We start from the raw sequence: 117,654 nt of genomic DNA on the forward strand, positions 1-117,654 counted from the left end.
CTGTAACTTTTACCTGTTGTGACTTTCGCCCTGAGGAGTAAACAATGCTTTTGTTAGAGCTGTGTCATTGCCTTTTTTGTCACCCTTCATCATAATGAATTCGCCTATCTCTGCCCCCAGAATCTTAATGCACTTTAGCAATATAGCAATATATTGTAACTGGCAGTGTGCACTGATATCCATATAATAAAATATGGATTTTGAAATTAAATTCATATGGAGCTTGCAAATAGTCCTTAAATCCCAGAAATCTTCTTTGGTACTCTTTTTGAACTCATTTTTTATATGTTTTCTCAGTTATGCACTTTTAGGTCATGCTTTAAAAAATTAAAGAAGCTTACCTCATTTTTAATTCTTGTATTTCGCTAACCCACAAGCTTAATTACCACACTTTGAAAACCATGCAGACACTTATCTGACACACAGCTGCCAATTATGTTTCCTCAGATGCTGCTCATTCAAAAAATTCAAATATTTCTGATGGAAAAGTTATGCTACAAGAAAGAATTAGTGATGACTAGGTCTAGCATAATGTCACAGTTTTTTAATCTGCCCAGACCCTTAAATTTTAAACAAACGATTTCAGGTGTTTAATCTTGTAAATAAATAGTGAGTTTCATCCATTTTGGGAGGATCACAGGATCACAGCTAAGGGAGAAGAAAAATGTAGAGCTGAATTACTATAAGTACAAACAAAAGCTTATATAAAAGCCATTTAAGCTAGGAAAATAACCACATAATATACTTTTGGGATCCTAAAAAAATGGGATATTACTTCACAGCACAATGTTAAATTTCATTAACGTTTTTATGCATTTCTCAGAACAAAACAACAATACAGCAAATATTAAAACTGGGGATAATCACACAAGCCCCAAAGGTAACAAAAGCATTTTACCACACTTTCAGTTTTTTCACTAGGAACATGGCTTATTTGCTTTTTTAATTCAATTAAATAATACAGAACATAGGAATATAATATGGAAGTAATATAAAATTATGCATGACTTCCTATTAATAAATAAAATCAGAAAGTATCCATGGAGTATCCTTATAATGTCCCCCATCTACATAAATTAATCATGAACTGCCACTTACTGTGAAGTGTTGCTGCGTATTATAATAAACCCATGCTCATTCCATACACAATTTCTGCAACCAACTGCAATTTAAGCATATCTCAGTCTTCAACAAACTTAAAAAAATACATTTTTCATCTACCGTTATAAGAATAGACAGTGTTGTGCCCAAGGATTGATAGTAACTTGGGGATCATCACTAAGCCAGGACAGTGGAGTACTCAGGGCAGTATTGTCTGTGAACACATACTGTAAGTCACAACCTCTCAAAAGGACTGTATCACAGGACACCCTGAAAACATTGTAAGATGACCACGGGAAGGGTCATTCATAACAGGTATTTTCGGAATGACCTACTTAAAATACTAGATATGGACCTAAGCAAAATGGCTGCCAAGAATAATCAGCTGAACCGTATATGGAAAGGGTCTACCCTGAGAAACAAGGAGACACAGCTGAGCCTCATCAGGAACTGAAAGATAAGTGCCCTGGAGGCAGTGAACAGGGCAGAAGCTGATAAGGTGAATGTGGTTTGGAGGAAGAGAGAGAAAAGAGGAGTGTGTTAAAGATCGGACTAAAAAATAACAAACTACTGAAAGGAGAAACGGTTCATGGTTTTCGGATTGCGGATTGTGGTTGAGGATACATCGCGGATTGGCTTTATTACAGACTTTTGGAACTCGGATCGGATCAGGATTAAGAGAACGAATTACAGACTGGATTTGGAAGATAATTGTACGGAAGAAGTGCCACAAAGCACAGGAAAGAAAAGTGTGGTGTGAGTACTTCTCTCATTTACATAAACTTATCCCCGGAGGCACCACAACATGTAGGTACACACTTAGTATCCCTGTGACATAGAGGGTCAGGAGCTACAGTATCTCCATCTTTCTCCATCCAGTTTGATGTTTCATACATTTAATGTGCAAGTTTAAATTGATTAACTGAAGTGGCAAATTCATACAGAAAAAAAGTATGTTCCCAAAGCTGCATCCCAATCAGGTCAACCACCAAGCTTGATAACCTTCTGACACATATAAAGATAGCTAGTAAGGGAGTCGTTTTTCAGAATAACCTGCACCTTGAAACTGTTCTATCGCCCAATCAGTGAGAGATATAACAGTAGGCCCTGGCTGAATGACTGAGCAGTAGAAGAACATCAGATCCAAAAAAGTGCAAAATCCAGGGTACAAATAATTCATTATTATCAAAGATGTCAGCAACAGTAAGAGTACTTCTTGAGGATCATGTTGGGGAGTTGGAGGGCAGACAACCAACCAGTAAAATATTCAAATTAAAAAGTGGACACTTTTCCGAAATTTCCAGTGATTTTGTAACAGTAGAGCCAATATGAAATTAGACGGTTTTGTGCTTTGGAGCAGAAAATAGATCTTAGAGACTAATTTGCTTTCATTAAGCTTTCTCAGTTGGGCACCATGAAACTGATACCATTGGATGCGACCATGCCTGAAATTATTAGCCTCTCTTCACTGCTAATAATAATGTTTCAAATTAGGTACAACCAGGGCACCAGGTATTACAGTAGAAGGGAACTGGGGATCAAGTCCATCCATTTTTATTATGGAGACATTTTCATGTAGAGTACTGTAATCATGGCTTTCTTTTATTCAAGACATAGAGTGTATTCTCTTTATAGCTCTACTGAAGATTAGGGGAGATCCTTATACCCATTAAATAAGAATAAAAATAGGAAGAGAAGATGTCAAAGCAGTAAAAGGTGTCGGAAGCATAAGGATTGATTCTGACCAATGTATTTAATATACATGGAGATGATCATAGTTACCAAATAACTTTAAAAAAGGAGTCTGAACTAAACATATCAGAGAGAATCAGGAAAGGATGTCATCAGCATTTAGACCCCTTTACAGTATGTCAATAAAAGTGAAGCTGATAAATTCTAAAATCTAATAGTCTGTGCTGTTGGTTCTGCTGAAAGAACAAACAATAGTGGAGAAAGTGGATAGTCCTATGCAGTCAATTTGCTCTCTGCAAATATGGGAATATAAGTACAGCTCTCAGTTCTCAGTTCTCAGTACAGCTGGACAGTCTTGTGGGCTATGAATCACATTGATAAATGAAAGGCATGTGTGTTTTTGAACAGCCAGTAGGTAGTTCCATTCAAAGCGACCAAACTTCTTGTCTGTATTTAAGAATCCCACACTACCAGCGACAGTTGAAGTGGAATACCATCTGAGTCAGGAGGGCTCTGCTGCTGCCTGGATTGAGCAGCTGCCTTCAACTCCTGCACCACAGGCATTTATAATTCCTGTAACCAAGTGCAGCAGTAGAGATAGAAAAACAAAAATATGAGCAATAGGAAAGTGTTTGTGCCTACTTAAAAAAAGTATAAAATCTTTAAACTACTTTTATCAACTGTCAGTCACATACAGTACAATACACGTTTATCTCATGGCAAAGATCTGAAAATATTTAGATGCAGATGGAGGGGATAGGTTCAGGGACAGTTACTAATTTGGTAAAGAGGAGTTTAGTAGTTGATTATATATCAAGTTAAAGTCTCCACCATAATCAATGACATGTTCTGTAAATTCATGACTTCAAATACAGAAAATGTAGTTAAAAACAGGTTGAACTAGGATAGATCAAATCAAAGGTCCTATTTGAATAAAAGATCTAAATTCCCAAACAGCAAAACATCTTCCCGAAAACAAATATAAAACACAATAAATATTCTGAATAAATAAATATTTACAGGTAAAAGGGACTCCCAATGTGTAGCACACACCTAGATGATGCAAAGACAGCCATAGCGCACCACATCACCTATCAGTGGGGATGTAAACAGAGTGATTAAGTCAATTCACAGATGGGGATTATTAGGAGGATTACAGTATTTGTCCTGACATCTGGGTAACACAGCCTGTCTTTTCATGACCACAGAGAGTCAGTACCTCAGTTTTTTTAGTCTCATCCGAAGAACGGTGGTGCTCTTTTTTTTTTACAGTATAGTGTCCGTAATACCCCAGTATAGTGAAGGGACCCACACAGACCACAGGGTGAGCATGCCCTACTGGTCTAACAGCTCTTCCAGCAGCAACCTGAGCTTTCCCAGTCTCCCATCCATGTACTGGCCAGACTCCATATATATGATTAGCTTAAGTGGATTGCCAGGTGTGAGTTGCAGGGTGATATACTGTAACTGCTGGCTATAGATGATAGATTATAGATCATAGATCTCGAATCTCCAGACTTTGGGAAGGACTTTGCTGTTTTACAATCAGCAAGGGAGTTGGGGAGAGGGTGATGCTTCTTTCTTTCTATTGAAATCTGCACTTTTAGAGCTAATTGGTAGAAAACCATTAGGCTCTGGTTATTAGTGTATCTGAAGTACTTCTAGTACCAGTAGCTAGTATCTAGAAGCTAGTAACTTCTAAGTTATGACTTCTAAGATAATATTATTAAATATAGAACTTTGTCCTTCCTCAGTCTGAGGCATGTTATGGAATTGATCATCTGTGAACACCTGAATGAAATGTGAATTCACACAGAAAATGTAACTTTCATTGTCTAGACCAGTGGTTCTCAAACTTTTTGGACCAAGTACCACCCCTAATCCAACCAAAGCATCCAAGTACCACCTACAAGTCATCATCTCATAAGAACCCCAGAAATTATCAATGACCAACATGAGCGCATGTGCACACACACTCACACATACATATAATAAAAATTATAATAATAAACTTTGTTTGATATATTAAAATGTGGCTTCTCAAAGTGTTTAACAGAAAAAAAACAACATATAAAAACAAAATAAAAAAGCACCATTTCAGTGAGAGGGGTGAGCCTTTTTAGTCGAGCAAAGCAGATGTGAATTAATTTTTCGAGCCTTGATACAATTCACAACAGTCTAACAGATTTTAAATCGTCAGGCATTTTCTTGACGACAAAGGTCTCGCGGTGGATGTTGCAATGAAACCATTAATTTCTGGAGCAACCTCTCTAATTCGTGCAACTACACCGCTGTGTCAGCTTGTCATTGCTCTAGCACCGTCTGTACAAACTCCGACACATTTTATCCAGTCCATGCCATTCTCTTCGATAAATTCATTCAGAAGCTGAAATACGTGCTCTCCTGTAGTTCCTGTTGGTAGCGGCTTACAGAACAGAATGTCTTAAATGTTTTTCTGTTATTTTTAACGTTTTCCTGGGCTCACAAGATCACCAGCGTTCGTAGCACGCATTTCTATGCATTCCTGTGTTTACAACGTTGGCATTGTTCCAAAATCATGCACATTCTCCTTTCTCCCTATTTGCTGGAGATACAGTAGCTTTTTTTAAATACAATTGGTCACTTGCGTCTGTAGCACGCATTCCTATAGAGTGGTATAGAATTACAGAGTATCTCTTGTGTCCACTGAAGTATTAGCGCGCACTGTATCGTAGTACGTAGGCTGCGTATTCGACACGTATAAAAATACAAAATATGAAAACCCATCCCGATTTTTTCAGCGCACACAACACAGTTCCAGGGTCACGCCAGGTACCACTGCCGGTACGCGTACCACAGTTTGAGAACCACTGGTCTAGACGTTTCCCATTTCTTAGTTTGCTTTAGAACAGTGCTTTACTGTTCTTTTACTTTTGTACAGTAATTGTAAAAAATGTATTATTTAATCTTCCTTTGCAATAATCTTTTTTTGCTTTTCTAACACCCTTCTTCTATCTTTCATAGTTGCTAAATTATGCTGCTTTTCTCTTTTTTGCTGTTTTTGTAAAATATAAAAATGAATAAAAAAGTTCACAAAATAGTCATGACAGTTTATACATACAGCATATTCAGATACATTAAAAATTTAACATGAGCATTGGAAGTAATAGCATTAGTTACATTTTTAATGCTTAATATACATTTAAAGCATTAGTTTTCACAACCCAATTTATAATAGTATCTTATAAGCATATAATGCCTTTCCTCCCAAGAGATCAAAGTGTCTTACTGTATGTGTAGGAGGGGACCTATTTCACAAAAAGCAACACCACTTAAGGGACATGTAGCAGCATTCCCACCACACTTGCAGTACATAAATCCAGTTTATGCTAACAAAAGTGTTTTTGTAACTTCATATTTTTCATAAATTTCAAATAGTAATATAAGTTTTTCATTTGAACAAGTAATAGGTTTATTCCATGCTGAAAAAAAGAAGAAAGAGAACACAACATTTCGGCCGTGGAACCTTCTTCAGGCGTTCCTTCAGGTGTTCCTTCTTCAGGTGACACCTGAAGAAGGCTCCACGGCCGAAACGTTGTGTTCTCTTTCTTCTTTTTTTCAGCATGGAATAAACCTATTACTTGTTCCTTTGCAGCCTACGCATGCTGACGCAGCTACCCACCTAAGTTATTCATTTGCTTTTTATCACCCAAGACATACAGTATACACCCTAAAACCAATTAATTTGGTGCTTGTGCCAGACGATATTCATAAGATATTATTCTCTGTAAACCTTGTGCAAAAATAGACAACACTTACAATGTACAGCAAGATCATCAGTCAGTGTTGCTTTTCTGATTAATCTACTTGTGGGTGCAGGCTCAACAGTGCAAAACACAAAAGTTTTATTATGATAAACGATTATGTACCTCATGGGGTACGTGTGACTGTAGGTTCTCTCTATTGCCGAGTATAGGAATCTGATAAGGATTGATGACAACATTGTGAAACCAGACGGGGCCTTGCAAATGGAAACCATGGGGGGGAAGGCTTTGAAAATCACTGCTGGTGAAGAAAGTGATTTCCTTGATGGAATATTCTGTTAAGAACAATATAGCCATAATCACAATGAATATGCTGCAGTAAAGGGGTCACTGAGATCTTCTCAGGGGGTGTTAGAAGGAAGAAAGCACAAATGATCTGAATGCTCACCAACTACAATTAACACACGCCCAAAGCCTTGAGGCATTCAGTACAAGATCACCTTTCCTGGTAAGAACAATCCCCAGATCTCAATCCAAATGGAAAGTAGTATGAAACGAATGTTATTTGACCACATACATTGGTTATAACCATTGGGATAAAATCTGGGATTTTATTCAAATATAAAAGTGCCAAATGCTTCATGTTAAAACCCTCTGTATATTAATAGGAAAGTTAAAGATAGTTTATTAAAAATCGAGTACTGTATCTAGTCATTAACTATACCATATGATCCTTCATCCTAAGATTCACTCTTGCTGTGCCCCACACAGCTGTTTATTCAGAAGCAAGTTAAGAATCAGTACACCAAGTTATTACAGATTTTATTTAAATATATTAATCCACTAATGAACAGAATATTAAACAAAGTAAATGTATTTATGCTCTGGTTTTGCAGGTTTTAAGAGATTTGTTCTACTCAACACACACACTTAAAGCAACTCCTTTCACTTTTGGCTTATTTTGCTTGCTTTCCACACTTATCTGGCTGTCTGAATATTCATTTCTCAAAGGGTCTCTAATCTTCCCCTCAGCAGAGACAATTAAGATCCTACACTATCTGGTGTATTCCCTGTGTTTTAGATTCTTGTTATCATCGTGCTTAAAAGGCATCTTCGTCTCATGATGCAAAAAAAGTAACTCAGCCAGGATTTAAGATGTACACCGCTTCCTTCGTAACCCTGCTGAGATTAGAAACAGATGGTAGAATCTTTAAAGAGCCAAACTCAGAATCATAACAAAAAAAGGCAAATTACATTTAGGTTATTTTAATTTTTGTATTATTGAAGGATATAAAAAATGTATATGTTTTCTGAAACATATAATTCTGAGAATATATAATGAATGAAAAGCTGGTCAGTTTAAAAGCTTTTAAAATATAAATATATCATATAAATAAATACAGTATTTTGGAGGTATGATACAAGCTTAATGTATATCAAAATTCTCTCTGCTTCTTATATTTACAACTTATGTTAGATACTTTCTTTTATTCATGATCAAATGTTCAAAATTATTATTCATGATCAAAAGTTTTTTAGCAATGAACAAGACTCATGAATCTTAAACTTTACCATGCTAATTTTAAGTTGTCGATGGTAAAGCCAGATAAAGGAATTTAACAACTGACCAACAAAGATCATTGATTCATTTTTTAGGCATTTGATGAAGTAAAATCTGAAATTTAATCAATGCATTATTGGGATTCAGAATGAAAGAAGACCAATTACATTCTGTGGTACCTATACAACGTCTCTTGTAATTCCAGTAATTATTATATAAAAAGCTGCTCTAAATTTCTCTTTAACCTTCCCAAAAATGAATTGATATTTGTTTACCTAAAGGAGCAGAGCACAACAAAATCAGGACACTCTATGGACTTTATAAAACATTAAACCTCATCTTTTTTATGTTTTGTTGATATTTTACACCAAACGTTTCTGAAAGGAATTGCAGAACTTCTAGTGCACAAATAGATTGCAACTGCCTCAAGGATGATAACTCACTAAAAACTTAAAAAACGATTTAGGAACAAAATTTAACCTCTCAGCTAAATCACAATGATCGTATGAAAAGTCATACAAGATGAATCTTGTGAATTAAAAAACATAAGATAACCAGAAATTTCAAACCAGAGGATAACAGAGCTGGGACCACTACTCCTCCTTGCTTCATCAGTTTTTAGTAGCTTATTGATCCAAAAACCTCATCAAGTTGCTTCCTGAAGAGCCCTGGTAAGTCATCACCCATAATATGCCCTGGCTGTTTGTTCCATTCCCACAATGTGTATAGAGAATTGTTTCTTAGACTTAATTGAACCTACACTTCATATCCATTTGTTTCCTGTGTTGACTATGAAATATTAGCTTAGACTTATTTTAACAAATCCTTTCAGGATTTTGAATACATCAGTCAGTTCTCCCCAGATCTTTTTTCCAAAATAAAGATTTTTAAACCTGCCTGTACTGAAATGAATTCAGGCAGGCTGTTGTTTTACATTTACATAATTAAATTCCAAGCAGCAATAACCTTTTTAAAGTCTGATGGCCCAAGCTGGGTGGTTTTAGTATTTCTTCCTTTGATCTACAGTACATGAAGAAAAACTGATAAAATCCTTTTCTTCAAATAAAAAAATGACAATAAAAGAAAAGCAGTAATGTCCTGGACATTGTAAACACTGAAATCATATTTTTACACTAAAAAGCAGGTAAATAGTTTTGACCATTACATTGAAGGCAGACAAAATTTGTTCTAATCTGTTTCTTCTGAGATATAGCAGACAAAGAAACCCAGATCGTTACCCTCAATTTACATTTCATATAAATTAGTGAAAAATCAGTCATCCACATTTTAATTTCCCTAATATGTATATAATATATATACTAATACAGCACAGTGGAACTTTGGAAAAAACATAAGGGGCACCTTGTCTTATATTTGCTATGTTTATTCTATAATTTGGAAACTTTCAAATCAAAAGTATTTAACATACAGAATACTTATGGGATTACCAAACAAAAATGAAAATGAATATAAATAATACTGTATGTCTCACTTTTCCATCTGCTGTTGATTGCAGCTCATTCATTTCTTCATCTATTTAACTTTATATTACTCTTTTTATTTTTTCCCTACACTGAATGCTAAAACATTGGCATTTAATTTTAGAATCTATTCTATATGACATAATAATATTAGAGCTTGTATGGTGATTGTCTTGTTAGAATGCCAATTTAAGCATGCTAGCATGACATTATTAGGTTCAAGTTTCAATGAGACTATTTTTGTATTTACGTTTGTGAGGTAGTATGTGTTACCAGCCTTACTTAACTTGGGAATAAATCTGTCAAAACTAGTCTAATAGTTCTGCTTGCAAAACTTCATCATTTATGGCCCTGTGAACATTACTGGTGTCCTGATGACACAAATGACTAAAGACCTAAAAAAGGTAGGTTTCAAACAACTATACAAATACTAACCTCAAAAACGTAAGAGGCTAGATTAAAACAAATATTAATTGATTTACAGCCTACTACAATGTAATTACAGTAGCTCTAGAGAGAAGCTGAAACCATTACAAAGACAGCAGTAAGGTGCAACTAGATTCTGTGTAACTACAGTAAAATGTGCATTCAACTTTGAGGACTAAAGCCAATGGATGAGCGAAGATGTCCAAACTTCTGGTAGAAGTCTTCCTGGGCACGAACGAGAGCTTCCTCGTCAATGTAGACTGCCGCTCTTTTTGCCGTCACATAGTACTGCACTTTCCTCAGACTCCACCCTGCGATGTACATGAGGTACCCACACACTGCCGCCGTGGACCTGCCCACCCCAGCATTGCAGTGGACATAGACTGTGTGTCCATTCTCCAAGAGACCGTGGAGGAGGAAGACAGCCTGGGGGAGCATCCGGGTCCTACCTGCAGAACAGTATACATTTGATTTTCCTCATGAAAATCTACCTTTATTTTAGGAGCTGCAAAATTACACTTCAGAAATGAATAATAAGTCAAGGGTGTGTTTGTTACCCAAGGGTGTGTATCAGGCTATGGTCAACATTAGGTTTTTGTAACATGTAATGAATCTACAGTACAGCTTGGTTATCAGATTCATGTTACACTGTTAACATTTTATTAATATATTCAACTTATGAAAGGTTTATCAATTACATTCGTAACCCTATATTTAATGTCTTACCGATTTACCATGAGAAATTTACACAGTACAGTACCTTCTCAGTTTTCACATGCTTTTACCATGCACGTACTGTGGCAGTACTGAAGTTCCCACTGTGTATGCTCGACCATGCTTTTTTATTCTTTTTGTAATTCACTTCACAGTGCTACACTTTCTGTAACTGAACTGAACCTAAACAATCTTCTTTATTAGCTTCAAAGGATTGGTAAGAATGAAGAAGTTGCCCTAGACTGAGCAACCAAATAGCTCTAGCGTTGCTTACTGAGAGGCCTGTTTAACTTCCCTTTAGAGCTGTCAAACACAAAAAATAAACCAGCAAAGAGTGAAATAATAAATATTAAATTTTTATATAGAAAGCCTTGCCCTCTAGGGCTTTTCTCAGCCGTTAACAGCACTTATGAAAGGAAATCTGTCAAACTGCAGACAAGTAACAGGAGTGCTGGTGTTGCAGTAGATGTTATTTATGCTGATACTATGACTGGCCACCTATTAATTGATGATTTGCTATGTAGTATGTTTTGAGAGATGACTAATAAGCAGTGAAAAGAACTTAACACTGGATAAGAAGTAAAAATTAAAATAAGTTATCTACCTACTACAGTGAAAATTGATGGCTTGCCTGAAAATTTAGCTTGGTTGAATTTTAATTAAATCTATTACTTTCCATATTGTGACTGTATTTATAGTTCTTTTTTAGACCATATGATGTTGCATTCATTCTAAAATGACAACATATGTACATATTGCACTAGATAATTTAGTCAGATTAATGAAGAAACCAAAATAACACCTGAAGACCTATTGAGGAATATTTTTTTTTCAGACACAGTGCCTTGACCAAGCAAGTCTGTTTCAGTAAGCTATTCCAGGTGAAGTTTTGGTATATCAACAGATCGCAACTGAACTCTACAAAATATAAAATAAATCCTTTAGCAGAGAACACAGAAAACAGTTGTCTATTATTGTGTAAAACCATGACAAGGTTTACCTTCAGTGCTCATATCTGGGGTTGGAATCCACACATATACCAACCCATAATCTCTGTACAGTTCCATCATGGTGTCTGGGGTCATGGCTTCAGATTTCTTACGTCTGCACCCCGAGGAGTTCTGGACCACATCCCATTCAGTCTGGAAGTTCATCACTGCAGTCACTCCAAGTTCGTGCTTCATTTTTACCGTCACGTGTTCTAGCTGACGTGGGCAACTTCCTAGCCAAATCCTTGGCAGAATCCTTAAAAATGATAAAGTGCATTAATCAAAGCACTCAGGACTCAATACATATATATTTTTTAATATTTTGCCCTGTTTGAAGACTGTAGGGGTAATATTTAAAGTTTTTGACACCGGAGCAAAATATTCTCCCAGTTAGGAAAAAAGGTTCCAAAGGATCATACAAACCTAAGGCAAATTTGCTTATCTCCTGTACCTTCATGCAGTGTGGTCTGCTGGCAACTCATGGAGTGCATTAACATGTACAGTACCTGTATGAAGCACTATTGAAAACAAATCATCAGGATAAAGGTCCAATGGATAGAGACTACAACGTTTCATACCTGTATAGTAACATGCTCCCCTTAGAGCATATAGAATGAATGAATTGTTTCTAGAGTATTTTCACCGATATGAAGCTGTTGATAAATCTGATGCTAGAAGATATATACAGTAATGTTAAGAGTTCGATCTATGCATGAGAAAGCAACTACTGCACACCAAACTGCAAAGGCATTTTTTACTATCATTATTATTGTTTCTGAAAACAGTAGAATTAAGAGAAGCAAGCTAATCTGTCACAAAATACATTTTCCCTGTGAAGGCTGAGGTGAATCTTTGTTAAAGCACACATTTGCCACAGAAGTACACTTATGTACAAATTATACAGAGAGCCTTATTGCCTCTGTAGTTACAATCTGATGCGTGTAAGAAATCATGCAAGTGTGTCCTGTCCTGGAAAGCTAACACATATGCTCATAGTCTAATTTAGTTAACTTTAATAAAATGCACATACACTGCAGGTACAATTTAGAAAGGATAGCCCAAGACGCAAAATGCTAGGGAATTCGCACGAAGATTACAAAATAAAGCTCCACAAAGCATTTCTAAACATTGCAAATGTTCAAATAAGTGTCAGCTCACAGGCTGACTGAAATTGTTTGTTCTCAATGCACAATAGGCACAGTGATGTTTTACAAATAATTTACAATAATTTCAATTACAAAGGAAGCTAATTGTAATCAACTTCTTAAAAATACTACAAACTAGCCCAGCACCTAGAATATTTCCTAGAATAAAAAAAATAAAAACTGCATTAATTGTGATAACTATGAAATCAAGTTAAATTGACTATTTACAGACTACAATGCCCTGATATCTCCTCAGCACTCACAGAACACATCTGGCATTCAAAAGCAATGCAGTTTGACTTGAAACTTGAATGGCACTGTGTTGCAAAATGGTACAGTAAAATGGGAAAACTAATAGCTTGCAGTATATGATCTTTTCTTGGTATTCATTAGCATGTTAGCGGTTGTAGTGAGTAGTGCTGCAAATATGTATTTAGGTCTTTAAATATTCAATTGAATTTTTACTTGATAATCTGAATAACTGCAACAGAGTATTCTTTAAAAACATTAAATCTATCCTTCTTTCACCATGTTTTGGAAGATGCTAAAGAAATATATCCACTGGACACTTATATTGTATGATGATTCATCTTTGAAGTTTGCCATCTCGCAAAAAGGATATGGTTAGCAAGAACTACGGCAGCCAAAAAAAAAAGACAGAATTGCCTTCGCTGATGTGTGGTACTCTCCCTTGACGTCAATGGGTCTTTTTTATTGTTGGACATTTTATTTCTGGAACTTTCCACAACCCATATCCTTGGTGTCAAGATATAGGCTATTAGATCATGGGAGTCAACTGTAATGTAAATCATTATTATTTTTTTGTAAAAATTGTTTTACTGTATATTATCTGTATATCATTTTTGCAACTATAGGCTGGTCAGGAGGAAGTGGAGCTTGTTTTAATCTATTTCTTGATTATTAATATAATTGTTATTGTTTCCAAAAAAAATGAAAAAACATTTTAAAACATAATTGTAGTATTTCAGATATTGAATCATGTTTGTGCTTCATTAGCAGTTTGCTACTTGCAAGTTCAGTCTTTTTGAAATTTTCAACTTTAAATGACTTTGCTGATGCTGATGTATTTGTGATTACCAGTCAACCAACTCTGCCTCTCCTGAAGCATTTTTATATCTGCCTCTTTAAAGTATTAGCACAAATATCATAAACTATAACTAGTCCCTTACTTGCAGGAATTTCAAATCCTGACAGAATTTCTCCTATCCTTTCATTTATACCAAGGATCTGCACCTGTGGCTGGAAGGTTGCTAGTTCAAATCCCGTGGCCGGCAGAGGAATACCTACTCCGTTGGGCCCTTGAGCAAGGCCCTTAATCCCAACTGCTCCAGGGGTGCTGTACAATGGCTGACCCTGCACTCTGACACCAAGCTTCTCTCCCTGTCTGTGTGCCTGTGTCTCATGGAGAGCAAGCTGGGGTATGTGAAAAGATGAATTCCTAATGCAAGAAATTGTATATGGCTAATAAAGTGCTCTTATCTCTTATCTTATACAAGCTGATCTGTGTCATTCCTCAAGTTGTGTAGCTTTGTACTTAACAAAGTGTTACTGTAGGTCACCCCACAATAGGCTTCTGGCAATGCTTGTCCAGAAAGTCAGCTGTTAATGCTATGCTGTCAATGGACTTTATGCTGGTTTTGACTTTTGGCATATTTTCACCCCATTAATGTTGTGAAGTAAGGGTTATTAAGGGCAGATTTATCCCAAATGCAATTGTGTAAATAATTCAAAAACACCTTCATCTTCCACCATGGACAAAAAACATTCACATATCCTGACTGTTTTCATTCAGAGCACTTGCATATTGCAGGAAGCATGGGTCCTGTTCATTTAGAAAAGCATCCAAATGCCTTTGTTTTAGCTAAAATGAGAACAACAAGTTTTAAATGTTATAAACTTTATAATTTTCTATTAAATCCTATCATTTATAATTCAAGACTTAACAAGTAAGTCTGATATTGGGCTAGCACTAAATGGCTTTTGAAATCAAATTCTATTTCATGAAGTTAACTGACAAAACACTTATTGAGAACTACCTGTCCAGAAAAAAATAAAATAATTTTAAATATATGATTGACAGTATATTTTATTTTTGGGGGTGATTAATTAAAATTAAGTGAATATGTCAAACATATGTAGGAAAAACACAAACTTTAAATACTACTAATTTGAATACTTAGATATGCTAGCTATATTCACATTCCAGACAACTAAAACATAAATTATACCTTTAAATGTTACTTTTAACTCCAAAATGCATTATATTTGTAAAAATTCTAAAGATATATTTAAATTCCATGGTGAAACACAAAAATATGTGCTAGTGACAGACAGCACAACAACAACAAGGCAACCTTTGGTAAATTGCTAGTTTGTAAGATCATCACAAGAGGATCCAAAAGCACCAGTCTCTTTTTAGGCCAATCAGATATTAAACATATATGTAATACTATTCACAATCAAAATATTTTCATTTGATGTATTTGGTACTAGAGTGTATTATATTATATTTATGCACATTTTAAAATATTGAGCATGGGTTTCTAAACCACATACTGTACCACTGTGCATTGTTTTACTAAGGTTTTTTGTTTGTTCAATAAGAAATAAAAGCAAAGCTGATGAACTTTACTTGCAGTTATTGCAAAAACAACCTTAAATTTTTTGTAGGAAGAGATTTTTACATTGCATATCTGGTCAAGTTTTAGTATTTTTGATCATATGTTTTGTTAAATATTTTCAAGCATTGTGCAATTAGCAGATAAATAGTATGGATATTAAACAATATATGTATTCCACATATATGAACATATATTCAATACCCATTTTTTAGAAATAAATGGTTCTTCCATATGAGTACATATTTTTTATATTTACATATTTCTGTGAATTAATTTTGCCACTGAGATTAACTTAAACGATTCATATTGCTTCTCAGTACAATCTCAAATAAATAACTTGCTAGCTCCCAAGCTATTGCATTTAGTTAGCTACAGTAGGGCTTCTGAACTGACTTGGATGTCAAATCCTGGATGTCTGTATGAAATTGGTTTTATGTAAAGTAACCTGAATCATATCAGCATAGTGTTATCATGTGTTGTTGGCATTGTAAATATGTATAAAATATTGGCTTTGGTGGCAAATTAACAGAAATACATGTTCTGTTTCCTCCCAGCTGTATTTTTGTGCCCTATTCATTTAACCTTGCATTCATTTCTAAACAGGTTCACTCTACACTCACAGTGGGATGACTGAAAGACTGCTACAGCGCAGTACAGTATATGTCACGGGGTGACAAAAGGGGGAGTAGGATAGTGACTTGGGGGTTCTGTTTATAATATAAAACAGATGGCCAGTGCTTTTGTATCAATTTCCCTCTCCCTTTAAAGTCTTTCTGCTGCCTAGCACCAACAATACAGCACATTGTTTACCTAGACACCCGTAAATTATACGTACAGTCAGAGGGGACACATTAGACATGTGAGAGTGCAGAGTAGGGCAACACTGGAAAAGAGGGACCAAGAGGAAAAACAAAAGAAAAAGGAGGGACAGCACCGCGACTCACTGTTCATCTTCATAGAGACAGTTCTTCAAGTTGCATTCATTGTTTACAGCTGGTTCTGCGAGAAGGTCCCTGCTATGTTCGTGTCCCTGACTTTGTACCCTCATGATCGTTTATTACTGCCCCTTATTTAAGTCTGGAAGTTCTGGCCAGAAATAACATACTGTACTGTATATGAGTCTCAATCAGTAGAGATGAGAGGTGTTTGGTCACTCTCTTCTTCCCCCGTTTGTTGCAGACAGCAGGGCAGGGAAAGTATAACAGAACAACCTGTCTGACATGGTCAAAATAACGGAGGATGCTGTAGACCACTGAAGTAGAATTGCGAAATTCCTTTTCTTACTTAAGTGCGAAAGAAGAATAAAACCACAAATATCTAATATACTTGACTTGTGCTGGTCTGTGGGTACACTAGTGACTCAAGGGGATTCTGACAGTCTATGCAGGGAGCAGGGTCCTAGCACCTTTAAAAAAATCAAGGAGGCGTAGTCAGCTTTAGGACCTGCAAACTGTCACTACTGTGACATTTCCCCCTCAAGATATACATAATGATCTACATCTTAGATCGGGTCTTATTTTTATGCATGATGGAGCTTAGAACATCACAATGAAGACTCAATTGGCATTCTTAGAACAGACAATACAATAATGCACTAGTTGCTAATGTACCCTACAAACAATTAGCAATAATTTGCCAGTAGCCATATCACCCTTGCAACTGGCACACTATTGAAGCTAAGCAAGTGTGAGGTCAGTACCTGGATGGGAAACCTCCTGGGAAAAACTAAGGTTGCTGCTGGAAGAAGTGTTAGGGGTGCCAGCAGGGGGCACTAACCCTTTGGTGTGTGGGGGTCCTAATGCCCCAGTATAGTGATGGGGACACTATACTGTAAAAGGGTGCTGTCATTCGGATGAGACGTAAAACCTATGTTCTGACTCTCTGTGGTCATTAACAATCCCAGGTCAATACTCAAAAAGAGTAGAGATGTTACCTAATGTAGGTGTCCTGGCCAAATTCCCAATGGCCTTTACCAATGATGACCTCCTAATAATCCCCGTCTAAGAATTGGTTTCATCACTCTGTTCTCCTCCCTACTGATAGCTGATGTGTGGTGAGCATTCTGGCGCACTGTGGCTGCCGTCACGTCATCCAGGTGGGGCTACACATAGTCCCCATTACCTGTAAAGTGTTTTGAGTGGAGTGTCCAGAAAAGCGCTTTATAAGTGTAAAGAATTATTATTATTATAGGAAAAGCTGGTAGACATCTTCAGATTCATGGCTTCTGAGGACGTGGAGAGGTTTTTTCCACATTTGTACCATGACATCTCATGTTTGCAGAGCCTGCAGAACATATTTTTGTTATAACATTTTTGGATAAACTGTTGAGTTTGGGTTCTCTTTCTGTGGTTGACTCTTAGGAACTGGCCACCAACTGCCATCTTGATCCATCAATCCGTCCAACTATTTTCTAACTACTTTATCCAGTGTAGGGTCCCATGGAAGCCACAGCCTATGCCAGTAAGCAATGGGCTCAAGGCAGGATATATCCTGGATGGGACACCAGTCCATCAAAGGGCACCTTTGCTGAATGCTTCAGCATCAGTATGCGGATGAATGCACTCAGCAGTCATAATAACAGCGGAAAATTCCCTCGGTAACTAAAAAAAGCGATATTTGATGGTGATGTATACCAAATCAGATCAGCAACATCTGTAGAGAATTTCTACCTTAGTGCACCAAAAGTTATTAATAGGGGTTCTTATTCCTTGTGTACTGGCTAAATTCAAGTTCTTGTTTGCACAATGTGGCCTGCTTAAAATTCTCCCTTAGTTCATTAACTTAAAATTAGATCAAGTAAATTTACATTCCTCCACCTGATCTTTGTTATGGTCAGCTGCAGTGACTAATTACAGTAGTGCTGTGCATCACATAGTAGACATGTCCTGCACTTTGGTTGAGTCCCATTTTATATGCCAAACAGTACATAATGAAAAGAAAACTGCTATATAAATGCAAGAAATTATAATAAATTATTATTAAGTCAACACCTATAATGGAAGCTGGCATGGGAAGGAAACAGAAGATGTTTATGTTTATGCGCATGGTGGCCATCTGTTTAACATTGTTATATGTGATTCCACCACATTTCCACATTCCTCATTTATAATCCATTTCCTTCACAGTAAATATCATAAATTAAGTTAGCATTTTTACACAAATTAATCTAGTCCTACTGAATATGGGGATTTATTTGATACACAAGTATACACCAGTCATGAAATTACAGTAATTGTTAACTCATTATTAACCAATTAACCCAAGAACATTCCTTGGCAGTGAAGGCAGTGACACAGTGGCAGACACCTACAGTAAGGAGGTGGTTCTGCTTCGGCAAGTTTACATTAGTAATACTGATGCTGTACATGATCAATAAATACTGGGATAGATGGATGAATGCAAATTTGTAATTCAGGAGTGAGACGTTATTATGGGGTTTTACCAGTGAAGTAGAGAAAAACATTTAAGGTTGTTACAGAATGACATCTACACTAGGCTAGACATACTAGACTGTGTACTATTGCAGACTGTTTAAACTGTTTAGTTTAGTGGTCTCAGGTTTCTTTAAGGGAAACAAAGAACAAAATGCTGCATTTTTCCATGAATTAGTAGCCATGACCTTGTCATCAAAATGCCCTTGTCATGTTGGGTAATTCTAAGACCTGAAAAACCCCTTTACTTATATTTTTTCAGGTTTTATAAGCCATCATGAATTATACACAAAAAAAATATATTCAAAACCTAAAACTGTATACTATGCCACAGTAAATTTTAACAGAAACACTTTTAAATATGCAGATTTTTAAACAAAGGAGACATCATTACAGTGTTTCAAAACAGCAGATTTAATTTATCAAAACTCAAGGCACTTTCATCATTTGACTCCCTTTCAACAATTTAAAGTGCTGACCACAATATAGCCACTTGTGATTGCAAAAACAAAAGAAAACTCTATAAAATAGGCTTGTCTCTGATTTGATTTGCATGAGAATAACCGATTAGAATTAGAATGCTATGCACCTATATATTCTCATAGAGTAAATGCAGTGTTTGGAGCTGAGCTGCACCATCTCATTACAGTGTGCAGCTTTATGATGGTCTGTGCTCTGGATCTTGATCATCTTTCTTGTCACACGCGGGACCTTTTGCCGCAGTCCTCTGTTTTTACTAAGGGGCCCCAGCTGCTTGGTAAAGGCAACAGAAAGATCTCATATAATCTTTAATAGCACCTAATTGTAAGTGAAATAATATGCTTTGCGCCTACACTTAAATGGGACAGCTTGGCTCTCTACCACGCCTTTCCAGATCTGAGCCCTGGAGCAGGGGGAGACTGGGGGACCAGGCCTGAGCCTGCCACACTGGGCCAGGAGGGGACAGTGTGGCAGATGTTTCTCCCTCAGATGACATTTGGCAGGGGGACAACCTGGAGCTAGAAAAGCTGCCTTGGGAACAGAATGTTACTGTTCCTGCTCCGTGTGTGGGGTCGGAAACATTCTTCCATCTCAAGGACCCTGATGAGATCAGAACTGCATTTATGGTTCTCAGATTTGTTTGGGTGGTTTAGCCTTGTGTACATAGTTAAAGACAATAAAGCAATCCTCTTCTCACTTGCTCACTTGCAAGAAGAGCAATGGGCTGCCAGAAACACTGCTGACAATGACACACTGGTGGTATTTCAGACACCATTTTAAGAATCCTCACTTAACCATTACATTTTTTACTGTTATTGAGGAAGAAATACGCCCAGAAGCTTGCTCTTGCAGATCAATTTGAGGTCTTTAAATTTTTTATCTGCTGCTTTCTAACAAATTCAAAAGACTCTTAAGGAACTAGTGATCCATGAGGAAACCAGAGAAATCTTACTGATACTGTTCCATCTTAACCTTTCCTTTTTTGTTTAATGAAAAACTAAAGTGGTGGCTGAATAAAAATAAAAATGATCTCTGAAACTAATGAGAATTTCATTGGAAACTGGAAAGATTATACACTATAGTTATATTTATATTAGCTGTACCAAGGTGCAAAATTATTTAATGAAAATATTCACACAGAAATATTTTTAGAACTGTTTCAAAACTACTGTTTTTACTACTGTTTCACTGACTACTTAATACTTATTCAAGCTAAATAATGAAACATTAAATCCTACTCTCACAATCCCAAAAATGTCAGAAACTAGGTTAAAATCTTTGTGTTCCTCTTTCCTGTCGCATTGTGTTCCAATGCAGACTTTGTTTCTTGTTTTTTAGTAACAAGAAAGCTCTATAAAATGATTGCCTGCAAGAGATTAGTATGAAAGCACATTATGATAAAAAGCAATTTGAATATTCTTCATAGGGATGTATGCTTAAAGTCCCTATTAAGTGGCACACCACTTTGCAAAAGACCACTCCGCCTTGGGGAAACGTATTAATTTGGCTGCATTTAAACATTTTGTACACATGGCATTTCTGTCTCGCCTCTCAAGCAGCAGGCAAACAATGGCTTTTGTTAAAAGAATACAAATGATGTGACCTGCATTCTAAAAATTATTGTGCAAAGTTATTAAGAACAGTCAACTAAAATACCACTCGTATTCAAGATGAAGTTTACCATGGTAATAATTTTCTTCTGATGTCTGAAAGATATTGAAATGTTACCATTGCAACATTCTACATCAATAATGCTTCAAATGGATTACACTACAACTAACAAAAAACATTCAATGGGGTAAACAAATGGAAAGACATACAATATCACATTTAGACATCATACCTTTACCAGCATGGATGCAAAACTCAATTCCTTCTTAGTTCCATATGCCTTGCCGGTAGATTTCATTGTTAACATTGTTTTTCATACTGCAGTACAGTTTAGTTGTTTGCTCTTACAGCAGATGAAACCTCGATGAACGTAAAGCTAATTGCATGACAAGCTGTGAGAGAAAGAGATGTATCCCACTGTTGCGCCTAGCAGTTATTTAAATCAGTCAAGTCTAGACTCCTTAAAGAAATGCGTAATCTACACCGGCATGGTTTTTGAGGCTTTTAGGGGAAACAAAACACACATTGTTAGTTTTTCTGATGAGAAAACAATGCACCTGTGTCCAAAAAAAACTGAGCTTGGCACTTGTTTGTTTTCTTTTGGTGGAGGGGGTAAGACAAAAAGGAAATCAACAGTCATTCACTTCAATCCCTTAATCTGAACAGCAGAGCTAAAACCACATAACAATAAATCACAATGCATTCTGTATTGAATGGGAATGGGCTGAGTAAGACACGGCTCTGCCTTATTTCTGCAAGTCAGAAAGGGGCAGTGCAGCTGGGTGTGAAGAGTAGTGTGTGTCCTTGCTAACAGATTGACTGCGGAGACTTTCATGAACTTTCCGTTCAACATTGTAATGCATCTTGAGACACTTACCGTGAGTAATGCATGGACTGGTGGTCTGCAATGTGGAAATAGAAATCAGTGGTGTGCTTCATTTCATTGGTATACCCAGAAGTTTCGATCCAGTGACCTGGTGGGTGACAGTAGACACCATCCACCACGTTGCTCTCATTGAATACACAACATCTATCATGGTGTGGACCATTGCCTGGGGGAAAGAACCAAAGCAATCTGAATGATGCCAAAGCTAAAGAGAAATACATTTGTTTTGTACAATAACATGGTAATACCAATACTGAGTAAAAATTAAATACCAAATGGATTAATTAAGCATTCTGATTGGATAAAATTACGAAACTTGATCAGTATTTTTATTACTCTTATCTGATTTTTTCATTACAATATTATCAGCCATTAAACATATTCAGGTTTTTTACTAAAAGTCTTTTCAGTGCTGATGGATTTTAATTTTTCAAAAAATAATCAGTGCGCAGTGCTGATGAAATTACTTGCAAAACATATATTCTATTACAATATGATCTTAATTCAACAACTCTCATTATGCAAGACCAACTTTTAATTATACGCATATTAAACAATTCAACAACTGCATTGAAGGGGGCCACTGGACATCAGAAGGAAAGTACTTCTCAAAGAGTGTGTGGATGTTTATGAAAAACTCAAGGAACAAATAAACAGCAAAGATCCCAAATTAAGTCGCCTGGACTTAAATAAACCATGAAAATTCTACACAGAGGAAATGGTACATTGCAATTTGATATGCATACATATTAAGAAACGTATTACTTGTGCATTTCTTTAAATTATTGGCCAATATTTCTACTGTATAAGACCAGTGTGGCAGTGAAATTCTGTATTCTCACATTGACAGTGATGCAGCTAAGCTCTGCCAATGAAGTACCTCTTATACAAAGACTTCAGTCTCTGCTTCTCAAGTCCATCGCCTCTTATCTTAAGGCATCCTAAAACTGATCCTTATTATATTCTGGTTGTTTTATGCAGACTGATGGTTTCAGTATGTATGATTTCAGGTGTAATTGAAAGCATCAATATCGTAAGTGCAAAACACTGGAGTTTATTTTGTCATTAAATCAGAGGTTGATGGCTCATAGTTGAAATGATTTATGCACAACGTATGTGCCAAATGTAAAAATGTGCCAAGAATAATGAAAGTTAAGTACCTGCAGATAAACTAAATCATGTTTATCCTGGTTAAAATTTAATGTATCCAAATAGTGTGTATTTAAATATATGGTATGATTCTGTTTTTGCTCAGAGGGAAAAATCAATATTAATTCACACAAATAACACAAAATATCATCCTCTAAAACTGTATTGTCATACCTCACTTTTCATACCCTGCTGGTAATTATCTGCCAAAAATGGACATGGTACTCAATTAGCTGTATTATCACAAATAGAGGTCATTTTAAAAGAGATGATGATGATTATAATGATGATATAGGCAACATTACCTTCAAGTTATTATTATTTTAATAAAACCAGTACACCTGCTAACAGCAGATTACTTCTGATCAGTTAATTGTTTATGTTAATCTTTTCCAAACAGCCCAGAGACTGATAAGGGTCAAAGCATACTCTATGAACAGCTCAACCAATACAACTTCAATCAAGCTTCAGTAAATGGACACCCCAACATTAATGGTCCCCAGAATGAATGGCCTTATACATACAAAAGTTACCACCCTACCACAAAAAAACACAAACACTATTTTACGGCTTGTGGAAAAACTTTTCCCTATTATTGGGTGATAAAACCATAAACACTTATCCCCCTTACTACAGACATCTACAGTAGGTCTGGCTCACTGACAGCTGCAGCAAACACACATATAGTGGAAAGGGAGATGTCATTCGTGTACATCAAAGCCATCATGCAGCCCGTATCAAAGACACAGAGATCAGAGCAGTCATCCATACCAATCACCCCTGCTATCACTATGTAGGCAGCAGTCTAACTGTTACTGTCAAATAACTAAGCTAAAAATTTACAATGATCAGATGTTTGGTACTGCACTGTGACTCAACTAGGATGAGAAAAACACAACGTGAAGCTTCAAGGTCTAGCCAGCATGGGGTAAACTCCCTTTTTGCTCTTGTACAAAGTGCTATTCAGAGGGATCTCTACCTGTTTGCAATAAGACAGGGTGTAACCTCTTGAGGCTATTAGAAGAGTCCAAATGAAACTCCCGCCAGTGGTCTTGCTGTGGTTCCCCTTTGTAAGAAATTATAAATTCCCATGGCTTTCACTAACATGTTTTACAGTGCTGTCAAGAAAAACATCCAAACGATCCTAAACCATGTGCTGTCCCCTTTCTCCGGATGATAAATGAAATACACCTATTTGATATGACATAAAGCTCAGTCCTCCTGACCACAAATTTATCAAGAAAATAATATAAAAGTTAGTATTTCTCCAATAATAAATCACAGAACTAAAATGCAATTCACCGCATGCCTGGAGACACTGAGCTGAACGTCATCTCACTGAGATGAGTATTGAACTCGTAGCCCAGGATGAAATTCATTAACCTGTTGGACATGTTATAAGTTTCATCACGTCTTGATACATTTCATGTTGACATTAGCTCACAGAGGGCAAACACCACAGGGCAATAAAATAAGCAAAATGAGTGTACATGTCCAGTAAGATAAAACCAAATAAAATAGCACTGCAACTTGTTAATTTTGTAGCATGCATTATTTATGGAGACATTTACACTACCATGACTAATAAATATAAATACTTACATGTTCTAAGCATTATTTTTCTTCATTAAAAGTTTAATCACTGCAAGCATACAAACTTAAGTTATCTAGATAAATCCTCAAAGTACCTAATTAATTTTTGAATCTTAAAATATTCACACAAAATGTTATAATCAAAAAATGTCTTCAAATTCTGCCATGACAAATTCCTTACTGACATACACATTTTCAAACTACCATTAGCATTTACGCTGTTGTCAATCTTCCCTTTGTGTATATCTCACACGTTTTTCTAGACTAAAAAGGTAAGAAAAGCAGAATGGAAACCAGTTCAATGAATAAACCAAGGGAGGTCATTAACAGCATTGTAAAGTATAATATTGACATTTGAGAATAAATTTGAGCTTAACAGAAATTGATGTTTGGTCTCAAGGCCTTTTCATTGTAAAAGACAGAAGAATATATCTGAAGTACTGTATAAAGCACAAAGGCCAAAGATCCTACAATGTCTGACTCACACAAAGGCTCACACTGCAGCCACAAAATAAGTGGCTGATTTTTCAAACATTTGTTTCACAGAAACAAATGACCTTGGGCATGTTGTCTTAAAAGCCAAACCACCTGCCCCTCCCCCTCCCTGGAATTACAGAAAGAGCCATGAAAATGTAAATGCTTTTCTCCAGGCTGCAACTAGACCCCTCTTTGCAGCTACAGTGGTGTGAAAAAGTGTTTGCCCCCTTCCTGATTTCTTATTTTTTTGCATGTTTGTCACACTGAAATGTTTCAGATCATCAAACAAATTGAAATATTAGACAAAGATAACACAAGTAAACACAAAATGCAGTTTTTAAATGAAGGTTTTTATTATCAAGGGAAAACAAAATCCAAACCTACATTGCCCTGTGTGAAAAAGTGATTCCCCCCTGTTAAAACATAAATCAACTGTGGTTTATCACATCTTTGGAAAGCTGAGTTCAATTTCTCTAGCCACACCCAGGCCTGATTACTGCCACACCTGCTCTCAATCAAGAAATCACTTAAATAGGACCTGTCTCACAAAGTGAAGTAGACCAAAAGATCCTCAAAAGCTAGACATCATGCTGTGATCCAAAGAAATTCAGGAACAAATGAGAAACAAAGTAATTAAGATTTATCAGTCTGGAAAAGGTTATAAAGCCATTTCTAAAGCTTTGGGACTCCAGCGAACCACAGTGAGAGCCATTACCCACAAATGGCGAAAACATGGAACAGTGGTGAACCTTCCCAGGAGTGGCCGGCCGACCAAAATTACCTCAAGAGTGCAGCGACGACTCATCCAAGAGGTCACAAAAAACCCCACAACAACATCCAAAGAACTGCAGGCTTCACTTGCCTCAGTTAAGGTCAGTGTTCATGACTCCACCATAAGAAAGAGACTGGGCAAAAATGGCCTGCATGGCAGAGTTCCAAGACGAAAACCACTGCTGAGCAAAAAGAACATAAAGGCTCCTCTCAGTTTTGCCAGAAAACATCTTGATGATCCCCAAGACTTTTGGGAAAATACTCTGTGGACTGACGAGATAAAAGTTGAACTTTTTGGAAGGTGTGTGTCCCATTACATCTGGCGTAAAAGTAACACAGCATTTCGGAAAAGGAACATCATACCAACAGTAAAATATGGTGGTGGTAGTGTGATGGTCTGGGGCTGTTTTGCTGCTTCAGGACCTGGAAGACTTGCTGTGGTAAATGGAACCATGAATTCTGCTGCCTACCAAAAAATCCTGAAGGAGAATGTCCGGCCATCTGTTCGTGACCTCAAGCAGAAGCGCACTTGGACAATGATCCAAAACACACCAGCAAGTCCACCTCTGAATGGCTTAAGAAAAACAAAATGAAGACTTTGGAGTGGCCTAGTCAAAGTCCTGACCTGAATCCGATTGAGATGGTGTGGCATGACCTTAAAAAAGCGGTTAAGGCTCGAAAACCCTCCAATGTGGCTGAATTACAACAATTCTGCAAAGATGAGTGGGCCAAAATTCCTCCACAGTACTGTAAAAGACTCATTGCCAGTTATCGCAAATGCTTGATTGCAGTTGTTGCTGCTAACGGTGGCCCAACCAGTTATTAGGTTTAGGGGGCAATCACTTTTTCACATGGGGCCATGTAGGTTTGGATTTTTTTTTCCCTTATAATAAAAACCTTCATTTAAAAACTGCATTTTGTGTTTACTTGTGTTATCTTTGTCTAATATTTCAATTTGTTTGATGATCTGAAACATTTCAGTGTGACAAACATGCAAAAAAATAAGAAATCAGGAAGGGGGCAAACACTTTTTCACACCACTGTATATGTACAGTATATACAGCATATGTACATACACCTATACAGCATTGTGAAAAAGTAAGTACACCCCCTTAACATTTTATGGTTTAACATACAAAGAATATTTTACCTTTGCTTAGTCCTCGCCAAGTCCTAATAGTAGATACAACTAACCCTTACTGATAAATAACACAATAAAACTTTGTCATTACTTATTTAAAAATAATTAGTCAGCATTTAATATCTTTGTGTGATTCTATATATCTCTTGTGCTGTGCTACTGTATATGAAAGCTGCATGTCCTGCATATCCCTCTAGTGCATCGTTGAAGGCAACAACAGATCTGGATAATGTATGACTTCAGAGAACTTCATGGGTTTTAAAGTATGTATTAGTTGGTGAATAAACATTTAGAACAAAAGAAGCTACGGAACCAAAGAGACAGATTTCCAGTATGTCTTTGGACTACAGGAGTTAACACACATGAACACAGGGAGAACATACAAACTCCACTCAAATATTACCCCAGGGAATTGAACCCAGGGCCCCAGCACTGCATGGCAGGAATGCTAACCACTGTGCCAACGTGCCGCCCACTGCAAGAAATGATGACCAAAATTATACACAATATTCAAAGGCGACGTTAACGACTGCTCCAATTACAGGCCGGTCCGGCTGCTGTGTCATACAATGAAGAATTTCGAGCGTGTGCTGGACGCAGGACTAAGAACCATCGTCGATATCTTGCCAAACCAATGCAGCTTTGTGAAAAACTGCGGAACAATAGATGCCATACACGCAGCCCGCATACTGATGGAAAGGCACCACGAGAAGAGGAAAACGATTCACATGGCATTTCTCGACCTAGAAACGGCATTCGACAGGGTACCGCACTATCTCATCTGGCTGGCGCTGCGACAGCACCACGTTCCCAAAGTCTATGTCAGCTGTACCAAAAGGCCACTAGCTCAGTACTTTGCGCAGCTGGAACCTCAGACACCTTCCCGATCAATGAACGATTCAGGATGAAACTGTACATCAAGAAGATGGAGTACCTGGAATGCGGTGATCAAACCGATGGCACAATCGCAGCTGGTGGGGTCCAACTGAACAAAGTGACCCAGTTCAAGTACCTAGGCTCATGTGTCAACTCTGCCTGCACTACCCTAGACGCCAAGCCGCGAGTCAGTGCCGCTTGGATGAAATGGCGGCAGGTCACTGGAGTACTGTGCGACAAGAAGATCCCTTTGTGCCTAAAATCCAAAGTCTACCGCTCAGTGGTCAGACCAGTGGCCCTATACGGAACTGAATGCTGGCCAACGACAAAAAAACATGAACAGGTACTCCATACGATGGAAATGAAGATACTGTGATGGACCCTCGACTTGACAAGACTATGTCATGAATGAAGAGGTGCGAGAAACACTCAAAGTCACCACAATCACTGAGAAGATGAGGGAATCGCGCCAGCGCTGGTATGGACACGTGCTCCGCAGCAATGACACATCAATGGCAAAGACCGCCGGCCCCGTGGACGACCATTTACGCGCTGGCTGGATCGGCTGAAAGACAACATGCGCCTCGCAAAAGTTACCTGCCAAGACGCCGCAGACCGTACGAAGTGAAAAAATCGTTGCAAACAAGCAGATGCTTCTGCAGTATACTGTATGCTTATTGTCCTATTTTGTGTTTTGCTGAGAGCTGAGAGAATCCTGGCAGACTAACATCACCCTTCCCTTTGTATTGTTCAGCCAAATGTGTGTTACAACCTGGGAAGTCCTAGTCACAGACTGACCCAGACTGAAACCTAGGACCAATGGATTACACTGCTCAACCTGTGTTCAGGTAAGTGCTTTTAGAGATGGACAACCACTCAAGAACCCCACCCATTTTTTTCTTTCTAGTGTATTACTGAGCATATCCTTATTGAACAACTTTAGGTAGTCTATATTCTGGTGGGGGGAAGTTCTCTGGTCAGGAAGAAGAAAGGTCTGGTCATTTGTAATTTTTGCAGGTAATTCCTTAAAAATCTTTAATATTCTGGGGTTAAGAAAGCAAACATACAGAAAGATATCATACCAACTGATACAGATGCAGAGATAGACATGACAAAAACATAGATACTGCAATACTGGCACACCTCTACAGCACACACATACACTCAGACAAATTCAACACCAAAAATAGCAAAGCGTATTTATCTAAATTAATTCATTATTATAGAATATTACTACAGAGTTAGATGTAGCCTTTCAGCTACAGTACTACATTTCTAATATTACATGGCTTTTACTCCATTCTCTTGTTCTGATCAGAAGTAGTCCCCAAATATGTGAATAGAATGAATGTCTTGTACTATACATAATTTCAAAGCAAGTCCTTGTCAACTAATACAAAAAAGTTCATTGCAAATATTATTTTTTAATAATATGACATAGAAAACCTTATTTTGTGAAAGTGTTATTTTATATAAGAGCCACACATTGCACTGGAATATGAAATACTGTAAACAGAAATCATTTCCATAGCCTCCCAAGCATGGAGAAGTGGGTGGCTTGTTGGTTCCCATGGGTTCATCGATAACAAATCTAAGGCATTGCTTTCGGGAACAAATGAGAAATGCACAGGAGCAGGAAGGCAAAAATCATTAGAAGTCAAGCAAGCATGGTCATCCAAGCGTTGAACACGTTTTGGTGATCTTATGAAACATTACAGTAGAAATACATTTATACAGTACAACTGGATAATACCTAGCTTTGCACTGCTTTGCCTTATCAGTAAAAAGTGTTATATCAGAAATAATCCTGTTTTTTTTTCAACTTCACAGATTCAAAAATGTTTTATAATTTCTGCTTAGAAATGGTCTTTTTATGATACCTAAAGGGAAACCAATTTAATATTTCAGAGCAATTCATGTATTAATAATTTTAACAAATTCAAAATATCAGTGGCATAGAGATTTAGATTTTAAAGCAGAGGGGTATTTTATGGAAGAAATTTTACCAGGATAAATTATGATGGACTTAATAAATTCTAAATTAATTCAGAATAATTAACAGTAGCGCATTGTCAAATGAAGGCAGTGACTGGTTAAGATTAAAATGATTAAACAAAAATTGTTGTGAAAGGCCACTGTGAAACACCCATCTTATACTGTCAAAATGTAAAGAAGCTACAGTTGATTTTCAGAGAGAAACTATTTCAGTGACATGCAGCACTGCATTCTGGATTCTGCAGATGTCAGTGAAATTCCTGAATTCATTGTATGGCCCACTGAAGCGAAAATGAGTTCTGCCACATAATTCTGCTTTGTCTAAAACAATTACAAAAATAGCATTTACATCCCACTTAGACCTGAACTCTACTCTCATCTGTCTATTCAGGGAAAAGAGCCCTATCCTATTTCATCCCAAGTACTGTATGTACATCATCTTCAGTCCACAAGGCCTTACTCTGCAAATTTATTTTGTCAGTCAAAAATGCCCAGTCACTGCCACTGTGTACATTTAACAGATTCCAATTACAGCCTTCCATTTTAATTCTGTTCTGTCTTATACATAGAGTGCACACTGATTAAACCAGCTTGGAAAACATTTTATTTTATTTTAAACAATCAAGATTATTGTATATTTGAAAGATGGTTAATGAAGTTCAACAGAGCAAAATTTAAAATATCTTTCTGAAATGGAAAGTTAGGGCAGCAAAGCGAGAAAAGTAACACAGTAAAAACACACATTTCTTAGAACTACAAATATTAATTACCACATAGTCTCACAGACTTATACACAGAACCCTACACTTATACACAGAACCCTACACACTGTAGTGCAAGCCAAAAAAAAAAATTATTTTTCAAATGCACAACAATACAGCATGCAACAGTAGTTGCTGGCAATGAAAAATGTTATAGTTTAGAAAAAAACATGAGGTGTTATTTGCTTCATTTGAAATTGAACTTATTATACATATAGGCAAACGTTAATTTTGGAATGCAAATAAAATCCACAATACTCCACTTCTTCATTTTACAATTCTTCACAAGAAGGACTGATATCTTGGACAGACAAATGTTTTAAAAACATCAGAACACCACTAGAAAGCAATGGTTATAATTCAGGCTATCACTGACACAAAATATTATTCAACTGATTTAAAAAAAATAATGATCTCCTGCCACACACCTGATATTTTATATAGAAAGGGATTCTCTGAAAAGCTTACTTTCAATAGACCAAACTAAAGATAGAAATCATTATAAAAATCAAATATTAAGTTAAAAATGGAGATAAACCTTATATTAGAAGGTTTAATAAATGTCTGATGATCCTAAATGAATAGGTATAACCTGGAACCTACTCAAATGTAGTTGTCTGCAAATAACACCCACTGGTCTAAGAAATCTAAAACAGGAGCTCATAAGAGAACAGCTAAAAACATAAAAGATACAAGGACGATATTGCAGCTCCAGAATCAGTTCAGAGAAGAGCAACTAAATACACTTCTGGGCTCAAAGGAATGTCTTACATTGACAAGCTGAAGAAACTCAGCCTTTTACGGTAAGTGGTAAACAGAAAAGACCATGAGGGGAACCTCATTCAAGCATTCAAAATCCTTAAAAGCAATGACAATGTCATTGTCATCCACAGAATGTCAATCAACAGTGAAATGAAAACTAGAGGACAAAAGTATAAACTACCAGGGTGTTTCTCGAAAAGAGTAGGGGTGTAACCCCAGCCTCCTGGCCAAATTTCCCAATGGCTCTTACCAATCATGGCCTCCGAATATAATCCCCATCTATGAATTGGCTTCATTACTCTGCTCTCCTCCCCACTAATAGCTGATGTGTGGTGAGCGTTCTGGCGCACAATGGCTGCCGTCGCATCATCCAGGTGGATGCTGCACACTGGTGGGGCTGGAGGGGAGTCCCCATTACCTGTAAAGCTCTTTGAGTGGAGTGTCCAGAAAACTGCTATATAAGTGTAAGCAATTATTATTATTAACTTAGCATGGCTTTAGCATGTTCTACTCTTTCATGAGAGAATTTAGGACTGTGGGATGAACGTGGGGCTTTCTGAGCAGTCTTGTACTATATTCTATATACAATTATGATGAAGAATTGCCACTTCCTGTTACTGTTACTAAAAATGCTACTGAACCTTGATCTGGAACCTAATCACACAGGATCTAGGGATCACAAAGGAGTCTTACAATTTTCAAACAAAAAAAAAGGATACTGTATACAGATTCCAGATTAGGCATTTTGTACAAGGTTCTTTTGGGATGTACTTAATCGAGATCTAGGACTATATTGTAGATCTCACAGGATCAGTGGAATCCTGTAAGATCCAGATGTAGGATCATATACAATCTTACAAAACCTTACACAGGAAGAAAAATTCAGACTACATGTTACAGAATCCTAAAGCTGATGCAGCAATTTCAGTCTGTACGGTCTTGCTGGAAGAATTATATAGGAACAGCTGTGGGGAGTAATGTTTATGGCACATGACTCCTCAACAGGGGTTATGGGTTTAAATTCCCAGGTGGAGAAAGCTGTTGCAGATTACCCAGCACAACTATCGGCCTAAAACAATAGGCAATTACTACTGAAAACTTGCTTTTCACAAAATCATCACACAAAACATGATATAAGAACATGGCTGGATAACGTCCTCCAGACTCCACTTTGTGTAAGAAAGAGCACCCTTTTTTAGTTCTAAATGCACTGATGTTCAGACTCCTATAGAATCCTGTTTTAATTTCTTTCAGGGATTATTTAAAACAAATATTTCATGTAATATTGATATCACTTGCCCCTCCACTGAATTAAGCACAATAATGTGATTTACACTTTTATTACAAAAACAAAATTCCTAACTTTGAAAATAATATGCAAGAGGACAAATATCCTTTCTTTCAGATACATGCTGCTAAGTATGGAAGCATTCTGACATTCTTCAAGACTTCAAAATGAAAGCTTGGGTTTCTGGTGCGCCCATCTCGTTCACTGTCTCTCAGACATAATTCCTGAGCCATGCCACCATAACGGTGAATTTCCACCAAAGAGGCAGCCTCCAGCTGCCAGGGAAAAATATCAATATTAAAGACGCATCTTACAAAAAATAAGTTCTGTTAGATGTTGTTATACAACATATCAAAATATTTCAATTATTAAATAACTCTCTAGACATGCTGCTCAAACCTTTTCAGTGTCTGTCTTATTCCTTACTCAACTTTCTACAATTAAGGGAAATTAGAAGCACAGAATCAAGGATATCATTGAATATTTACTGTCACTTTTTCATGAAACATTGATAGTTATTTTGTATTCACAAATTCTACCCTTGACATCACTTCAACCTAAAAGACAACAGACCTTATAAATAGTTATAAATGTTAGTAACTTGTAAAACTCAAATAGGCATACATGGAAACATTATTGTGAATAAAACCTGTCAGCAAAACATAGATTACAAACAAAAACAGAATGAGAAAACAGGACTTCATTAATTTGCTTTTTACAATTGATTTTCTATTTGGTAATTTTCACAGCATGCTAAGCATAAACACAAAATGCAGAACAGGAAATGAGTGCCTGCGGAGATCATCTGTGGAGTGATTGGTCTCTCAGCTGCACTTCTCTCATAATGTTTTCCTGAAATTTCTATTTTAAACAACACAGCAGTCTGTTTTCTTCTAGTTCAACTATGTTATTTCCAGTCATTTTGACACCTTAAAAAAGAAATGTTATATAGACACACATGTGCACTTACTGGGTGGTAATTATATGTCGTACTTTACTTTGTATCTTTAATGATGTAGCACCCCCTAATGGTTAGTGGTTTGCACTGCCACATACAGTACGAGCCCCAAGTAAAATGTGTAAACAGGTGCTGAGAGATTCTTCTTAAAGGTGACTCCACGGCCTTATGCACACAGTCCCAGAGGGTACTGTGTTTCAGTGCCGGATGCAATGAGTCCCCTTCTACCTTTGTTTCTAAAAGCCAAGTACTATTATTATGCTGCTGCTCAATGTAATGGGGGCAAGAAAAGAGGTCAGACTTACAATGCAAAAACAACTTCCCCAGTCAAAATGCTCAGGATTTAAATCTCACCATTTACGAGAATAACAAGATGCATCTCTGAGACAGAGATGCTGTAACTGCCACATGAAAGTCTTCAATCAGATGAGGAAAACAGGAGCTATCCTTCTCACTGGTCTCCCAGCCAGTTTTGAACTTAAACAACACACAGAAGAGTGGTCAAAAAAGCACAGAGGAATAATTGTACGTACAAATCAATATCTTGGAAGTTTTTTTCAATGGCAAGATTAAATATGGAAGGAAAGACCTGTCACATTTTTGTGTACAGTAGTACTGTATGTCCAGTAAAATATGGAGTAGAAGGTTTTCTCTTTGCTTTTGCATAAATGAGATATCATGTATATGCAAAATAAATGCACATAATGCTTAATCTAAACAATGTCATGAGTTATTTTAAACACAGAAATCACAAAATATGTAACCAAAATACACACCAATGAACATCATGTCAGGATGGGCTTGCATAGACATTGATCAATGTAGTGGCATTTTGTCAGGATGCCATTAATCACTGTAAATTAAATACTGTAGCGACTAGCCACTCTTAGCCAGACCACTACACTTTACCTCTCCATCAGTCTTGGTGAAGTGTAATGTCTCCCAGCATACTATGGTTGGCTGCAAAGTCAGCCAGGTTAGAAACTGCTAGCTGTTAACACCTTAGACAACAAGCACAATGCGTGGAGTTAGTCCTACTTCAAACATACTGTACCAATGCTAACAAAGCATTGCTCTCTTAACACATGGTGCGTATTGGTATCTTTCAGTGTTTTTGTTTTGTGATTTTCAAAATATATTTTGCTGTTCTTGCATTCATATTCTATCTTTCTGAAAGACTGTTCACACAAATTGTTAATCAACTCATTTTGGCAGTTTTAGAAACGCAGATAACAAATACTGATCATCGTTTTAATTGGGACATTTCATTACTTAAGCAGAGTACTTCGTTAAGTGTGGACGATTTGCCGATAGTGTTGTAGGGGGTCTAAGGACACTTGCATATAGTGAGAGACTGGGTAATTTCAGGAATCCAGCTTTCCTCAAACCTTTAGATTCACCTGCTAACCAGTCCTTAGGGAGTTCATGGAATATCACACTGAGACAAACCTAACCTAACAAATTATTAGAACTGAACAGACAAAAATGGATGTCAATACATACAGTAACTACAAGTTACATTGCAGAATATCCAGAGTTTATATACATGTAGATGATGTCAGTAGTAAGTACAGGTAATCAACACAGAAATGAAGTATAAGCCGTAATACTGATACAACTGACATGATAAATAACAAAAAAGTAAAAAAAAATAATTTTCAAAGCACAAGTCAAGTTATGAAATATGTGTTTTCACTTACAGTTCTGAAAAACATATAAGCAATACTTAGACTTTCAACTTTAACTTTTAAATATGTTAATGAAAACCTAATTGCCTTTCTGTAAATTCTGTTTTTAATTTCCTGTTTCAGGTGTACATCTATGATACTCCTTCGCACACACTTTTTAATTTATACAAAGCACTCAACATTGTTTTAAATAAAACTGTACTTTATTGTTCATTTGAGACCCCGATTAAAACAATTTAACTATCTTTCTACTGACACCTAATGGTCATGTATAAACCTTTTAAATTGGAAAGTTTCACAATATAATTATAGTGTACTGTACATGTACCACTTTATCCAGAACAGACTGAAACAAAATGTTCTTTTTAGTTTAAAAATGTTTACAACATTTACTTCAAAAGTTTACAAAATTTGCCTCAAGCAGTTTTATATTATTATGACTAATTCTGACTCAAACATCACGAACATTCAGTTTTAATTCACTAGAATGATTAACAGAGGGGCAACACAGTAGCACATGCTTAGAATTGTTGTCTTGCAGTTCTGGGGTCCCAGATTCAAATCATGGGGTGAAACTGCATGTATGTCTTTGTTTGTGTCTGTGCGTACCTTGAGATGGACTGGTGTCCCATCAAGGGTGTATCCTGCCTTGTACCTGTGGCTTTCCAAGATAGAACTGGTCTTTCTAATGACCCTGAATTGGATGAAGAGGTTAAAAAATTGATGGATGAAGGCATTAGCTTATTTGCTACTGATGAAATATACAGTACCAGTGAACTGGAATATAAGTGCCTAAAATTAAAACAGATTACTGTTTATTTTATGAGATATTATTTAGTTTATCCCATTAATATACAAAAGATTAATTCTGTGGCACAAAATAATAATTTCAGCAGTAATAACTATATTATTGGGACTTAAATTATTTTGAATTACATTATAATTGTTTATTTTTAAATAATTTCCATTTACTTAAGACTCTACCTCTTAAAATTTCTCTCACTAACAAACCACCACACTACTGTAGTATTCCAGGACAGATATCACATATAAAAAAAGTTGTAATACATAAAAACACAGTTTTTCTTACTGCTGTTATAATGACTCTCATCAATAAAGCTTAAGCAAAGAACCGTACTTTCTGTTTGTGTTTTACATTTGGTCTGTAGCGTATGCTACTAAATGAGGCCATCTCTCTTTGCATGCACACTAGTGCTGCAAATAGGGATCCTGAATGTGTTATTAACACAATAAAAAGTTTAAGAGCGTCACACCAGGTGTCAATTTATACTTCTAGAAAAGATGCCTTTACCAGGGAATGAGAAAAAATAGTAGTGTTATATCTCTTTCAGCCTAAAGCTGAACTACTACTGTAGCTGTTCAAAAACCTTTGACGTGGCTTATTGATGAGACCCTTGGCCCAATTACCTGTTGAAACACAAGAGCACTCTTACACAAAAAGTTGTGCGTGTATGGAACAAGTCACCACATTGTTACAGCTGATACCTTGACGTCTTTCAAGAGTGACCAGGATTTCATTTGATCAATTGGCTACTGAAAATACACAAACAAGCTAGATGGACAGAATGGCCTCTCGTACTGTATGTTCTTGTTCTTATGTAACCAGACCACAAGACATCCTGCGTTGTGACCTCTTGCACATCCAAGGTTACCAAAATGAACACTGAGTGCAATATTGATATCTTCAATGAACACTTAAAGAGAAAATGTCACTAAAGTAACATCATATCTGTTACTGATGTTACATCACATCAACTGTGTTAGAGCACGTGCTTTTTAAACAGTTTGTACATTTAAGTACATGGGATTAATCATAATTAATGATAATTCATGGTTTTGACTGAAATCAAAAAGGCCTCATTTTATATAACGTATATTTTATGTAAAAAAAAAAACACTGATTTATGTAAGGTTATATAAACACATCAATTATTAATTACAATTAAAACACTATTATCGCAATAAAACCGGAAAGGAAAGATGGGGAAATGAGTTCAGATATAAAGAATTAGCTTCCTGGGGAAACATAGTGCAGTACCTTCCCATATGAAGTTGCCGCCGACTCGTTTAATGTATTTAAACCAGAACGTGTCCTTGAAGGGCTCCTCCAGGAGAATCTCTCCCATCCAGAAAAAAGGTTCGCATGTTGACAGAACAGTCTGCGCGGGTTTCATTGGCACTGCCTTATTAGGATCCCACTCGCCCATCTCTGGCCTCGAACCCAGCACGAACACTTCTATGTCCTCGCATTCCGGAGTCAGTATGACACCGAATCTGAACAACATCATCTTCTACTCGTGAGACAGAAAACACAAGACGGACGGGACACTAAAACAGCCGGCCACGATAGCAGTGTAATTCAACTACGCGACAATTAAGCTAATGTTAATGTATAATCAAGGATCAAATTTGAGTTTTTTTCTATGCCTATGATATCTTTTTATGAAGCTAAAAATATATATACATTAGTATAAATACTTCTCTAACGTCAGTTCTACAGTACGATAAATCTACCTTGATTTAATGGCCGAATTATTACCTTCTAAAAATAAACTGCTAAAATGTAAACAGCCGGTATTTAAGCTGTACCGTGGCTGGTAAAAGACAAACTGTTCTTCTTCGCCTTCCCTTCTTTTTATTTCTCAGATTTGATAAATATTGAGAAATACAACATATTAATGAACTACCGTAAGCAAAAGAGCCGTTTAAACCTTCTCAACAAAGTCACAAATCTGCTATGCAAGGCAAGGAACGCTGATCTTATTGTGTACGATACTGCCATCTTTGGACTGGGAAGACAACCTGCCTTTACGCAATATATTTTAGTTTTTAAATATGTTAAATTTTTTAAATCGTTAATGTGTTAACATTATGTCTTAATTGTCTTAATTATTGCGTTTGCTGTTTTTAAAAATAAAATTATTACTGTACTTTACAGAATACTACTTTTATGTTGAATGGAAAAGAAGAGGAAAATAATTACGTGAGTTGTTTTGTTATCAGTAGTCAACATGAATATATTGTTCTTTAGCGCAAAACAGATGAAGAATTTTTCAAATCAATTATGCAAAGGGGTGACTTGGTTAACAAGATTTAGTACTTAAGTATATCAATAACTTATTTCTATATCCACTATCTATACAGTATATATATCCATTTCTATGTCTTTTTCTAAGCGCTTACTCCTCATGAGGGAGCGATTATGTCTATATTTTACTGGTTATAAAATATATTTTTCAACGTTACAATGTTAAGATATACAGTATAGGGTTCTATAGCTTTCAAATCAACACTTCTGTATTAGAGAGGTAATTTTAATGGGAAATTAGAGGTTAAAATACGATCATACAATTATTTTTAAACTTGACTAGGCACAGGATCAAAACTTTGCTTAATTGTGGCCTCATCCACATTTTTCTGCAACTGTGAAAATTTCAGCGTGGGCACTTTCCGGAGAAATAGATGTGTAATGGTAGCTACTGACAGGTTGTGCGGGTTAGGCCTCGTTCCCTTGAGGGAAGCTGAATGATCTGTTGTCACTTTCAAGTAGTTTTATTTCCGAGGTATGTCATACAGTACCATCATCTTATGCTTGGCATTTGCCAGAACTGAACTCTCTTCTCCACTGAATAGTACTCTGATTATTTTTTAAGCACCAGCTGCCAAGAAGGGACACAAGGCAGCTCAGTTTCTTTTGTTGGTGGATAAAAGCCTGAAAATGAACTCCATAAAACAAATGACTTAACCTAATTTCAGTGTGGCTGTGTACAGTATGTTAAATACTCTCCCAGGAGGATGGTGCCTCCTATCTGAAACAGGTTAATGAGTAAATTAGGCAGGTCGTGATTAAAATGGTAAGGTAATGGATGTTTCCCCATTTCAAGTATGTTGTGGATTGTTTGCACTTTAAATGACTTACATTCATACTGTATGTATGATGTTTTGAATAATAATTTAGTACTGTAGATCTAGTATTGTTAAGAAAAGCCTAAGGGACAAATTGCTCAAGCTAAAAAAGTGAACATGGAATTGCTTTAATTTGAATTTGTTTATGCAAACTTTATTATGCAAACTGAAGTTTCAGGTAGACAGCCCAAGCATTTATTATGCTTATAGTAGGAGTTCACAACTGTACTTAATGTGATGCCATTGGCTGTGCTATATTTTTATTTAAAAAGGATAGCTTTTCATTTTGCAAGAGAATATGTGTATATATGAACACTACAGGCCTAGGACTCTTGGGTGAAGGAAATTTTATTAACCAAAATTATAACAGGTATATGCATTGAATGTTACAACCATCAAGACAACCAACTCTAATAAAAGGATCACTGCAAACCGCAGGAGTTTTTAATGATTGTATGATCAACAGTTTCAAACAAATGACATAAATGTTTCTTATAACAAATCTTCCCACAGGTTTTCAGGGCCACAAGCAAAGAAGCAACACTTCCTGGATGACTTAAATCACATTCCTACTCTCACTTCAATGAAGACAGGGGTAAGTAGGGAACATGACCATACACCAGGGAGAGAAACACAGGATTCTGAGTAGTATATCACACACTCGTTATGAATTCTGTGAAGCTAAAAGGAAGACTAATACGTGTGACGCAAAGCGTGTTCAAATATATATTCTGCATAGATCACACAGCTGAAAGTTGCATTTCTTTTCTTCTCTTTTCAGCATGGAATAAACCTTTACTTGTTCCTCCTCCTAGATCAAATTATTACTACAATCTGAAAATGACCATTTTTCAAAAGCTTGTTACTTACATTAAATTGATTTTTATAAAGAATATTTAAACAAGGAAAATTCATTATTTTCTTTTCATTGCCGTAAGAAAACCTTTAACACATTCAGTATTTAAGACAAAAAGGTCTCGTTTCATCTCGTGGGTTTGATTTGAATTTCAAATCAAATTTTATTTTCCACCTTCCAAAAATGCCTCAAAGCTATTCAAGAGTAGTAACATTTGCCAGTCTCAATTTCTATAAAGCTGTTATTTTAATTATATAAAAAACAGACACATTTTGTATTCAAAATAAACTTAATCATCTGTTGAATCCTAAAAAGAATGGTAATAATTAAAGTCCAAAAATATTTTCAAAGAGCAATCCTAAATTTTAATTTGATTTAACACTAACAACCCAGCAGGGTGATGTAAATCAATACTCTTGCAATTATGTCTATTCAACCAAAACTCTGACCTTTAGCAAGAGGAAGAAGTAATATTATATTAATCACAAACCCAGCTTCCACTTCTTTAGCAGCAGTTCATATCCTAATTGTCTTGTGTATATTTTGATCAATTTAAATACCATGGTTTCTCAGATTGTACATCTCATCAAATGTCTGCAGTGCACTCATCTAAAGTCTGATGTATTAGATATGAATATAAAAGGCAAACCTAACTCATCTGAATACATCAATGAATTGATTCCACATTTCTTTAAAATGTATTAAGACGGATATATTTCAGCTTTTGTAAACTTTAAATCCCCATTTAGGGATAGTGTTAATCGTTTCAAACCACAAAAAAATCTAAATAATACTGTATGGTATCCTGTGTAAGTTCCTGAAATCAAGTTGCGATCATTTCATTATATGCCCAGCAACAAGCAGCCATTATCCACTTATATGAAATAAAAGTTATACAAAATGTCCTAAGCAAGCTTCAAAACCTATTTCTATACAATAGAATTAAAAAAAGCTTCAGGGAGCTGTTTATACAGAAACACCAATCAGGGGGGGCATATTGGGGACAAAAAAATAAATCTTGAACCACCAAAAATTTAAGTTGTTTAGATTTTGCATACAGGACACATAGGGAGCAAATTCACTATGGTCTTTTATTTTATGCGCCAAAGGCTGCACAAATTGAATCTTTCTTGTTATTCCATTTTCACAAGTTCCGAGGATACGAGCTGTAGAGAAATAGTACAGTCCTTGTATTCCTACAAACCTTGCTCTTTCTGTTTACCTTGCCTTTTCATGAATGGGGACTGTAATAAAAAAATCAGGAAGATGCAGTAGGATTGTACATTCCTTTTATTAAACAGCAACACAATCACATGCATTTAGATATGCCCACTGCACCTGTGATGAACATTACTGTTAAAGTGCTTTCACCTCCAGTCAGAGGTATCTAGATAAATGTAACTGTGTTTCCAAACAATAGCTTCCCCACTACTCATTTACTTTTAAAAGATGGCAGTGGTGGTGAAGGGCACATCATGCACGATTCTGACTGCTCTTCCAAGGAGCAAACAAAAAATAACTACTTCACCCCAGTGTTAAGCAGCAGGAATTTTTTTTCTCTCATGTGTTTCTTTACTCTCTTTGTGTCCAGTTTGCAGATTCAATCATAGCACTAAAAAGCAGCTGAGAATTGCACACAAAGTACATACATTACTGCTTGAAACATGTGCATGAACAGGTAGTAAAGCAGTCCACTGCAGAATTCTGTGTATGTAAATACACACAAGAAAAATGAGGGCAACTTTGGGGTTTTTATACAAAAATCCTTCCTGTCTTTCCTCGGTGTTAAAGAAAGGTTTGAGGTGCACTACAAATTAAAAGTTAACTTAAAATTACACTTAGGAAATAAAGTGCTAGGTGATCATCTTTATACTACAGTATTGTATTTGTTTTAATTTACCATTACAATGAAATAATTATGTGCACTGTATAGAACTCCAAAACAATATTGTAAAAGATCTGCATAACACAACATTGCAATTTGCTGTGAAAATATCCTGCAAACTCTCACCATGCAACAAAACCTATCATCAACATAAATGTTAGGTGCAAGACTTCATGTCCTACTTGTTTTTAGACTAAAACAAAACTCTTGAGCCTTAAATGCTGTCCTAACTCCTTTAGCTGTTAAGATTCAATGGTAAGGTACAAGACAAGATATGGCTAGTAAAAATGATTATACAAATACATGCACTTCACATACTGAGACAAGTGATAAATGCACATTTCATTTGGTCAGTTTTAAAAAAAAAAGACAAAATAAAATTTCCTTGAGTTTCTTGCTAGTGTGTGCATATTCTTAACATTTGAAATTACCCAAAGGGTACTAATTAAATATCAAACCATGCAGAATAACATAACAATATACAAAGATATCAGAGTCCCACAGGGGAAATTAATGATAAAGATCAAAAGAAACTTATTTCCAGCAAGTCAAGTGTTATTTCATACATTAAGGCTCCTCTTTTAAACTTTAATACAGCACAGTACTTTTATATAAAAAATAATTTTAACATCAAAACAGTTTATATACACAGTGACATTTTTATGTATACATAATCTGCAGTACATTGATAAAAGTATCAAATTACAAAGAGGTTATGTTGAGTGTTATAGCTCTTTAATCAGAGTGGAAGATGCAGACTAGAAGATGTATTTTCATAATACTGGCTTTAAAACTGAACGCAGGGATCGTCCTTCTTTAGTTAGCTCCCTTGTCACACACATACAAGGCAAAGGGATAGCCTCTTCTCTTCGTTCCACAGTATTGAACTTGCACTTCTTCAGGTGGTCAGCCATACTAGTAATGTCAGCAAACTTCCATTCGTGCACAGTCCCAAAAGCTGTACTGAATCTCCACACCTAGGGAAATGCACAATTAAACAAGTAATTAACACTTTTCATTATTAGGTACTCATCTATATATTCACCTCATTAGAAAACATATTCAGCAGGCCTGAATTACAACACAGAAATAGGAAGCATGTGTAAAAATATTGATTTCTTGATAAAACCAAAAACATTGATTTTGTGCTTTTACTTATTATTTTGAGCAGAATAAAGTATTCAAATTGTCAAGATAGCATTTTTCACTCTCTTACATACAACCACTGCAACTAACAATTTCTATAAAAGTAGTTTACAGTTTCACCAGGCTATCTCTGTTTGCAGAAATGGAAAATGGGACAGATCTGAAGGCTTTTTCAAACTAGGTGATGTGTCTTGCCAACATTTAGTTACCAACCTTGTCTTTTATCTGCCAAGATGAAGGTCCATTTGGATATTGCCTCTTTTCCCACAAAAGAATAACCATTCCACGAACCTGCAGCAAACTAGCACACACATCTCTCATCATCCGTGATACTCTAGACAGCTGGCACAGACTGAAGCCATCCAGGAACCCTGCAATGTGCTGCAGAACCTCAAATGGAAGATTACTCAAATGGTCATAGTGAGACCCAGATGAGCAAGTGTTGTTGGAAATGGGTTCCGTCAACAGTGCAGGTACACTAGGCTGGACTCCAAATGATCTTAGATGTCGATCATGAATAATTTTAGAACCTTGTACAGAGGGGCAGAACCTTCTTTGGGAGTAGGTGCAGCCATAGTAAGCCAAAGGGCATCTGTGTTCCATCCAACCATTCAGGCCAGCATGAATGTCTCCATGAACATTTTTAAAATGAGAGGAAAATTCATCTCTCCTAAATAACTGCCCACAAACAAAAGTAAACATAGATCGCTGCTTGGTTTGGTATCGAGCCACACATTCTAGAACCAGGTCCAGCCTGAGCGTCTGGAAGGGGGTTGGGTTGGAAAGTTGTGGATTTGCATGATCGCAAGCAGAAGCTGAAGCTATTTCACCCACCATGGTGTTTGTTGCCAAGATAGCAGAAGGAAACGAAAAGGTTTGTGTACCAAAGTCAATACGATAACCATCAACAAACCTACTATCTGAAATTCCTCTGCCACCAGGTGAGTCACCCAGACAGAAGAGTAAGGCCGCTGTGATAAGGTCAATTCCATGAAGACCCATTGGATCATCTGCCACTTCTAGGTCAGAGGTGTCAACAGCTTTGTCTTCCATTTTTGCACGAAATGAATATGGATCAGTAAATAGAGTTCTGCGTCCATTAAATGTAAATACGCTCATCCCTCTAAGAAACTGGAGATTCTGTAACTTGCGTTCAAACCTTCTGTCCTCACTGTCAATGGGCAAGGACTGCAGGGCATTATTTTGCAGGATTTCAGGCAGTGGTAGTGGTGGAGGTGATGGCCGAGAACCAGAAGGTTCCTGCACTACAACAGGTATGGAATTATAAGTCATCATAGACCTACATTCTGGCATGCTGACTGCCCAAGACCCATTGATTTCAGAGTGTTTCGATTCAGCTTCTTCTAAATCCATTTCCTCCTGTTCCAATTCATCCTGGATGCCTTCTGCATTGTGAAATCCATTACAAAGGGTTTTCTGATTTTTCATCCTCTCAACGATGTTCATTATCTCTCCCCCCTCTACCTCTTCTTTTAAAAACTCTAATCCATTTTGCTCTGACCACATTTTTCTATCACTCAGTGCTTCTGCTACTACATCATGATCCACTCCACCAACTGCTCCAAGCTCAAATCCAGACTCATCATGCTCTTTCATCTCAACATTTTCCAAGTCCAAAGCTTTTACTTCATCCTTCACATGGATATCACCATTCCTTTCACTCTTTTCTTCAGGAAGACTTCCATTGATTAAGTCCATATCCCGTGTTGCATTACTCAGTATGTCCAAGGCTGCAGCTAAGCTTCTCGTAGTCTCTACTGTAGCTCTGTAAAGTTCACCATATGATTCTGCATCCATAGCAAAAATTCCATTTGCAGGTTTGTCTTCTGGTATGCTGGATGCCATAGGCATCTTTTCACTGGTACTGGGCTGTTTGTCAACATTTTTGGATACCATGGTGGCCACTTTAAGCGATTCTAGAAGCATTCGCTGATCCTGCAGTGCTAATGCCATATCAAGTTGTTCTACATCATCAACGTCTTTGCTTAGGTTCTCATAAGATTTCCGATCTGCGTAGCTCACTGGCCACCGGTTCCATTCCATAGTGCAACAGACCACACTTGCTGGGCATATTTCAAGATGTTCGGCTATTTTGTTCCTTGCAATTATAAATGGACATCCGAATCCACTGTTTAAACAAGGCACTCTTTCAAGAGGGCACAACAGGCGATGCTCATCTACTTTACATGAATGGAAAACAGCTCCACAGATTAAAGGACAACCAATTAGGTCACAAGAAACTCCAGTCTCCAGCCTGGCCATACATCTCCGGTTGACACAGTTCATGCAGTGTACGTGCTGCTGCACCTCCATTTTGGGGGTCACCAGCCCTGGAAGACAATTAAGTGAGAATTAGTTGTAGGCCTAATCTGGAGATTTACTGTTCACAATGTCATACAACAAATAGTGCCAAAGAAACTTTACATTTACTATAATAGGAAATATTTAAGGCTTTTTGTTTTAGACAATTTATCCTTTTAAACTCTCATACACTCCATTTTAAGCTTAAGGCCTACCAGTAAAGACTGCATAAAAGAAAAGTAATACACCACAATGAAGAATGGAATATTTCTTGAAAATTAAGTCCAGTTTCCCTCTCAAGGGACAGCTGCTTCATGTTGTTTTGTAAGCAGAGGAGGGATAATTATTTATTGCCTTCCTGTGCCTAACCAATACAATCAATGCATAGCAAATATGTGTTTACAAAAATGTAATAGTAACAATTTCTCTATTGATAAGTGACATATTCTTAAGCATTCCAAATTAAATAATTAAAAACAGATACATACATCCCTGCACCAAAAGCAACATTTTCCTCTTCAATGATTATCATTTCATTTCATATAACAACAACAATATCCAGAATCCTTATTTCTATAAATGGACTTCAGAAAGCTTTCTGGAAATTAAATCACAACGTTGGTTCTAAGAATAACATCAGCAATGCATTAGGAACGTTTCAGCCTGTAACTGCTGCCAAAAATTGAGGACTTGAACATTTGTCATGTTTTTAAAATCCATTATCATGTCTAACTGCTTTTAAAATATCTAAAAAAAGTGAAAAATATCCAGTGCCAGAAAGTGTCCATTGATAAGTACTCATTTAAAATAAGATAGCTTTATTAGCAATATACAATTTCTTGTATTAGAAATTTGTCTTTTCGCATACTCCAGCTTGGTCTCCATGAGACATACAGGCACACAGACAGGGAGAGAGAAGCTTGGGGTCAGAGCGCAGGGTCAGCCATTTATATGGCACCCCTGGAGCAGCTGGGGTTAAGCGTCTTGTTCAGGGGCCCAACGAAGTAGGATTCCTCTGCCAGCTACGGGATTGAACCGGCAACCTTCCAGCCGCAGGCACAGATCCTTAGCCACAGTACCACTGCTCCACCCAAGGTTTTGCAATTTCACATTACTAAATGTTCTTAAAATGCATCTTCACAGAAGAACCTAACAACTTCCTTTAACCACAGTGTGTGCTATAGTAAATAAACTTTATTAATTAAATTGGTTTAGGTGTACAAGTGGTCTCCTGTAGATCACTATTGATTGGTTAACTCATCCAACTCTAATCCAAAGGATTATCACCTTTACACAATCATACAGTTTGTGATTAAAATAGTATTTTAACACATTTCATACCTGTTGACATAATGTTTTCACACCCAGCAATCATTATGCAATTTATCTTGGCTCTTGGCATATGTCTTAGGAAAATGGTTCACACCCTTTTTGTAGTCAACCTCACACATATCCGTGAAGTTATTTAAAAACAAGCTCTCCTTAACATTAGGTATACATAAAGAAATCAAAACTTTCTTTCACCTACCTTTTGCCACCAAATAAGAGCCATTTCAGTATGCAAGAAGTTGAGGCAACTGCTTCAAAAAGAATCAATTCAAAGCATTACTTTTTACTATGACAAAGTTCTGCCATTCTGTAAAGTGGAATGCTGCACTACAATATTTTTTCACATTATTTGTTATATATAGAGAGATTTTGGTAATTAAGATTTAAAGACATTGTATAGGATGTTGCACTGATTTGTTTTTTCCTCTCAGGATGTAGCTGAAACATTCAGATTTGTTCACTACAGAAAATTGTATTTTAAAAGTCTTGAAAGACATGGAAGTCTTAGATGAAAAAATGTGAAGAGGATTCCAACCCATAATAAGTGAAATGTAAACTTCAGCAGGGGTTCTCAGAAGCCTATGGCACACCATCTGACAAACAGAAATAGCGCACAGAACTGAACTTGCATCATCAAGCAGACCAATGCAGCTGACACAAAAACAGCTGTATTTCACTTGCTGAGTAAGTGTCAACATCTCTGGTAATGAAAGAAGCACAAGAGCTTGACTGAACTTGCAGCAAAATACTAAAAATAATCCCAGTTAGAGGGCTATGACCCTTGTTCCTAGAGCAAGATCAGATGAGTGTCTAAAGCACAGCATCTACCAAGTAATATCCTATTGTTAACTGCACTTTTTAAAACCTCAAGGTTACATCAGAAAGACCATTTTCAGTAATTTCAGGAAAGTGTACAGGCTATCATACATTTAATAAATTACTGGTATATTATTTTTTTTTTAAACATCAAGCTTTCATCTTGCTTATAAGTAATAGGAGAAATTTGTGCTCAGTCTCTGACATTTGGCAGCAAACTTGTAGCAGCACTAATGAGGAACAGCTAATAATGTACAGCACAGCAGAGGAATCACCTACTATCTGGCCCGGCCACTGGGACTGAAGCTACTCTATTGAGGGAAGCCCTCAAAAAAGTAAATTAGACTTTGAAGGTTTTCATTTTTAATAAATTGGTTGAACTGACAAACACATACATAAATTTAATTAGGGAAAAGTGCTTAACAAAAAAAGTTGTTGTTTTTTAATCAATATTTATTTACAGAGCACAGTTAGATTAAAAAAAGGTTTCAGCCTGTGAAAATATTACTACAGAATTTTGGCATTCTTTTGGCATCCTACTGCATCTAGCCATTTTGAGCCAAATCATCTGACAAAAATATTAACATTCCAGAATAATTTGTCGATCAAGACAAAGATATCATTAAACCTGTTAACGGCAAAACAATACTAGACAGTACCTTCATTTTATACATTTTATCACACTGAGATCCCTTTCTCCAAATAAAAAAAGTGTGATGAAAAATAATATTCAGAAGGTAAACTGAGAAGATTTTAATACTATTTTTTCTCACTATGTTGTGAGAGGGGCATAAATATGGGGTGTAAAACCATACTTGTAAGACGAAATCTTTCTGGATTTATGTTCATCTTGGAACATCTTTAAAATAAAGATCTCAAAGGGTTGCACTACTGTTTTCATACCTGGGGCTCCACATCCATGATCAGGATTAAAGAAAAACATATATTTGTTTTCGTTATTGATAAGTTGTGCCGAAAGACCAAGACTAAAATAGGTTTCTGGCTGCTGTGTAAGTGCCCCAGCGTCTTTCTTCCTGTCATGAGCTGATAGTTTTTATTTTTAGTTATACTTTTGTGCTGTTTATTTGTTGTTTTTTCATTCTGATCTTGGTTGTGAAGCCCCATGTATGGGTACACTAGTGCAACCCGTTGAGGTCTTGGTTATTTTAAAGATGTTTCATGATAAACAGAAATCCATTATATATGATAAATAGAATTTTCAATAAAACTTTCTATGTTTATAGTTTCTGAAGTTTATGTGAGGACAATTAATAAGCTGCATTTGCAAATGCAACAAAATAAATTTTAGATTTTAAAACTAAATCTCCACCATACTGAGAATGAAACAACACTTTCATTTTTAAAGTTTGTAGGAACTGCCATATTACATTGTCAAAATTATCAAATACAATCACAGCACTCTGCAATTTAATGTTTATTTTTAATTGTAAGTTTTAATAAGTAATAAATTATGAATTCCTTTTTCGCAAGTATAATTTGTGGGTCTGCAAAAAAATAAAGAGGTTTTATACAATTATGGGGACTTTGTGTGATTGTGGGCAAGTAAACTTACAGGTTCTGGTAAACTGTGTGGATTCCTGTAGCAATGAAGTATAGTGACTATGTATGAATTGATGTCTTTTATGTAATCTTATACGTTTTTTGTACGTCACTATGCATGTAAAACATGGCTGCCTGAATGCAAAACACATTTCTCAGAAATCAGACAAAGTATTATCATATCATAACAGTGCAGTTTTTATATTTTTTACAGGTGTTGTATGCAGCTCTAGACAATTTGATTAGTTGCTGCATGATTATTATAGATCTAAACACTTTCGTGGATGGAATGGATTTATATTTAAAAATTCCAAAACAGACATTTCAAATTATTTCAATCAACTACAAAAGGAAAGTTACTATCAGAAGGCATTAATGAAACTAAGTGTTTACATTACACTTACAGGTTACATTAACAAGGATGTATCTCTTAATAGCTTGCTACGTTTCAGGTTAAAGGAGCAGGAAAAGCCAAACTCAAAATACTTTAAATTAAACGTTAATTTTAATTTAATTTAAACTTTAAATTATTTTGAGTGTACCAGTGCAGACAGAAGACTTGATAAGTATGATTATATTGAATGTTTCTTTAATTGTGGATCTGGCCAATTTGTGCATAAACGTCCAGTTGCTAAGATCTAAACTCTTATCGAACCGAGATTAAATGTGAGCCTTTTTCCCCCCTCTTCATCAGAAAATAATAACCTTTCACACTTAAATAGTCCACAGACGTCTCCGATCTTGATATTATTTAAAGAAACAACATTTCAAAGAGCTAGCCACAAACAAGTCACACAATGTTTAATCAAAGTAAGAGGCTGAATGTAAGCATTGACCATGCCTTGTGGTCTTTTTACATGTCAAGAACATATCACATGCTGCATGCGTTACTTCAAAAGTTATTGTGCTTTTGACAGTCTTTCGTGATAGAATAACGAGCTTGAAACAGTGAAAACCAGCTCTGACGACAAGCCTAGGACAACTAACTAACACGCTTAAAAGAAAAAAAGCCGGCATTACAGCTTAAGTGACGAGTGGACTGCAGTTCCTACCTCAGAAGTAAACAAATGGCTCTTATCAAGCTTAAAATGTCACGACACTGGCAACATCGTTAAACAAACTCGGGGTCCTTTATTTACCCCGCAGTGGTCTGTGCTGCATTTTGACAGGTCTGCGTTTCTGTTTATATAACGAAAACTAACAGAAGACTCCCGATCCCCTCCCCCAAACCCCTCGGCCTGCACCATGTAACTTCGCCAAGGGGCAACAGAACCGGGCGTACCGGCTCACGCAGTAAGGACCCGAGAGCCCTTCTATAATAAAAAGTCAACTACCTTCCCCATTCTCCGTTAAAAAAAACATTTGAAATTCAAGCGCTAGAGCCGCTGGAGTTCACTACTTTCCATGAATCGAGTTCATTGCTGATGCTGAAAACAAATCCTGACAAAGCAAAGACTCCCGTCTCCCCAAGCTGTGACTCTGCTCGATTGGACTAAACTTTTTTCATCAACAATAGCAGCTAAACTAAACACCCCTCCTACCTTCGCTGTCCACAAACCCGCTCCTTTGTCACTCTGAACTTTCGTATCTCCTTCTTCGGTGGTCTTATCCAATAGTTGACAAAACTGACGCTTTTCTTTTCTCTGCCTCTTCTCTTTTTTCTGTCTCACAATTTTCCTCTCCCTCCCTCTATCGGGGTCTAGTCTCTCCTCTGGCCAGGACGCCAGTCTATGACGTCATCGCGCAGCGGTCAGAGTGCGGCTTGTCGGGAAACTGATTAAAGGCAACTTGTGTGTTGTTTTCTCATGAGGATGTCTTACATTTACCTTTTATTGTTATGTTTAAATATAATTATACAGATAATTAGAGCTATTTTTTTCATTTAGATTTAATGAATATATTTGATTTCTTTTATTTAAAAGTATTGACAGTTCTATTATATAATGTTTTGATGCAGAGAGTACTGTTTGTGTTGTCATCGGTTAATATGATTAGTAAAATCAGAACTAATGAATTAATATAAAAAGACAGTTTTTATTTGGCCGTTTTTGAATGCCTATGCTACTTTATTGCCTGATATATATATATAAAGCTAAAGAGAGATACAGTTGTGAGAAAACGTTTGTGAACTCTTAGGAATTATATGGATTTCTGTATGAATGGCTCCAAACGTGATCTGATCTTCATCTTAGTCATAATAATAAATAAAGACAGTCTTATTTAACAAACAACACATAGCCTTTTATATTGCCATATATTTATTGAACAAGTGGTTTTAACAGTCAAAGTCATTGATGGAAAAAGTATGTGAACCCTTATATTTAGAAACTAGTGAAACCTCCTTTACTGCCAATAACTTCAACCAAACGTTTTCTGTAGCTGCTGATCAGACCTGTGCAGCGGTTAGGAGGTATTTTGGTCCATTCCTCTATACAAAACTGTTTCAGTTCATGTACATTTTTGGGATGCCTTGCTTGAACGGCCTGCTTCAGATCACACCACAGCATTTCAATGGGATTGAGGTCAGCACTTTGACTTAGCCATTCAAAAATACTGAATTTCTTCTGTTTGAGCCACTCTGTAGTTGATTTACTTCTGTTTTGGATCATTGTTATGTTGCATGACACAACTTCTTTTGACTTTTAGATCACAGACAGACACCCTGACATTCTGCTGTAGAATGTCCTGATACAACCTGGAATTCATTGGTCCCTCAATGATTGCAATCTGTCCAGGCTGAGGCAGCAAAGCAGCCCCACACCATTATACTCCCTCCACCATGCTTCACAGCTGGGATGAGGTTTTGGTGTTTGTATGCAGTGTTTTGATTTCTCCAAACATAATACTGTGTACATTTACCAAAAAGCTCAACTTTTGTCTAATCTGTCCACAGAACATTGTTCCAGTAGTGCTGTGGAACATCCAGGTGGTCTTTACGAAACTTGAGACGGGCAGCAATGTTTTCTTTTGGAGAGCAGTGGTGTCCTCCATGGTAACCTCCCATGAACCTCTTGTTCAGTGTTTTTCTTATGGTCGACTCATGAACACAGACGTTATCAAGTGCAAAAGATGCAGATCCTTAGCCGTCAACCTAGGGTTCTTTGTCACCTGTTTGAGGATTGTACGGCGTGCCCTTGCACTGATCTTTGTAGTATGTTCGTGCCTAGGGAGAGTAGCAACGGTGCTGAATTTCTTCCATTTGTAAACTATCTGCCTGACTTTGGAATGATGGAGGCCCAAGTCTTAAGAAAACCTTTTGTAACCCTTTCCAGTCTTATGAGCTTCAGAACTTTTATTCTGGGGCCTGGGCCATTGATCAGGCCATATTGCAATTCAACAGACGTTTGTTGTGGAGAGCGCATAACCAAAAATGTCAGTAGAGTGTAAACTCTCTTTAAAAATGATGCTTTAATAAAGTAGAATTGCCTACACCGGGTTTTGAAAAACAAGCTTTGCTTGGAGTTATTACATCTGTGATGCTACATCAGTGAGGCAAAATCGTAGATTGGAATGTGTCATTGGATTGAAAAAAAAAATCATTCTGTGCAGAGTTAAAAGCTGATTTAGTATGGTCTATACCAGGATATTCTAAAGAATTACACCCTGTAGTGCTTTGATAAAGACTAATGGTGGAGACATTTGTGAGACACTTGTGAGACAGTAACCCCCCACCACCCATACATCCCTGGCCTAGGAGCTAGTAAAGAAGACTGATGGTCCCTAAGGACACCAGGATTGAGCCTTTGTGGGATAATAAAAACCACAGCTGTGAACCTGAACCATGTTTTACATACTTTAATTTCTTCTGTTTTTTACCTAGTTGTGTCATTTTCTGATCTGTGCTACCCAGCTGTGTCTGCAAGTTTAACCTCCATATCCTAATTTACATCTTGAGTATGTTATTCATTCTCCATGATAGAAGATATTTCTGTGAGTGCTCTGTGTAAGTGTGGATTGTGCCCTGTTGTGCCCAGCAGCCTTATCACTCTGCAACTCACAACGGGCAACCCACTGAAGCTCAGCAGGTGTGAGCCTGGTCAGTACCTGGATGAGAGACCTCCTGAGAAAAACTAAGGTTGCTGCTGGAAGAGGTGTTAGTGGGGACAGCAGGGGACTCTCACCCTGCGGTCCATGTGGGCTCTAATGCCCCAGTATAGTGACAGGGACACTTTACTGTAAACAAGCGGATGTAAAATCGAGGTCCTGACTCTCTGTGGTCATTAAAAATGCCAGGGGGTTTCTTGAAAAGAGTAGGGGTGTAACCTCAGCGTTCTAGCCAAATTTCCCATTGGCCCTTACCAGTTATGGCATCCTTATAATTCCCATCTATGAATTGGCTTCATTACTCTGCTATCCTCCCCACTGATATCTGATGTGTGGTGAGCATTCTGGCGCACTATGGCTGCCGTCGCATCATCCAGGTGGATGCTGCACATTGGTGGTGGTGGAGGGGAGTCCCCATTACCTGTAAAGCGCTTTGAGTGGAGTGTCCAGAAAACTGCTTTATAAGTGTAAGCAATTATTAATATTAATAACTGAGTGTTTAATTAAAAAAACCCACAATTCTACTGTTTCCTGCTTTATAATAAGAGCTTTGCTGGTACTCACCAGTCCTAGACTATGTAAGAAAATTACAAATGATTACAAACAAGAGGAAGATGCTTGACCTAACTGTCACACCCTCTGCAGCCAGAGGGCGCTCCTTCTCTGTCCTGTCTCTCATGTCCAGTTCTTTGCTGTCCTTCCGGTGTTTCTCTCTCTCTGGGGCTATATATTTCCAGGTCTTTCATTCTGCCTTCGCTCAGCACTGACGTTCAGATGTCCTGAGACCCGCCTAGCACCAGGTCGCCCCACGTCCGCTACTTGAGGGCATAGGTTTCTATACGGCATTCCCTGAACAGCTGAGCCCGAGCTAACCCCCGTCTCACCGCTACTCATAGGGTCTTTTCACTCTCCTGTCATTCCACGGTTCGTCCCTTCCGACATCCGTGACACCAACTACCTTATCAGCTTTCTCATAGCTTAATGACCCAAGATTCCCATCAAACTATTTCTTTAGGAATCCCAAGACATTTGTGTATGTTTGTTCCAGATTCCTCAGTCTCTCTGTAAAGAAAGTGTCTGTTGTCTCTGGATGAATGCTCCTAAACAGAATTACCACTTTTGATTGAATTCTGCCTGATTTTATCTTAGCACAGTACTCTCATGGGACCATGGTAGTTTTTGTAGAGTGAATCTTCATAGCTTAACTACATATTACACATCAGTCATGACTGGTCTGAGTGGTTAAGTGACCTGAACACAGCAAGTCCCATCTAAAGATAGTTCAGAAAACAATACTCTCATCACAAATTTTAGAGTTAAATCGCATCAGGAGAGAAACAAGTGGGGAGCTGCATCAGTTGCAAAGGAGTATGTTTTAGTTTATCACACACTGAAAAGGAGGAAGAAAGAAAAAAGGTCACAGCACCTCCAATGTGGATCCGTCTTCAGTGTGTGATGCTGTTTATCCTCCTTTCTTTCTAATTTAGAGGTATAATGAACTTCTGTGTTCTACAGAGAGAATGCTTTGCTGTATACCACCAGTCTCTAAATTCCATGCTCATATGACATAAACCTACAGAGATATACTGTAAATTTGTCTGATTTTGTTTTCAAGGGAGATCACTGTAGTGGGAATTTCAGAGTTGGGGTTTTGTGCTTATTTTAGATTCTTAATGAAAAATAAGAACTAGTTCATCATTTGGTACCTGGGGTATTTGGAAGAAATTTACTTAGTCATGTTATTTTTTTATTTTCAATTTCTTACAAAAATAAAATAATGAAAACAGCATACTGTATGTGCAGGTCACATTTCCAATGAGGTTATATTACAAATGTAATAATAATACTTTGTAATAAGCATTTATTGTCTTTTATGCTTAATATTGTATTTATCTCACATGTGAAGGTGAAAATAATTTGCTATCTACAGTATACTAGTTTATTACACCCACATTTTTTGGTCACTTGGTATCAAAGATGATTGAGATAAAAATCAACACACAATATGTTGTAATACAAATAAACTACATTAAAAATGCATTGTATGCAATGAAAAATCCAGCTACTGTTCAGTAAATGTGATACAAAACTCAGTCAACAGACAGGCAAGTTAAAAGGCAACCTCAGAGTGGTGGTGAATGTTGGACAAGGTGAGCTGAGCCTGCATTGTGGGATAAGCTCTTCTCGATTGTAGCCACAGCTTGCCAAACACACCTGTGATCAGCAATACAACCAAAAGCAGTCCTCCGAGCACTAAGCTTTCCACTGGTGGCAAGTGTCCGGTGCCTGCGCAGTAAAGAGCAAGAAACACTCAGTAGTATTTATAGTGCTTTTCCCAGAGATGCTTCTTCAGGGAAAGATATTGACCCCTGCCAGTCAAAGTATGATTATTTTATCCAGGTATCCACAGCAGAAGAAAATAATATGCCAAAGACTAAACACAACTCCCATTACAGGCTCACATCAACTAATCACGAGTGAAACTAATATTTTATTCTAAGGATGAGGAGAACCTAAAACAAATTCTTCTGTGCATCCTGCTGTCTATACAGTAATACAGAGGTGTGTTTTATATGCTAAAAGCAGTTTTTCTGCTATTAACCATTTTATCTAATACAAGTTCACAGGGGAGCAAGAGCCTGCGAGGCAAGCAACAGGCTCAAGGCAGGATATAGCCTTTCCCAGAAGCTAATTAAGCTGCCAGTATGTCTTTGGACTGTGGGAGGAAACCCATATAATCATGGGGAATACATACAGACTCCACACAGATATCACCCCAGGTGTGTTACGAACCCAGGGTCCGAGTACTATGAGGCAGCTAACCACTAGGCCACCGTGCTACCATTATAAACTATATTAGCTTTGTAAAATTTTAGACCTTTCAAATGTCAATACACATGGAATAGAAATAAGATGTATTACCTTCAAATGCCTCAACCAATACATTAATAATGATTATCATAATTAATACAACAACTATTATTAAATAGCATTTGAATGCATTTTATTTACGCAGTGGTTTGCAGATTAAAAGATTGTATTTTTTTTAAAAAAAGGAGTCTATTTTGATAAGGATTTCGAAATGTTAGAAATTGTGGATAAAGAATAGACTTACTTAGGCCTGGTTCGTCAGTGTTGGATAGTAGCCGTTTTATGGGTCCGTACGACACAGTGTGAGATGGTGTGATATCTCTTCTTGTCCGCATTACACCTTCCTGTCCTGAACAGTTCTGTTAAATGATCAATCATTTTCAAATGAAGAGCACATATTTCATAACTTCCTTTAAAGGAAGCATTAAATAGTTTATGGTAATTATGGTAACTGAAAGTAATTCATTTTTTTACTGTACTTTACTCAAAGAAATGTCAAAAAATCATATTCTCCTATAATTCTCCAAAATAAGGCCCTACATCTAACAATATCTTATAACAATCATATAATATAAAAAATTGAAAAAGAGCTTAAAAAATAATTCCCCTGTGATATTTCTGAACAGATACTATCCATAAAATGTCTAACAAATCTACAAGACAAACTTCTTAAAAAGTGTAAGTATAAAAAGAGATGATTTCACTTACAAGCTAGGAAATATTTCATTTCATTATGATATCAAAAAATCTAAGTGAAATGCCAAGCAAATATATTTCTCTACTGACAGAGTTAAAAGAAACAACACAAATATATTTCAGAAAAGTTCTACAGTTATACAAGTACAGGGTCAGTCAGTGGTGCTAAGAGAATACTTACAGGCTGGCAGACTCCTGCAGTGTTGTGACAGATTTGAACATTACAGTGCAGAAATACGTCTTTGTATGAGTTGCCCACAAACTTGAACATTTGTATCCGAAACATTGCCTCTGGACCCTGGCCATTCTTCAGCACTACTAATGTTTGTTCATTAGTTACTTCTGGACAACTGTGAATGAAAACACTATTAAACTCAGACATTCATCTTAAAAGGCATTATCCATTGTAATTACATGAGGCCTATCTTCCCTCTTGTTTCTCAGACAGTGCTTGTTATGGAATTCCTCCAAACACCATATCCTTCACAAGGCTTTCATTGGTAATTAGGAGATGCACTAAAAGCCTTGCAAAAAACCTTAGAAACCATTCAACTTAGATGTCCAGCATAGAGGAGACCAGTTACACAGCTGAGAACAGAGAGGTGAAGCACTGTATTATAGTTGTCTGAGTTCAAACTGAAATCTGTGGTAAGACAAGCCCCCTGTAGTAAACCAATTTTAATTTGACACCATTCCCAGGGTCTGGTAGTGTAGAAAACTAATTTTCTTCTCTTACTGTGAAGTCAGCACCACTATGTAAAGATTACAAACTAACCATCAGTAAATATAGAAAATGAAAAGCAGGTATGTTGTTAGCCACAATGACAGTAAGACATGATTAGGTTCTTACAGACATTCACAATACTACAGACACACACAGTACTGTAGTTTTGGAGCTGTCCTGACTAAGCTAAGCCCAAGTAACTGCAATTTAAAGCCATGGAGTGGGTCTTGGACAACCATTCTGAAATTAATCATCAATCACAGGATCCTAGCACTCAGCTGTGATTTGAACCAAAGTATTAGTGTCTTAGGGACTGCTGTAGTGTCTTTTTTTTCTCAAGACACTTAATGGAATTAAGGGGCATTTTTCAGGGTTCACCCTGAACGCCAGTCATACGCAGACACAATCATACCAGAGGCATTTTTCAGGGTTCACCCTGGACGCCAGTCATACACAGACACGATCACACCAGGGGCATTTTTCCCAAAAGCCAGACATACCCAGACAAACCAGTATGCCTTTGGACAGTGAGAGAAAAGGAAGAACCCCATGAGGAGAACATACAAACTCCATGCAGATCCCAGAGTGCCAGCCTTACAAGGCAGTAATGCTAACCACTTCGCCACTGTGCCACTCTTGTTATTTACTGTATATTTCACATTATTTATATTTCACACTTTAAAACTTTTCTTCATCCATATAACCACTTTAAATCTGATTTAGAATAATCTAGCATCTCAGTTTCATGTGGAATTTTGTTTTGTAAGGGTATGTCCAGCAATCTCATGTTAATGAAGGAATGATATTTCAAAGGGGACATAACATAAAGTAATATCTTCCTTATCACCCGGTGTGCTCACAGACCTTTCCCAGATGAACATATACTGGATGCTGCTGTATGGGTCACTTGTCGGGGTAGCCCAGCACCTCTCTAGACGCAGTATCAGATGAGCAGGTAGCTGCAAGGGAAACAGATGGGAGAGTGTAGTTAGGAATACACAATAAATAAAAGACATTGCTAAGCAACAGGCAGTGCTACAGTGAGCAAACATTTCCACAGAGAAATCAACAGACACTGTGTAAGTCCAAGTCAGCAATATTAAACCTCAGATGACTCTCAAAGCCACTGAAACTGCAAGTGAACCATGGTTGTAGTCATCATGATTTGTTTTAGTCATTTCAACATAAAACATGAATATTTCGATAGTCCAAAACAATGGACATTGAAGTGGAAAAAATACAAGCAAACTCCTTTAATCATCTTTGATTTTTGTAGCTTTACACCTGTTGCTCACATTAGGTGAATTAATCTCTGTTATAAGATCCTGGGCTGGGGCCTCATATTAACATGTCTACTCATGAGCCAAAACGAAGACTTTCACATAAAAGTAATATTTTATTGCAATAGACCTAATCCTTATTTCCCTACACACTGTTAACTCATGAAATTCTGGGATAAAGTCAAGGTTAGATTAAATATTTTTATTCGCTATCAATTGCCCAATACTAACTGACCAAATTATGTCTGCTTTTAATCGGTGAAAAGAAGCTGAAAAGAAAGTCCTGTACCAGCACTCAGAAAAATGCTTACAGCCTTTTTATCCAATGTTTTATACATTTCCTGCTGTCAAACACTTATTAATTTCAGTGTATTTATCCTTTCTTCATCTTTAATGATATTTTAAACTTTTGGATCCACCAAGCATTTAAATGATAGAAAAATTACATTACAGCTATAAGTGTCTACAAGCTTTAACTTGTTTGTCATGAGATATTCATCTGCTTATTCTTGGTATAGATTGGGGCCTTTTCTGGAAGCACGCAAATTAAAATAATTCCAGTGGTCCTTCTAAATACAAAATGTAAAACCTTTTTACTTTCTTTCTTACTTTCTCTCACAACTTAAGAAGGTTCAACAGCTAAAATACTATGTTTCTCCTTCTTATTGTTCAGCCTACAGTAGAACCAACCTTTACTGTTTAATATGCAGTTAAGGCACGATAACACAGCTCCTTACTAGAATATGTTTAATCTTAATCTTTTTATGACGATCTAAATACATTTTAAATCTAAAATATAGGAGAATATGAAGCAACCTATGAGTTCCCCCTTTAGATTAAGAAGACAAAGGGCCCAAAATGTATCCCTGCAGCACGCCACTGCTTATGTCTGTCCAATTAGAAGTTGTTCTCTTTAAGATAACTCTGTTTTCGATTTGTTACTCAGTCTATTCTAGGATTCTGTGGATTTAAAATTTGAGAGTCAACGTTTTATGAGGAAACATTCAAAAGCTTTTTTTGGAAGTGTAAATATATTATCTTGTATACTGGTCAAAATCTCCCATTGGCCCTTATCAATCATGGCCTCCTAATAGTCCCCATCTATGAATTGGCTTCATTACTCTGCTGTCCTCCCCACTAATAGCTGATGTGTGACGAGCTTTCTGACGCACTATGGCTGCCGTTGCATCATCCAGGTGGATGCAGCACATTGGTGGTGGTTGAGGGGAGTCCCCATTACCTATAAAGTGCTTTGAGTGGAGTGTCCAGAAAAGTGCTATATAAGTGTAAGCAATTATTATTATTATTATTATTATTATTATTATTATTATTATTATTATTATTATTACTAATTCAATGTTATCTGTTATCCTTATTAGTTGAAGGCTTCACAGCCAAAACATTATGTTTCTTTTCTTCTCTTTTCAACATGGAATAAACCTTTACTTGTTCCTTTACAGCCTATGCATGCTGATGCAGCTACCTACTTGAACTACTGTTATCCTTATTGTTTGTTCAAAGATTTCAAGTGCATTAGTTAAAGCACATGTGCACTTTCAAAATCTACATTGGCTGTGATGCACATAATGCTGTGTTACTGTGGCAGAATTATGTGAAAGATGATGTATACAGAGCAGTGAACATTGACTGTAATAACAGAAACAATTACATTTCTAAATGTTCTCTATAGTTTTAGGACTGGAAGTTTTATTGACAGTTTTCCCAAATTGGTCTAGATATGATTCTCCGGCCTAAAGCTTAGTAATAAAATGCAAAATAGAAGCTCAAAGCAAGCAAAACTGTCTTGCTTCAGATTGAAGGCAACAATTTTCACAGTCAACTGATGTATAGTCAAAAAATGCTTTTTAGAAATATTTACCACAAGAAATTGATCTCACCATAAAGACTTTAACATATATGTTGTCTTCCAGATTAAGAAAGGGAACTGTTGTCCATTTATTCTCAAAATATTTGTCCTTATATAACATCATGGACACAGAGAAGTTGCCATCTTCAGTATTGAGTGTAATTGTCCTGTGAAAAATAATATGGAATTTATTCACTTAAAAGTGCTAAAGACACTCAACAACAACAAAAACGACATTGACAACAAGAACAACAACAATAATGGCGAGATGATGACAATGATTATGATAAACAAATTCCTCCTATCAAACTTTCTAAGTATTTCAGTGTTGAATGTTTTTCATCTGCTTAGCCATCATACATTTATTGTATGATTGTATTTGTGTTTAATGACACTTTAAAACCTTACCAATGTACAGTAGCACATGGATCTTCCACATTTCACCTGGAACTCATGACCTAAATTTCCTTCTCTTTAGCCCATTTACAACACCTGTTTAACACACCAGTTCATATTTGCTTTGCATAATTTATAAAACATGTTTTACAATTTAACTGCAATGTCAATACAAATGGTAATATAAGCCTATTATAATATGGTTTTATGCACCTTATATACTACCTACAATACCTGTGTAATAACATTACAGTAGCTACTGTACATAAGGCTGAGTAAATTTTGAGACAGGCTAACATGATGCTGTCACCAAGATTAATATATTACCTGATGTCGACACTTATCATATTTTCACCATTGGGATGCTGCACCATATAGTTGATGGGATAGCGGCAGACAAAAGTAATGTTGATGTAGCTTCTTGTGATAATATCAGTTTCATTATTTTGTATGGTGTTTATAAACATGATATGGGTATCATCTGAAGCCTGAAATCGAGAAAAATATTTCTTAACACATGGAGAAACTAAATTACATATGGTATAAAACACAGTAAAACATCGTACATTCAAATGTTTTGCTGTAAAGCTCTTTTAAAAGTCGTACACTACTTTGAATGCAGTGGAAACCATTTTGTCATTTAAAAATTCAAAAATAGTCTAAAATACATCAGGTAGCCTTGAAGAATACAATGAGCATATCTGAAAGTTACCCATATTGCTTTGTGTATAAAATCTATAAATGCAAGCAGAGAGTTGCAAAATCATTGGGTTTACAATTAGAGGACCACTAACAAAGAGTGCTCATTATATTTTGCCCTTTACCGGAGGTTGTGTAATAGGTCTCCACTCTGAATATGGCCAGAGTGAGAGTCAGTGCAAAACTTCTTGTGCTGCCAAGTCAATGTGTGTATAACATCACCAAGACTAATGACAATGACATTACAGCCACCAAGCATCACCCTGCATGTCTGTCTTGCATAACCTCTCACAACAAAAGGGCACGGATTAGTCAAGTGCTGCAGAAATATCAGAACATACTGTACAGTTCACCGATACTAGACAATCTCAAAACACAAAGGTTATCATCGTTGTTGATGTTGCTTGTCTTTTCTATTTTAAAGGGAATAATTCCCTTATTATGTTTCACTGGACAATCACAATCAATACTGAAGATTGTCTGACTGAAGGTTGTCTGATCCCCAGAGCAGAACAATGAGCAGAACACAGCAATGACTTCCCAGATCACTTTTTGCTCTGTTACAAATCCACAGTAAAATTGAAATGGATAAAAAAAATCATATCATATCTAGAGTAAACTTTTATGACAGTCAGAGGTGATTCTCAACTTTTGAACAGGTCTATAATAGGGACAAAGGAACAAGTAATAGGTTTATTCCATGCTGAAAAAAAGAAGAAAGAGAACACAACGTTTCGGCCGTGGAGCCTTCTTCAGGTGTGAGAGAGACAGGGCAGTAGGCAAAGGTAAAGTAGCGGGAGAACAAAGGTTTGGAGGGAGGAGGAGTGAGAGGCGGGAGCAGGGGACAGAAAGAGAGACCAATCAAGAGGTGTGAAGTTAGAATGGGTGCAGAGAGGTGTGAGATGAAACTTCCAATGAATGGAGAAAATTTAAAAGAACAGTAATCTGTCGTTAAGGGAAGGGACAATGTGTGATCCTAACTGCAGAATAATTTTAGTTTCGGTGGTCTTTCTGATGTATGAGTTCGGAAAACCGTCTTTGAGAACACAGACGGAGAGATTAGTGTGGTCGTGGCCGTCAGAGGTGAAATGAGAAACAATGGGCTTGGAGAGATCTTTAATCTTCACAGCCCTGACGTGTTCTCTGAAGCGGTCTCCGAGTCTCCTTCCTGTATGATCTACTCTATGTGTGTAGAGCATTGCTGTTGTCTGCCTGTTGTATACAGTATCTATGTTGTATATTGTATATCTGTTTTGCATACTGCAAATGCAAGATTGTACTGTACTGAATTATAATAAGCAGAATTTTATCCATCCATCCATCCATCTTCTAACCACTTCACCCATTTTAGGTTCGCAGGGGAGCCAGATAATAGGGACAACTGTGTAAGCACAGTCCAAAGTTTATCAGTCCACCTTGAATGAACTCCAGTCATCCAATCTGCCCTTTCATTGTTTCAGTGTTCTTAGCCCTTCTTCAGTAATAGGCAGACACTTAGGAATAAGTAATAGGTTTATTCCATGCTGAAAAAAAGAAGAAAGAGAACACAACATTTCGGCCGTGGAGCCTTCTTCAGGTGTGTGACACCTGAAGAAGGCTCCACGGCCGAAACGTTGTGTTCTCTTTCTTCTTTTTTTCAGCATGGAATAAACCTATTACTTGTTCTTTTGCAGCCTACGCATGCTGACGCAGCTACCCACCTGAACTACAGACACTTAGGAATGTTTTTTAATACAGACACTATAAAAATATAACCCTCTCATTTAAAAATGTGACATTTACATTAATGTGGCAGTAAAAAGTGGGACAACAAAGGAGAATACAAATCATTTCAGAATTTTACATCCAGTCCCTGGAGAGAGCAAAGAGGTATGTCTCCAATACCAATTGAATTGGATAAATTGCTCTTCACTCAGTCGGTAGGACACATTTTATTATCCCTGATGGTTATCACCTGGTGAGGTGTCCCCTCACCTGCCCTGGAAATCATGGAGATAAGTATGTTTTATTTACAGTAAGCCGGAGATGGTATTATTTGTCCCGAGTCATTGTTATGCAATACTTGTGCTAGTTGGAGGTTATTATGAATCAAAATATACTGTAAATATAAATTAATTAATATAATTAATATAAATGAAACGCTTTATTACATCAAACTGTCTAAATAATGTCTTATGGCCATGCTTCCAAGAAACCTATAAAACTTACTAACCAATGTAATAGCTTATGTCAATTAAGAATTGTGTCTATCTTTAGTTTCTCACATGCTGAAGCTTAGCGTGGAATAAGCAAATACAGAGCACTTCAGACTAGCTTGGAACTAGCTTGGAACACTGGTCTAGTAATGTCTGACATAGAACTCCATCCATGACTACAAGAGAATGTTTGTCAATACTAGCCCTCTTCCTAAAATAATGAATATTATTCTATTTCCTGGGTATATTATTAGAGGTATTAAATAGAAATATGTTTAAACTGAGATATAAAAACAATTAAATCATCTTTATTAGTCCTATGATCTACTCTATGTGTGTAGAGCATTGCTGTTGTCTGCCTGTTGTATACAGTATCTATGTTGTATATTGTATATCTGTTTTGCATACTGCAAATGCAAGATTGTACTGTACTGAATTATAATAAGCAGAATTTTATCCACCCATCCATCCATCCATCTTCTAACCACTTCACCCATTTTAGGTTCGCAGGGGAGCCAGAGCATATCCAGACAAACAACAGGCACAAGGCAGGATATACCCTGAGTGGGAAACATAAACATAGACATGCACACACTCACATCAGGGTCAACTTTTGCAGAAGGGAATTAACCTACAGTATGTTTTTGGACTGTGGGAGGAAAGAGGGGCACCCAGAGGATTCACCAAAACATTGGGAGAACATACAGTACAAAGTCCATACAGATAGCACCCCAGGAATCGAACCCCAGGGCCCCAGCATTGTGAGGCAGCAATGCTAATCACTATGTCACCATACTACCCAACATGATTTTAAAATGACTGTAATTGTAAGTCTGTTTTATTCATTTTGTTTATTTACAATAGCAAAGCAAACCAAATGTGGTACAAACTTCATATTCTATTTTGCAAGGAGGAGAGTAATAAAGAACTGAAAATCAAGACAACAGTTTTCAGTAGGCCCATACAAATATCAATTAGTCTTTAACCTGATGCTTTTCTTATAATTGGTTGATGTTATGGTAAGCCCGATTTCTGGTATCATTCAGTTTCTTGAGTACACATTAGTTTTTAGTGAGATACAAAGATTCAGCTTAGTACCCTGAAGGAAATGCAATACCCTAATTTAATAGATATAAAGTTTCCGTATCAGGTGTTTGTTGATACAGATCTGAATAGAAATGATGAATAATGCATTTAAGAACACAAATGTTTTTTTAAAAAATCCCCTAAAATGTTGTTAGTCTAAAACATGAAGGACAATATTGAATGTTAAAGAATACAGTACATTTTAAATTTTACTTTACTTTTACCAATACAGCATTTGTTTTATAATCATTTCACAAATTCTAAATATTTGTGTTTTATGTTAACATCTGCTTCATCAATAAGTAGAACCATGCTGAAATAAATAGGTCTGAGGCAGTCTTAGGCCAAGTGATATACTGTACAGTAGAGCAGCTGAAATTAATCTGAATCTTTAGACCTGTAATTACAGGCTAGACCAAAGTTGATTTAGAAAACAACTAATATTATACATATTTTTGAATACATAAAATTATTGCCAGTCAGAATGTTACCTTATATTTTTCCTTTTTTTATACAGTACTCACTATAGAATATTAAAATTATGCTATTATATATAGTATATTCATATTTTTTATTTTTTATTTTTTATTTTGTAACATCATAGCTAATGCCTTGCAAATAAGGACTACATTTTAACACTGGATTGTATTAATTGTAGTTTAATTAATCCAAACCAAGCCTTCCCCTAAATGTTTTTTTCCAGTTTGGTATGCAAATTCCCTTATAAAACAGCTGGAAAAAAAGAAACATTCTCCCCCACAAAGCTAAGTTAACCTTTTACATGCTTTCAATGCTTTTTTAACATTTGGAACGCCTTGTGCACTGTGTATAAGAATTTCAATTATAGTTAATGTGGTTTCAAGTTCAAATTTATATCTTTCCAGATAGAAAATTGCCATTCTAGTAATGTGGTCACTGCATGAAAAGAGCTAGAAAAAATAAAGCTAATAACAAACTGGACATTGACATATGGTCTGGCTATTCATGGCACTGAAAACATGGCTATAATTTCCATATAAATCCAGATAATTTAGTGCTGTGAGTCATTCCCTTCTTGACAGCCCTCTAAAGAAACACTTGGGGAAATGAATGAAAGACCACCTTTTGGCAGCTGAACTGTATTCTTTCTCTGCATCGTACAATGCACTTTAGCTTGGCCACATAATCTGTAGTTGCTCAACCAATCAGTTTTCCTTATTCTTTTTCAATTGGAAAAATATTTAAAACTAAGTTAAGAAACATCCCACGTGAATTTTGTGAAATAAATGTGCTTTCTTTCATCTAATTAGCACTTATGTTACTGAGGTCATATTAGTAAACTCAGAATTGGGAATATAGGCTAACTTAAAGAAGTTAAAAGAGTTCTTAAGGGAAAAAAAAGGTTTCCAAGTTTGAAGAACAATGCTGATTGACTGAAGCATAATGAGCTGTTTCATTTCATGGGGGACTGGCGGTCTATGCATACTCTTAGCTTGATTGTAGAGGGTAGAGGTAAAGGGAATGTAAATAGCTACATTACCATGATCGTCCCACAGTCAGAGAGATTTGTTTTAATTATGAAGACATAGTCATCCTCTGTTTCAGTTCCACGGCATTCAGGGTCATTAAGGTGCAAATCCCAGATCTGTGGTACAAAATGTCCACAACAAGAGATATTGTATTACACCAACAAAAACAAACACATATGGCAAGCAACCTTTCATAAATTTTGCTCTGACCAATAGCAACACAAACAATATAACCCGGTAGATCATGAAATAATTTAACCATGTAACTACTATATACTGTACTTACTGGATTAATACTGTAAATCAGTATTTTAAACTGTACTATACAGCCATTGATTTCAGAGATTACTTATTAGATCTGAGCAATATTTTGGGTCAAAGCATCAGTCCCAGTTCCTAAGGTTTTACAATCAGTTCAGATAACATCGGTGACAATTTTGATGACAGCTTTGATTACAGTATAAATACATTTACATGAATTTTAACATCTAGAGTAATTGCACTACTCAAGGGTGATTTCAATCTCAAACTCATGTTTGCAGAAAGAGGTCATTGTAAATTATCAAGCCAATAGGGAGGTTGTGCATGTTTCATGTCGGCTCTTACATGTATATCTGGTGAGACTGGTTTTATTCATTGGTTAGATGTTACTGTTGCCTTGAAAGTTGGTAGATAATTCTAAAAAAGAAGATCCTTTGCTTCATTCTTCTTGATTTGCTTTCTTTTAATAAAAATAATCATAATAATAATAGTAATAATTATATAGCTTATATAGCGCTTTTCTGGACTCTCCACTCAAAGCACCTATAGGTAATGGGGATTCCCCTCCACCACCACCAATGTGCAGCCCCACCTGGATGATGCGCCAGAATGCTCACCACACATCAGCTATTAGTGGGGAGGAGAACAGAGTAATGCAGCCAATTCAGAGATGGGGATTATTAGGAGGCCATGATTGCTAAGGGCCAATGGGAAATTTGGCCAGGATGCCAGGGTGACATCCCTACTCTTTTCGAGAAACACCCTGGGATTTGTAATGACCACAGAGAGTCCGGACCTCTGATGGACTGGTATCCTGTCCAGGGTGTGTGCGTGCGTGTCCTGTGATGGAATAGCATCCTGTCCAGGGTGTGTGTTTGCCTGTGATGGACTAGTGTCCTGTCCAGGGTGTGTGTCTGCCTGTGATGGACTGGTATCCTGTCCAGGGGATGTGTGTGCGTGTCCTGTGATGGACTGGTATCCTGTCCAGGGTGTGTGTGTGCGTGTCCTGTGATGGTCTGGCGACCTGTCCAAGGTGTGTGTGTATCTGCTTTTTGATGGACTGGCTTTTATAAGCAAAGGGTTATGTTTTTGTCCATGTGAGACCATTTTCCACTAATGGTGTCTTACTCTTCCTGAAGAAACATTCTCACCTCTACTTTCCGCAGGATTATTCACAAGACCACCACTGGGTTTAAATGTACTCTTAGTAAATTTAAATCTATTTTGGATGGTTTGTGTTTGCTTCCTTGTCCACTTCTATCATCAATCGTAACAGTTTCATTCCCCCTTCACCTTGGAGTCCTACAGCACAGTGTCAAATCTAATGCTGTGCTGTAATCTATCAAAAGCAGCAGTCTTCATTACCTAGAAGTTTTATTTTTATGCTTTAGTCAAATGAGATTTCCTTTTCAGGAGCCATAATGTTCTTATGTACTGTATGCTTATATACTTTAGTTCTTGAGGCAGATGGAGTGCTGGTAACATTTCAAAATACAAAAATATTTGTATTGCATATATAATTTACCCACTTTCCCCTCTTCTCTAATTATTTCCAATATATAGATGACTTCACAAATCACACATACAATGACATTAAATATAAGTCATGACATACAATGAGAAATGGGAGATATTAGCTTACTACTACTTCCAGTTTGTGACAGGGGAAAATGAACTGGCTTACATAGACTGGTGGAACTTTGCTGACAAAAAAATCCTTTGGAATGATCACTTCCATGTGGTCATTAGTGCAAACGACAGTTTCATTCATTTCTGAGTGAAAGAAAAAAAAACGTTTTGATCATTATTTATGTTCATAACACCTTAAAGGCTTTATTCTTACCCCCTTTCCCAAAAATATATTTTTACAATTATTTACATCATTATTTCACATCCAGTGTCATCATTATTGGAGAATACAGCAGTCTGAGGCATAGTTTTGAGTAGCATACAAATGTGAATATGTCCTGAGAACTATGTCAGAGAACTTCACCACAGGGGGACTTCAGCAGCAGTCTTAGCATCACTATCACACTGGCACTCACTCTGCACATGCTTCATGATACTGTATGTACTAAGAGATAGATACTTTGGAACATGTATTAATGCATTATTCAATAATCTGTAATAATAAACACAGTGTTTGATAAAACAGTAAGAAAGTAAACTATGAAAATCAGTCGCTAGTAGTTAATGATACATTTTATTTATCACAAGGATTTATTTATATTTATCACTAACTATTAATCCCAGTAACTACAATTACAACAACATAATGGGTATTGGAGTTACTGAAAAAATAATCCAGCACAAATTGATTGATCGCTGTGTCGCAGCAAACTGCATACTCTATTTGTATAATTTGTGGGCAAATTGTCCTAAAACCCCAGATTATGGTGCACCTTTTTTATATTTATTTTAAAAATTATTGTCTAATACAAATGTCTCCCAATGACACATATATTGTGTCATTGAATAATGAAATAGAAATAATGCGGCAGTGTTCAAAAACATCAATGTAAATAAAAGACAAATGATAGTGAGCGGTTAATTTTTAATATAATCAGTATTATATTACCTTGGAAATTGTGAATTTCCTAATCTAGAGTGCATTTTGTCAACTGTAATGTTAACTATCCATGCAATTGACAGATATTGGTGTAGTCTGATATTTATTTTACCCAGCTTTTTCTACCTTTCTGCTCCATTGTCTTGTTTTTATTGCTAATTCCTGCCTGTTGCCCTAGGAACACCAACAATCATTGCAAAAAAGTTTGTTTTTAGACATTCTGCATTACGAAATGATGTTGAATCTGGGGAAGATGGTTTTGCTTGACTTCCTAGGCATTCAACCCTAATGTGAGAAAGAGAATCAAGATTTGTCAATTGTTTTTTCATCAAGTTATATTATAATATAGCTATAAAACTAAAAAAATTGAAATTGTACACTGCTGATAATCATTATCAAACTAAAAGATGATAATATTGTTTAACATTTTTTTCACCATAATGACCTGTAAATGTCTTATTAGACATTTTGTGTGGCTTATGAGACTTACCTTCCTCAGTCTGAAAATACGATTGAGTTGAAGAAATCACTCGCATAGTCAGCAAGGACAAAACAAATGGCAAACTTATGAGAATCATTGTCAGAAGAAATTCACACCAGTTCAGGCAAATACGTCAAATCTGGTCCTCAGCGGCCTCTTGGCTCTTTCCAGAAGCTTTTTTATGTTATCCACAATAATTTACTACTGTTCAGCGTTCAATGTTGTTCCCCTTGCTCCATCACACTGAGTTTGCTCTGATGGAGTCGCTGCCTCTCTCCAGCCCTGAAGAACAGGCTTGAATGATGTCCAAACCAACAATGAGATTCCAGACATGAATAGGGGAAGCCAGGGGAGTCCAAGGTAACAAAAAACTACTCGGAAACAGAAAAAAAGAGAGCCGTGATAATTGGGATTGCCCACGGAGAAAACATCTACTTCTACGACAAAATAAATAAAATGCGTAATCAGCTTTACATTCCAAGAGAATCCGAGAAAGAGTTTGTCATTCTTTTGTGCCTTTTTCCATTTGCTGTTCTTACGAGAACAGCTTTACTCTAATCAAGAATCTCAGTTACGGTATATGCGGGAAAGCACGAAAAACAAGGGAAAGAAGGGAAAAAAACACAATCTTTTGTAGTACTGAAGTATAAGAAAAAGATATTGAGATAATTAAGCTATTGGGCTATTCTAATGGTTGATTCAGTGGACCAATGTTTTTATGTGTCTCAGATTCAGATGAAAATTGGCACATTGATATAAATGATTTTATGGAAGCATCAGAAGTGTTATAACAGGTTCTGAAGAAGTCTTTTTTGTACTGAAACGGTTAAGCAGACTCAGTGGTTGTGATTTAAATATCCCTCATGATTTAAGAGTTAAATGGTGCAATATTCCATTGTTATGAATCTAAGACAATATCATTAAAACCTCATCGTCTGAAAAGACAAGAGACCAAAGGCTTTGAAAGGTTTATGCATACTCGTTAACATCACTATTACATTTGCTTTATGTGACTGAAGGTAAAACAATAAAGACATTTCCTGTGTGAGTTGCTTTACATGTAAAAACAGACATTCCTTTTTACAACTGAGCACAGGACAATGCACACAGTCTTCCCACATGTACATAATGATGATGGTAACTGAAAAAAGGGAAGAATCAACCTTACTGAACTAATTTATTAACAGTAAAGGCTAAATTTCTTTTGGAATTAAGTTATTTCTGCTTTTTGCATTTCTGTCTCCGATTCTCTCCATTTTGAAAGGAAACAGGAGAGCAACACAGGATTTGATCAGAAGCCACGTGGCCTTCATCTGCCTAAGACAACTATGAAAAATGTCTTGAGAATCTGTGAAGGCACATCAACTTTAACTTTGCATCACTGTGCACATCCCATTGCTCTGAGATTACTCTGACACACTTAAATTTCTGAGTTATTGTATGTGTTAGGAAACAATTAACTAATCATCTAAAGTACCTATTGGATGGGAAATATCCAGAAATAGGGTTGAGCACCTTCTACATTCCTAAACACTTAACTCTAGAATAACTCTAAAATGGTATTTTCTGTTGCCTAAAAGCAAATATTCTACACTGAGTATGAAACAAGAAAGAACATTGATGATTTCCAGATTTAGAATCTACATCTTGATTAATATTGGGACCTACTGTACGATGACTCTAAATACCTGAACAATTTAATTGGCAACAACCAATGTTAAATAAAGCAAAAAGTTAAAATATTTTTTTTAAAGAAAAGTTTGTTTTTAGCTCAACAAGAGTAGAACAGGATACTAAAAATGGGATTCTGCTTGCCAGGAAGATTTGTCCACACAAATTGTTACTATTTTCAGAATAGAAAAGGTGCTGAATTGAGATGTTATTCAGGGTTAGATATATCAGTGTTAATGGACAGTACATGTATATTGTTCATTTGTTGATAAATCTTACCTTGACAGTGCCTCTGGAACCTCTTACAACTCATATGAAGTTGCTAAGAAAATTCCTTGATGACTCATTGTGCCATTATATAACTGAGAAAACTAGTCTTTACAATTATGTGCATGTGTGTTTTATATTCTATGACTAAAACCTATGTAAATATTAAATATATGGCTGTATATACTAGTGCTTTTGAATATGTTGTGAGTTTTTTCAGCTACTCTCCATGTATTGCAGAAATAGTCATATGTAAGGATCTGTTAAGAGCTGACAGCTCCAATTTCAGTTTGTTCATAAAAAAACAGCCAAATCTGTGATGGATAGGAACATTTTCACAAAGTTTTGGTTGATTTCTGTGGTTGATATGTACGGTATGTCAGAATGACTATATTCGAATGACTTAACTATTAAACTGGTACTACTTTCTTAATTGCACAGATTTAATAAACACATTTGTATTTAATAAAATAAACTAAACTTAAAAAATAAAAAAAAAAATTTATAGACACAGTGGGACTTCATCTGCAGTGTTACTTCAGAATTCTGTCTATTGAGACTGCAGGCCTGCTTTCACACACAGAAGCTGAAAATTGTTTTTGAACATTGTGCAAAGATGTCACACAGAGAAAACAAGCTGATTTTAAAATGATTCTGGTGCAAATGACATGTAATTAAATTTGCTGTGATTGCATGCCACTATTTGAGATATGCAGGTATTTCAGGTTGCATAATCAAAAACGTAAGCACAGCAAATTGCAGCGTTCTGCTTTAGCCATCATCACACATCATAGTGATCTTAGAAGAAAAAAACACATCCATTTCATGTAGGGAAATGCTACTTCCTTTTTTAAACCTCCAAAGTATATACTTATGGTGGAAAAAAAGAAGGGTTTTGGAAAGTGTTGACCAAGTTCATAAATCTTTTTTTTTAAATCAATGTTTGCAAATGTAATTTCCTGTCATTTTCTGGTTTGGTTTTAAAAGGAGTATTACATCATATAATTAACAGATAAGAGAAACTCAGATAAGAAAAAAAATAGAAAAAGAAATGGTTTTTATTTATCTCATTTCCAGGTAAGGCATACAGTAGCAATCGTATGCATCAATTACAAATGCAGTTGAACAAATAAACAAAGAATGAACAATAATTTTCTCTTTCTTTCTCTCATTCTTAAATTTTCACAACAGAAGGAGAAATTCACACTTCTGTAATCATAGGGATTTTCTTTCAACGTTATGCTGAAAAAAATGCAAAAATCATAAATCATTATTTGTAATGGAAAAATACAATAATTTATATACTGCATAAACACTAGTATTTCTTAAGTTTAGAACTTATTTTTATTATATACTGTAATTGTTGTCCATGACACTCATTTGTAATGAAGTATGGCCATGACATTTTCCAGACTTGAAAAAAATAAGATTAGAAGACTGAAGACAGGCAATGCTAGTGCTGATCAGAAGCAGCTTTGCGTGCACACCCAAGCTGCTAATCGAATGAATTACCATATACACTGAGAAATAGGTCACATTGAGGTCAATGATCACATGACAGATTTAGTAGGGATTTATTGACTGGAAATAGAAAGGTAAAAGCAGCAGAGGTCAGCCTTAGATGAGCAACCTCAACCTCCACAAAGCGAACAAAATTGTCTTCTACAAAAGAGTTGTTTTTTTCAGGTCTGTCGATGCCTGATAGAATAAGCTTGAGACAGACTTTCCCATTGCAATGCCTGCAGCAAACAGCGTATTGAGAATGTTAAATCTGAATTAGTGAGTGATCATGCATGGGCATCTTTTTTGTTTAAAGAAAAGTGAATTTATGGATGTAAATTCTTTATGGATGACTAAACAAGTGATTATTTCCTGCACCTTTTATGTATACATTCCTACTTGTTGAGATGGGTAAATGTTAAGCTGTCTTAGAAGGGATATAGTGATCAAATAACAGAAATTTTACTAATTACATTTATTACTTTAATTTGACTAATTACTTGTAGGCTCCGGCTTCCCGTGACACCATATGGTATAAAGCTGGTTTGGCAAATGACATGACAATTGACAATTGTATCACTAAAAAATAACAATTCTTGAAATGAAGGTTGTCAATGAAATATTAGCTCAACCTGCTCAAATCTTTACATGTAAGAACATTAGATTCTCTCCAGATTTATTTAAAATTGTCTACTTAATTCAGCTCAGAAGTATAGATTAGATAATTAGATATAGATTAGATAGATGGTTTTAGCATAAAATGTTGCCAGTACTTGTTGCATCTGGCAAGTGAACTTTAAATATTGACACATTGCTGAAGAAATCACATATAGTATTGTGAATTCATTTAAAGTCTTGCAACTTAATTTCAAACAGCTGTTTGGTTTCTAAATGTCACAGACTGATTCCCTGCAACCTTGTTCTCAGAAACCATCTTCCTTTGTCTTTGTCTGTCTTTTTACAAGTTGACTTTACTGGAAAGGTTTTATTGACACTGAATCATGTTTTTGTCTTGCAAATAAGAGGAACCCAGTGTTAAACCAAATTGTTGCTCTTTTTACTCCAGGAGAAACAGTGAAAGACTCCACTGAATGAAAGGCAATTTCAGTTAGCTAGCTGTGTCTTACACAGGTTAGAGGGGCCAGCATTTTCCTTCCAAGCAGCTTTAACAAGGAAACAAACTAACAAAACCTGAAAATGTTCTACATTCTGTATAAGACAACACATGACAAATGAAAAAAACATGTATTTGCTATAATGTGACAAATAGTACTAGTCAGCAATGGAGGTGTTTTTAGGGCTCTGGTGTGATACGTTGTGGGTTCAATCCCAAAGGGGACCACAGCTGTGGTATCATTGAACAAGGTGTTTCAGGATTGCCCCAATAAAATTCCCAGCTGTATACACAAATGGGTACAAAGGGAAGTGGTTTGGATAAAAGTGTCAGCCTATTTACTATAATGAAAAACCTTGAACATTAAATATTTCAACTCCTCTTTAGGTATGTACCTTAATCCAGTAACCTGTGTATATTCCCAAACGCTATAGTTATGGTATAATCCTATAGCTGTAGCATAAACCTAATTATACACTGTATATTCACCACAGAACACATTTATAGTGTACTGGCCAGATCAATAGTAACACTTAAAGTAAGACAATGAAAAACAAAGCAAAAAGATAAAAATTTAATTTCTTCAGACAGCACAAGTTTTATTTGCAGAAAGTTTTATAACAACCTGCTTCTAACATAAAGGTTCACTGACCAGCAACATTATTGTGAAAAGAACAGAACAAATACAAATCATTTTACATTAGAACAACTCTAATTGCACAAAGAAAATACAAATTACATAAATGTACAAATCTACTTTAGCTGGAATATTGTGATGGAATATTTCTGTTACTTGAAAGTGTTGTCTCTTATATTAAAAACAAATGCTGAAAGAAAGGCATTGTTGACCACTGGGTATTCAGGTCCTTATAGTGCAATTCTTCCTAATACATTAGCTGCTGTTCAACTTTGATAAACACACTCACATTAGCCCGGAATGCAATCTGAATGTGATTAAGAAAAAAAAAGAGTAATACCTCTTTAGGATGCAGAAAATAATTGCAATTAAAAAACTCTTCAAGAGGTCAGCCAGGTGGGTAGCTTATGCTTTATAGACAATGTTGTCCCAGTGTTTCCACAACCCTATCCTCTTATTTATTTAGCAGAGGGACATTCATTAAATATGAAGAAGAGAAACAGGATAATGACTACTGTGTGATAAACTTGGGTTTATAAAAAGCATCGAGCTAAACAGCACTGTAATAACAGTTGCTTTAAAAAATAACACAATAACCCAATAACTCACAATAATAATAACCCAAGTACAAAACTCTCATTGCTACTATGAATTGTGTAATAAAAACCAAGTATGTAAACTCTTATTTGAATTTATTAATCTAGGATTTACATAATTACTTCCAATGCTCCTAAGAGTAATTAACCAGTAAAAAATGGTTTATAGCATAAATAGACAAGTCTTACATTTCCAGGTAATTGCACTATAGTGTTAAGCTCATATCAAGCTTCCATTTAATCATCTTTGGACTAAATTTCTTAATCTAACAGAATGTCACAGAAATCAAATTCCACTCTTAAACAAGGAAAAGCTTTGTATCCTTGGGTGAAACCAGGAAGTAAGAGAGAACATGTGACTGATGACTATAAAGTTCTGTTTCAAGCAAAAAGTGTCTTTTTGGTAATGGAAACCTGTTTCTTCCAACTTCAACCTGTATGTCCTGATATCAGATGAAAACTATGCAAGATAATGTTTCACCTAACATCTCCTAAATGGCAGACAACAGCGGAGATGGTTTTGTTTAAAATCACAACCAAACTATTTGATTGTTTAAAATGTTTTTTTTTAATATTGGCCTGTGCTGGAAGTTCAAACCACCTTATCTCCTTCCCTGGAGATAATTCAGCCTGAATGTCCACCAATCCTTATCTACCAGAAAAAAGATCCTAAGGGGACTTCAGGTGGTTCATGACCAAGATGGTGATTTAGTACTGGAGTTAGCACTGGAGCTCCCACAGTCAGCATTTCAATAAATGAACAGAAGATGGTCCATCATCTGTAATGGAACTAGCTACATGAGCTGTTGTTAAACACTTTGGTTTTGGCAATGCAACAGTCCAACCTCTGTATGCAGACAAGAACAGTGTTATCCCTTCAATTCAGAGTGGACATAGGTATTCATCATTACTGGTTGTTCTGTCATTAGAACTGCTGGTTAAATATTAACATAACTCCCATTGACATACAGAGTTTTAAAAATTTCACATTTCACAAAATAATACAGTTTTTCTCTGACATTTTTTATTAAGTCCCCCAAGACTAAAAACTATGTAATAACTTCAGTAGACCCTACAGATATAAAACATAAAAACAGTTGGTCAAAATCAATCCTGTTATTTTCCAAGTCATATTTCTTGTCAATTGCAGTTCTCAGGTTTTACTTACTGTATTCAATTATTTCAGGAAATTCTTAAAGATAATCTCGTACAATGTCCTGCTTCATAATTCATCCAACATAAAAAAGTGCATCTTTCCTTTCATTATTTTCTTATTTTCCATGATCTCCAATTCACTTTCACAAAAAGCCTAAAACGAAGTTAAAACTAGTTTAATGTGTTGTCAAGGGTCAGGTTCACAATCTGTGAGCACTCCAAAGTTTCTGGTGACCTGGCTGTACCTAAGTTCCGGAGTCACCATTCAGATGAAGAGCTTTAAGACATAGTGGGACTTAAGGGCATCAACTTTTTCTAAATCAATTGAGGAAGTTTAATCTATTATTGTTTAATCTTCACATCTTGTATTTTCTCCTCCCAAAGGTAACACTGTAATGACTGGTCCCATTTGAAGAAAGACAAACCCACTGGACAACTACAACAAAGCCAACTGCTTTCTTGGTAGACCTCTAAATTTCACCTGTTTAGGAAGCTACATCTTGCGGTGAGGCCATCAGGCATTCACCTATCTACTCTGGTATACAAGACATTGTGACAGGCTGTTAGTGTCTGTTTATGAAGCCACAGCTGCAGGGAACTGATGGTATGATCTGCACCTGCGAGCAATCATATATAAACAGTCTGTCTGACTTCTCTGTAGAGATTGCTGGGAGTCTTTTGGAGAGCAAGAGGAAAATAAAACTGCTTTCCTTAAAGCAGAAAAACATGTCGGTGGAGAACTCTCTCAAACCTGTTGTGAATATGCGCGTGATGCAGGCTGCTCGAGTGTGAGAGAGATGTGGGCTGGTGCACGAGTGGTGTATGTACAGTAGACTGGCCGGGTGTAAGAGAATGTGACAGCAAACTACAAGGATGGGTTTTGTGTGTCTGTGTTCACCAGAGACTGGACTGCAAGGTGAAGCAGCACAGTGTCTGCAATGTAAGGGTTGTATAATTGAGGGCGAAAGACAGGTGTCTCAGTGTGTAGGCGCAGTGGTGGTGGTAGCCTGTGAAGTTCCATAGAGGCAGAAGAAATGCACCTGGAATGGAGTCACTGCCATCCGCCAGGGCTCTTAGAGAGAGACCGGTGATAGTAGACTTTTAGCTGTGTGCTGGTTAAAACAGGAGAGGGGGTGTTCCCTGGATGGCTGAGAGCTGTCAGTGACGGACACCTGGGAAGGGTTGCTAGCATGAATGAACAATGAACAGGAAGGCAGCTGGAACTTCCCATCAGAAATGGGGTTTCAGACTGCAGCATGTCTTCTCTCCTGCTTTGTCATGGCCAGGTGAATTAAAAAAAATGTGAGTCAGTTAAAGAAGCAGTGTGTGAAAAAAATGGTACGTGACTGAATGGTGGCAGCAGGCTGGAAATGCTGCCCAGCAGTAAAGGTAAGCATGTGGCTATTAAAGAAAAAATTAAAACTGTAACTTATGTCAGGGTCTGTGCAGTGTGAGATATTTGTGTGCTGTGTGAAAGAAAGGGTAATAAAATTGTGTTATGAGTTAAGGGTGTGAGGATTTCATGTACAGATGGCCCCTCTGGGCATTTCTGGTACAGACTTATCCATACCTGTGGTGACATATTCGGTCAACGACATGCGACCACCTCAGGACTACATTTACTCAGTTCCTGGATTTTCCAATTTTATGCATCTCAGACTCAATTCAGCCCTATGCATCTGCAGCTTGCCACTGAACAGTGTTTATCTTTCTTATCCAACAGCTGATCTAACTGCTTCAATAGTCACCGAAAAGGGTCAAGTCTCTTCTCTATACAACTTGCTTCTCTCCTCTAAAATCAATTCACTCTCAGGTAACTTTCTATTTGATAGAGAAAAGTACTTCAAATTTGTTTGTGCTAGTTTAAAATGGATTGATTTATGTAGCATTTTTAATTTATGCAGTTATGCATACCGGCAATTTCAGATGAAGATAACCCCTGACCACCTCTGTCACACATTTACTTGAGTACCAGTACTCATCTATACATTTTGGAAGTGTCCTGTGATAGAGAGCTTTTGGGTGTAAATAACTGTGTTTTCAGATATAACTGTCACAATCTTCAACTCATCCTTCACAATGACTCTATTACTATTAATCTTCAGGCACAAGGCTTGGTGGAGGCCGAAATACAATTAGATAGCACTTGATGACATTCTTTTGCTAATTATTCTTGTTGAAAGACGTATCGCTAGCTAAAATTTTATTAGTTAAAACTGTGACAGTGTGTTCACATAACTTTTTCTAAAAATATATGTTCAATTAGCCCTTCATTCTGTCTCATTCATATATTTAATTTTACCAATGTGAAAAAAGGTTAAAAAAGCACCCAAAGAAAATTTGATAGATTTGTGAAGAAGGATAATCTTCATTGGATGCTAGGGGTATCAGAAGAATGCCACTTGTGTGGTACCTTATAGTTTACGAGGTTTCAAGTGAAAGACTTGAAAGGCTTCCACGTGCACAAAGGTTTTGTGGCATTTCCAACAAATACAAAAAAATCTGTTTGCGATATATAAAAATACAGGTCACTGCACCATGAAGACTGGAGAAATACACAGTCACCCTGACCTAAGGAGCATTCAGTCCCTTTCAAAATAAAGCAATAGAAAAATCTGAGGTATCACTCCAAAGCTTCAGTGTCCTCTGTAAAAAGATCAGCCAAGTCTGCCACAGTCAGAACAGATGCCTCAGAGTGCTTCAAAGACGTAGTGCCATGGCTAGAAAAATCAAGATCAAAACAGCACCATTACTCACCCTAAAGACATTGTAAAAGTGCATGGTTAGCAAAAGTTCAATTTTTCATATCAATGGCACATTGCAGAGCATGTGTAGGTCTTTGTACTGGCAAGGTTCTATCTAATACTTTCTATAATAACCATACAATCCGGCACTTGAAGATGGATAAAAATATATATCCGGGGGGGAATGGTGAATAGTTCCCCAGGAATAACACATTTTCTAAACAAACATTAACAAAGCTAAACTGTTAACCATTAACTTCCAATAACTGTAATGTAACTTCCAAAAATGTTTTTCAGCAACACAGATTTCAGTATTTTTCAAAAGAAGATGTAGAAGTCAGTCCCGACTTTAGATATTTCAGAAACCTATCTCACTTCCTTTACTATGTTGTTTGTAGAGGAAATGACATCAGGTCACATTTTATTTAAAAAAAAACCCTGCAGCACTTTATAGGTTGTGGACTTGCTAAAATACCTTGTGGACCTGCTGAAAGTCACTAAACTTTTGTTAAAATCATCTTAGAACCTTACTCATTTGAATGATGAATCAACAAATAATGAACTATTTTCTTTTCTCTAATTTCATATACTTCTGTACTACTAAAACTAGGCAGAGACCTACAGTAGCAGTGCTTTTTAGAAATGATGGGCTTCGGTTTTTTTTTTTTGCTCTTTTGGATTTGCATGAACCTAGGTAATGATCACCCAAGACTGGAATTTGGTGCTACAATCAATCTGAATTCTTACAGACTTCTTTTATAGGCACATGGTTGTAACAATGACAGAAAGCCCAGGAAACATTTCTGTTCAGTTTTTTTAATTCTGTAATGGAGCATTTTAAATCAAAAGTGAGCCTACCTTCTTTCTGCAGTTTTCAGCATGGCCTGCATTCTCTCCTCTATTGTCGATTTTATGAGGAACCTGTGAACAAAAGTGGGTCTGAAAACAGAAGGGTAGAAGTTGTTAGTAAGACGAAGTTATAAAATTGTTGCTTAAAAGAACATGGCTCAACATTGAAACCGACTGTGAAATTCTTGAACAAAGTGGTTACAAAGCTGAGAATTGTCCTCAAGAGCTGTTAGGCCACAAATGTTTAAGAATGTAGTGTTTGGTTTGACTGAATGAAGGCTGGCTACTCTACTGTAATTATAAGTGTGGCTCAAAATTGTGATATCTGAAAAAATATAATTAAAAAGCCTTTAAAAAAGAAATAAAGATGGCTTTACTAGCTTTTTCTTGAATACCACTCAGTTTAGGCTATTTTGGTAGCTAACATACAGATGGTCCCTATTATACGTTGTTTTGTATTTGATAAAGTGAGGAACTCGATGTTTAGATTCCCTGCAGTTAAGCTGTTTTTCAGAACACCAAAAACATGGAATGTAATTTGTTTGTGTATTACTTTATTCTAAAAATAAAAATATATTGCAGAGCAGAATCTAAAATTAAAAATTCTTCCTGTAGACAGTGCTGCTGTACATGTCTTAGATTATGAATTGTTATGCATTAACATTAAAGTTAAGTAGTTACAACCATGCAGTAAGTCACTGATCCAATCAATGGATCAGGGTTTGATCTCTAACTCTAAATCCATGAACAGTGTGTGGAAATGCCCACCGTGAAGCAGTGAATGACTGTTTGTTTTGACAAGACCAAAATTACAAAGGAGTTTGTGATGCTATTTCTATTTATTGTTTTTATGAGTTAATATGTACGGTACATTAAATGTACATACAGTACCTGTGTGTAAACTGTATATTGGGAATTTATCTCAGGTCAATTACATTATGAATGTCACTTCAACTTTCTAAGCCATTTTGCTATTAATTGCAGTATTTAGGAATGTGACTGGAACTGAACTGGGACCCTCTGTAATGTATTTGGTTAGCTACAAGTGAAACACATACTCTATCCAACATATGACTCCTACACTGTCTGTATTTTATTTATTCTTATGAAAAAAGCCACCCTGATTAAGGAATACATGGGCAAAGCTTAAGTTATTATGTTCATTAACCCTCCTTGATTTCACTGTTCTTATTATCCATTATATGTTGTTTCGCTACACTGTACATCTACAGCTGTAGATGTCATAAGTGTTTTTTTATGTTAGATGTTATTGTACAAAAGCAGACCAAAGGAAAACAAGTCAAAAGCAAATTTAGTATAGACTTTTCACCAAACGATAATTAAACACAAACATGTTTAACATAAACACAAACATACAGGAACTTTCTATCTTAAATAATTTTATCCAGTAACTCATTTAGTGCAAATAAATGCCATTTGTTTTATAAACTGATCTATCCTAATGAGTAGTAGTAAAGATTCTAGGTGAACCAACTCATGTTTAACAGCAGGGGACAACATTTAAGATCTGCAACTTACTAGTCAAAAGCACAGATCACTGGTCAGTAAGCCTTGACAAGATATTAATAAATAAAAACAATCAAAACATTATTTAAACTAGCTTAAACATTATTTAAACAAATAGTGCCAATGCTTCAGTCTGCACTTGTATTCAGTATTCTCATTACTGTTCTGTAGAGTACTTGTATATCCAATAGTTTCTTTACAGAATAAAACAGAAGAGAGCTAGTAGTGGCGGGTAACCTTGTCTGTCCAATGCGGTGAACTCTGCCTATGGCCTGCAGCTCATGAGCAGGGTTGAGGATGGGCTCTACAAGAAGTACATGGGTGGCCTCAATTATGTTCAGCCCGTTAGAACCAGTATGCAAAGGAAGCAGCAATATGTTGATTTTTTCCTCATATTTGAAGGACGAAAGGTTCTCCTGAAAGATAAATACAGATGGAACACATAGTGTGTTATATTTCAGTGTTTTAAAAGATGGGAAAAAATGATGTGCTGTGAGGGAAACCCTTAAAAAAATGTGCCAGTCTACTGATCTACCGAAGGATTCAAGAGTAATTCCCTGTTTTGTCAGGCGGAGATGCTAACCTGGTGTGTGGTTGTTTAAAATAGGCTAGTTTTGGGACCTTTAAGGAAAGTTCCAGGGGGTGTGCTGATGGCTGGTTTGTATGATGGTAATTAGAGTTAATTGGAATCTATTGTACTTATAAGCAGTAATTGCCTGTTGGTGAGTAAATGAAAGGAGCACCCATGACAGTCTGCTGACTGACGGGACTGGACCGATTTGGCTATTTTGGTAACAAATGAGTGTGAGATGTGAGGAAGGGTTATTGGAAACTTACTCTCTAAAAGCAGGTGAGCTGCTTAAGAAAAGGGGTTGATCTACTGAGTCTGTTGCTGAAGAGTTTTTATTCCCACTAGTTCTACACATATGAAGACAATACTGCATGAAGTTTCTGTCAGTAGAAATGTATTTAATAGTAGACTAATCAGATCTTGAAAAAATAAAATTTGAAGACTACCCTAGCCGACCCTAACCCACAAAAAGCACACTTAAACAGATTATTATCTAACCCTCATTCACAAAATGAAGATTTTGTTAAAAAGCACAAATCTTTCTATTTATTAGTAACAAAGAAATAGCACCCACTTGAAATTTATGAATCCCATTGATCTGAGAAAACTCCATATTGTTGTCATACAGGGCCTGTGCAATGATGTCCAGTACACCTTGCCACTGTAATACAAACACATAAAAAAAACAAATCACATATTTTTTCACAACAGTTAAAGATACATTATATTTTCAATACAAAAAAAGTTTTAATGCAGTTTCAATTTGTAAGGTACATTGCACTGTTACATGTGGGAGAGTATACAAATGATGGCTTCACATCAAAGCACCACCCTATTATAAAGAAGTAAAGCAACATGCATCCCTGAGAGTATTTCATAGCTGTCATGGTTCTGTCATGTACCTGAAGCAGTAAACATAGCCAAACAGCTGTTATAATATTTAACTCATATTAAACTAATTGCTGTGAAATAATGTTAGCCTTCTGAGAATATCAACAGAGAAGACAGGATAAAATAATGACAGGAACAGGGATGTGTGAAGAGAAGAGAAAAAGGAAAGTAATAAGGAGAATAAACTACAAGGAAAAACTATTTTCACAAATCAAGGATCCAAAGTTATTATTAGTTTATTACATTTGCATTGATGCAGCTGAGTAACTGGAACAATTCAAGTGAAGTATTTTGCTCAAGAGTACAACAGCAGTGTCTCTCACTTGGGATTTAAATTCATTTCCTTCCAACAATAACTCCGTACTACTCTCCCACTTTAAGCAGAGAAAATTTCACACACTATGCCCTGAGTGAAGGACTGTTGATTTATATGTTAAATATTCTGAATTCCTCTCCACCAGGTGAAAAGATACATCTCATTATTTATTATTTGTTCAGTATCTGTTTTAGAAAAACTTAGTTCTAAGCAAGATCTTAATCTGAAGGATTCAGTTTCCCTCTCTCTAATTCCTTGTGCAGTATTTGTGCCTCAGTTGCCAGGTAGAGTTCTTTGTTGGCTGTTTCTGCAGAAGACAGAAGTCTAATATGTTCAGATCTATAATTAACATCACAGAGCAGACACAAACACACAAGAACAATTTAGCGACACCAATTAATTCAATATGAAAAAACAGCATCTCTGATGGGTTCTTAAATCTCACAAAACTAGTGGGACATTCACACTGATCAGTAAAATGCAATTTTAGATCCCCAGACTAGGACCTTGATCATGTCATTAATTACACAGCAGTGAAGCTGTTCATGCCAGCTCATTCCTTGCCTGTTTCCTGTGAGATAGCATGTTGTAGAATGTAGAACACAACCAGTTATCACTGTAGATTGTACAGAAAAAGGCTTCTTTTACTTTTAACTAGTTTAACTAGTTTACTCACTGCTCCATTCTGCAAAGAACTTTACTTCCTAGACAACCAAAAAATATATATTATTTTTTAGGGCTTGTTTTCATCCAAATTAAATTGATGTAAGCTAGTGTTAGTGATAGTTTTTTAAATCAACGGTTTACAATTTTCATCATTGTAACTGTAAATTTACCATGGAGAAGACTAGCGATTTGGCCCCGGGGTCTGTCATCTGGATCTTCTTTAAGGCTCTCACTACAGCTTCTACCTTTGTGGAATGGCTACCCTGCAGAAGACAAGGAAAGTTTACCCATCAGTGGAAGCACACAGTACTGAAGAAATAATCACAAAGATCATTAAAGGATTAAATCATTACATGAATATGGTACTATTCAACATTTTAAGAATGCCTGGTTCATTATACCAAAACAAAATACAACTGAAGGCATAAAATATAATAAATAATTTTATACAGAGCTAGATGCAAGGGTATTAAATTATGTATGTATTGTAAGAGATTAGAGTGAAGCTGCATTGGTGCATCTGCCGCAAAGAAAGAAGTAGGGGGTCAATTCCATGTTGAAAAGTAGAAAGAAAATAAACCTTCCTCAGGTGTGAGGGAGAGAAAGAAAGGATGCTGGGATATGAAGCAAAGGAGGACAAAATAGAGCTTCTGACAGGCCCGTGATACCTTGACAGGGATCTCCTGTCCTTGATTGGCAGTCTCAGCGGTGAACACATAGGAGATCTCGGTGTGGGAGGTGGTCTGTCTGCAGATAGCACACTTGATAGCTTTCCTGCGGGTCCCAACACTGTACTGCTCCACAATGATGGCAATACACTCGTTGCAAAAGCAGTGGCCACAAGTCAAAACTGCCCACTGTGAAAAAAAACAAAATGCTAGTGTGTTTGTGGAAATACTGCGTTTTACAAGAACCCTTCAGCAGGCCTTTTCTTTAGTTGAAAATTGACAATGATAAAAGCCTTACTTCTGATTTCCATGTGGAAATATTAGATGGATGTAACTTCACAAAAGAGAAATGGGGATAAGGTCTCTTGAAGCCTGGTCATTTATTTTATACTGATACCGGCTCCAAAGGCAGATGTAGTCTCATTTTAATGGGGTCAATCATAGTTGACTAGTGGCTTCCAAATACACATCCTTCTTTTATTGACTTGAGAAATTGTCTCCAGTTCTCAATTTTGCTTTCACTCAGAACTACAGCTTAGTAATTCTATATACAGTGTATGCAGCATTACCAGATATTTTTCTTGGCTGAGGACAATAGAATACACTTGAACTTTACACTTTACTTGAACAGAATTAACAGAATAAATAGCACTATCATAATCATAATCAGGATTAAACAGAAAAATGTTTAACACCAAACAAAAAAAATACGTTACAATTCCAATCTTCCTTTAGGGTCAGAATGTACTCTAGTACTATCTCTTGATTAAGCATAGCAGGTGGTTCCATTTCTTTTACAGAATGGCAACATGCTATTAAATGAATATTAAGAGAAAGGTTTGAAGAGCAAAATATTTGTGTTGTGTTCTCACTGTTCTTTAACTGTAAATTACTCACAGTAATTCAGAGAGACTAAAGTCTCTAGAGTGCAGAGACAAAACCCTACAGATCACACAATGAAACATCCTGATACACCTAACATGACCCCCTCTAGAGAAAAGACTTCTGGAAAAATCCAAGCAAAGTTGCATCACAAAAACAACATGTCAATCTACAGTACATCACAATTATTCATAGGCAAATTCTTGTTTTGTGGAAATTTAAATTCACATCAGTAATCACTCTCACAGTACAGCTGCACGATCTAATTTGAATGTTGAATGCTGAACAAAAAAAAACTAATAATTAGAATTACAGCATCAGGTAAAATTAATATAGAAAAACTAATATCACTTTAGTATTTTATACTTATTTTCGAAAATGTTCCACAATACACTTTTGCATATACATTTAATTTAAAACAACAAATTAAACAAACTGTTTTTTTTTTACACATGCTTGTTTTCAGTCTATAAAAAATATACTCAACATTATAATCATATACAGAAAGACTGTATTACTGTATTCAACCTATTTAGTTTGTGGGTACAGGACCTTCACTTAAATCAAGATTTCTTTTCTGTAGTACATGCCACTCACCTTGTTATTAATAACTCAGTAATAACTCAAAACTAAACACAAATTCTCATCTTAACTAAACTCAACCCTTAATTCTAACCCTTACCACTAACATTGACCCTAATCTTATCCTTAAATACTAATAGCAACATTAGTTTTTATCACAACTCCTCTTAACCATAAACAAATCCTTAATCCTCAACATAGAGTGCAGACTTAATATTACTCAGTCACATATCTGCCCTGATTTTGTCTTCAGACTCTTAAACATTTGCTCACGATTTTCAAGTGTCTGGAAACCTTACTTGCTGTCCGAGTGGTCGAGCACAGATCGGACAAGGCTCTGGATTCAGGCCCCCAGTGGATTTATCCTGTGACTTTAAAAACATAATTAATTATTAGGAGATTTATAATACTAATTACAAGTGTATTTATTCTCAGTTCACCTTATGACCTACAAATGGTTAAGCATTACTTACAGCACCTTTAACCCTCTTCATGAATTTAAGTACCATTATCGATGAAATGTTTTTTTTAATATATCCTAATACATTTCTATAAATTTTTGGCAAACTCATCTTGGAAGAGTCATTGGAATGCTTACTTCTGGATACATAAAAGCTGAGGTAATTACAAATTAAAATAAAATGCAATGCTAAAGAAATATTAACTGTATGTTTTCAGACATAGATTTGATAAAGGCAAAATGTAATTTCAGAGCTAAATTAAACATGAATGCATCAAATTATGAAGGGAAAAAACAATTTAATACCCAAAATGGGAAACCATTATTCTCTTAGAGTAAATTCCACAGTTAATTCCTCATGAAAGGAAAGGAGATTCTGTATTCTAAATTACATCTTACCTTTTCAAGATTTGTAAGGTATAACAGCTGCCCAAGTTTCTTTTGCAACTGGGATTTTGCAACAGCCCTGTCATTTAATAGTTTCACTCTATTTTGTTCCACCTAAAAGGAAATGAAAATAGTTTGAGTACATCAGAGTGACTGAGGAAAAGTGCCATATGCAGGACTGATTAATGCCTGAAAGCATTTTCACATTTGAAACATTGAAACATTTTTCTGTGATTTGTTTTATGATGTTTGCCTGCAACAATAGTCCATCGCAGGGCACACACAGACACGCATGCACTCATACCCAGGCCAATTTTCACAGAAGTCAAGTAACGTGCCATTGTGTATTTGGTCAGTGGGAGGAAACCAGAACACCCGGAGGAAACCCACGGAAACATACGGAGACCATACAAACTCAACACAGGTAGCACCTCAGGAATTTAACTCAGGGCCCCAGCACTGCAAGGCAGCAATGCCAACCACTGCCCTGCTGTGCCGCCCCAAGGAGCTAAGTCTCTCCTCCTCTCAATATGTATTACAGAGTCATTTTATCCAATATGGCCCTGGTGACTGAGATCACACTCCCTTAGTCTCCTGCCTTATCTTTCTGTCTGGCCTGTAGCACTGACCTCGTGAGGCTCAATGATGTGGAGCACTTTGGGCTTGGGCTCATCAGGATGTCGCACACGCAGGCGCTCCGTTGCCATCCCCAGCTCGTCAATGGCCGAGACATGATCCCTTAGCACCATCCAGTACTCGTGCAGCAACTAAGCAGAAAGACAGACAGGAGCCTTGCCAGAATGCCGCCTTTCAACTTATTTTCTGGAGCTCCACAGTAAAGTCCAGGTGACCAAAAAAAAGAAATTCTTCTACTCCTTCAACAATATTTATCTAAATGGGTCAGCTTTGTGCAGCTGCTATAGTCTATAAGAAAAACAAGATTTTAAAAATTCCTTATTAAAAAAAAAAAACACCAAATTTTTAAGCCAGTTGTATCAATGGTGCCTTACATACTTTGTATTCTTTCTTCCAGCATTCAAACATCTCCAGAAAAGTGGTCCCTTCTTCAAGGAGGCTGGCGTCCATACGGCGAGCTTTGGCAAAGGAGAGAATGGCCTTCAGGGTACGCTCCATCTCACTGGCCGCCCACAGCCCACGGCTGGTAGTTGGCAACCGGTCATCCACCAGGCCTTCCTCGTCTTCAATCATCTCCTCGAAGATGGCGGTTTGTCCCTTGACACTGGAAGTTTGAATGTTGTGCAATAACAAGGAGACAAGTAAGACAAATATATTTAATGTACTGCATATCATACGTCAAAGCTCAACATATGATTTTTATATTTTCTTATGTGTCATTAGGTGTACTGCTTCCACTAGCAACTTTAATAGCAGTAATGAACATTAAATAATCTTCCATTTCTAAACATAAACCTATCCATTAACCATCCATGACCCTCTACTTTAGTCTATTACAAACCCACAGATTCACACAACGATCTCCTCTATAGCTCATTTCACCCCAAACATACTAAAAACTCTCCCATTTTCACAGTTCCTCACACTTTGACCACTTTGCAGTGACAACATGGATTTCCAAAACCAAGCACTCAAAATGCACTTTTTTCATCAACAGGGGATAAGATCAGATAAGATAAGGGGATACACCACCCATGTTATTGACAGGGCCCTCACCCGAGCCAAAAACAGCCCTAAGATCATCAACTCAATCAGGAACTACTGGCCTCACAACTGCATTCCTTTGGTGCTTCCCTACCACCCTAACACCCTTTCTTTCCCCATCTTACAGGATGATCCCTCCATCGATACCTCTTTTCTGAACGCCCCATCATCTTATACTGCCGATCACCTAATCTGCCTAACCTTCTTGTTCATAGCTCCCTTGACCGCCCTCAACAATCATCCACAGTAGGTACTTTCCCTTGCAACAGAGCTCGCTGTATCACCTGCAAATATATATCTAACACCACACTCATTCAAGGCCCTTCAGGGCAATTCCCGATCACTCAGATGACATCTTGTACCTTCAGCAACCTCATTTACTGCATCTCTTGCAGAAAATGCCCAGCTATTTATATCAGTGAAACAGGATGGAGACTCGGAGACTGCTTCAGAGTTAGGGCTGTGAGGATTAAAGATCCCTCCGAGTCCATAGTTTCTCAATTCACCTCTAACGGCCATGATCACACTGATCTCTCTGTCTGCATTCTCAAAGAAGGGTTTCTTAAGACACCTGAAACCAAAATTATCCTGAAGCTAGGATTATACCTTCCCCCTTCTCTCAATAACAGACTTGTTTCCTTCTAATCCTCTCTATTTGCAGGTTTCAACTTCACACCTCTCTAGACTTTGCACCACCTGAGTGCCCACTCTGCCTCCCCTCTGCTCCCACACTCCCAGCTTTTGTTTTCCTATGATATCAGCTGCTGACTTCCCTCTCTTTCTCACACTCAAAGAAGGCTCCACAGCCGAAATGTTGTATTTCTTTTCTTCTCTTTTTTGAATGGAATAAACCTTTACTTGTTCCTTTGCAACCTACGCATGCTGACGCAGGTACCTACTTATATATACCTCTTTCTGCATAAAATACTGTGAAAGAAGCTATGGTATGATTTGTTCAAAGCGGACTAAACAGTCATGAGATGTCTTCATTAGATGTTTTATCAATTTACAGCCAGGTAATCCACAATGATGTGCCACTATATCTAAATGAATATTTCAGGTCAGTGGCATGCTTTTAAAGGATAGAGGGCTACACACTCAGAAATGTCAAAATTTGTATTATGAGAGAAGAAATTAGAAAAGTCAGTCCTTCATTACAGTTTGCAGTGCTTCCAAACTTGTGTGTTGTGAATAGCGACAGTATTCAATATTCAGTTTACAGTATCTTAAATTAACACCATATACTTACGTGTGAGAGAAGAGTTTGGATTCATAGTCAGTGAAAAGTTCATCAGCTCTGCAAAACACACAACTGCAAAAAATATTAACAATGTTTTACAATTGGATAAATAATATATATAATATATAATATACTGTATATATAAACTATATACAGATGTAACAGATGTAAGTTTGACACTAATGGCACACAAACAGGCCTGGGATTATCTCAAATTACAATTCTCATAAATAGTAAATTAGGTGTTAGTCAATGTGCCATTTTGTCAGGGCTCTTAGAAGCTTATTTTGGAAAGCAGCTTCCAACAGCTTCTTCCTAAAAGACAGACCTGATGATACAGTAGAGCAAGCGGGCATCTATTATGAGTTGCAAAGCTCTTAAGAGACACCATAGGGGTGGAAAAGAAATACAAGATGAAGTTACTCTATAGATGCAAGTTCTACAGTCACATCATTACTATATACTATCCCCACCTGAAGAAGGCTCCACAGCCAAAACGTTGTGTTTCCTTCCTTTTCTTTTTTAGCATGGAATAAACCCATTACCTGTTCTTTTGCATTACTACAGTATATACAGTTCATATACATTCATATTTTAAAAGCAGCAAGTGGGAGAGAACACTGCCTTTCATGAGTGCTGTCTGAGTAATTAAAAGACCACTTAAGGTCAAAATATGTTTAATATAACGTACCGAATATCATTATACACTGCTGTTTAAAAACTTATATGGCTTTTTAGCTTTGTTATTAAAAGCAATTATGACAATTAAACAATGTCTTAAAACAGCCCAATGAAAAGTGATGTTCAATTATAAGTTTTCAGGTATCATGCAATCATATAATCTCAACAGGAGCTTACAGTACACATTTCAGAAATTATATATGAATACCCCTTCGGTCTCCTTTTCTATGGAATTAGCTTGGGCTCTAGAAAATACATGTTAAAAAAGAATATGAAATAACAGATGATTGTTATTATGAAATTACTGGAAATATGATTGTATGCAGTATTCTTGATAACTTTCAACAAAATGCATTTAATTTCAAAAACAATTATTCGTGATAAATCAGTTTATCATTTAAGATATGAATTGATATTTGGAACAGTCATTGTAACAGACCTGTGCTTCAAAGTGGCATGTAAAAACTAAACTACCACACTATCTTCCTTAGCTTGTGAAATACAAAATAATGTGCAAAATAATAAACCCTGAGATATGTTATCTTTATATACCATTCCTTTCATACTTCCATTATCTGATCATCTGAAGCAGAGAACATCTTTGCATGAAACATAAGAAATCTCATTTATATTTTACTCTAATAAAGGATGCAAATTAACTTAAAATGCCTTTAGAAATGGAGCAAAACCAAACAAAGGACTGTTACAGTGTTGACTGCAGTGTTACAGTGCCTTTAGAAATATTCACCCCTCTTGTATTTTTTTCACAATATGTAATGTTTTTTATTTGGGAATTTTTGTCACTGATCTACAGAACTTACTCTATAATATCAAAGTTGAAAAAATATGTGGAATTTCTTAATATGTGACTATAAAACACTGAAATGTCTTGATCTGATAGGTATTCAGATAGGTACAGTGCCTTGCGAAAGTATTCGGCCCCCTTGAACTTTTCAACCTTTTGCCACATTTCAGGCTTCAAACATAAAGATATAATTTTTTTATTTTATGTGAAGAATCACCAACAAGTGGGACACAATTGTGAAGTGGAATGAAATCTATTGGATTTTTGAAACTTTTTTAACTAATAAAAAAATGAAAAGTGGGGCGTGCAAAATTATTCGGCCCCCTTGCGTTAATACTTTGTAGAGCCACCTTTTGCTGCGATTACAGCTGCAAGTCGCTTGGGGTATGTCTCTATCAGTTTTGCACATCGAGAGACTGAAATTCTTGCCCATTCTTCCTTCCAAAACAGCTCGAGCTCAGTGAGGTTGGATGGAGAGCGTTTGTGAACAGCAGTTTTCAGCTCTTTCCAAAGATTCTCGATTGGATTCAGGTCTGCACTTTGACTTGGCCATTCAAACACCTGGATACGTTTATTTGTGAACCATTCCTTTGTAGATTTTGCTGTATGTTTGGGATCATTGTCTTGTTGGAAGATAAATCTCCGTCCCAGTTTCAGGTCTTTTGCAGACTCCAACAGGTTTTCATCCAGAATGGTCCTGTATTTGGCTGCATTCATCTTCCCCTCAATTTTAACCATCTTCCCTGTCCCTGCTGAAGAAAAGCAGGCCCAAACCATGATGCTGCCACCACCATGTTTGACAGTGGGGATGGTGTGTTGAGGGTGATGAGCTGTGTTGCTTTTACGCCAAACATATCGTTTTGCATTGTGGCCAAAAAGTTCGATTTTGGTTTCATCTGACCAGAGCACCTTCTTCCACATGTTTGGGGTGTCTCCCAGGTGGCTTGTGGCAAACTTTAGATGAGACTTTTTATGGATATCTTTGAGAAATGGCTTTCTTCTTGCCACTCTTCCATAAAGGCCAGATTTGTGCAGTGTAAGACTGATTGTTGTCCTATGGACAGACTCTCCCACCTCAGCTGTAGTTCTCTGCAGTTCATCCAGAGTGATCATGGGCCTCTTGGCTGCATCTCTGATCAGTCTTCTCCTTGTCTGAGCTGAAAGTTTAGAGGGACGGCCAGGTCTTGGTAGATTTGCAGTGGTCTGATACTCCTTCCATTTCAAGATGATCGCTTGCACAGTGCTCCTTGGGATGTTTGAAGCTTGGGAAATCTTTTTGTATCCAAATCCGGCTTTAAACTTCTCCACAACAGTATTACGGACCTGCCTGTTGTGTTCCTTGGTCTTCATGATGCCCTCTGCGCTTTCAACAGAACCTTGAGACTATCACAGAGCAGGTGCATTTATACAGAGACTTGATTACACACAGGTGGATTCTATTTATCACCATCAGTCATTTAGGACAACATTGGATCATTCAGAGATCCTCGCTGAACTTCTGGAGTGAGTTTGCTGCACTGAAAGTAAAGGGGCCGAATAATTTTGCACGCCCCACTTTTCATTTTTTTATTAGTTAAAAAAGTTTCAAAAATCCAATAGATTTCGTTCCACTTTACAATTGTGTCCCACTTGTTGGTGATTCTTCACATAAAATAAAAAATTTATATCTTTATGTTTGAAGCCTGAAATGTGGCAAAAGGTTGAAAAGTTCAAGGGGGCCGAATACTTTCGCAAGGCACTGTATCACTCCAAAACTCGAATTGTATCCACCTGTAGTCAGTTGAATTGGTTTGAAATGATTTCAGATTAAACAAACTTGTCTATATAAGGTTCCTCAGTTGACACTGTACATCAGAGAGGAGGTGTAGTTACAACTCCATGTTAGAATTGTGAGAAGACATAGATATGGGGAGTGGTATAAAAACATTTTTAGGGTGATGAAACTTCTCAGAAGCACAATCTGGCCAATCATTAGGAAATGTTATGAACACAGAACCACCTCTTCCCAGAGTTTGCTGTCTTCCCAAACTGAGCAACTCGGGAAGAAGGATCTTGACCAGAGAAGTGACAAGTGATAAGAACCCAATTAACCCTGAAGTACAGAGCTACATGGGAGATGAGAGAACCTGTCTAAAGGACAATAATCTCTGCAGTACTACACATTTAGCTTCTATGGAAAAATGGCAAGGCACTCCTGAGAACAGGCCACATAGTAGCACACCTGGAACTTGCAATGCAAGAATGCATGTGGCAGACCATGAGACCATGTGCCAAAAGATACTCTGGTCTGATGACACAAAAATGTAATTCTTTGTTCATTGCCCGTGTAACAATCCCTATCATGAAGCATGGTGACACAGTGTCATTTTATGGGGATGCTTTTCAACAGCAGAATTAGGGGCAATTGGCAGGATAAAGAGAACAATGATTGGAGACCTATGAAGGCAAATCTTTAAGGAAAACCTGTAAAGCGCCTCAGATGAGGGTGAAGATTCACATCCAAACAGCACAACGACCCCAGAAATACAGCCAAAGTGACAACAGACTGGTTTTAGAATAAGAAGTTGAATGCTAATGTGCTCCTTTTAAATTGTATGAAACAAGGGGAAAAAACATTTCATGCATTAAAATTTCTGGTCATAACAGTATTTGCAATTGTTCGGGTGGGTGGAGGATAAAAATTAAATACTTTCTGAAGACACTATATATAGTCTAGCATTAAATTGACTCCTATAGTGACATTTTAAAATGATTAAATTAAATACCTCACTGGGAAACAAATATGCTAAAACGCAATATTGTCACAAGTTGAAGAACTTCTCATTTCAAGGCCTACTTGTTGAGGGGAAGTCGGACAGGTCTCAGGTGACAGATGGTGGCTTCCTCGATTACTTCCTGTGAGGGTGGACCCTCAAGTTTCTTAACACTTTCTCGCACGGCCCTTTGGGACTTCATGAGATCATCCATCTGCGAGCTCAACAGGAATTGCAGCCCTCTGCAATCGCTGAACCTGACAGAACATTCCATAGAAGCAGCATGAGAAATAAACACTCACCTCTTCAGACCTAGGGTAGACAGAATCTTTCAGGTTCTAGCCCCTCTCTCTGTGCAATAAAAAAACTGTTCAACAGGTACAGTATATGTTGCTTTTTGTTACTGTTTCTATTACAATCAACAGAAAGCATAGGGGTAGTCAGTTTAATTAAATTGTTTTTTTGTTAACAACCCATTGCAGTTATAAGTAATAGGTTTATTCCATGCTGAAAAAAAGAAGAAAGAAAACACAATGTTTCGGCCGTGAAGCCTTCTTCACACCTGAAGAAGGCTCCATGGCCGAAACGTTGTGTTTCTTTCTCCTTTTTTTCAGCATGGAATAAACCTATTACTTGTTTCTTTGCAGCCTAAGCATGCTGATGCAGCTACCCATTACCCATTACAGTTATACTTACTTATCAGCCATGGAGAGTTTGGCAGCCTGCTGTTTGTAATTGGAGGTCAGTTCATTCTGAATGCGGAGAACTAGGTCGTCATTGATTGCACACTGTATAGCTCTCTGAATCACATCCAGCCACCATGGTGATCCTGGAGGAATCTACAGCACAGGGGTAATCAGATATATTTTATGAGAATTAAAAGGCGACAACAAGCCTAACAGTGCAGCAGGGCTTTGATTCAAACATGTTTTGAATTACTTCAGTTATGTGCAGTAAATGAATTGTACCATCAATTAATTAATGGTAACTGTACCAGTAATTAATCTGTACCATTTTACAGTTATCATGGAAAGTTACTGAGAAAAGGTGTTTTATCCTAAAAATGTTGTTTACGGACAGAGCTGTGCTGCAGAAGCAGCTGGATACTTAGAACAAAGTGTGATAGCACCCAACTCGTCAAGGGCACAGGATGTTTTAATAATGTTTATCTCTGCTGCTTGAAGAAGGGAGTATGAGAAACTATTTAAATAACTGCACTTCTTTGCTTAAAGAAGAAACCTATAAGGAATGGAAAATTACTGCTTTGCCTGTCCTTGAAGTGTTGCATCAGCTTAAAAAAGATATAAAACAAGAGTTCTCCCTGCTTGCTTTTGAATCAGCTTTCACTTCTCTGCACAGACGTGTGATGGCTTTCTCCCATATTGCAATATGAATAGACCTTACTGAGTGAATGAGAATACCTCTCCTGGCTCTTCTTCGATAAAATTCCACGACATAGTACACAGTACAGATTATTTGTTGTCATGAAGACAGCTATAGATCTTGGTCAAATAGACGCGCCTAGAATTAGCTCATCACTTCCTGCCAGTGCTCCACCTCATTGCTCTCAGTGTGTGTAATCAGCTACTGTCTCAAAAGTCACATTTCCACCTGCATATAACACCACTAACAAATATTTACCTTGAACTCAAAAAAGGATACATCACATACACAGAAGCACAAAAAAGTGCTGACTTTAGAACTGTAATGTTGGACCAGTTTACAAAGAAGAAAGGTTCAGCCAGACTTAATGAGCTAAACATGCATATAGTGACAACAAATGAGGCAGAAAATAGAGGAAGTGGCACTGCAAGAGCACCTTACAGTACTAAAGAGGTATGATTGGTCATTTTAAAGTCATGTACTCACCATTCTTATTATGTACAAATACCAGTCATCTAAGCTCAACCAAAAATCTACTGCCACGAAGTTAACAGCTAGTCCTTCTTTCAGGAGTCAGCGTACCTTGCGTTTGAGCTCTCTGATGTTCTGAACGATGGGCTGTAGGGCCTGATGGGCGTCAGCTACCTCAGAGTTGGACTTGGTCATGTAGTGCTGTCGTAGATGTTCTGCCTGCCAGTGAAGAGCAATAAGAAACTGTCAGAGTCACGCATGGCAATGGAAAAATACTGTATGATACAGCCACGAGCGGGGTGCCGTAGCAAGCATCTTTAAATAGGTTCCGTTTGTGTTTTAGAGACCTGCCTTAGATGTAAAAAAACAATCCGCTTTTATTATACAGTGTGAGAAAACTTCACACACTAGCCCTTACTTGACCTCTATCTATTCTTCCATCAGTCACCCTCTCTATAAATACCAAGGAACCCACTTTTCAAAACTCACAAAAATCCCCCAAAACATTTGCAAGAATCATCTTTCAAAGAAAGTCCATGGGCATGTCCAAAAGATGCTTCCTTGCTCCCTTTTCTCAAACAGCAAAAGGTCAATGACTATCTGGAAGTCTCGGCTTCCTGTTCTTTAAATATCACCTGACAAATTGTCTTCCACAAGGTGACTGAGGATGACAGATCATCTCCTACAGTTTTCTGGGGAATGTAGCTCAGATCAGAGGTGCTATCTTGTCAGAACCTGACATTTTACGTCAATTAATAGTTTACAGTATTCTGAGCAGGGTGAAAAACATGTGCACTGACGGAATGGTACAGTATTAGCTTCAGGAGAAAATTATTGGATGCAACACCTATGTTTCAGGATTTCCACATTAATTGATGGTTTCAAATGTTAAAACTGAGGGAACTGAATTTCTGTCCTAGAGTTTAACTAAAGAAATCTGTATTTCTCAATAAAAGAAGGTGTGAATTATCATTTTTACTCCTGTAATTACTCACTCATCTTCCAACTAGTAAGAAGTAAACTTGGAAAAGATTGCAGGTTCCTTTCTGACCCTTTATGGGAATATTTGGCTCACTTTAAGACAACACCAAAAGGACTGCAAACCATACTGTTTAAAACAAATTTTATCAGTACTATTATGCATAGCAAACTGAGACACACTGATGTTTCCTTCCCTGGTGAGACAGAATCCTGCTGTGAAGTGATCCTTTCCTCCTCACCTCCTCTTTCAGGCGATCATCTCGAAGAGTTGGGGGGATACCAGGGTGCTTTGCATTCAGCAGTTCCATTAAGTTGTGTGTAGCATGCAATCTCTGTAATAAACAAAATAACCCTAATAACAACAATAATAATAATAATAATAATAATAATAATAATAATAATTATAATAATAATCTTAAGAGAATTATCTTCTAAATGTAGGCCACAAAAAACATTTGTAATCCAGACTCTTAACTAAAAGGAAAATTAGAAAATCTGCCAACCTGAAGAGAATCAGTTTTAAGTTTGTCTTTGTGCTCCTCTGAAGACCTTAAAACCTCTCTGTACAGCTCTGTAGCACACACAAATTCTCCTAAAAAGTACAAACACGTTATGAACAGATAAAGAGATTTTCAGGACATAGAAGTGATATGTGATATGATAGCAAATCAGAATGAGAGACTTAAGATAAATTAATTGCAAGTCCTAATAATAATAAAATAAGATGACAAATATGGAGGACATGATTTTGATTTAAAAATATAGAATTATTCTGAATTAAGGGTGGGGCAAAAGAAAGCTAATGAATATCACTTTAGGCAAAGTGGACACATAACCACAGCTGAATGCTGAACACCGAATAGAAAACAAAGCAGTACTAGAAATGATAAATAACACTCAAGAATTACTAATACTTTTTACAAAAATCAAAGATGAACCCACATGCTCACATGCTATATAATTAAATGCAGCTTCAGAAAAAAAGAATACGGAAACACTAAATGAAGAACCATGTTCTACCCATACCTCTTATGATATGAATTCCTGCCAGCCCATTTAAAGCACACACCAGCTGGCGATGGGCCTCCTCACACTCCACTCTGCACTTCTTCTGCAGGGACTTCAGCAGCTCCTCCATCGTCATAGTGCTGTTCAGTCCAGAGAGAAAAAGATGCAGTCAATCTATGTTCTTTGGTACAGGACAAATCTACCCTAAAATAATCAAGTGTGCAGTTGTTACAGCAATTTATAGGGTAACTTCAAGAAAGGAATAAAACAATTATAAAATGACAGCTTTTTAAACAAAAGGTTTATTGGTCTGCAATTTGTTTGCAATCAAAATACTTTTTATAATTTTTATAAACTAAAAAAATATATAGATTTACACGTGTGTAGAATGGTGTGTATAACTTAAACTCTGGTGACCTTTATTCATAATATAATTCGGATTGTGCAGTTTTGGTAGCATTGTCATTCTGTTGAGAGGGAAAAATCATACAAGTTGGAAACAGGAGTGCAGGACAGAATTAGCAGTGCTAATCAATGCCAAAATAAATTTACATCCATTTAATCAGTTAAACACTAAGAGCTGCCTGATGCAGTTGATTTGCTTTCAGAATGTCCTTTTTTAACCAATCCTACAACCAGCCAGGGGAAGCCCCTGGCTACCCCTACCTCTTCTGAAAGGGCAGGAACTCTCCCCGTACAGCCTGGGGGTGGCAGCAAGCCTGACGAAGCCTCAACAGGGGGTAAAGGATGGAGTTGACTGTCCTCCTGTCCAGACTGCTTAGCTTTAGGCTCCAGTCTGAAATCTTCTGTAGCTTCAGTAGAGCATCCTGAGAGCAAACCTCATGTTGGCGATGGTAGAAATGGCCTTCTACTGGGGAGAAGTGAAGCCAGTGGATCTCTTCTGTTTGAGGAGGAATCTGGATCTGAAAAAGAAAAATAGTACAAAACGTAAATGGAATAAATTATATATGTAGACATCTTTATTTTTACATTCAATTCTAAAGACGATGAACAACCATTTGTTTTTAAAAATATGTATATTTTAATGCAGGAGGGACTTGACCAAACAGACATTTTTTCAGATTTAAAAAAATACACAATTAATATTCTACAGTTAAAAACCTATATCAGAAAGAAGTGGAGAATGAGATACCTTATTAATCATTCTTCATAAGAACAGATAATAGAGTTCACCTAGCTCACAAGCAGTCAACTGATCTAAAGATCTCATCCAGCTGTCCCTTGAATGAAGTGTGAACATCAATAACATTCTTGATTTTAAAAGCATATCTATGTAGTTTCAACTTGTGCCCACTGGTCTGTAACTTCATTTTATTAATTTGCGATCTCTTTGCAGCGTTTTAACAATTTGAAAAGCTGTGTTCATGGAACAAAATACTGTTACTCTACATTTGAACTGTGCTTTCTTCAGGAGTTTAAAAGTCTCACTAAGCCAACTTTTCCTTTCTTGTGTGTGAGCTCCCCCTCTTTGTACTTTTTGGTCTTTGTGTTAATTACTGTTTGATTTGGAAAATTCACAATTTCTTAAAAAGAGCAAATCTTTATCACCCTAAATTACTTTATCACCTCGAATATAGTCTACCCCGTTATCTGTGTCATACCTGATCAATGACATCTTTCTTGGCAGATCTCCACATGAGCCTACCAATCAGGTTGTACAGTGGCTCAGAGTTTCCACGGCGATATGGGCGGTAAAGGAGAAGGTCCCACCAGTGCTTCACCCAGTATGGGTCAACTCCCAGGAACAGCACTAAGCCGTACAGATCTGAGCACACAGAGAAACCCAATCTGAACCCAATCAAATAGCTTTGCTGAACAATAAATGAGAAGTATAGCAGCAAAAGTTGGTTCGAAAGCAAATAATCTCATCAGACAAAGCACTTGTATGAATGTAAGCAAAACCCTGACATAAAGCATGTGAAATTAAAAAAATATTCATTTCTACCATGTTATAATAATTCTGAGACAGGAAACAGTAGGGTTAGTAAATGCCTCCTTCCCAAATTTCATGATTATCCCAAGTCCCATTATGAACTACAAAATAACTCATTCAAATTGGGATTGTGTCGACTGTGTCTCTGTAAAAATCATTGGGTATTCTTATAACTACAAACAAGCAAAACAAATAATCTAATCTATGTAGCTGCGAACTTTGCTGGGTATCAGTTTGAACTTCAAAGGTGCTGTGAAGTTCCAGGGCTCACCTTCTAGGCCTCTCTGTACAGGAGTACCACTAACGCACCAGCGGTTGATGGAACTCAGCCTCAGAGCCATTTCTGCTGCCTGCAAAAACACACAGCTAAAGACTTAAATTCATATCAAACATCAGTTTGTCTTCCATGCATATTTTATAATCAGTTCTTATGGAGCTGAGCTAAAAAAATATATTAGCTGAAAACCATGGCAAACTAATTAAGAGGAGTGGACAATCCGAGGCGAGTGGTAGTGAGAGGATGCGGGGATTGTGACCGGATATAGGAAAAACCTCCATGTAATTTAATTGGGATTGATCTCAACAGTAACAGCCTTTACATGAATATAAAGAGAAGGAATTTAGTCTTAAGTATTATATGTCTCTGTCCTATCGTCAATGCACTACCTACTGCTTGTCTGTTTAAAATATATTTTAATATGTTAAATCAATAATTATATTATATTGTACTGTTAATTACAGTAATGCTATAGTTTCTTCCTATACTCTGTTTTGCTGTTTTGTTTATGGATAATCACAGTGATCAATGATTTAACTGTGACTGCTTCTTTTTATAACTATTTTTTAATCTTTAGTCTGGTTATTCAATCTTTACCATGTTTCTCATCTGAATGAATTTAAAAAGTCAAGGTCAAAGACTATAAAGAAAGTAATTTAGTTCAGGATTTTGTTATATCCTCCAAGACCAGTTAAAAAGCAGTTCTGGGGAATGCCTCTGTAATTTTATCTCACGCTCATCAATAAAATGTTTTTTAATTTAAATTAAAGACAACACCAACACCAAAGACAACTTTTCATTCTTGCATTTTGTTATTTGAAACCACTCTATACTGTAACGTGGTTATAAGACAGTTCTTTTACACTGCTCAATAATTTTGCAACAGGCCCTGGAGTTTCAGGCTCATGCTTCAGGTGCAATGCGAAATAATGTGACTGTTTGGTTTTCAATGGCTTTTTCCAATGGTGCTTTGCAATGTTTACAAATTGCAATGATGCAATGTTATATCTCATTCTGTTGTTACAATATTTCTAAAAATCTTTTGCAATGTTGTCACCATTTTATTTGGTTAGCTTTGGTCAGCTGTGCTTGTTGTCAATTAGGATTAATGTCTGACGTCAGTAATAGAAGAACACATAAAGCTACTGCAGCACTGGAAGCCAATATTTGTCTATAGAAATGCCGTACCTGGACAGCCCCTGGCAGCCCCTACCTTGGCAGTGGTGCACTCCACCATCTGAGCTTCATCCAGGCAGACCCTCCACCACTCCACAGCCACCAGGGGGCTGGGAACAGCCATGTAGCGCTTCTGGTTACGGAAACGGCGGCCGTCTTCGCTGTTGCTGTGAGGAATGTCGACGTAATTGAGCTCAGTGCGCAGGACATCATAAGTGGTGATGACCACATCTTGCTCAGCCAGTACGTGAGGTTGAATGAAACCATGTTTCTTTACTCCTTGGTAAACCTGAAGCAAGGCAGAGGCATTCACTGTACTTTTGCTCTTGTTTTCTTACTCCATTATTACACTACGTGACAAAATAAATCATTAGCACACACAACAAAAGAGAAACTACTAAGAAGTGGAGAGCATACTCTAAAAAGATAGAAATAGCTAGTTTTCAAGGTTATCAGAAAAAAAAGTCTCAGAACCACAGTGCACAGTGAATGACTTTGACAGTATTGGCATCTGTTTCTGTGGCAACTGTTTGCAACGGTAGTCTATGGAAGATTGGAGAAGCATAGTCACCCTCCTTTCATCAAAGCCCTTTTCCTCTGCCATCCAATTTTTGAAGAAATTCAAATGAGTTAAAAACACTTATGTTTCAAATACACATTGATTACTTAGCTTTTTATTGCTCAGCATGCAGCTAGGGAAGCAGGCACCTAAAATGCTTTTACTTAAGTGTGTCCCAGTAATCTTTGATGGTTTAGTGAACTCATCCAGAAAAATTAAAATTTCAGCAGCACTGGGTTGAAGCTTTTGATGATTCAATCTCAAGGGCGTGCTTATTAGACAGTGAAAAATGCTCTTTTAACATGCTGCAATTTCTACTTTTTTATTTCTCACACCACAACAGTTTTAATATGACACGTTTAAACCTGTCTCCCGGAATAAATGAGTAGAACCTGCACTGAGCTTGTTTGTAATGGCTCAATGCTCTGCATCATAGAATGTCATTAGTATGCAGGATGCCACAAGGACCAAAACCTAAAATAGAACACTGTGTTTCAAGCCCTTTATTGCCTTCTTCATCTGTCACACTAATGACATCTCAGCAATGCCTGCACACCTTTATTCTGAATCTGGGTGACATTTCAAGGTGGAGACCTTTGTTTTCAACCTGAACTTCATGTAAACAGAAAAATAATATTTATATCCATCTCAAATTGAAGTGGAACAACAGAAAAGTGTGCAAGTCCTTGAGATAATCTCCAACTCGGTGCCCTATTGTTCTCCCTTTTATATTCAAGTAGCTTTAAAGTATTTTATTTTTTATTATTACAAACCCTAGCTAAAGCAAACTGAAGAAAAAACAATCCATTCTTGTATAAAAATGCATGAGAATGATTTTCAAAACAAGATTCTAAAATAATGTGAGCTGGAAACAAAGTTCCAACCAACAGCCCACCAAATTAAAATATTCTAATGAAAACACAAATGTGGCAATTTAAGCTATGTCTTCAATAAAAATAAAAACCTGCAGAAAATAGAGAAGACCCTTTTCTTTGGTTCTTGGTGTATTCTTATTCTGAGAGGGGCCAAAATAAATAGAAAGAGAAAAATAAAGATAAAGATTCATTCATAAAGACCTTACCAGGACTCTCAGAGAAGATGACCTCACATGGCGGTTAATCTCATCAACCCACTGGTGGCAGATAGAGCTAGGTGAGATGATTAATGTTGCCCCTGTGGGCACTGGTGTCATAGCAACCAGGCAGTGAGGGCAGTAGAAAGGGGTTGTGCCCAGGTTCGCTTCCTTGTAGTTGACACACTCTGCATGCTGCCACAGAAAACAGTTCAGACATTGCACTCGGGCCTTGTAGTCAATCAGGCCCAGCTCCCCGCAGATGCACTCAAAGCGATAATTGGATGTGTTAAAGGGAAGAACTGTGGAGGATACAACAGGAAAAGGTGCTTTGGAGCCACATAGAGAATCTGATTGTACGCAGTCTGAGCTGCTTTCTTTCTTTACTGTGGAGTCACATTTTTCATGTGTCATGTTCTGCAGACAGCCATTCCGGGCCTCTTCATCATCTGTGACAGGGCTTTCATGTCTGTTGACAGACTGTATAAGCTGGGTTTTGCATTCAGGCACATCTTCTGAGGGGCTGGGTTCAACAGCCCCCTCTTTGTTTAGACCACAGTAGTTGTGCTCCTCCAGTGAGGCGCTTACAGGGGGGTTGATTTCCAAGGCATCCCCATGAAGAGGTGTCTCCATGTTTTCTGAGCTCACCTCACTTGAAGACTTCCGAGTTCTGCGAGGGCGACTGCCAGGGCTACTTAGGGAAAGGTCAGAATTCTGAAAAAGTTTTAAATAATATTATGACAGAATGAAATCATTAGAACCTCTAGAAAATAATATATTCTTTTGTCCTAGAGTTCTTACTTTTCTCAAAAGTAACACTCTATCGCCTGATGTAGGGAAACAGGTTAAGGCAGGCTATAAAATGTCACAGTATGTAAAACATTCAAAGCCCTTCTTTATAGAGCCCCAAGAAATAAAAAGAAGAAGAAATGCTAAAATTGAACACAACAGCAAATAAATGTTTTCTGCTGGGACAAAACTTGTGTTTTTACATAAATTAAGATATAAATTGAATGTTGTTTCCCTCTCAAAACCCAAAATAACTCACAGGCTTTGCAGCCCCTTTGCTCCGTTTGGCTTCTTTGTAGTTTTTCCCAAGCCTGAAGGACCCTGCTAGCCCTCTGCCTTTCACCTGCTCCACCACTTCCTCCCCAATCAGCTTGGTCAGGGTCTTCTTGATGAGACGGCGGTTTCTCTGCAGGTCATACTGATATGTAGCTCGGATATAAGTGAAAATAGCATTGACCGAGGCCCCTTTTCCAACCTTCATCTCCTTGATGGCAGTGAGAAGCATCTCCCGCAGAGCTACAGGCACAGAACACCACAAAATCAAATGGAGATGTAAAGAAAGATGTTTGCAAGATGATAGAGATGTTAAAATGTTTGCAAGATTTCTGGATGCTGCCTAACAGCAATTGAGAAAAGGTTACTCATTCTGCACAAAGGGGAATTCATAAAACAACCTATAAGAGAATTTCATTGTTTAATCGGTGATGCACTTTAAGTAGCTGCCATTATTTGGGGATTAATAGGGGATATTTGAAAAGTATGTCTTGGTCATAATACTTATGTGACAAACCATAGATTTGTATTTTAATACATTTTCGGTGCTTACTTGGATAGGAGACCTTTTCTTTGGGTTTAATATCACACTCTTTTTTCTTTCTGTCTATTGGAGGAGGAGGGACGAAATAATTTACAGATCTTCCCTAGAAAATACATAGACACAAAAACATTAGACAATATTAGACAAATTATATTAGACTAAATATTATAAATATTAGACAATATATTATTATTATATTATTATTCGGATTACTATATAAATATTAGACAAACAGACAAATTAGAGTTGTTCGCGAAGTCAAAGTGTTTTTCTTATCTTTTATGTAAGCAACTCAATTAAAAATTGAAGTAAAATACACACTCCACGACGTCCTCCATAACCACGTATTTGTTTGTATAACATAACATCATCACTTTATTAGCCCTATACAATTTCTTGCATTAGGAATTTGTCTTTTCGCATACCCCAGCATTGCTCTCCATGAGACACAGACAGGGAGAGAAGCTTGGGGTAAGAGCACAGAGTCAGCCATTGTACAGTGCCCCTGGAGCAGCTGGGGTTAAGGGCCTTGCTCAGGGGCCCAATGGAGTAGGATTCCTCTGCAAGCCGTGGGATTTGAACCAGCAACCTTCCAGCCACCGGCGCAGATCCTTAGCCACAGAGCCAGCGCTCCGTCCTATATATAAGGCTAATGAAAATAAGCAATAAACAAAAGTTCTCATCTGTTTACCAGTTAGTATCCTGATCATTCCATTTCTTTAAACCATGCTAGCATAATAACTGATTCAGACTGGCAGTAACATTTTTACACTTGCATTTGTGCTACTCCATTAAATTAATATTTTCCCCATTTCCATTAATTACATTTATAAGTAATTTATAAAGTACAGTACTTTATTTGTTTTAACAAACAGTGCCCTATTAGATCTGTTCCACTGTAAAACCAGAATTTTAACTAAATTTCAGAGCAGCAAGCTTGCTCCCATTCATATATCAATTGTGCAGGATTGTATCTGTGATTAGAGTCCTTATTAGAGTAGCCTTATTAAACTTAAGCTGTATAACCTTCACAGGAATGCAAAACTTCTTATCTGCAGCTGTAACCTGACCGTGCTCTCTGGGCTGTCTCCAGCCTCTACAGCCCATAAACTGAGAGTACCTCGGGCAGTAGAAGACCGTGCTGGCTCAAGCCCTCGCGCGTGTGGCACAGAATGAGAGCCAGGACCTCCACTGTCTTCCCCAGGCCCATCTCATCAGCCAGGATTCCACCAGGCCAGTCATCACCAGCAATCGGGAACTCGCGGATCAGGCTGCAACAAAGAAGCGCTCAGCAAAGCCCAGCATCAGACTAAGGACAAGAAGAATACAACCATACTAGGAGCCCAGCATCCAAGCCGAAAGTGACTGAAGGACTTCTCTCATTCAAGTTTCATCATTGCAAAGGCATCTAGACTGTTCCCAAAGAAAGATTTCATCCTCACCAGCCAAGACAAGGGCCATTTTTACATCAGATAATTTTTTACATATGTACAAATTATTTACATACTGTATATTTATACATAAAGATACATTTTTAGAACAACTTAATACTCCTGGCCATACTTTGAGTGGGGGCATTGTCTGAATCCAAAACAGTGACATCTAGGCTTCAGGGAACATCCTGTCCTCCGGGTTGAGCCTAGGACAACTATAAACCTCGTGAAACTCTTTGAGCCACAATTGTACTATACATGTAAATGTTTTTAATTGCAACAGAAATAAAATACGGTGTTTAACTAATCTTAGTTTTTATATCCTCAAACCACACATAGATTACATATGACATCTCATATTACTTCCCTAAGACCAAGAAACTGAACACTGTGTCTTACCAGCCTGTGTAGGGGTTATAGTACAGTGTCTTCCCACAAATCGTCACTACATCTCGCCATAAGAAATGTATAGACTTTTCTGAAATTAAAACATTGTTTTATTATTTACAATGAAAATAAATTAATGTTTTCATTTAAATAAAATGATTTTTTGGTTTAGCACACTAGCAGCTGCTTAATAGTTATGCCTGACTAGGCACAATTCTTTCAATTTTTTTCACCAGAGCAGAAAAACTCATTAATTCATAATAACAACCCTTAATACTAAAACAGTGGATCCTGAAACTGGGGTCCCGATTTCTATTAATACTTTAGAGAATCTGCTTTAATTTAACATGTTAAAGGAATTATTCCAGATCAGTTCTCTGCACAGGAAACATTCACCAGTGACCCTAAATGATTTCATGGTTCACACCATCACACTACATGATGCATCTACATGACAACATAGCTGTATCTCTCCTTTCAGTCAGAGATAATTTTGATAATTATCCAATCCTATGGCTGGAGGCGTTGATGAGGTCAGATCCAATGTTTTGAATGAAATTCATTTTGGATTTAGTCACATTCTTGAGTGCATAATATGTGAAAATGCAACGACCCATTATTATTATATAATATATAACATATAAGTTAAGTTATTATTCCTCTTCTTCACTAATGTGCTCTGTATTTAATATACTGTACAGCAAAATGTAAGCATAGAGTATGTTGTTTTCTATCACTGGCAATAAAATGACAGAATATGAAGAAGATTGAATATGGAGGTCTAATTCAAGGAATAACTAGATTTTCAGTTTATCCAGCTCAGACTCGCCAATATTTTCATTTAACAACACAAAACAAATTAATTGTACATTGTAGAAAACAGGAATATTTACAGGTAGCAAGCACATACCTTGTAACACATCAAGTTTATATTTCTCTCTTTTCAGCATCCAGTTGACAGCTTGGCACTGGTAAGGTCTTAGTACAGGGATCAGTGCTGGATGCTGAATGTCATCTCTCATAACATGGCCTTCATTCAGGTCGAAGTGTCTGACATGATCATAAAGTTCTTCAATATTCTGGCGCTCAAGATCAGTGTCAGGATCCTCTTCTTCATTCCCACCCCACTCTATAAACAGAACAGGCATTATCTTTAAATAATCTTTTTAACCCCTACTTATGATGAGAGAACATTAAAACATCTTCATTATGTCACTTATGCAAGCACAAGAAGAATAAGGACAGACTTTTAGAAACCTTCAATGTCAGAGCGATTTGCGATGAGCACTGACTGGAACAATGCAGTGTGTCCCACTGATAATATTGCAGTATGCAGATACCTGGCAGTTCACAGAGGTTGCTAAGGATACCCTGGCTCACTGAAACCCATCCAAGTTGGCTACTATTTAGGGAATGTTGGCTTAAGTCAGTGAATGAAATTTGCACTTTTTGGACAAAAAGAGGTCAAGCGTCTTTTTCGTGTACGGACTAAAGCCATTAGAACTTGACAAAAATATTTTCTGACTGCTTATGGCAGCCTCAATCCATTTAAAGGAGTTGCCTCACCTTTAACCTAAATCTTAGTGGTGATTAAAAAAAAAACCAACAATAAATATTTTTCTATACAAATGTACAGCTTTTCATGTACCTTTTTATGGGTCATAATTTACCTGGAATTATGAAGTCATAGAAGAGCTCCATCAGCTTCTGGATCAGCTGGTTTGCTTTTCTTATTCGGCCATTTCCTTCACTCAGGAACTCTGGCTTTCCTAGTCCAGCTTCCAAGATGAATACGCCCAACTTTCCACCAATAAACAATAAACAAAACCCATTTTACAGAACAGACAAGATGGTTTACATCACACAAGACATCTTTTAGAGATCTAACATTAAACTTGAGTTCTGCATTCCATTCAAGACATCTTGGAGAATAATTATTTTTTGTCTAATTTTAGTAGAACATGTTAAGTCTCTTCATTTGAAAAAAGAAAATGGAAAATGAGAAATGAATGCCTCCGTTTTCATTTTTACTTCCCTGAAATGAAAAACTTGAATCTTTTTAACATTTATATACCATTATAGTTGTCCATACTCCCATTTAATTATAGTCCAATGCTGCTCCTAGTGCACCAATATACAATAGATAGTTTTGTAAGCAGCCTTAAAATCATCATTTTAAAATATCTGGAATAACTTAATTGATCTGTTAAACAACTGTTAAATTATGTAACTCAGGAGACCCTTGTGCACTTGAAGACCAGAGCACCCTTCATTAAACAAATTACTTGCTTAATTGATCAATAACTACCAAGTCTGCCTAATCTTTAAATACCAGGTAATTAGTGTGACCTGTAAGATTAACTGGGCAGGTACTCACCAGGACCAGTCATTGGAGACCTGTAAATGTGTTGTTACTTTTGCAGTTATAAAATATAATTAAAATGTTACAGCACAACTTGAATAAAAAAAATGCTACAAAGCACTAACTTAAATATTTTTTAAAAAGTGTATTAAAAAAAATATTTAACTGATTGTTTCCAGTTAATATTACTACTGCTATTATTATTATTGTTTTTGTTGGTAGTGCATACCTTCACACAATCAAAGACGTCTGTCTGCATTTGGCAGAGCTGAATAACTCTTCTCTTCTGCAGCCACGCCAAGTCTTCCAGCAGAGCCCCACTTAGAGAGCACTCGACTGGGCATGCCTGCTCACTGCTGCAGCCAGGCTCCTCTGGGCCCTCACTTTCACCCTCCTTCAGGAGAGACACACCCAGCTGGCCATTGCTCCTCTGAAGAGTGAAAGTCCTGCTCTGAATATTGAAGGAAAACTGCTTTGAGTGAAGGCTAAACTCTCCAATCAGAGCCTTCCAGAATGGGTCCAAATCAGAAGAAGGCAGGACTTTTAGTGTTAAAGGAGTGGGAATATCTGATGAAGAGCATGTGGGCTCTTCTCCTGGTGCACATAGCCTGTCTGAGCCAGGGAATCTCTGGCCCACAGCACTGCAGCCTTCCTCTAAATACTCTTCACCAACAGCGGTAGGAGGAGTAATCGAGCAACCTGTGTGTGGAATACCGACATCCTCTATAATCACATCTTCCTTCCTTAGGTCCTCATGCATGCTCCAGCTGAGCTTCTTCTTGGCCTCCTCGTCTACCCTCACAGGAGGTGCTCTCTTCCTTCTGCTACTCATGGCTTCCCAAGTTCAACATTAACACCCTACATGAAATGTGAAAGAAAAAGGGAAACAGCTACTTCTTAATGAGTTTATCATTTCCTGTTTGTTCTAAAAAGCTCATTCTCGAAATTGCACCTGTGTAAACACTTAAGCATCTTCTGTAGTAAATGTATGATATGCAGAGTTGCATGCTCAGAAAGAGAAAATGAACTGAATTTACAGCTTGGCAGATTTTTACCTGAGTTGTTTTTTTAGTTTACTTTAAAAAAAAAAAATATCCTGAGAATATTTATATAAATACATGAACTATATACTATATAAGTGTAATAAAGATCTTGGTCGAGATACATCAACATTGGCAAAGCGACCTAAAATAAAATATTTTCAATATTTTCCACATTTGATTTTTCACTACATTACCATGAGACTATGGTTGCATGGAGCACGTACAGTATGTGCCAAAACATTAATCATTTAGGACTGTGACCACAGTCAAGCAAGACACTATAACAAGGCAACGCAGTGAAATACAAAGAGCTGTTTAAGCTCTTTTATATGAACTGAGGCTTTAGGGGCGGCTTATACTGTAGTGGTAAACCTGGAAATAAAAATAATCAAACGTGGTCTTAAACTACAAACGAAACGTTACCGATTACAAAAGGATGTCGCACAAGCGAAATTAACATTATAAGTTATGAACGGACAAGAATATCCTTTGTTTAATATACATGATCATAGTTAAGTACTATTTTGATCGGTTAGTCCCAGTCATGTGTCTGCTAAGTTTTTTTTTTATTTTTATCCATGATAGACTGATAAGAGATACAATCGCGGTATTTACATAAGTTTTATTTATACTTTCACAATAAAATAAATCATAGCAACCTACAGACCATTCTGGCTATGTAAGTTTAATTTACAACAGCAACAACAATACTAATAGTAACAGTGGAGATTATCATCATAAAGCAAACGTAGCAAACTGTTACAAAACAAGGCAGCGCATTTTTAATTCTTGACGGTTTTCGTTAAAATCCTTTAACTGAGAAACGCTAAAGCGCTAAAACAAAATTGTAATAATATTGAATGTACTTGCAGAAATATTGACCAGAGACCCTTTTCGCCTTAGAAGTATTATCTCCTATAACAACCACAACACTACACTTTTCGCCGCCATCTTTAAAGCACAGGAAGTAAAACCTTCTCCGAAAGTAAGAGTTGGATTATGAAATTTGCACCAGAGGGCAGTCTAACGCCTGTAACGAGAGGTCGGATTTGAAATGTGTTCCTCTCACTAAATTTGCTCTTCGTTGCTTTACAATCACAAATAACGTGCAACTTATTTAAAATGGAAATTACATATTTAATTTTCAACATAAGAAAAATATATTTTTCATAATCAAGGTGACAGCAGTTGTAAATTCTTAAGACGCATGTTTAATAATTTTGGAAAAAAAGATCCATTTAAATAATATCACACTAATCCCAAAAAATGACAAACGAAGAAAAAAAAAGAAATACGTCATCCATTATAGTAAAACAATGTTTTATTATGGATATTTTAAAATTAAATGAAAACCCTCAAATCACTACAGTGGTGTCTTTGTGGCTTGAATGTATATCTTCAGTATTGGAAGGAGCACTTGATTAAATATAAGGATGCAAAAAAATCTGCTAGATCCAGCTCCCTTTCCCACATCATTGAGAACAACCATAACAATCCTAGATACCTGTTCTTCACCATTAATAAACTGCTAAATACAAACTGCTCCACCCCATTACCTGTGTCATCCCAACTTTGCAACACTTTCTTAGAGTTTTTTACTCTTCACATTTTTACATTTATGTTTTTTACATTTTAATAAATGCCAGGAGTCCATGAGCACTGGAGTAGTACCAACAGCCTTAAAAACACCTGCAGTTACCTCTGTGCCTAAAAAAACAAATATGGACATTCTAAGCAATTGTCACCCTAAATCCAACCTACCTTATATTGCAAACATTTTAGAATGTGCTGTAACAATTTAACAACCATCTAATTGCAAACAATCTCTTCAAACCCCTCCAGTCTGGTTTCAGACCATTAAGCAGCACAAAAACTGTCCTTGTTAATGTTACTAACAATCTTCTTAATGCTGCTGATTTCTCTTTCAATCCTTACTCTCCTTTACCTCAATGCTGCTTTTGACACCATCATGTCGTCTTATTTAGTTCAGAGTTTCTGACTTTGCTCTTAAATGGTTCAATTCTTACCTTACTGATCGTTAACACTTTGTCTCCCTTGGGGGTTTCAGTTCTGAAGTTGGGCTTGTTAAGTCTGGTGTTCCTCAGGATTCATTACTGTGCCCCCTACTATTCAACACTGACATGTTCGCACTTGGTCAGTTATTAAAATAACATGGTCTCAAAAATAAATCTCAAATCTACATTACTACTAAATCTAAAGTAACCTATTGTGCGCACTGTAATTACATTTCTGGCATAAAATTGTGGATGACTCAATTTTCTTCATTTAATAAGTGTTCTTCTTACACTTACTGTACTGTATATAGTGTTTTTCTGGACACTCCAATCACACAGGATATGGAATACTCTCCTCCTCCACAACCATTGTGCAGCACCTACAGTACCTGGATGCCATAGTGTGCCAGAATGCTCACAGGGTGATTCATAGATGGGGATTATTAAGAGGCCATGATTGATAAAGGCCAAATGGGAAAATTGACCAGGAGGCCAGGGTAACTCTTTTCAAGAAACTCCCTGGGATTTTTAATGACCACAGAGAGTCAGGACCTCGGTTTTACGTCTCATCCGAAGGACAGTGCCTTTTTACAGTATAGTGTCCCCATCACTATATTGGGTTATTAGGACCCACATACTATAGACCACAGGGTGAACACCCCCTGCTGGCCCTACTAACACCTCTTCCAGCAGCAACATTGTTTTTTCCTAGGTCTCCCATACAGGTACAGACCAGGTCCACACCTGCTTAACTTCAGTGGGTTATCAGATATGAGTTGCAGGGTGACATGTGTGCTGGCAGTATTTGAACTGCAATAAGACTGAAGTCATGCTTCTTGGCCCCTAACATCAATTATCTAAAGTCAGTGCAGCAACCCTATCTGTGGATGGCACTGTATTTGAATTTTAATCTGAACTGAAGAATTTGGGGTGAAATTTGATCCAGGCTTGATGTCTGACTCACCTGTGCAAAATATAGTGAAAACTATGTCTTATGTTGTCTCAGATTGTAACAGAGACTAAACAAACCTCAGTGTCAAGAATTCCGCAGCCAGAATCCTAACCGAGTCACGTGCAGGTAATCACATTACTCCTGTTCTGGAATCTTTGCTCTGTCTTCCTATCAGGTTTCATTCCGACTTCAAAATCCTCATTCTCACCTACAGTATAACGTTCTGTATGGCTTGGCACCTTAGTACCTGTCTGACTTATTATTTTCCTACTCCCCACCTCGCAACCTGTGTTAGTCTGATTCTGGTCTCCTCGTTGTTTGTCCTCCAAACTTGCCTACACTCTGTGGGTGACAAGACCTTCTCTTGTTACACCACACAGTTCTGGAATTCTATTCACAAGGATATCAGAGAGTCACCTTCCCTGGGCACATTCAAATCCAGACTCAATTTTGTTTATTTTTTGAAACACTTAAATTATTTATTATCTGTGGTTCCCCCTGCATCCTCTACTGCATTCTAAACTCTCTTGTTTAATTGTGCAAATTACTTTATATTATTTCCTGTCTTTGTTATTGTGTCTTTTGTTTTAACTGTCTTTTTTTACTATTGTAGAGTGCTTTGAGAAGAAACTTTTTAAAGGGTTTTAAAAAAAGTTTTTGATCATTATTATTGCCATTTCTTTTCTCTTTATCACCCAACTGCTTGAAATTTTGTTCATTATACACTGCTTTTATTGTACGTTTTTCTACGATGTTTTCAAACCTGTAAGAAGCTCCTTAAACATCCAGAACATATTGTGATGTGTAGTATAAAATGCAAGTAGTACTTGTAAGCACTTGTTGTGGAAGTGAGGAACAAGCTACACAGCCTTATTGTGATGGATTGTGATGGTGTATTTAAAAAAAGGTCTGGATGACATTTTTGGCCTCCTTTCATTTGCCTGAGTTCTGTGGAGGAATGACAAAAATCACCAGAGACATACTGTATATAGTACTGCAAAGAACACTTAACTTCTAAAAAATACATAAAAGAAATATGTCCTATAACAGCTTTTGGATAAGAACACTATACAGCAAGCAATAGTGGAATAGCAGTAATATATGGCAATCAATACATACCTGCATTCCGTGGATTCATTTTACTCAGGAAGCCAATCCATCCCCATTGATTCACCCAAGCTCATCAGCTAAGGGGTTGCAGCCAGTATGCAACACACAGTCAGAGCTGGTCTGGAACCTAGACTGTCTTTCACACTTGATTAAGTCATTTTCAGGGAGGGACTTTATGCCCTTCCTATGTCATTTACTCTTGATTCCTAGGGGCACAGGACATAAGAAAAGTTAAAGAAAATTGGTGACAATTCAGTAAATCTAGTTCATTTAGTTGTAAGTAGCTAAATGATATAAGGATCTTGCCTGACTGTTTCTTGAAATAAGCCAGGGAGTCATCTTCAACAACATGACTGGCTAGTTTAATCAGAATTCCCACTACTATATGTGCTTCCTATTCTCAGTTCTACATCTACGCCCTTATACAGTTGTGTAGTGTAGCACCCCTGCACTCTCACCCCTAACTGACTCTAACTGTGCCTGTTTCCTCCTGTATTATCTAATATAAGGGGTCCCCCCATGTACTCTTTCGCCACATGTGCTGCTGTGGCAGACTGCAGTCAGCCTCTCTCTTCAACCCCTTTATCACTCTCCATAGTGACTAACATGCCCTCTGTAAAAATAACAGCCAATAAACCCTGTTTTATTGTAACTGAACTCCAGCCTACCTCAGCTGCTAAATATGAGTGTAGAACCATTTGCTGCAGTAGTTTCCACCTGGGACATTGTCTTTCACTGAAGAAGACAATGAAGACCACAGAGTTAGTGCCTATGAGAATTTTGAATATTTGCCCAAAGTACCACTGAAACATTTTAAATTAACCTAGTAAAAAGAAAACCAAAACTTTTTGATAAATATTTTCCTAATATATACACTAATTTTTAATATTCTTACATTAGAAAGCCCCAAGTTATGGTTGGGAATAGCATCCTTCTTAAATTATCCAATAAGATTTTTTTACATTATTCATATTTAAGAAAGAAAAACATAATCTCAACTGTACACTGTTAATCTTTGATAGAAACATTAACATTTTCTTCATACCTGTCTATGTATAGATACAGTAAGTTCTATATTAATAAGCAATAAGTTAGGGTTAGAGTAAGCTTTCTTTTAAAATTAGACCCCCAATAAGATTTTTTTTACATTATTCCCATTCTTTTAATGAAAGTTTTAATACACACTTATTGCTACATTCACTTTTTTCTAGACTGTATATTGCGCATTAAGTTAATATATATGCACATTAATGACAATTTGTCCAAACGACTTCAAAAGTATGACTTTCCTCTTAAAATAGAACTCAACAAAGCTGACAAAGTCTAAATAAGTAGTACAGGTAGGTAGCTGCATCAGCATGCGTAGGCTGCAAAGGAACAAGTAAAGGTTTATTCCATGCCGAAAAGAGAAGAAAGGAAACACAATGTTTTGGCTGTGGAGCGTTCTTCGAGTGTGTAAAAAGTCTAAATAATCACAGTAAAAATAGAACCAAAATTTTACAAACTATAATATACAGCACAGTAAAATCAATGGGTTTTCCAAATGGATAAGAAAAGATTATTTTTTTAATTTAAAAACATGCAGTTATACTCAGAGGACAATTATCTTTCTTTCTATGACATTGTATTTAAAAAGGTTACATCAATGCATTTAACATTAATATTTTTGAACTTCTATACAAAAAATGATAGAAAGATTTCCCTCAGTTAGGGTTAGCTAAAAAAAGACCTCACGTAAGATTTTTCTTCACATTATTCCTAAGTTTTTAAATAGGTTTAAATGTTTAATTAGTGCTGAATTCAATTTTTTTCTAGCCCATACTGTATACTGTATTCCTTATACCTTTAATGTGCCCATCAGAAAGAATTCATTCAAATGACCTCAAAAGTCATTGCTCTTAAACCAGAACAATAGCTGACACAGTCTTAATTAACTCGGTGAAAACATAACCAGAACTGTACACAGAGTCAATTTTTGAAAGTAAGATTAACTTTTTCTTTGTACCTACCTTTTTTATAGCCGACTTCTATATTAATAAGCTCCAGTGGTAAGGGTGAGCTTTCTTCTAAAATTAGATGTCATATAACATTTTTTATATTATTCTCATACTTTTAATGAAGTCTTTTATATTCACTTATTTCTACATTTACTTTTTTGAGATCATACTGTATATTGTACATAACATTTGTATTGGGCTCATCACTAGCAATTTGTCCAAATGACCTCAGTATTTGACCTCAGTATGGATTTCATCTTAAAACCAAACTACATCTGACACAGTCTTAACTGTTAAAATGAAACCCCAAATCATATCTTAACAGAGTCCACAACTGATAGTGAGCTTAACTTCTTACATACATACAGTACCTTTGTGAAGACGATTTCTATTTTAATAAGCACTGAACCAGAGTTAGGGTTAGCTTTCTTCCAAAACTATACTTCCAATAAGATTTATTTCACACTATACAAGAGGTTTTAAAGAAGGTTTTACACAATACTTAGCACTGTGCCCATTCCCACATTTTTAAACAAAAATTCAAAAGTGTAAGTTTGATTTCAATTGGAATTACAGGTGAAACATTCTTAATGAACACAGTCAAAATACAACCAGAACTCCAAACAGAGACAAACATTCACAGTAATATTAATTTTTTCCTAAAAAATAACACTTGTGTAGAAGAATTTTACATTAATAAGTACTGACTTAGAGTTAGGGTCAGCTTTCGTCTGAAATTAGATTTCCAAAAAGATTTTGTTTCACAAAGAGACTGGAGCCACAAGGGGACTGCAATGAGACATTTACACAATAAAACTAAGGGATTAGCTGCACCTGATACAGAAGGAGGGTGTCTGTTTAGACCCTCATGATTCATTTGCACAGGGAGACTCTGAAATCTCAGAGTGAGATTTCTCAAATATTTAGAAAGGCAGAACACCAGTCCAGGTTAAAAATAACTAACAATTTATGTACCAACTTCAGTCCTGGTTGATGGTCACTTTCATCCACCCTGACCTACTTCTTCCAGATGTCCAGCTGTAACCCCCCAACCTGAAACTGAGTACAGCCACAAGAGAAGAGACCTCCATGAATGGGTGGACCACTGCTGTCCTAGTAGCAGGGAACTAGCAATTCAAGTATGGAATTCAGTATCCATACTGATTCAGTATCCATATCCATTCAGTAACCATACTTCCAACCTAGACCAGCATTCAAGATGCTGGTCTGGGTTGGAAGCAACCATCCAGGGGACATGCATCCTGGGGCTGGATTTCTTCTGGGAATCCCAAGCCCAACTGGATCTCCATCAACTGGACTCCTCCTCCACCAGAGAACACGTCATGC

At 36.8% G+C, this 117,654-nt stretch overlaps 4 protein-coding genes and 2 long non-coding RNA genes across 9 annotated transcripts; 2 read left to right on the forward strand and 4 right to left on the reverse strand.

Moving 5' to 3' along the window:
* The first annotated feature begins 1,512 nt into the window (after positions 1 to 1,512).
* Positions 1,513 to 14,368, forward strand: LOC138223135 (uncharacterized). The gene is made up of 2 exons (XR_011181649.1): positions 1,513 to 1,857; positions 14,098 to 14,368. It is a non-coding gene; the product is annotated as an uncharacterized lncRNA (long non-coding RNA).
* Positions 7,342 to 38,140, reverse strand: epm2a (EPM2A glucan phosphatase, laforin). Of its 3 annotated transcripts, none has more exons than XM_015348431.2 (5): positions 37,972 to 38,140; positions 37,421 to 37,673; positions 21,894 to 22,068; positions 11,719 to 11,963; positions 7,342 to 10,453 (listed from the first exon to the last, which is right to left on the reverse strand). In XM_015348431.2, the coding sequence occupies exons 2-5, from the start codon at positions 37,668 to 37,670 to the stop codon at positions 10,167 to 10,169; spliced, it is 957 nt and encodes a 318-aa protein (XP_015203917.1). In that variant the 5' UTR covers positions 37,671 to 37,673; positions 37,972 to 38,140; the 3' UTR covers positions 7,342 to 10,166. The 3 variants fall into 3 exon arrangements, with proteins under 3 accessions (XP_015203917.1, XP_015203911.1, XP_015203923.1); XM_015348425.2 differs by having other exon boundaries at positions 37,922 to 38,140; XM_015348437.2 differs by having other exon boundaries at positions 38,070 to 38,136.
* On the forward strand, positions 37,651 to 39,890 carry LOC138223136 (uncharacterized). The gene is made up of 3 exons (XR_011181650.1): positions 37,651 to 37,736; positions 38,321 to 38,365; positions 39,802 to 39,890. It is a non-coding gene; the product is annotated as an uncharacterized lncRNA (long non-coding RNA).
* Positions 39,619 to 50,929, reverse strand: fbxo30a (F-box protein 30a). The gene is made up of 3 exons (XM_006625812.3): positions 50,744 to 50,929; positions 43,389 to 45,526; positions 39,619 to 43,006 (listed from the first exon to the last, which is right to left on the reverse strand). Exons 2-3 carry the CDS (start codon positions 45,507 to 45,509, stop codon positions 42,803 to 42,805), a joined length of 2,325 nt encoding a protein of 774 aa, XP_006625875.1. The 5' UTR covers positions 45,510 to 45,526; positions 50,744 to 50,929; the 3' UTR covers positions 39,619 to 42,802.
* A 4,114-nt stretch (positions 50,930 to 55,043) lies between these two features.
* LOC107077372 (pancreatic secretory granule membrane major glycoprotein GP2) lies at positions 55,044 to 70,173 on the reverse strand. Its single transcript, XM_015347187.2, has 9 exons — positions 69,889 to 70,173; positions 68,514 to 68,602; positions 66,580 to 66,684; positions 61,408 to 61,568; positions 60,716 to 60,851; positions 58,402 to 58,496; positions 56,995 to 57,163; positions 56,362 to 56,476; positions 55,044 to 55,532 (listed from the first exon to the last, which is right to left on the reverse strand). The coding sequence occupies exons 1-9, from the start codon at positions 69,974 to 69,976 to the stop codon at positions 55,357 to 55,359; spliced, it is 1,134 nt and encodes a 377-aa protein (XP_015202673.2). The 5' UTR covers positions 69,977 to 70,173; the 3' UTR covers positions 55,044 to 55,356.
* A 4,814-nt stretch (positions 70,174 to 74,987) lies between these two features.
* Positions 74,988 to 111,189, reverse strand: shprh (SNF2 histone linker PHD RING helicase). Of its 2 annotated transcripts, none has more exons than XM_015348719.2 (30): positions 111,104 to 111,189; positions 109,420 to 110,048; positions 108,499 to 108,628; positions 107,739 to 107,957; positions 106,841 to 106,919; positions 106,129 to 106,279; positions 105,018 to 105,111; positions 104,451 to 104,707; positions 103,412 to 104,116; positions 101,809 to 102,060; positions 100,590 to 100,668; positions 99,987 to 100,150; positions 99,031 to 99,287; positions 98,383 to 98,504; positions 97,860 to 97,948; positions 97,596 to 97,688; positions 96,487 to 96,594; positions 95,218 to 95,360; positions 94,605 to 94,778; positions 90,292 to 90,354; positions 88,377 to 88,602; positions 87,992 to 88,129; positions 87,375 to 87,476; positions 86,815 to 86,886; positions 85,052 to 85,240; positions 84,554 to 84,646; positions 83,085 to 83,171; positions 82,177 to 82,355; positions 80,422 to 80,502; positions 74,988 to 79,539 (listed from the first exon to the last, which is right to left on the reverse strand). In XM_015348719.2, exons 2-30 carry the CDS (start codon positions 110,020 to 110,022, stop codon positions 79,443 to 79,445), a joined length of 5,046 nt encoding a protein of 1,681 aa, XP_015204205.1. In that variant the 5' UTR covers positions 110,023 to 110,048; positions 111,104 to 111,189; the 3' UTR covers positions 74,988 to 79,442. The 2 variants fall into 2 exon arrangements, with proteins under 2 accessions (XP_015204205.1, XP_015204207.1); XM_015348721.2 differs by having other exon boundaries at positions 111,100 to 111,181.
* Positions 111,190 to 117,654: the final 6,465 nt, after the last annotated feature.

The sequence above is a fragment of the Lepisosteus oculatus genome, chromosome 2 (genome assembly GCF_040954835.1).
Source record: "Lepisosteus oculatus isolate fLepOcu1 chromosome 2, fLepOcu1.hap2, whole genome shotgun sequence".
Lineage (NCBI taxonomy): Eukaryota > Metazoa > Chordata > Actinopteri > Semionotiformes > Lepisosteidae > Lepisosteus > Lepisosteus oculatus.

Coding starts and splice junctions, on each gene's coding strand:
- epm2a (XM_015348431.2), bottom strand. CDS start 37,670: ATGATGTTGTTCAGATTCGGTGTCATACTGACTCCGGAATGCGAGGAC. Junction 22,069..37,420: donor CGGCAACTTCATATGGGAAG/GTACTGCACTAT, acceptor TCTTTCCCCCAG/GCAATGGTCCACACCATGAT. Junction 11,964..21,893: donor CAGTCCATGCATTACTCACG/GTAAGTGTCTCA, acceptor ATCATTTTTAAG/GATTCTGCCAAGGATTTGGC.
- LOC107077372 (XM_015347187.2), bottom strand. CDS start 69,976: ATGATTCTCATAAGTTTGCCATTTGTTTTGTCCTTGCTGACTATGCGA. Junction 58,497..60,715: donor TATATGTTAAAGTCTTTATG/GTGAGATCAATT, acceptor TTTCCCTTGCAG/CTACCTGCTCATCTGATACT. Junction 55,533..56,361: donor CACTGACGAACCAGGCCTAA/GTAAGTCTATTC, acceptor TTTACTGCGCAG/GCACCGGACACTTGCCACCA.
- fbxo30a (XM_006625812.3), bottom strand. CDS start 45,509: ATGGAGGTGCAGCAGCACGTACACTGCATGAACTGTGTCAACCGGAGA. Junction 43,007..43,388: donor CTTGGCAGATAAAAGACAAG/GTTGGTAACTAA, acceptor GCATTTCCCTAG/GTGTGGAGATTCAGTACAGC.
- shprh (XM_015348719.2), bottom strand. CDS start 110,022: ATGAGTAGCAGAAGGAAGAGAGCACCTCCTGTGAGGGTAGACGAGGAG. Junction 107,958..108,498: donor CTATGACTTCATAATTCCAG/GTAAATTATGAC, acceptor TTCTGTTTATAG/AGTGGGGTGGGAATGAAGAA. Junction 86,887..87,374: donor ACCTTACAAATCTTGAAAAG/GTAAGATGTAAT, acceptor ATGTTTTTAAAG/TCACAGGATAAATCCACTGG.